The 144,179-nt window shown below is 40.2% G+C and overlaps 1 protein-coding gene across 2 annotated transcripts; it reads right to left on the bottom strand.

The window, feature by feature from the left end:
• Positions 1-67,882: 67,882 nt before the first annotated feature.
• Positions 67,883-130,782, bottom strand: LOC120487589 (uncharacterized). Of its 2 annotated transcripts, none has more exons than XM_039683815.2 (14): positions 130,197-130,782; positions 122,680-122,997; positions 90,569-90,626; positions 86,744-86,998; positions 83,771-83,831; positions 83,529-83,659; positions 78,875-78,994; positions 78,373-78,486; positions 76,514-76,627; positions 73,490-73,603; positions 73,208-73,254; positions 72,940-73,107; positions 70,582-70,732; positions 67,883-70,503 (listed from the first exon to the last, which is right to left on the bottom strand). In XM_039683815.2, the coding sequence occupies exons 1-14, from the start codon at positions 130,422-130,424 to the stop codon at positions 70,085-70,087; spliced, it is 2,298 nt and encodes a 765-aa protein (XP_039539749.2). In that variant the 5' UTR covers positions 130,425-130,782; the 3' UTR covers positions 67,883-70,084. The 2 variants fall into 2 exon arrangements, with proteins under 2 accessions (XP_039539749.2, XP_088972654.1); XM_089116528.1 differs by having other exon boundaries at positions 76,514-76,624.
• Between the last annotated feature and the right edge of the window lie 13,397 nt (positions 130,783-144,179).

Genomic DNA, 144,179 nt, shown 5'->3' with positions numbered 1-144,179 from the left:
TCAAAATTTCGACCCGAAAAAAAAACGACAGTGGTACCCCTTACGTTTTTGTTTTTTTTGGGCGAAAAATGAAGTGTCTCCAATCTTCTCAAAACTCTGGATTCTGATAGAGGGCCATGAGACTTAAACCTGAGTGCAAAAATGGAGGCTCTAGACCCTTCCAGAGTTGAGATATCGAATCTCAAAATTTCGACCCGAAAAAAAAACGACAGTGGTACCCCTTATGTTTTTTTTTTTGGGCGAAAAATGAAGTGTCTCCAATCTTCTCAAAACTCTGGATTCTTATAGAGGGCCATGAGACTTAAACCTGAGTGCAAAAATGGAGGCTCTAGACCCTTCCAGAGCTGAGATATCGAATCTCAAAATTTCGACCCGAAAAAAAAACGACAGTGGTACCCCTTACGTTTTTTTTTTTTGGGCGAAAAATGAAGTGTCTCCAATCTTCTCAAAACTCTGGATTCTGATAGAGGGCCACGAGACTTAAACCTGAGTGCAAAAACGGAGGCTCTAGACCCTTCCAGAGCTGAGATATCCAATCTCAAAATTTCGACCCGAAAAAAAAACGACAGTGGTACCCCTTACGGTTTTTTTTTGGGCGAAAAATGAAGTGTCTCCAATCTTCTCAAAACTCTGGATTCTTATAGAGGGCCATGAGACTTAAACCTGAGTGCAAAAATGGAGGCTCTAGACCCTTCCAGAGTTGAGATATCGAATCTCAAAATTTCGACCCGAAAAAAAAACGACAGTGGTACCCCTTATGTTTTTTTTTTGGGGGCGAAAAATGAAGTGTCTCCAATCTTCTCAAAACTCTGGATTCTGATAGAGGGCCACGAGACTTAAACCTGAGTGCAAAAATGGAGGCTCTAGACCCTTCCAGAGCTGAGATATCGAATCTCAAAATTTCGACCCGAAAAAAAAACGACAGTGGTACCCCTTACGTTTTTTTTTTTTTGGGCGAAAAATGAAGTGTCTCCAATCTTCTCAAAACTCTGGATTCTTATAGAGGGCCATGAGACTTAAACCTGAGTGCAAAAATGGAGGCTCTAGACCCTTCCAGAGTTGAGATATCGAATCTCAAAATTTCGACCCGAAAAAAAAACGACAGTGGTACCCCTTATGTTTTTTTTTGGGGGGCGAAAAATGAAGTGTCTCCAATCTTCTCAAAACTCTGGATTCTGATAGAGGGCCACGAGACTTAAACCTGAGTGCAAAAATGGAGGCTCTAGACCCTTCCAGAGCTGAGATATCGAATCTCAAAATTTCGACCCGAAAAAAAAAAACGACAGTGGTTCCCCTTACGTTTTTTTTTTTTGGGCGAAAAATTAAGTTTCTCCAATCTTCTCAAAACTCTGGATTCTGATAGAGGGCCATGAGACTTAAACCTGAGTGCAAAAATGGAGGCTCTAGACCCTTCCAGAGCTGAGATATCCAATCTCAAAATTTCGACCCGAAAAAAAAACGACAGTGGTACCCCTTACGTTTTTTTTTTTGGGCGAAAAATGAAGTGTCTCCAATCTTCTCAAAACTCTGGATTCTTATAGAGGGCCATGAGACTTAAACCTGAGTGCAAAAATGGAGGCTCTAGACCCTTCCAGAGCTGAGATATCGAATCTCAAAATTTCGACCCGAAAAAAAAACGACAGTGGTACCCCTTACGTTTTTTTTTTTTGGGCGAAAAATGAAGTGTCTCCAATCTTCTCAAAAACTCTGGATTCTTATAGAGGGCCATGAGACTTAAACATGAGTGCAAAAATGGAAGCTCTAGACCCTTCCAGAGCTGAGATATCGAATCTCAAAATTTCGACCCGAAAAAAAAACGACAGTGGTACCCCTTACGTTTTTTTTTTTTGGGCGAAAAATGAAGTGTCTCCAATCTTCTCAAAACTCTGGATTCTGATAGAAGGCCATGAGACTTAAACCTGAGTGCAAAAATGGAGGCTCTAGACCCTTCCAGAGCTGAGATATAGAATCTCAAAATTTCGACCCGAAAAAAAACGACAGTGGTACCCCTTACGTTTTTTTTTTTTTGGGCGAAAAATGAAATGTCTCCAATCTTCTCAAAACTCTGGATTCTTATAGAGGGCCATGAGACTTAAACCTGAGTGCAAAAATGGAGGCTCTAGACCCTTCCAGAGCTGAGATATCGAATCTCAAAATTTCGACCCGAAAAAAAAACGACAGTGGTACCCCTTACGTTTTTTTTTTTTGGGCGAAAAATGAAGTGTCTCCAATCTTCTCAAAACTCTGGATTCTTATAGAGGGCCATGAGACTTAAACCTGAGTGCAAAAATGGAGGCTCTAGACCCTTCCAGAGCTGAGATATCGAATCTCAAAATTTCGACCCGAAAAAAAAACGACAGTGGTACCCCTTACGTTTTTTTTTTTTGGGCGAAAAATGAAGTGTCTCCAATCTTCTCAAAACTCTGGATTCTGATAGAAGGCCATGAGACTTAAACCTGAGTGCAAAAATGGAGGCTCTAGACCCTTCCAGAGCTGAGATATAGAATCTCAAAATTTCGACCCGAAAAAAAACGACAGTGGTACCCCTTACGTTTTTTTTTTTTTGGGCGAAAAATGAAATGTCTCCAATCTTCTCAAAACTCTGGATTCTTATAGAGGGCCATGAGACTTAAACCTGAGTGCAAAAATGGAGGCTCTAGACCCTTCCAGAGCTGAGATATCGAATCTCAAACTTTCAACCCGAAAAAAAAACGACAGTGGTACCCCTTACGTTTTTTTTTTTTGGGCGAAAAATTAAGTGTCTCCAATCTTCTCAAAACTCTGGATTCTGATAGAAGGCCATGAGACTTAAACCTGAGTGCAAAAATGGAGGCTCTAGACCCTTCCAGAGCTGAGATATAGAATCTCAAAATTTCGACCCGAAAAAAAAACGACAGTGGTACCCCTTACGTTTTTTTTTTTTTGGGCGAAAAATGAAGTGTCTCCAATCTTCTCAAAACTCTGGATTCTGATAGAGGGCCATGAGACTTAAACCTGAGTGCAAAAATGGAGGCTCTAGACCCTTCCAGAGCTGAGATATCGAATCTCAAAATTTCGACCCGAAAAAAAACGACAGTGGTACCCCTTACGTTTTTTTTTTTGGGCGAAAAATGAAGTTTCTCCAATCTTCTCAAAACTCTGGATTCTGATAGAGGGCCATGAGACTTAAACCTGAGTGCAAAAATGGAGGCTCTAGACCCTTCCAGAGCTGAGATATCGAATCTCAAAATTTCGACCCGAAAAAAAAACGACAGTGTTACCCCTTACGTTTTTTTTTTTTGGGCGAAAAATGAAGTGTCTCCAATCTTCTCAAAACTCTGGATTCTGATAGAAGGCCATGAGACTTAAACCTGAGTGCAAAAATGGAGGCTCTAGACCCTTCCAGAGCTGAGATATCGAATCTCAAAATTTCGACCCGAAAAAAAAACGACAGTGGTACCCCTTACGTTTTTTTTGGGGGGGCGAAAAATGAAGTGTCTCCAATCTTCTCAAAACTCTGGATTCTGATAGAAGGCCATGAGACTTAAACATGAGTGCAAAAATGGAGGCTCTAGACCCTTCCAGAGCTGAGATATAGAATCTTAAAATTTCGACCAGAAAAAAAAACGACAGTGGTACCCCTTACGTTTTTTTTTTTTGGGCGAAAAATGAAGTGTCTCCAATCTTCTCAAAACTCTGGATTCTGATAGAGGGCCACGAGACTTAAACCTGAGTGCAAAAATGGAGGCTCTAGACCCTTCCAGAGCTGAGATATCGAATCTCAAAATTTCGACCCGAAAAAAAAAATGACAGTGGTTCCCCTTACGTTTTTTTTTTTTGGGCGAAAAATTAAGTTTCTCCAATCTTCTCAAAACTCTGGAATCTGATAGAGGGCCATGAGACTTAAACCTGAGTGCAAAAATGGAGGCTCTAGACCCTTCCAGAGCTGAGATATCGAATCTCAAAATTTCGACCCGAAAAAAAAACGACAGTGGTACCCCTTACGTTTTTTTTTTTGGGCGAAAAATGAAGTTTCTCCAATCTTCTCAAAACTCTGGATTCTGATAGAGGGCCATGAGACTTAAACCTGAGTGCAAAAATGGAGGCTCTAGACCCTTCCAGAGCTGAGATATCGAATCTCAAAATTTCGACCCGAAAAAAAAACGACAGTGGTACCCCTTACGTTTTTTTTTTTTGGGCGAAAAATGAAGTGTCTCCAATCTTCTCAAAACTCTGGATTCTGATAGAAGGCCATGAGACTTAAACATGAGTGCAAAAATGGAGGCTCTAGACCCTTCCAGAGCTGAGATATCGAATCTCAAAATTTCGACCCGAAAAAAAAACGACAGTGGTACCCCTTACGTTTTTTTTTTTTGGGCGAAAAATGAAGTGTCTCCAATCTTCTCAAAACTCTGGATTCTGATAGAAGGCCATGAGACTTAAACCTGAGTGCAAAAATGGAGGCTCTAGACCCTTCCAGAGCTGAGATATAGAATCTCAAAATTTCGACCCGAAAAAAAACGACAGTGGTACCCCTTACGTTTTTTTTTTTTTGGGCGAAAAATGAAATGTCTCCAATCTTCTCAAAACTCTGGATTCTTATAGAGGGCCATGAGACTTAAACCTGAGTGCAAAAATGGAGGCTCTAGACCCTTCCAGAGCTGAGATATCGAATCTCAAAATTTCGACCCGAAAAAAAAACGACAGTGGTACCCCTTACGTTTTTTTTTTTTGGGCGAAAAATGAAGTGTCTCCAATCTTCTCAAAACTCTGGATTCTTATAGAGGGCCATGAGACTTAAACCTGAGTGCAAAAATGGAGGCTCTAGACCCTTCCAGAGCTGAGATATCGAATCTCAAAATTTCGACCCGAAAAAAAAACGACAGTGGTACCCCTTACGTTTTTTTTTTTGGGCGAAAAATGAAGTTTCTCCAATCTTCTCAAAACTCTGGATTCTGATAGAGGGCCATGAGACTTAAACCTGAGTGCAAAAATGGAGGCTCTAGACCCTTCCAGAGCTGAGATATCGAATCTCAAAATTTCGACCCGAAAAAAAAACGACAGTGTTACCCCTTACGTTTTTTTTTTTGGGGCGAAAAATGAAGTGTCTCCAATCTTCTCAAAACTCTGGATTCTGATAGAAGGCCATGAGACTTAAACCTGAGTGCAAAAATGGAGGCTCTAGACCCTTCCAGAGCTGAGATATCGAATCTCAAAATTTCGACCCAAAAAAAAAACGACAGTGGTACCCCTTACGTTTTTTTTGGGGGGGCGAAAAATGAAGTGTCTCCAATCTTCTCAAAACTCTGGATTCTGATAGAAGGCCATGAGACTTAAACATGAGTGCAAAAATGGAGGCTCTAGACCCTTCCAGAGCTGAGATATAGAATCTTAAAATTTCGACCAGAAAAAAAAACGACAGTGGTACCCCTTACGTTTTTTTTTTTTGGGCGAAAAATGAAGTGTCTCCAATCTTCTCAAAACTCTGGATTCTGATAGAGGGCCACGAGACTTAAACCTGAGTGCAAAAATGGAGGCTCTAGACCCTTCCAGAGCTGAGATATCGAATCTCAAAATTTCGACCCGAAAAAAAAAACGACAGTGGTTCCCCTTACGTTTTTTTTTTTTGGGCGAAAAATTAAGTTTCTCCAATCTTCTCAAAACTCTGGAATCTGATAGAGGGCCATGAGACTTAAACCTGAGTGCAAAAATGGAGGCTCTAGACCCTTCCAGAGCTGAGATATCGAATCTCAAAATTTCGACCCGAAAAAAAAACGACAGTGGTACCCCTTACGTTTTTTTTTTTGGGCGAAAAATGAAGTTTCTCCAATCTTCTCAAAACTCTGGATTCTGATAGAGGGCCATGAGACTTAAACCTGAGTGCAAAAATGGAGGCTCTAGACCCTTCCAGAGCTGAGATATCGAATCTCAAAATTTCGACCCGAAAAAAAAACGACAGTGGTACCCCTTACGTTTTTTTTTTTTGGGCGAAAAATGAAGTTTCTCCAATCTTCTCAAAACTCTGGATTCTGATAGAGGGCCATGAGACTTAAACCTGAGTGCAAAAATGGAGGCTCTAGACCCTTCCAGAGCTGAGATATCGAATCTCAAAATTTCGACCCGAAAAAAAAACGACAGTGTTACCCCTTACGTTTTTTTTTTTTTTGGGCGAAAAATGAAGTGTCTCCAATCTTCTCAAAACTCTGGATTCTGATAGAAGGCCATGAGACTTAAACCTGAGTGCAAAAATGGAGGCTCTAGACCCTTCCAGAGCTGAGATATAGAATCTCAAAATTTCGACCCGAAAAAAAAACGACAGTGGTACCCCTTACGTTTTTGTTTTTTTTTGGGCGAAAAATGAAGTGTCTCCAATCTTCTCAAAACTCTGGATTCTGATAGAAGGCCATGAGACTTAAACATGAGTGCAAAAATGGAGGCTCTAGACCCTTCCAGAGCTGAGATATAGAATCTCAAAATTTCGACCCGAAAAAAAAACGACAGTGGTACCCCTTACTTTTTTTTTTTGGGCGAAAAATGAAGTGTCTCCAATCTTCTCAAAACTCTGGATTCTGAAAGAGGGCCACGAGACTTAAACCTGAGTGCAAAAATGGAGGCTCTAGACCCTTCCAGAGCTGAGATATCGAATCTCAAAATTTCGACCCGAAAAAAAAACGACAGTGGTACCCCTTACGTTTTTTTTGGGGGGGCGAAAAATGAAGTGTATCCAATCTTCTCAAAACTCTGGATTCTGATAGAAGGCCATGAGACTTAAACATGAGTGCAAAAATGGAGGCTCTAGACCCTTCCAGAGCTGAGATATAGAATCTCAAAATTTCGACCCGAAAAAAAAACGACAGTGGTACCCCTTACGTTTTTTTTTTTTGGGCGAAAAATGAAGTGTCTCCAATCTTCTCAAAACTCTGGATTCTGATAGAGGGCCACGAGACTTAAACCTGAGTGCAAAAATGGAGGCTCTAGACCCTTCCAGAGCTGAGATATCGAATCTCAAAATTTCGACCCGAAAAAAAAAACGATAGTGGTTCCCCTTACGTTTTTTTTTTTTGGGCGAAAAATTAAGTTTCTCCAATCTTCTCAAAACTCTGGATTCTGATAGAGGGCCATGAGACTTAAACCTGAGTGCAAAAATGGAGGCTCTAGACCCTTCCAGAGCTGAGATATCCAATCTCAAAATTTCGACCCGAAAAAAAAACGACAGTGGTACCCCTTACGTTTTTTTTTTTGGGCGAAAAATGAAGTGTCTCCAATCTTCTCAAAACTCTGGATTCTTATAGAGGGCCATGAGACTTAAACCTGAGTGCAAAAATGGAGGCTCTAGACCCTTCCAGAGCTGAGATATCGAATCTCAAAATTTCGACCCGAAAAAAAAACGACAGTGGTACCCCTTACGTTTTTTTTTTTTTGGGCGAAAAATGAAGTGTCTCCAATCTTCTCAAAACTCTGGATTCTTATAGAGGGCCATGAGACTTAAACATGAGTGCAAAAATGGAGGCTCTAGACCCTTCCAGAGCTGAGATATCGAATCTCAAAATTTCGACCCGAAAAAAAAACGACAGTGGTACCCCTTACGTTTTTGTTTTTTTTGGGCGAAAAATGAAGTGTCTCCAATCTTCTCAAAACTCTGGATTCTGATAGAGGGCCATGAGACTTAAACCTGAGTGCAAAAATGGAGGCTCTAGACCCTTCCAGAGTTGAGATATCGAATCTCAAAATTTCGACCCGAAAAAAAAACGACAGTGGTACCCCTTATGTTTTTTTTTTGGGGCGAAAAATGAAGTGTCTCCAATCTTCTCAAAACTCTGGATTCTTATAGAGGGCCATGAGACTTAAACCTGAGTGCAAAAATGGAGGCTCTAGACCCTTCCAGAGCTGAGATATCGAATCTCAAAATTTCGACCCGAAAAAAAAACGACAGTGGTACCCCTTACGTTTTTTTTTTTTTTGGGCGAAAAATGAAGTGTCTCCAATCTTCTCAAAACTCTGGATTCTTATAGAGGGCCATGAGACTTAAACCTGAGTGCAAAAATGGAGGCTCTAGACCCTTCCAGAGTTGAGATATCGAATCTCAAAATTTCGACCCGAAAAAAAAACGACAGTGGTACCCCTTATGTTTTTTTTTTGGGGGCGAAAAATGAAGTGTCTCCAATCTTCTCAAAACTCTGGATTCTGATAGAGGGCCACGAGACTTAAACCTGAGTGCAAAAATGGAGGCTCTAGACCCTTCCAGAGCTGAGAAATCGAATCTCAAAATTTCGACCCGAAAAAAAAAAACGACAGTGGTTCCCCTTACGTTTTTTTTTTTTGGGCGAAAAATTAAGTTTCTCCAATCTTCTCAAAACTCTGGATTCTGATAGAGGGCCATGAGACTTAAACCTGAGTGCAAAAATGGAGGCTCTAGACCCTTCCAGAGCTGAGATATCCAATCTCAAAATTTCGACCCGAAAAAAAAACGACAGTGGTACCCCTTACGTTTTTTTTTTTGGGCGAAAAATGAAGTGTCTCCAATCTTCTCAAAACTCTGGATTCTTATAGAGGGCCATGAGACTTAAACCTGAGTGCAAAAATGGAGGCTCTAGACCCTTCCAGAGCTGAGATATCGAATCTCAAAATTTCGACCCGAAAAAAAAACGACAGTGGTACCCCTTACGTTTTTTTTTTTTGGGCGAAAAATGAAGTGTCTCCAATCTTCTCAAAAACTCTGGATTCTTATAGAGGGCCATGAGACTTAAACATGAGTGCAAAAATGGAAGCTCTAGACCCTTCCAGAGCTGAGATATCGAATCTCAAAATTTCGACCCGAAAAAAAAACGACAGTGGTACCCCTTACGTTTTTGTTTTTTTTGGGCGAAAAATGAAGTGTCTCCAATCTTCTCAAAACTCTGGATTCTGATAGAGGGCCATGAGACTTAAACCTGAGTGCAAAAATGGAGGCTCTAGACCCTTCCAGAGTTGAGATATCGAATCTCAAAATTTCGACCCGAAAAAAAAACGACAGTGGTACCCCTTATGTTTTTTTTTTGGGGCGAAAAATGAAGTGTCTCCAATCTTCTCAAAACTCTGGATTCTTATAGAGGGCCATGAGACTTAAACCTGAGTGCAAAAATGGAGGCTCTAGACCCTTCCAGAGCTGAGATATCGAATCTCAAAATTTCGACCCGAAAAAAAAACGACAGTGGTACCCCTTACGTTTTTTTTTTTTGGGCGAAAAATGAAGTGTCTCCAATCTTCTCAAAACTCTGGATTCTGATAGAGGGCCATGAGACTTAAACCTGAGTGCAAAAATGGAGGCTCTAGACCCTTCCAGAGTTGAGATATCGAATCTCAAAATTTCGACCCGAAAAAAAAACGACAGTGGTACCCCTTATGTTTTTTTTTTGGGGCGAAAAATGAAGTGTCTCCAATCTTCTCAAAACTCTGGATTCTTATAGAGGGCCATGAGACTTAAACCTGAGTGCAAAAATGGAGGCTCTAGACCCTTCCAGAGCTGAGATATCGAATCTCAAAATTTCGACCCGAAAAAAAAACGACAGTGGTACCCCTTACGTTTTTTTTTTTTGGGCGAAAAATGAAGTGTCTCCAATCTTCTCAAAACTCTGGATTCTGATAGAGGGCCACGAGACTTAAACCTGAGTGCAAAAACGGAGGCTCTAGACCCTTCCAGAGCTGAGATATCCAATCTCAAAATTTCGACCCGAAAAAAAAACGACAGTGGTACCCCTTACGGTTTTTTTTTTGGGCGAAAAATGAAGTGTCTCCAATCTTCTCAAAACTCTGGATTCTTATAGAGGGCCATGAGACTTAAACATGAGTGCAAAAATGGAGGCTCTAGACCCTTCCAGAGCTGAGATATCGAATCTCAAAATTTCGACCCGAAAAAAAAACGACAGTGGTACCCCTTACGTTTTTGTTTTTTTTGGGCGAAAAATGAAGTGTCTCCAATCTTCTCAAAACTCTGGATTCTGATAGAGGGCCATGAGACTTAAACCTGAGTGCAAAAATGGAGGCTCTAGACCCTTCCAGAGTTGAGATATCGAATCTCAAAATTTCGACCCGAAAAAAAAACGACAGTGGTACCCCTTATGTTTTTTTTTTGGGGCGAAAAATGAAGTGTCTCCAATCTTCTCAAAACTCTGGATTCTTATAGAGGGCCATGAGACTTAAACCTGAGTGCAAAAATGGAGGCTCTAGACCCTTCCAGAGCTGAGATATCGAATCTCAAAATTTCGACCCGAAAAAAAAACGACAGTGGTACCCCTTACGTTTTTTTTTTTTTGGGCGAAAAATGAAGTGTCTCCAATCTTCTCAAAACTCTGGATTCTTATAGAGGGCCATGAGACTTAAACCTGAGTGCAAAAATGGAGGCTCTAGACCCTTCCAGAGTTGAGATATCGAATCTCAAAATTTCGACCCGAAAAAAAAACGACAGTGGTACCCCTTATGTTTTTTTTTTGGGGGCGAAAAATGAAGTGTCTCCAATCTTCTCAAAACTCTGGATTCTGATAGAGGGCCACGAGACTTAAACCTGAGTGCAAAAATGGAGGCTCTAGACCCTTCCAGAGCTGAGAAATCGAATCTCAAAATTTCGACCCGAAAAAAAAAAACGACAGTGGTTCCCCTTACGTTTTTTTTTTTTGGGCGAAAAATTAAGTTTCTCCAATCTTCTCAAAACTCTGGATTCTGATAGAGGGCCATGAGACTTAAACCTGAGTGCAAAAATGGAGGCTCTAGACCCTTCCAGAGCTGAGATATCCAATCTCAAAATTTCGACCCGAAAAAAAAACGACAGTGGTACCCCTTACGTTTTTTTTTTTGGGCGAAAAATGAAGTGTCTCCAATCTTCTCAAAACTCTGGATTCTTATAGAGGGCCATGAGACTTAAACCTGAGTGCAAAAATGGAGGCTCTAGACCCTTCCAGAGCTGAGATATCGAATCTCAAAATTTCGACCCGAAAAAAAAACGACAGTGGTACCCCTTACGTTTTTTTTTTTTGGGCGAAAAATGAAGTGTCTCCAATCTTCTCAAAAACTCTGGATTCTTATAGAGGGCCATGAGACTTAAACATGAGTGCAAAAATGGAAGCTCTAGACCCTTCCAGAGCTGAGATATCGAATCTCAAAATTTCGACCCGAAAAAAAAACGACAGTGGTACCCCTTACGTTTTTGTTTTTTTTGGGCGAAAAATGAAGTGTCTCCAATCTTCTCAAAACTCTGGATTCTGATAGAGGGCCATGAGACTTAAACCTGAGTGCAAAAATGGAGGCTCTAGACCCTTCCAGAGTTGAGATATCGAATCTCAAAATTTCGACCCGAAAAAAAAACGACAGTGGTACCCCTTATGTTTTTTTTTTGGGGCGAAAAATGAAGTGTCTCCAATCTTCTCAAAACTCTGGATTCTTATAGAGGGCCATGAGACTTAAACCTGAGTGCAAAAATGGAGGCTCTAGACCCTTCCAGAGCTGAGATATCGAATCTCAAAATTTCGACCCGAAAAAAAAACGACAGTGGTACCCCTTACGTTTTTTTTTTTTGGGCGAAAAATGAAGTGTCTCCAATCTTCTCAAAACTCTGGATTCTGATAGAGGGCCATGAGACTTAAACCTGAGTGCAAAAATGGAGGCTCTAGACCCTTCCAGAGTTGAGATATCGAATCTCAAAATTTCGACCCGAAAAAAAAACGACAGTGGTACCCCTTATGTTTTTTTTTTGGGGCGAAAAATGAAGTGTCTCCAATCTTCTCAAAACTCTGGATTCTTATAGAGGGCCATGAGACTTAAACCTGAGTGCAAAAATGGAGGCTCTAGACCCTTCCAGAGCTGAGATATCGAATCTCAAAATTTCGACCCGAAAAAAAAACGACAGTGGTACCCCTTACGTTTTTTTTTTTTGGGCGAAAAATGAAGTGTCTCCAATCTTCTCAAAACTCTGGATTCTGATAGAGGGCCACGAGACTTAAACCTGAGTGCAAAAACGGAGGCTCTAGACCCTTCCAGAGCTGAGATATCCAATCTCAAAATTTCGACCCGAAAAAAAAACGACAGTGGTACCCCTTACGGTTTTTTTTTTGGGCGAAAAATGAAGTGTCTCCAATCTTCTCAAAACTCTGGATTCTTATAGAGGGCCATGAGACTTAAACCTGAGTGCAAAAATGGAGGCTCTAGACCCTTCCAGAGCTGAGATATCGAATCTCAAAATTTCGACCCGAAAAAAAAACGACAGTGGTACCCCTTACGTTTTTTTTTTTTTGGGCGAAAAATGAAGTGTCTCCAATCTTCTCAAAACTCTGGATTCTTATAGAGGGCCATGAGACTTAAACCTGAGTGCAAAAATGGAGGCTCTAGACCCTTCCAGAGTTGAGATATCGAATCTCAAAATTTCGACCCGAAAAAAAAACGACAGTGGTACCCCTTATGTTTTTTTTTGGGGGGCGAAAAATGAAGTGTCTCCAATCTTCTCAAAACTCTGGATTCTTATAGAGGGCCATGAGACTTAAACCTGAGTGCAAAAATGGAGGCTCTAGACCCTTCCAGAGCTGAGATATCGAATCTCAAAATTTCGACCCGAAAAAAAAACGACAGTGGTACCCCTTACGTTTTTTTTTTTGGGCGAAAAATGAAGTGTCTCCAATCTTCTCAAAACTCTGGATTCTGATAGAGGGCCACGAGACTTAAACATGAGTGCAAAAACGGAGGCTCTAGACCCTTCCAGAGCTGAGATATCCAATCTCAAAATTTCGACCCGAAAAAAAAACGACAGTGGTACCCCTTACGGTTTTTTTTTTGGGCGAAAAATGAAGTGTCTCCAATCTTCTCAAAACTCTGGATTCTTATAGAGGGCCATGAGACTTAAACCTGAGTGCAAAAATGGAGGCTCTAGACCCTTCCAGAGCTGAGATATCGAATCTCAAAATTTCGACCCGAAAAAAAAACGACAGTGGTACCCCTTACGTTTTTTTTTTTTGGGCGAAAAATGAAGTGTCTCCAATCTTCTCAAAACTCTGGATTCTGATAGAGGGCCATGAGACTTAAACCTGAGTGCAAAAATGGAGGCTCTAGACCCTTCCAGAGCTGAGATATCCAATCTCAAAATTTCGACCCGAAAAAAAAACGACAGTGGTACCCCTTACGTTTTTTTTTTTGGGCGAAAAATGAAGTGTCTCCAATCTTCTCAAAACTCTGGATTCTTATAGAGGGCCATGAGACTTAAACCTGAGTGCAAAAATGGAGGCTCTAGACCCTTCCAGAGCTGAGATATCGAATCTCAAAATTTCGACCCGAAAAAAAAACGACAGTGGTACCCCTTACGTTTTTTTTTTTTGGGCGAAAAATGAAGTGTCTCCAATCTTCTCAAAACTCTGGATTCTTATAGAGGGCCATGAGACTTAAACATGAGTGCAAAAATGGAGGCTCTAGACCCTTCCAGAGCTGAGATATCGAATCTCAAAATTTCGACCCGAAAAAAAAACGACAGTGGTACCCCTTACGTTTTTGTTTTTTTTGGGCGAAAAATGAAGTGTCTCCAATCTTCTCAAAACTCTGGATTCTGATAGAGGGCCATGAGACTTAAACCTGAGTGCAAAAATGGAGGCTCTAGACCCTTCCAGAGTTGAGATATCGAATCTCAAAATTTCGACCCGAAAAAAAAACGACAGTGGTACCCCTTATGTTTTTTTTTTTGGGCGAAAAATGAAGTGTCTCCAATCTTCTCAAAACTCTGGATTCTTATAGAGGGCCATGAGACTTAAACCTGAGTGCAAAAATGGAGGCTCTAGACCCTTCCAGAGCTGAGATATCGAATCTCAAAATTTCGACCCGAAAAAAAAACGACAGTGGTACCCCTTACGTTTTTTTTTGGGGGGCGAAAAATGAAGTGTCTCCAATCTTCTCAAAACTCTGGATTCTGATAGAAGGCCATGAGACTTAAACATGAGTGCAAAAATGGAGGCTCTAGACCCTTCCAGAGCTGAGATATAGAATCTCAAAATTTCGACCCGAAAAAAAAACGACAGTGGTACCCCTTACGTTTTTTTTTTTTGGGCGAAAAATGAAGTGTCTCCAATCTTCTCAAAACTCTGGATTCTTATAGAGGGCCATGAGACTTAAACCTGAGTGCAAAAATGGAGGCTCTAGACCCTTCCAGAGCTGAGATATCGAATCTCAAAATTTCGACCCGAAAAAAAAACGACAGTGGTACCCCTTACGTTTTTTTTTTTTGGGCGAAAAATGAAGTGTCTCCAATCTTCTCAAAACTCTGGATTCTGATGGAAGGCCATGAGACTTAAACCTGAGTGCAAAAATGGAGGCTCTAGACCCTTCCAGAGCTGAGATATAGAATCTCAAAATTTCGACCCGAAAAAAAACGACAGTGGTACCCCTTACGTTTTTTTTTTTTTGGGCGAAAAATGAAATGTCTCCAATCTTCTCAAAACTCTGGATTCTTATAGAGGGCCATGAGACTTAAACCTGAGTGCAAAAATGGAGGCTCTAGACCCTTCCAGAGCTGAGATATCGAATCTCAAAATTTCGACCCGAAAAAAAACGACAGTGGTACCCCTTACGTTTTTTTTTTTTGGGCGAAAAATGAAGTGTCTCCAATCTTCTCAAAACTCTGGATTCTTATAGAGGGCCATGAGACTTAAACCTGAGTGCAAAAATGGAGGCTCTAGACCCTTCCAGAGCTGAGATATCGAATCTCAAAATTTCGACCCGAAAAAAAAACGACAGTGGTACCCCTTACGTTTTTTTTTTTTGGGCGAAAAATGAAGTGTCTCCAATCTTCTCAAAACTCTGGATTCTGATAGAGGGCCATGAGACTTAAACCTGAGTGCAAAAATGGAGGCTCTAGACCCTTCCAGAGCTGAGATATCGAATCTCAAAATTTCGACCCGAAAAAAAAACGACAGTGGTACCCCTTACGTTTTTTTTTTTGGGAGAAAAATGAAGTTTCTCCAATCTTCTCAAAACTCTGGATTCTGATAGAGGGCCATGAGACTTAAACCTGAGTGCAAAAATGGAGGCTCTAGACCCTTCCAGAGCTGAGATATCGAATCTCAAAATTTCGACCCGAAAAAAAAACGACAGTGTTACCCCTTACGTTTTTTTTTTTTTGGGCGAAAAATGAAGTGTCTCCAATCTTCTCAAAACTCTGGATTCTGATAGAAGGCCATGAGACTTAAACCTGAGTGCAAAAATGGAGGCTCTAGACCCTTCCAGAGCTGAGATATAGAATCTCAAAATTTCGACCCGAAAAAAAAACGACAGTGGTACCCCTTACGTTTTTGTTTTTTTTTGGGCGAAAAATGAAGTGTCTCCAATCTTCTCAAAACTCTGGATTCTGATAGAAGGCCATGAGACTTAAACATGAGTGCAAAAATGGAGGCTCTAGACCCTTCCAGAGCTGAGATATAGAATCTCAAAATTTCGACCAGAAAAAAAAACGACAGTGGTACCCCTTACTTTTTTTTTTTTGGGCGAAAAATGAAGTGTCTCCAATCTTCTCAAAACTCTGGATTCTGATAGAAGGCCATGAGACTTAAACATGAGTGCAAAAATGGAGGCTCTAGACCCTTCCAGAGCTGAGATATCGAATCTCAAAATTTCGACCCGAAAAAAAAACGACAGTGGTACCCCTTACGTTTTTTTTTTTTGGGCGAAAAATGAAGTTTCTCCAATCTTCTCAAAACTCTGGATTCTGATAGAGGGCCATGAGACTTAAACCTGAGTGCAAAAATGGAGGCTCTAGACCCTTCCAGAGCTGAGATATCGAATCTCAAAATTTCGACCCGAAAAAAAAACGACAGTGTTACCCCTTACGTTTTTTTTTTTTGGGCGAAAAATGAAGTGTCTCCAATCTTCTCAAAACTCTGGATTCTGATAGAAGGCCATGAGACTTAAACCTGAGTGCAAAAATGGAGGCTCTAGACCCTTCCAGAGCTGAGATATCGAATCTCAAAATTTCGACCCGAAAAAAAAACGACAGTGGTACCCCTTACGTTTTTTTTTGGGGGGCGAAAAATGAAGTGTCTCCAATCTTCTCAAAACTCTGGATTCTGATAGAAGGCCATGAGACTTAAACATGAGTGCAAAAATGGAGGCTCTAGACCCTTCCAGAGTTGAGATATCGAATCTCAAAATTTCGACCCGAAAAAAAAACGACAGTGGTACCCCTTATGTTTTTTTTTGGGGGGCGAAAAATGAAGTGTCTCCAATCTTCTCAAAACTCTGGATTCTTATAGAGGGCCATGAGACTTAAACCTGAGTGCAAAAATGGAGGCTCTAGACCCTTCCAGAGCTGAGATATCGAATCTCAAAATTTCGACCCGAAAAAAAAACGACAGTGGTACCCCTTACGTTTTTTTTTTTTGGGCGAAAAATGAAGTGTCTCCAATCTTCTCAAAACTCTGGATTCTGATAGAGGGCCACGAGACTTAAACATGAGTGCAAAAACGGAGGCTCTAGACCCTTCCAGAGCTGAGATATCCAATCTCAAAATTTCGACCCGAAAAAAAAACGACAGTGGTACCCCTTACGGTTTTTTTTTTGGGCGAAAAATGAAGTGTCTCCAATCTTCTCAAAACTCTGGATTCTTATAGAGGGCCATGAGACTTAAACCTGAGTGCAAAAATGGAGGCTCTAGACCCTTCCAGAGCTGAGATATCGAATCTCAAAATTTCGACCCGAAAAAAAAACGACAGTGGTACCCCTTACGTTTTTTTTTTTTGGGCGAAAAATGAAGTGTCTCCAATCTTCTCAAAACTCTGGATTCTGATAGAGGGCCATGAGACTTAAACCTGAGTGCAAAAATGGAGGCTCTAGACCCTTCCAGAGCTGAGATATCCAATCTCAAAATTTCGACCCGAAAAAAAAACGACAGTGGTACCCCTTACGTTTTTTTTTTTGGGCGAAAAATGAAGTGTCTCCAATCTTCTCAAAACTCTGGATTCTTATAGAGGGCCATGAGACTTAAACCTGAGTGCAAAAATGGAGGCTCTAGACCCTTCCAGAGCTGAGATATCGAATCTCAAAATTTCGACCCGAAAAAAAAACGACAGTGGTACCCCTTACGTTTTTTTTTTTTGGGCGAAAAATGAAGTGTCTCCAATCTTCTCAAAACTCTGGATTCTTATAGAGGGCCATGAGACTTAAACATGAGTGCAAAAATGGAGGCTCTAGACCCTTCCAGAGCTGAGATATCGAATCTCAAAATTTCGACCCGAAAAAAAAACGACAGTGGTACCCCTTACGTTTTTGTTTTTTTTGGGCGAAAAATGAAGTGTCTCCAATCTTCTCAAAACTCTGGATTCTGATAGAGGGCCATGAGACTTAAACCTGAGTGCAAAAATGGAGGCTCTAGACCCTTCCAGAGTTGAGATATCGAATCTCAAAATTTCGACCCGAAAAAAAAACGACAGTGGTACCCCTTATGTTTTTTTTTTTGGGCGAAAAATGAAGTGTCTCCAATCTTCTCAAAACTCTGGATTCTTATAGAGGGCCATGAGACTTAAACCTGAGTGCAAAAATGGAGGCTCTAGACCCTTCCAGAGCTGAGATATCGAATCTCAAAATTTCGACCCGAAAAAAAAACGACAGTGGTACCCCTTACGTTTTTTTTTGGGGGGCGAAAAATGAAGTGTCTCCAATCTTCTCAAAACTCTGGATTCTGATAGAAGGCCATGAGACTTAAACATGAGTGCAAAAATGGAGGCTCTAGACCCTTCCAGAGCTGAGATATAGAATCTCAAAATTTCGACCCGAAAAAAAAACGACAGTGGTACCCCTTACGTTTTTTTTTTTTGGGCGAAAAATGAAGTGTCTCCAATCTTCTCAAAACTCTGGATTCTTATAGAGGGCCATGAGACTTAAACCTGAGTGCAAAAATGGAGGCTCTAGACCCTTCCAGAGCTGAGATATCGAATCTCAAAATTTCGACCCGAAAAAAAAACGACAGTGGTACCCCTTACGTTTTTTTTTTTTGGGCGAAAAATGAAGTGTCTCCAATCTTCTCAAAACTCTGGATTCTGATGGAAGGCCATGAGACTTAAACCTGAGTGCAAAAATGGAGGCTCTAGACCCTTCCAGAGCTGAGATATAGAATCTCAAAATTTCGACCCGAAAAAAAACGACAGTGGTACCCCTTACGTTTTTTTTTTTTGGGCGAAAAATGAAATGTCTCCAATCTTCTCAAAACTCTGGATTCTTATAGAGGGCCATGAGACTTAAACCTGAGTGCAAAAATGGAGGCTCTAGACCCTTCCAGAGCTGAGATATCGAATCTCAAAATTTCGACCCGAAAAAAAACGACAGTGGTACCCCTTACGTTTTTTTTTTTTGGGCGAAAAATGAAGTGTCTCCAATCTTCTCAAAACTCTGGATTCTTATAGAGGGCCATGAGACTTAAACCTGAGTGCAAAAATGGAGGCTCTAGACCCTTCCAGAGCTGAGATATCGAATCTCAAAATTTCGACCCGAAAAAAAAACGACAGTGGTACCCCTTACGTTTTTTTTTTTTGGGCGAAAAATGAAGTGTCTCCAATCTTCTCAAAACTCTGGATTCTGATAGAGGGCCATGAGACTTAAACCTGAGTGCAAAAATGGAGGCTCTAGACCCTTCCAGAGCTGAGATATCGAATCTCAAAATTTCGACCCGAAAAAAAAACGACAGTGGTACCCCTTACGTTTTTTTTTTTGGGAGAAAAATGAAGTTTCTCCAATCTTCTCAAAACTCTGGATTCTGATAGAGGGCCATGAGACTTAAACCTGAGTGCAAAAATGGAGGCTCTAGACCCTTCCAGAGCTGAGATATCGAATCTCAAAATTTCGACCCGAAAAAAAAACGACAGTGTTACCCCTTACGTTTTTTTTTTTTTGGGCGAAAAATGAAGTGTCTCCAATCTTCTCAAAACTCTGGATTCTGATAGAAGGCCATGAGACTTAAACCTGAGTGCAAAAATGGAGGCTCTAGACCCTTCCAGAGCTGAGATATAGAATCTCAAAATTTCGACCCGAAAAAAAAACGACAGTGGTACCCCTTACGTTTTTGTTTTTTTTTGGGCGAAAAATGAAGTGTCTCCAATCTTCTCAAAACTCTGGATTCTGATAGAAGGCCATGAGACTTAAACATGAGTGCAAAAATGGAGGCTCTAGACCCTTCCAGAGCTGAGATATAGAATCTCAAAATTTCGACCAGAAAAAAAAACGACAGTGGTACCCCTTACTTTTTTTTTTTTGGGCGAAAAATGAAGTGTCTCCAATCTTCTCAAAACTCTGGATTCTGATAGAAGGCCATGAGACTTAAACATGAGTGCAAAAATGGAGGCTCTAGACCCTTCCAGAGCTGAGATATCGAATCTCAAAATTTCGACCCGAAAAAAAAACGACAGTGGTACCCCTTACGTTTTTTTTTTTTGGGCGAAAAATGAAGTTTCTCCAATCTTCTCAAAACTCTGGATTCTGATAGAGGGCCATGAGACTTAAACCTGAGTGCAAAAATGGAGGCTCTAGACCCTTCCAGAGCTGAGATATCGAATCTCAAAATTTCGACCCGAAAAAAAAACGACAGTGTTACCCCTTACGTTTTTTTTTTTTGGGCGAAAAATGAAGTGTCTCCAATCTTCTCAAAACTCTGGATTCTGATAGAAGGCCATGAGACTTAAACCTGAGTGCAAAAATGGAGGCTCTAGACCCTTCCAGAGCTGAGATATCGAATCTCAAAATTTCGACCCGAAAAAAAAACGACAGTGGTACCCCTTACGTTTTTTTTTGGGGGGCGAAAAATGAAGTGTCTCCAATCTTCTCAAAACTCTGGATTCTGATAGAAGGCCATGAGACTTAAACATGAGTGCAAAAATGGAGGCTCTAGACCCTTCCAGAGCTGAGATATAGAATCTCAAAATTTCGACCCGAAAAAAAAACGACAGTGGTACCCCTTACGTTTTTTTTTTTTGGGCGAAAAATGAAGTGTCTCCAATCTTCTCAAAACTCTGGATTCTTATAGAGGGCCATGAGACTTAAACCTGAGTGCAAAAATGGAGGCTCTAGACCCTTCCAGAGCTGAGATATCGAATCTCAAAATTTCGACCCGAAAAAAAAACGACAGTGGTACCCCTTACGTTTTTTTTTTTTGGGCGAAAAATGAAGTGTCTCCAATCTTCTCAAAACTCTGGATTCTGATAGAAGGCCATGAGACTTAAACCTGAGTGCAAAAATGGAGGCTCTAGACCCTTCCAGAGCTGAGATATAGAATCTCAAAATTTCGACCCGAAAAAAAACGACAGTGGTACCCCTTACGTTTTTTTTTTTTTGGGCGAAAAATGAAATGTCTCCAATCTTCTCAAAACTCTGGATTCTTATAGAGGGCCATGAGACTTAAACCTGAGTGCAAAAATGGAGGCTCTAGACCCTTCCAGAGCTGAGATATCGAATCTCAAAATTTCGACCCGAAAAAAAACGACAGTGGTACCCCTTACGTTTTTTTTTTTGGGCGAAAAATGAAGTGTCTCCAATCTTCTCAAAACTCTGGATTCTTATAGAGGGCCATGAGACTTAAACCTGAGTGCAAAAATGGAGGCTCTAGACCCTTCCAGAGCTGAGATATCGAATCTCAAAATTTCGACCCGAAAAAAAAACGACAGTGGTACCCCTTACGTTTTTTTTGGGGGGGCGAAAAATGAAGTGTCTCCAATCTTCTCAAAACTCTGGATTCTGATAGAAGGCCATGAGACTTAAACATGAGTGCAAAAATGGAGGCTCTAGACCCTTCCAGAGCTGAGATATAGAATCTTAAAATTTCGACCAGAAAAAAAAACGACAGTGGTACCCCTTACGTTTTTTTTTTTTGGGCGAAAAATGAAGTGTCTCCAATCTTCTCAAAACTCTGGATTCTGATAGAGGGCCACGAGACTTAAACCTGAGTGCAAAAATGGAGGCTCTAGACCCTTCCAGAGCTGAGATATCGAATCTCAAAATTTCGACCCGAAAAAAAAAACGACAGTGGTTCCCCTTACGTTTTTTTTTTTTTGGGCGAAAAATTAAGTTTCTCCAATCTTCTCAAAACTCTGGAATCTGATAGAGGGCCATGAGACTTAAACCTGAGTGCAAAAATGGAGGCTCTAGACCCTTCCAGAGCTGAGATATCGAATCTCAAAATTTCGACCCGAAAAAAAAACGACAGTGGTACCCCTTACGTTTTTTTTTTTGGGCGAAAAATGAAGTTTCTCCAATCTTCTCAAAACTCTGGATTCTGATAGAGGGCCATGAGACTTAAACCTGAGTGCAAAAATGGAGGCTCTAGACCCTTCCAGAGCTGAGATATCGAATCTCAAAATTTCGACCCGAAAAAAAAACGACAGTGGTACCCCTTACGTTTTTTTTTTTTGGGCGAAAAATGAAGTGTCTCCAATCTTCTCAAAACTCTGGATTCTGATAGAAGGCCATGAGACTTAAACATGAGTGCAAAAATGGAGGCTCTAGACCCTTCCAGAGCTGAGATATCGAATCTCAAAATTTCGACCCGAAAAAAAAACGACAGTGGTACCCCTTACGTTTTTTTTTTTTGGGCGAAAAATGAAGTGTCTCCAATCTTCTCAAAACTCTGGATTCTGATAGAAGGCCATGAGACTTAAACCTGAGTGCAAAAATGGAGGCTCTAGACCCTTCCAGAGCTGAGATATAGAATCTCAAAATTTCGACCCGAAAAAAAACGACAGTGGTACCCCTTACGTTTTTTTTTTTTTGGGCGAAAAATGAAATGTCTTCAATCTTCTCAAAACTCTGGATTCTTATAGAGGGCCATGAGACTTAAACCTGAGTGCAAAAATGGAGGCTCTAGACCCTTCCAGAGCTGAGATATCGAATCTCAAAATTTCGACCCGAAAAAAAAACGACAGTGGTACCCCTTACGTTTTTTTTTTTGGGCGAAAAATGAAGTGTCTCCAATCTTCTCAAAACTCTGGATTCTTATAGAGGGCCATGAGACTTAAACCTGAGTGCAAAAATGGAGGCTCTAGACCCTTCCAGAGCTGAGATATCGAATCTCAAAATTTCGACCCGAAAAAAAAACGACAGTGGTACCCCTTACGTTTTTTTTTTTTGGGCGAAAAATGAAGTGTCTCCAATCTTCTCAAAACTCTGGATTCTGATAGAAGGCCATGAGACTTAAACCTGAGTGCAAAAATGGAGGCTCTAGACCCTTCCAGAGCTGAGATATAGAATCTCAAAATTTCGACCCGAAAAAAAACGACAGTGGTACCCCTTACGTTTTTTTTTTTTGGGCGAAAAATGAAATGTCTCCAATCTTCTCAAAACTCTGGATTCTTATAGAGGGCCATGAGACTTAAACCTGAGTGCAAAAATGGAGGCTCTAGACCCTTCCAGAGCTGAGATATCGAATCTCAAAATTTCGACCCGAAAAAAAAACGACAGTGGTACCCCTTACGTTTTTTTTTTTTGGGCGAAAAATGAAGTGTCTCCAATCTTCTCAAAACTCTGGATTCTGATAGAAGGCCATGAGACTTAAACCTGAGTGCAAAAATGGAGGCTCTAGACCCTTCCAGAGCTGAGATATAGAATCTCAAAATTTCGACCCGAAAAAAAACGACAGTGGTACCCCTTACGTTTTTTTTTTTTTGGGCGAAAAATGAAATGTCTTCAATCTTCTCAAAACTCTGGATTCTTATAGAGGGCCATGAGACTTAAACCTGAGTGCAAAAATGGAGGCTCTAGACCCTTCCAGAGCTGAGATATCGAATCTCAAAATTTCGACCCGAAAAAAAAACGACAGTGGTACCCCTTACGTTTTTTTTTTTTGGGCGAAAAATGAAGTGTCTCCAATCTTCTCAAAACTCTGGATTCTTATAGAGGGCCATGAGACTTAAACCTGAGTGCAAAAATGGAGGCTCTAGACCCTTCCAGAGCTGAGATATCGAATCTCAAAATTTCGACCCGAAAAAAAAACGACAGTGGTACCCCTTACGTTTTTTTTTTTTGGGCGAAAAATGAAGTGTCTCCAATCTTCTCAAAACTCTGGATTCTGATAGAAGGCCATGAGACTTAAACCTGAGTGCAAAAATGGAGGCTCTAGACCCTTCCAGAGCTGAGATATAGAATCTCAAAATTTCGACCCGAAAAAAAACGACAGTGGTACCCCTTACGTTTTTTTTTTTTTGGGCGAAAAATGAAATGTCTCCAATCTTCTCAAAACTCTGGATTCTTATAGAGGGCCATGAGACTTAAACCTGAGTGCAAAAATGGAGGCTCTAGACCCTTCCAGAGCTGAGATATCGAATCTCAAAATTTCGACCCGAAAAAAAAACGACAGTGGTACCCCTTACGTTTTTTTTTTTTGGGCGAAAAATTAAGTGTCTCCAATCTTCTCAAAACTCTGGATTCTGATAGAAGGCCATGAGACTTAAACCTGAGTGCAAAAATGGAGGCTCTAGACCCTTCCAGAGCTGAGATATAGAATCTCAAAATTTCGACCCGAAAAAAAAACGACAGTGGTACCCCTTACGGTTTTTTTTTTGGGCGAAAAATGAAGTGTCTCCAATCTTCTCAAAACTCTGGATTCTGATAGAAGGCCATGAGACTTAAACCTGAGTGCAAAAATGGAGGCTCTAGACCCTTCCAGAGCTGAGATATAGAATCTCAAAATTTCGACCCGAAAAAAAACGACAGTGGTACCCCTTACGTTTTTTTTTTTTTGGGCGAAAAATGAAATGTCTTCAATCTTCTCAAAACTCTGGATTCTTATAGAGGGCCATGAGACTTAAACCTGAGTGCAAAAATGGAGGCTCTAGACCCTTCCAGAGCTGAGATATCGAATCTCAAAATTTCGACCCGAAAAAAAAACGACAGTGGTACCCCTTACGTTTTTTTTTTTTGGGCGAAAAATGAAGTGTCTCCAATCTTCTCAAAACTCTGGATTCTGATAGAAGGCCATGAGACTTAAACCTGAGTGCAAAAATGGAGGCTCTAGACCCTTCCAGAGCTGAGATATAGAATCTCAAAATTTCGACCCGAAAAAAAACGACAGTGGTACCCCTTACGTTTTTTTTTTTTTGGGCGAAAAATGAAATGTCTCCAATCTTCTCAAAACTCTGGATTCTTATAGAGGGCCATGAGACTTAAACCTGAGTGCAAAAATGGAGGCTCTAGACCCTTCCAGAGCTGAGATATCGAATCTCAAAATTTCGACCCGAAAAAAAAACGACAGTGGTACCCCTTACGTTTTTTTTTTTGGGCGAAAAATGAAGTGTCTCCAATCTTCTCAAAACTCTGGATTCTTATAGAGGGCCATGAGACTTAAACCTGAGTGCAAAAATGGAGGCTCTAGACCCTTCCAGAGCTGAGATATCGAATCTCAAAATTTCGACCCGAAAAAAAAACGACAGTGGTACCCCTTACGTTTTTTTTTTTTGGGCGAAAAATGAAGTGTCTCCAATCTTCTCAAAACTCTGGATTCTGATAGAAGGCCATGAGACTTAAACCTGAGTGCAAAAATGGAGGCTCTAGACCCTTCCAGAGCTGAGATATAGAATCTCAAAATTTCGACCCGAAAAAAAACGACAGTGGTACCCCTTACGTTTTTTTTTTTTGGGCGAAAAATGAAATGTCTCCAATCTTCTCAAAACTCTGGATTCTTATAGAGGGCCATGAGACTTAAACCTGAGTGCAAAAATGGAGGCTCTAGACCCTTCCAGAGCTGAGATATCGAATCTCAAAATTTCGACCCGAAAAAAAAACGACAGTGGTACCCCTTACGTTTTTTTTTTTTGGGCGAAAAATTAAGTGTCTCCAATCTTCTCAAAACTCTGGATTCTGATAGAAGGCCATGAGACTTAAACCTGAGTGCAAAAATGGAGGCTCTAGACCCTTCCAGAGCTGAGATATAGAATCTCAAAATTTCGACCCGAAAAAAAAACGACAGTGGTACCCCTTACGTTTTTTTTTTTTGGGCGAAAAATGAAGTGTCTCCAATCTTCTCAAAACTCTGGATTCTGATAGAGGGCCATGAGACTTAAACCTGAGTGCAAAAATGGAGGCTCTAGACCCTTCCAGAGCTGAGATATCGAATCTCAAAATTTCGACCCGAAAAAAAACGACAGTGGTACCCCTTACGTTTTTTTTTTTGGGCGAAAAATGAAGTTTCTCCAATCTTCTCAAAACTCTGGATTCTGATAGAGGGCCATGAGACTTAAACCTGAGTGCAAAAATGGAGGCTCTAGACCCTTCCAGAGCTGAGATATCGAATCTCAAAATTTCGACCCGAAAAAAAAACGACAGTGTTACCCCTTACGTTTTTTTTTTTTTGGGCGAAAAATGAAGTGTCTCCAATCTTCTCAAAACTCTGGATTCTGATAGAAGGCCATGAGACTTAAACCTGAGTGCAAAAATGGAGGCTCTAGACCCTTCCAGAGCTGAGATATCGAATCTCAAAATTTCGACCCGAAAAAAAAACGACAGTGGTACCCCTTACGTTTTTTTTGGGGGGGCGAAAAATGAAGTGTCTCCAATCTTCTCAAAACTCTGGATTCTGATAGAAGGCCATGAGACTTAAACATGAGTGCAAAAATGGAGGCTCTAGACCCTTCCAGAGCTGAGATATAGAATCTTAAAATTTCGACCAGAAAAAAAAACGACAGTGGTACCCCTTACGTTTTTTTTTTTTGGGCGAAAAATGAAGTGTCTCCAATCTTCTCAAAACTCTGGATTCTGATAGAGGGCCACGAGACTTAAACCTGAGTGCAAAAATGGAGGCTCTAGACCCTTCCAGAGCTGAGATATCGAATCTCAAAATTTCGACCCGAAAAAAAAAACGACAGTGGTTCCCCTTACGTTTTTTTTTTTTTGGGCGAAAAATTAAGTTTCTCCAATCTTCTCAAAACTCTGGAATCTGATAGAGGGCCATGAGACTTAAACCTGAGTGCAAAAATGGAGGCTCTAGACCCTTCCAGAGCTGAGATATCGAATCTCAAAATTTCGACCCGAAAAAAAAACGACAGTGGTACCCCTTACGTTTTTTTTTTTGGGCGAAAAATGAAGTTTCTCCAATCTTCTCAAAACTCTGGATTCTGATAGAGGGCCATGAGACTTAAACCTGAGTGCAAAAATGGAGGCTCTAGACCCTTCCAGAGCTGAGATATCGAATCTCAAAATTTCGACCCGAAAAAAAAACGACAGTGGTACCCCTTACGTTTTTTTTTTTTGGGCGAAAAATGAAGTGTCTCCAATCTTCTCAAAACTCTGGATTCTGATAGAAGGCCATGAGACTTAAACATGAGTGCAAAAATGGAGGCTCTAGACCCTTCCAGAGCTGAGATATCGAATCTCAAAATTTCGACCCGAAAAAAAAACGACAGTGGTACCCCTTACGTTTTTTTTTTTTGGGGCGAAAAATGAAGTGTCTCCAATCTTCTCAAAACTCTGGATTCTGATAGAAGGCCATGAGACTTAAACCTGAGTGCAAAAATGGAGGCTCTAGACCCTTCCAGAGCTGAGATATAGAATCTCAAAATTTCGACCCGAAAAAAAACGACAGTGGTACCCCTTACGTTTTTTTTTTTTTGGGCGAAAAATGAAATGTCTTCAATCTTCTCAAAACTCTGGATTCTTATAGAGGGCCATGAGACTTAAACCTGAGTGCAAAAATGGAGGCTCTAGACCCTTCCAGAGCTGAGATATCGAATCTCAAAATTTCGACCCGAAAAAAAAACGACAGTGGTACCCCTTACGTTTTTTTTTTTTGGGCGAAAAATGAAGTGTCTCCAATCTTCTCAAAACTCTGGATTCTTATAGAGGGCCATGAGACTTAAACCTGAGTGCAAAAATGGAGGCTCTAGACCCTTCCAGAGCTGAGATATCGAATCTCAAAATTTCGACCCGAAAAAAAAACGACAGTGGTACCCCTTACGTTTTTTTTTTTTGGGCGAAAAATGAAGTGTCTCCAATCTTCTCAAAACTCTGGATTCTGATAGAAGGCCATGAGACTTAAACCTGAGTGCAAAAATGGAGGCTCTAGACCCTTCCAGAGCTGAGATATAGAATCTCAAAATTTCGACCCGAAAAAAAACGACAGTGGTACCCCTTACGTTTTTTTTTTTTGGGCGAAAAATGAAATGTCTCCAATCTTCTCAAAACTCTGGATTCTTATAGAGGGCCATGAGACTTAAACCTGAGTGCAAAAATGGAGGCTCTAGACCCTTCCAGAGCTGAGATATCGAATCTCAAAATTTCGACCCGAAAAAAAAACGACAGTGGTACCCCTTACGTTTTTTTTTTTTGGGCGAAAAATGAAGTGTCTCCAATCTTCTCAAAACTCTGGATTCTGATAGAAGGCCATGAGACTTAAACCTGAGTGCAAAAATGGAGGCTCTAGACCCTTCCAGAGCTGAGATATAGAATCTCAAAATTTCGACCCGAAAAAAAACGACAGTGGTACCCCTTACGTTTTTTTTTTTTGGGCGAAAAATGAAATGTCTTCAATCTTCTCAAAACTCTGGATTCTTATAGAGGGCCATGAGACTTAAACCTGAGTGCAAAAATGGAGGCTCTAGACCCTTCCAGAGCTGAGATATCGAATCTCAAAATTTCGACCCGAAAAAAAAACGACAGTGGTACCCCTTACGTTTTTTTTTTTTGGGCGAAAAATGAAGTGTCTCCAATCTTCTCAAAACTCTGGATTCTTATAGAGGGCCATGAGACTTAAACCTGAGTGCAAAAATGGAGGCTCTAGACCCTTCCAGAGCTGAGATATCGAATCTCAAAATTTCGACCCGAAAAAAAAACGACAGTGGTACCCCTTACGTTTTTTTTTTTTGGGCGAAAAATGAAGTGTCTCCAATCTTCTCAAAACTCTGGATTCTGATAGAAGGCCATGAGACTTAAACCTGAGTGCAAAAATGGAGGCTCTAGACCCTTCCAGAGCTGAGATATAGAATCTCAAAATTTCGACCCGAAAAAAAACGACAGTGGTACCCCTTACGTTTTTTTTTTTTGGGCGAAAAATGAAATGTCTCCAATCTTCTCAAAACTCTGGATTCTGATAGAAGGCCATGAGACTTAAACATGAGTGCAAAAATGGAGGCTCTAGACCCTTCCAGAGCTGAGATATAGAATCTTAAAATTTCGACCAGAAAAAAAAACGACAGTGGTACCCCTTACGTTTTTTTTTTTTGGGCGAAAAATGAAGTGTCTCCAATCTTCTCAAAACTCTGGATTCTGATAGAGGGCCACGAGACTTAAACCTGAGTGCAAAAATGGAGGCTCTAGACCCTTCCAGAGCTGAGATATCGAATCTCAAAATTTCGACCCGAAAAAAAAAACGACAGTGGTTCCCCTTACGTTTTTTTTTTTTGGGCGAAAAATGAAGTGTCTCCAATCTTCTCAAAACTCTGGATTCTGATAGAAGGCCATGAGACTTAAACATGAGTGCAAAAATGGAGGCTCTAGACCCTTCCAGAGCTGAGATATAGAATCTCAAAATTTCGACCCGAAAAAAAAACGACAGTGGTACCCCTTACTTTTTTTTTTTGGGCGAAAAATTAAGTGTCTCCAATCTTCTCAAAACTCTGGATTCTGAAAGAGGGCCACGAGACTTAAACCTGAGTGCAAAAATGGAGGCTCTAGACCCTTCCAGAGCTGAGATATCGAATCTCAAAATTTCGACCCGAAAAAAAAACGACAGTGGTACCCCTTACGTTTTTTTTGGGGGGGCGAAAAATGAAGTGTCTCCAATCTTCTCAAAACTCTGGATTCTGATAGAAGGCCATGAGACTTAAACATGAGTGCAAAAATGGAGGCTCTAGACCCTTCCAGAGCTGAGATATAGAATCTCAAAATTTCGACCCGAAAAAAAAACGACAGTGGTACCCCTTACGTTTTTTTTTTTTGGGCGAAAAATGAAGTGTCTCCAATCTTCTCAAAACTCTGGATTCTGATAGAGGGCCACGAGACTTAAACCTGAGTGCAAAAATGGAGGCTCTAGACCCTTCCAGAGCTGAGATATCGAATCTCAAAATTTCGACCCGAAAAAAAAAACGATTGTGGTTCCCCTTACGTTTTTTTTTTTTGGGCGAAAAATTAAGTTTCTCCAATCTTCTCAAAACTCTGGATTCTGATAGAGGGCCATGAGACTTAAACCTGAGTGCAAAAATGGAGGCTCTAGACCCTTCCAGAGCTGAGATATCGAATCTCAAAATTTCGACCCGAAAAAAAAACGACAGTGGTACCCCTTACGTTTTTTTTTTTTGGGCGAAAAATGAAGTGTCTCCAATCTTCTCAAAACTCTGGATTCTTATAGAGGGCCATGAGACTTAAACATGAGTGCAAAAATGGAGGCTCTAGACCCTTCCAGAGCTGAGATATCGAATCTCAAAATTTCGACCCGAAAAAAAAACGACAGTGGTACCCCTTACGTTTTTGTTTTTTTTGGGCGAAAAATGAAGTGTCTCCAATCTTCTCAAAACTCTGGATTCTGATAGAGGGCCATGAGACTTAAACCTGAGTGCAAAAATGGAGGCTCTAGACCCTTCCAGAGTTGAGATATCGAATCTCAAAATTTCGACCCGAAAAAAAAACGACAGTGGTACCCCTTATGTTTTTTTTTGGGGGCGAAAAATGAAGTGTCTCCAATCTTCTCAAAACTCTGGATTCTTATAGAGGGCCATGAGACTTAAACCTGAGTGCAAAAATGGAGGCTCTAGACCCTTCCAGAGCTGAGATATCGAATCTCAAAATTTCGACCCGAAAAAAAAACGACAGTGGTACCCCTTACGTTTTTGTTTTTTTTTGGGCGAAAAATGAAGTGTCTCCAATCTTCTCAAAACTCTGGATTCTTATAGAGGGCCATGAGACTTAAACCTGAGTGCAAAAATGGAGGCTCTAGACCCTTCCAGAGTTGAGATATCGAATCTCAAAATTTCGACCCGAAAAAAAAACGACAGTGGTACCCCTTATGTTTTTTTTTTGGGGGCGAAAAATGAAGTGTCTCCAATCTTCTCAAAACTCTGGATTCTGATAGAGGGCCACGAGACTTAAACCTGAGTGCAAAAATGGAGGCTCTAGACCCTTCCAGAGCTGAGATATCGAATCTCAAAATTTCGACCCGAAAAAAAAAAACGACAGTGGTTCCCCTTACGTTTTTTTTTTTTGGGCGAAAAATTAAGTTTCTCCAATCTTCTCAAAACTCTGGATTCTGATAGAGGGCCATGAGACTTAAACCTGAGTGCAAAAATGGAGGCTCTAGACCCTTCCAGAGCTGAGATATCCAATCTCAAAATTTCGACCCGAAAAAAAAACGACAGTGGTACCCCTTACGTTTTTTTTTTTGGGCGAAAAATGAAGTGTCTCCAATCTTCTCAAAACTCTGGATTCTTATAGAGGGCCATGAGACTTAAACCTGAGTGCAAAAATGGAGGCTCTAGACCCTTCCAGAGCTGAGATATCGAATCTCAAAATTTCGACCCGAAAAAAAAACGACAGTGGTACCCCTTACGTTTTTTTTTTTTGGGCGAAAAATGAAGTGTCTCCAATCTTCTCAAAAACTCTGGATTCTTATAGAGGGCCATGAGACTTAAACATGAGTGCAAAAATGGAAGCTCTAGACCCTTCCAGAGCTGAGATATCGAATCTCAAAATTTCGACCCGAAAAAAAAACGACAGTGGTACCCCTTACGTTTTTGTTTTTTGGGCGAAAAATGAAGTGTCTCCAATCTTCTCAAAACTCTGGATTCTGATAGAGGGCCATGAGACTTAAACCTGAGTGCAAAAATGGAGGCTCTAGACCCTTCCAGAGTTGAGATATCGAATCTCAAAATTTCGACCCGAAAAAAAAACGACAGTGGTACCCCTTATGTTTTTTTTTTGGGGCGAAAAATGAAGTGTCTCCAATCTTCTCAAAACTCTGGATTCTTATAGAGGGCCATGAGACTTAAACCTGAGTGCAAAAATGGAGGCTCTAGACCCTTCCAGAGCTGAGATATCGAATCTCAAAATTTCGACCCGAAAAAAAAACGACAGTGGTACCCCTTACGTTTTTTTTTTTTGGGCGAAAAATGAAGTGTCTCCAATCTTCTCAAAACTCTGGATTCTGATAGAGGGCCACGAGACTTAAACCTGAGTGCAAAAACGGAGGCTCTAGACCCTTCCAGAGCTGAGATATCCAATCTCAAAATTTCGACCCGAAAAAAAAACGACAGTGGTACCCCTTAAGGTTTTTTTTTTGGGCGAAAAATGAAGTGTCTCAAATCTTCTCAAAACTCTGGATTCTTATAGAGGGCCATGAGACTTAAACCTGAGTGCAAAAATGGAGGCTCTAGACCCTTCCAGAGCTGAGATATCGAATCTCAAAATTTCGACCCGAAAAAAAAACGACAGTGGTACCCCTTACGTTTTTTTTTTTTTGGGCGAAAAATGAAGTGTCTCCAATCTTCTCAAAACTCTGGATTCTTATAGAGGGCCATGAGACTTAAACCTGAGTGCAAAAATGGAGGCTCTAGACCCTTCCAGAGTTGAGATATCGAATCTCAAAATTTCGACCCGAAAAAAAAACGACAGTGGTACCCCTTACGTTTTTTTTTTTGGGCGAAAAATGAAGTGTCTCCAATCTTCTCAAAACTCTGGATTCTGATAGAGGGCCACGAGACTTAAACATGAGTGCAAAAACGGAGGCTCTAGACCCTTCCAGAGCTGAGATATCCAATCTCAAAATTTCGACCCGAAAAAAAAACGACAGTGGTACCCCTTACGGTTTTTTTTTTGGGCGAAAAATGAAGTGTCTCCAATCTTCTCAAAACTCTGGATTCTTATAGAGGGCCATGAGACTTAAACCTGAGTGCAAAAATGGAGGCTCTAGACCCTTCCAGAGCTGAGATATCGAATCTCAAAATTTCGACCCGAAAAAAAAACGACAGTGGTACCCCTTACGTTTTTTTTTTTTGGGCGAAAAATGAAGTGTCTCCAATCTTCTCAAAACTCTGGATTCTGATAGAGGGCCATGAGACTTAAACCTGAGTGCAAAAATGGAGGCTCTAGACCCTTCCAGAGCTGAGATATCCAATCTCAAAATTTCGACCCGAAAAAAAAACGACAGTGGTACCCCTTACGTTTTTTTTTTTGGGCGAAAAATGAAGTGTCTCCAATCTTCTCAAAACTCTGGATTCTTATAGAGGGCCATGAGACTTAAACCTGAGTGCAAAAATGGAGGCTCTAGACCCTTCCAGAGCTGAGATATCGAATCTCAAAATTTCGACCCGAAAAAAAAACGACAGTGGTACCCCTTACGTTTTTTTTTTTGGGCGAAAAATGAAGTGTCTCCAATCTTCTCAAAACTCTGGATTCTTATAGAGGGCCATGAGACTTAAACATGAGTGCAAAAATGGAGGCTCTAGACCCTTCCAGAGCTGAGATATCGAATCTCAAAATTTCGACCCGAAAAAAAAACGACAGTGGTACCCCTTACGTTTTTGTTTTTTTTGGGCGAAAAATGAAGTGTCTCCAATCTTCTCAAAACTCTGGATTCTGATAGAGGGCCATGAGACTTAAACCTGAGTGCAAAAATGGAGGCTCTAGACCCTTCCAGAGTTGAGATATCGAATCTCAAAATTTCGACCCGAAAAAAAAACGACAGTGGTACCCCTTATGTTTTTTTTTTTGGGCGAAAAATGAAGTGTCTCCAATCTTCTCAAAACTCTGGATTCTTATAGAGGGCCATGAGACTTAAACCTGAGTGCAAAAATGGAGGCTCTAGACCCTTCCAGAGCTGAGATATCGAATCTCAAAATTTCGACCCGAAAAAAAAACGACAGTGGTACCCCTTACGTTTTTTTTTTTTGGGCGAAAAATGAAGTGTCTCCAATCTTCTCAAAACTCTGGATTCTGATAGAGGGCCACGAGACTTAAACCTGAGTGCAAAAACGGAGGCTCTAGACCCTTCCAGAGCTGAGATATCCAATCTCAAAATTTCGACCCGAAAAAAAAACGACAGTGGTACCCCTTACGGTTTTTTTTTGGGCGAAAAATGAAGTGTCTCCAATCTTCTCAAAACTCTGGATTCTTATAGAGGGCCATGAGACTTAAACCTGAGTGCAAAAATGGAGGCTCTAGACCCTTCCAGAGTTGAGATATCGAATCTCAAAATTTCGACCCGAAAAAAAAACGACAGTGGTACCCCTTATGTTTTTGTTTTTTTTGGGCGAAAAATGAAGTGTCTCCAATCTTCTCAAAACTCTGGATTCTGATAGAGGGCCATGAGACTTAAACCTGAGTGCAAAAATGGAGGCTCTAGACCCTTCCAGAGTTGAGATATCGAATCTCAAAATTTCGACCCGAAAAAAAAACGACAGTGGTACCCCTTATGTTTTTTTTTTGGGGCGAAAAATGAAGTGTCTCCAATCTTCTCAAAACTCTGGATTCTTATAGAGGGCCATGAGACTTAAACCTGAGTGCAAAAATGGAGGCTCTAGACCCTTCCAGAGCTGAGATATCGAATCTCAAAATTTCGACCCGAAAAAAAAACGACAGTGGTACCCCTTACGTTTTTTTTTTTTTGGGCGAAAAATGAAGTGTCTCCAATCTTCTCAAAACTCTGGATTCTTATAGAGGGCCATGAGACTTAAACCTGAGTGCAAAAATGGAGGCTCTAGACCCTTCCAGAGTTGAGATATCGAATCTCAAAATTTCGACCCGAAAAAAAAACGACAGTGGTACCCCTTATGTTTTTTTTTTGGGGGCGAAAAATGAAGTGTCTCCAATCTTCTCAAAACTCTGGATTCTGATAGAGGGCCACGAGACTTAAACCTGAGTGCAAAAATGGAGGCTCTAGACCCTTCCAGAGCTGAGATATCGAATCTCAAAATTTCGACCCGAAAAAAAAAAACGACAGTGGTTCCCCTTACGTTTTTTTTTTTTGGGCGAAAAATTAAGTTTCTCCAATCTTCTCAAAACTCTGGATTCTGATAGAGGGCCATGAGACTTAAACCTGAGTGCAAAAATGGAGGCTCTAGACCCTTCCAGAGCTGAGATATCGAATCTCAAAATTTCGACCCGAAAAAAAAACGACAGTGGTACCCCTTACGTTTTTTTTTTTTGGGCGAAAAATGAAGTGTCTCCAATCTTCTCAAAAACTCTGGATTCTTATAGAGGGCCATGAGACTTAAACATGAGTGCAAAAATGGAAGCTCTAGACCCTTCCAGAGCTGAGATATCGAATCTCAAAATTTCGACCCGAAAAAAAAACGACAGTGGTACCCCTTACGTTTTTGTTTTTTGGGCGAAAAATGAAGTGTCTCCAATCTTCTCAAAACTCTGGATTCTGATAGAGGGCCATGAGACTTAAACCTGAGTGCAAAAATGGAGGCTCTAGACCCTTCCAGAGTTGAGATATCGAATCTCAAAATTTCGACCCGAAAAAAAAACGACAGTGGTACCCCTTATGTTTTTTTTTTGGGGCGAAAAATGAAGTGTCTCCAATCTTCTCAAAACTCTGGATTCTTATAGAGGGCCATGAGACTTAAACCTGAGTGCAAAAATGGAGGCTCTAGACCCTTCCAGAGCTGAGATATCGAATCTCAAAATTTCGACCCGAAAAAAAAACGACAGTGGTACCCCTTACGTTTTTTTTTTTTGGGCGAAAAATGAAGTGTCTCCAATCTTCTCAAAACTCTGGATTCTGATAGAGGGCCACGAGACTTAAACCTGAGTGCAAAAACGGAGGCTCTAGACCCTTCCAGAGCTGAGATATCCAATCTCAAAATTTCGACCCGAAAAAAAAACGACAGTGGTACCCCTTAAGGTTTTTTTTTTGGGCGAAAAATGAAGTGTCTCAAATCTTCTCAAAACTCTGGATTCTTATAGAGGGCCATGAGACTTAAACCTGAGTGCAAAAATGGAGGCTCTAGACCCTTCCAGAGCTGAGATATCGAATCTCAAAATTTCGACCCGAAAAAAAAACGACAGTGGTACCCCTTACGTTTTTTTTTTTTGGGCGAAAAATGAAGTGTCTCCAATCTTCTCAAAACTCTGGATTCTTATAGAGGGCCATGAGACTTAAACCTGAGTGCAAAAATGGAGGCTCTAGACCCTTCCAGAGTTGAGATATCGAATCTCAAAATTTCGACCCGAAAAAAAAACGACAGTGGTACCCCTTACGTTTTTTTTTTTTGGGCGAAAAATGAAGTGTCTCCAATCTTCTCAAAACTCTGGATTCTGATAGAGGGCCACGAGACTTAAACATGAGTGCAAAAACGGAGGCTCTAGACCCTTCCAGAGCTGAGATATCCAATCTCAAAATTTCGACCCGAAAAAAAAACGACAGTGGTACCCCTTACGGTTTTTTTTTTGGGCGAAAAATGAAGTGTCTCCAATCTTCTCAAAACTCTGGATTCTTATAGAGGGCCATGAGACTTAAACCTGAGTGCAAAAATGGAGGCTCTAGACCCTTCCAGAGCTGAGATATCGAATCTCAAAATTTCGACCCGAAAAAAAAACGACAGTGGTACCCCTTACGTTTTTTTTTTTTGGGCGAAAAATGAAGTGTCTCCAATCTTCTCAAAACTCTGGATTCTGATAGAGGGCCATGAGACTTAAACCTGAGTGCAAAAATGGAGGCTCTAGACCCTTCCAGAGCTGAGATATCCAATCTCAAAATTTCGACCCGAAAAAAAAACGACAGTGGTACCCCTTACGTTTTTTTTTTTGGGCGAAAAATGAAGTGTCTCCAATCTTCTCAAAACTCTGGATTCTTATAGAGGGCCATGAGACTTAAACCTGAGTGCAAAAATGGAGGCTCTAGACCCTTCCAGAGCTGAGATATCGAATCTCAAAATTTCGACCCGAAAAAAAAACGACAGTGGTACCCCTTACGTTTTTTTTTTTGGGCGAAAAATGAAGTGTCTCCAATCTTCTCAAAACTCTGGATTCTTATAGAGGGCCATGAGACTTAAACATGAGTGCAAAAATGGAGGCTCTAGACCCTTCCAGAGCTGAGATATCGAATCTCAAAATTTCGACCCGAAAAAAAAACGACAGTGGTACCCCTTACGTTTTTGTTTTTTTTGGGCGAAAAATGAAGTGTCTCCAATCTTCTCAAAACTCTGGATTCTGATAGAGGGCCATGAGACTTAAACCTGAGTGCAAAAATGGAGGCTCTAGACCCTTCCAGAGTTGAGATATCGAATCTCAAAATTTCGACCCGAAAAAAAAACGACAGTGGTACCCCTTATGTTTTTTTTTTTGGGCGAAAAATGAAGTGTCTCCAATCTTCTCAAAACTCTGGATTCTTATAGAGGGCCATGAGACTTAAACCTGAGTGCAAAAATGGAGGCTCTAGACCCTTCCAGAGCTGAGATATCGAATCTCAAAATTTCGACCCGAAAAAAAAACGACAGTGGTACCCCTTACGTTTTTTTTTTTTGGGCGAAAAATGAAGTGTCTCCAATCTTCTCAAAACTCTGGATTCTGATAGAGGGCCACGAGACTTAAACCTGAGTGCAAAAACGGAGGCTCTAGACCCTTCCAGAGCTGAGATATCCAATCTCAAAATGTCGACCCGAAAAAAAAACGACAGTGGTACCCCTTACGGTTTTTTTTTGGGCGAAAAATGAAGTGTCTCCAATCTTCTCAAAACTCTGGATTCTTATAGAGGGCCATGAGACTTAAACCTGAGTGCAAAAATGGAGGCTCTAGACCCTTCCAGAGTTGAGATATCGAATCTCAAAATTTCGACCCGAAAAAAAAACGACAGTGGTACCCCTTATGTTTTTGTTTTTTTTGGGCGAAAAATGAAGTGTCTCCAATCTTCTCAAAACTCTGGATTCTGATAGAGGGCCATGAGACTTAAACCTGAGTGCAAAAATGGAGGCTCTAGACCCTTCCAGAGTTGAGATATCGAATCTCAAAATTTCGACCCGAAAAAAAAACGACAGTGGTACCCCTTATGTTTTTTTTTTGGGGCGAAAAATGAAGTGTCTCCAATCTTCTCAAAACTCTGGATTCTTATAGAGGGCCATGAGACTTAAACCTGAGTGCAAAAATGGAGGCTCTAGACCCTTCCAGAGCTGAGATATCGAATCTCAAAATTTCGACCCGAAAAAAAAACGACAGTGGTACCCCTTACGTTTTTTTTTTTTTGGGCGAAAAATGAAGTGTCTCCAATCTTCTCAAAACTCTGGATTCTTATAGAGGGCCATGAGACTTAAACCTGAGTGCAAAAATGGAGGCTCTAGACCCTTCCAGAGTTGAGATATCGAATCTCAAAATTTCGACCCGAAAAAAAAACGACAGTGGTACCCCTTATGTTTTTTTTTTGGGGGCGAAAAATGAAGTGTCTCCAATCTTCTCAAAACTCTGGATTCTGATAGAGGGCCACGAGACTTAAACCTGAGTGCAAAAATGGAGGCTCTAGACCCTTCCAGAGCTGAGATATCGAATCTCAAAATTTCGACCCGAAAAAAAAAAACGACAGTGGTTCCCCTTACGTTTTTTTTTTTTGGGCGAAAAATTAAGTTTCTCCAATCTTCTCAAAACTCTGGATTCTGATAGAGGGCCATGAGACTTAAACCTGAGTGCAAAAATGGAGGCTCTAGACCCTTCCAGAGCTGAGATATCGAATCTCAAAATTTCGACCCGAAAAAAAAACGACAGTGGTACCCCTTACGTTTTTTTTTTTTGGGCGAAAAATGAAGTGTCTCCAATCTTCTCAAAAACTCTGGATTCTTATAGAGGGCCATGAGACTTAAACATGAGTGCAAAAATGGAAGCTCTAGACCCTTCCAGAGCTGAGATATCGAATCTCAAAATTTCGACCCGAAAAAAAAACGACAGTGGTACCCCTTACGTTTTTGTTTTTTGGGCGAAAAATGAAGTGTCTCCAATCTTCTCAAAACTCTGGATTCTGATAGAGGGCCATGAGACTTAAACCTGAGTGCAAAAATGGAGGCTCTAGACCCTTCCAGAGTTGAGATATCGAATCTCAAAATTTCGACCCGAAAAAAAAACGACAGTGGTACCCCTTATGTTTTTTTTTTGGGGCGAAAAATGAAGTGTCTCCAATCTTCTCAAAACTCTGGATTCTTATAGAGGGCCATGAGACTTAAACCTGAGTGCAAAAATGGAGGCTCTAGACCCTTCCAGAGCTGAGATATCGAATCTCAAAATTTCGACCCGAAAAAAAAACGACAGTGGTACCCCTTACGTTTTTTTTTTTTGGGCGAAAAATGAAGTGTCTCCAATCTTCTCAAAACTCTGGATTCTGATAGAGGGCCACGAGACTTAAACCTGAGTGCAAAAACGGAGGCTCTAGACCCTTCCAGAGCTGAGATATCCAATCTCAAAATTTCGACCCGAAAAAAAAACGACAGTGGTACCCCTTAAGGTTTTTTTTTTGGGCGAAAAATGAAGTGTCTCCAATCTTCTCAAAACTCTGGATTCTTATAGAGGGCCATGAGACTTAAACCTGAGTGCAAAAATGGAGGCTCTAGACCCTTCCAGAGTTGAGATATCGAATCTCAAAATTTCGACCCGAAAAAAAAACGACAGTGGTACCCCTTATGTTTTTGTTTTTTTTGGGCGAAAAATGAAGTGTCTCCAATCTTCTCAAAACTCTGGATTCTGATAGAGGGCCATGAGACTTAAACCTGAGTGCAAAAATGGAGGCTCTAGACCCTTCCAGAGTTGAGATATCGAATCTCAAAATTTCGACCCGAAAAAAAAACGACAGTGGTACCCCTTATGTTTTTTTTTTGGGGCGAAAAATGAAGTGTCTCCAATCTTCTCAAAACTCTGGATTCTTATAGAGGGCCATGAGACTTAAACCTGAGTGCAAAAATGGAGGCTCTAGACCCTTCCAGAGCTGAGATATCGAATCTCAAAATTTCGACCCGAAAAAAAAACGACAGTGGTACCCCTTACGTTTTTTTTTTTTTTGGGCGAAAAATGAAGTGTCTCCAATCTTCTCAAAACTCTGGATTCTTATAGAGGGCCATGAGACTTAAACCTGAGTGCAAAAATGGAGGCTCTAGACCCTTCCAGAGTTGAGATATCGAATCTCAAAATTTCGACCCGAAAAAAAAACGACAGTGGTACCCCTTATGTTTTTTTTTTGGGGGCGAAAAATGAAGTGTCTCCAATCTTCTCAAAACTCTGGATTCTGATAGAGGGCCACGAGACTTAAACCTGAGTGCAAAAATGGAGGCTCTAGACCCTTCCAGAGCTGAGATATCGAATCTCAAAATTTCGACCCGAAAAAAAAAAACGACAGTGGTTCCCCTTACGTTTTTTTTTTTTGGGCGAAAAATTAAGTTTCTCCAATCTTCTCAAAACTCTGGATTCTGATAGAGGGCCATGAGACTTAAACCTGAGTGCAAAAATGGAGGCTCTAGACCCTTCCAGAGCTGAGATATCGAATCTCAAAATTTCGACCCGAAAAAAAAACGACAGTGGTACCCCTTACGTTTTTTTTTTTTGGGCGAAAAATGAAGTGTCTCCAATCTTCTCAAAAACTCTGGATTCTTATAGAGGGCCATGAGACTTAAACATGAGTGCAAAAATGGAAGCTCTAGACCCTTCCAGAGCTGAGATATCGAATCTCAAAATTTCGACCCGAAAAAAAAACGACAGTGGTACCCCTTACGTTTTTGTTTTTTGGGCGAAAAATGAAGTGTCTCCAATCTTCTCAAAACTCTGGATTCTGATAGAGGGCCATGAGACTTAAACCTGAGTGCAAAAATGGAGGCTCTAGACCCTTCCAGAGTTGAGATATCGAATCTCAAAATTTCGACCCGAAAAAAAAACGACAGTGGTACCCCTTATGTTTTTTTTTTGGGGCGAAAAATGAAGTGTCTCCAATCTTCTCAAAACTCTGGATTCTTATAGAGGGCCATGAGACTTAAACCTGAGTGCAAAAATGGAGGCTCTAGACCCTTCCAGAGCTGAGATATCGAATCTCAAAATTTCGACCCGAAAAAAAAACGACAGTGGTACCCCTTACGTTTTTTTTTTTTGGGCGAAAAATGAAGTGTCTCCAATCTTCTCAAAACTCTGGATTCTGATAGAGGGCCACGAGACTTAAACCTGAGTGCAAAAACGGAGGCTCTAGACCCTTCCAGAGCTGAGATATCCAATCTCAAAATTTCGACCCGAAAAAAAAACGACAGTGGTACCCCTTAAGGTTTTTTTTTTGGGCGAAAAATGAAGTGTCTCAAATCTTCTCAAAACTCTGGATTCTTATAGAGGGCCATGAGACTTAAACCTGAGTGCAAAAATGGAGGCTCTAGACCCTTCCAGAGCTGAGATATCGAATCTCAAAATTTCGACCCGAAAAAAAAACGACAGTGGTACCCCTTACGTTTTTTTTTTTTGGGCGAAAAATGAAGTGTCTCCAATCTTCTCAAAACTCTGGATTCTTATAGAGGGCCATGAGACTTAAACCTGAGTGCAAAAATGGAGGCTCTAGACCCTTCCAGAGTTGAGATATCGAATCTCAAAATTTCGACCCGAAAAAAAAACGACAGTGGTACCCCTTACGTTTTTTTTTTTTGGGCGAAAAATGAAGTGTCTCCAATCTTCTCAAAACTCTGGATTCTGATAGAGGGCCACGAGACTTAAACATGAGTGCAAAAACGGAGGCTCTAGACCCTTCCAGAGCTGAGATATCCAATCTCAAAATTTCGACCCGAAAAAAAAACGACAGTGGTACCCCTTACGGTTTTTTTTTTGGGCGAAAAATGAAGTGTCTCCAATCTTCTCAAAACTCTGGATTCTTATAGAGGGCCATGAGACTTAAACCTGAGTGCAAAAATGGAGGCTCTAGACCCTTCCAGAGCTGAGATATCGAATCTCAAAATTTCGACCCGAAAAAAAAACGACAGTGGTACCCCTTACGTTTTTTTTTTTTGGGCGAAAAATGAAGTGTCTCCAATCTTCTCAAAACTCTGGATTCTGATAGAGGGCCATGAGACTTAAACCTGAGTGCAAAAATGGAGGCTCTAGACCCTTCCAGAGCTGAGATATCCAATCTCAAAATTTCGACCCGAAAAAAAAACGACAGTGGTACCCCTTACGTTTTTTTTTTTGGGCGAAAAATGAAGTGTCTCCAATCTTCTCAAAACTCTGGATTCTTATAGAGGGCCATGAGACTTAAACCTGAGTGCAAAAATGGAGGCTCTAGACCCTTCCAGAGCTGAGATATCGAATCTCAAAATTTCGACCCGAAAAAAAAACGACAGTGGTACCCCTTACGTTTTTTTTTTTTGGGCGAAAAATGAAGTGTCTCCAATCTTCTCAAAACTCTGGATTCTTATAGAGGGCCATGAGACTTAAACATGAGTGCAAAAATGGAGGCTCTAGACCCTTCCAGAGCTGAGATATCGAATCTCAAAATTTCGACCCGAAAAAAAAACGACAGTGGTACCCCTTACGTTTTTGTTTTTTTTGGGCGAAAAATGAAGTGTCTCCAATCTTCTCAAAACTCTGGATTCTGATAGAGGGCCATGAGACTTAAACCTGAGTGCAAAAATGGAGGCTCTAGACCCTTCCAGAGTTGAGATATCGAATCTCAAAATTTCGACCCGAAAAAAAAACGACAGTGGTACCCCTTATGTTTTTTTTTTTGGGCGAAAAATGAAGTGTCTCCAATCTTCTCAAAACTCTGGATTCTTATAGAGGGCCATGAGACTTAAACCTGAGTGCAAAAATGGAGGCTCTAGACCCTTCCAGAGCTGAGATATCGAATCTCAAAATTTCGACCCGAAAAAAAAACGACAGTGGTACCCCTTACGTTTTTTTTTTTTGGGCGAAAAATGAAGTGTCTCCAATCTTCTCAAAACTCTGGATTCTGATAGAGGGCCACGAGACTTAAACCTGAGTGCAAAAACGGAGGCTCTAGACCCTTCCAGAGCTGAGATATCCAATCTCAAAATTTCGACCCGAAAAAAAAACGACAGTGGTACCCCTTACGGTTTTTTTTTGGGCGAAAAATGAAGTGTCTCCAATCTTCTCAAAACTCTGGATTCTTATAGAGGGCCATGAGACTTAAACCTGAGTGCAAAAATGGAGGCTCTAGACCCTTCCAGAGTTGAGATATCGAATCTCAAAATTTCGACCCGAAAAAAAAACGACAGTGGTACCCCTTATGTTTTTGTTTTTTTTGGGCGAAAAATGAAGTGTCTCCAATCTTCTCAAAACTCTGGATTCTGATAGAGGGCCATGAGACTTAAACCTGAGTGCAAAAATGGAGGCTCTAGACCCTTCCAGAGTTGAGATATCGAATCTCAAAATTTCGACCCGAAAAAAAAACGACAGTGGTACCCCTTATGTTTTTTTTTTGGGGCGAAAAATGAAGTGTCTCCAATCTTCTCAAAACTCTGGATTCTTATAGAGGGCCATGAGACTTAAACCTGAGTGCAAAAATGGAGGCTCTAGACCCTTCCAGAGCTGAGATATCGAATCTCAAAATTTCGACCCGAAAAAAAAACGACAGTGGTACCCCTTACGTTTTTTTTTTTTTGGGCGAAAAATGAAGTGTCTCCAATCTTCTCAAAACTCTGGATTCTTATAGAGGGCCATGAGACTTAAACCTGAGTGCAAAAATGGAGGCTCTAGACCCTTCCAGAGTTGAGATATCGAATCTCAAAATTTCGACCCGAAAAAAAAACGACAGTGGTACCCCTTATGTTTTTTTTTTGGGGGCGAAAAATGAAGTGTCTCCAATCTTCTCAAAACTCTGGATTCTGATAGAGGGCCACGAGACTTAAACCTGAGTGCAAAAATGGAGGCTCTAGACCCTTCCAGAGCTGAGATATCGAATCTCAAAATTTCGACCCGAAAAAAAAAAACGACAGTGGTTCCCCTTACGTTTTTTTTTTTTGGGCGAAAAATTAAGTTTCTCCAATCTTCTCAAAACTCTGGATTCTGATAGAGGGCCATGAGACTTAAACCTGAGTGCAAAAATGGAGGCTCTAGACCCTTCCAGAGCTGAGATATCCAATCTCAAAATTTCGACCCGAAAAAAAAACGACAGTGGTACCCCTTACGTTTTTTTTTTTTGGGCGAAAAATGAAGTGTCTCCAATCTTCTCAAAACTCTGGATTCTTATAGAGGGCCATGAGACTTAAACCTGAGTGCAAAAATGGAGGCTCTAGACCCTTCCAGAGCTGAGATATCGAATCTCAAAATTTCGACCCGAAAAAAAAACGACAGTGGTACCCCTTACGTTTTTTTTTTTGGGGCGAAAAATGAAGTGTCTCCAATCTTCTCAAAAACTCTGGATTCTTATAGAGGGCCATGAGACTTAAACATGAGTGCAAAAATGGAAGCTCTAGACCCTTCCAGAGCTGAGATATCGAATCTCAAAATTTCGACCCGAAAAAAAAACGACAGTGGTACCCCTTACGTTTTTGTTTTTTTTGGGCGAAAAATGAAGTGTCTCCAATCTTCTCAAAACTCTGGATTCTGATAGAGGGCCATGAGACTTAAACCTGAGTGCAAAAATGGAGGCTCTAGACCCTTCCAGAGTTGAGATATCGAATCTCAAAATTTCGACCCGAAAAAAAAACGACAGTGGTACCCCTTATGTTTTTTTTTTGGGGCGAAAAATGAAGTGTCTCCAATCTTCTCAAAACTCTGGATTCTTATAGAGGGCCATGAGACTTAAACCTGAGTGCAAAAATGGAGGCTCTAGACCCTTCCAGAGCTGAGATATCGAATCTCAAAATTTCGACCCGAAAAAAAAACGACAGTGGTACCCCTTACGTTTTTTTTTTTTGGGCGAAAAATGAAGTGTCTCCAATCTTCTCAAAACTCTGGATTCTGATAGAGGGCCATGAGACTTAAACCTGAGTGCAAAAATGGAGGCTCTAGACCCTTCCAGAGTTGAGATATCGAATCTCAAAATTTCGACCCGAAAAAAAAACGACAGTGGTACCCCTTATGTTTTTTTTTTGGGGCGAAAAATGAAGTGTCTCCAATCTTCTCAAAACTCTGGATTCTTATAGAGGGCCATGAGACTTAAACCTGAGTGCAAAAATGGAGGCTCTAGACCCTTCCAGAGCTGAGATATCGAATCTCAAAATTTCGACCCGAAAAAAAAACGACAGTGGTACCCCTTACGTTTTTTTTTTTTGGGCGAAAAATGAAGTGTCTCCAATCTTCTCAAAACTCTGGATTCTGATAGAGGGCCACGAGACTTAAACCTGAGTGCAAAAACGGAGGCTCTAGACCCTTCCAGAGCTGAGATATCCAATCTCAAAATTTCGACCCGAAAAAAAAACGACAGTGGTACCCCTTACGGTTTTTTTTTTGGGCGAAAAATGAAGTGTCTCCAATCTTCTCAAAACTCTGGATTCTTATAGAGGGCCATGAGACTTAAACCTGAGTGCAAAAATGGAGGCTCTAGACCCTTCCAGAGCTGAGATATCGAATCTCAAAATTTCGACCCGAAAAAAAAACGACAGTGGTACCCCTTACGTTTTTTTTTTTTGGGCGAAAAATGAAGTGTCTCCAATCTTCTCAAAACGTCTCGGTTACGTATGTAACCCTCGTTCCCTGAGTAGGGAACGGAGACGTTACGTCAGAAGTGACGGAGATTGGGGGTTTCGCATAGAAAGCCAATCCTCTTCGAGTATTAAAACACGAGCCAATGGCATGCAATGCCTTGGGGCTGCGGAAATTTGCATAGCGTACTCCGCCCTACTCCGTGAGTATAAAAGGAGGAAGTGAACGCAACCGCAGTATGTCTTCGCTGAGGAGCCAAGACTGAACTCGGCCTCTACCCAGCGATACAGCAGAAGTGGCAGGGAGACGTAACGTCTCCGTTCCCTACTCAGGGAACGAGGGTTACATACGTAACCGAGACGTTCCCTATCGTAGTCACTTCGAGTTACGTCAGAAGTGACGGAGATTGGGGGTCTGTGCCATCACGCCATCTTCAAGCTGTCTTCCAGTGCCCTGCGAAAGACTGAACCCCCGAGCCTTACCTCTTTTTTTTTTTTTTTTTTTGGGGATCCGACTTTGACACAGGATTACCAAGGTACACTGGGAACATATCCCGAAGGGGACATGCTACCAGCTGCCTACCGAAGGGAGGACTTAAGAATACACATATGGCCACATAGGAACGCATATGGAACACTGGAGTACCAACCGCAGGTGGCTACTGATTTAAACTCCAGGGGTGGCAGATGGCTTGCCAAGGGAAGACACATGCTCAGAGAGGCTTACAGTGGATAATACACATGAGACGGTTACCATGGGGAACCGTGCGCATGGAGGCACCTAGCTAGCATCCAGAGCAACGCAGTGGTGCCCGCATCGTCGGTGCTGGAGGACTCAAGACTTCAATGGAAGAACTGAGGAAATATCGCACTTATCCAGTCCGGGGAGTGGAGTGGCGAGCAAGCGAAGACACCTGAGCGGATCCAGAACTGGCCGAAACGAGTACGTGAGAGGATACCGGCTCAATTCGCAGATTATAGAATCTGGCGAAGGTGTTGGGTGTCGCCCAGCCTGCAGCTCTGCAGATGTCTGTTAGCGAGGCGCCGTGCGCTAAAGCCCAAGAGGAGGCTACACTCCGAGTGGAATGGGCCGTCACACCAAGGGGGCACGGAAGGCCTTGCTGCTGGTAAGACAAAGCAATGGCATCCACTATCCAGTGGGACAGCCGTTGCTTTGAGAGAGCCCTTCCCTTCTGGCTCCCCCCATGACAGACAAAGAGCTGGTCTGAGGTCCTGAAACACTGCGTTCTGTCGACATAGGTGCGGAGAGCACGTACCGGACAGAGCAGTGCCAAGGCTGGGTCTGCCTCCTCCAGGGGCAGTGCTTGCAGGTTCACCACCAGGTCCCGGAGGGGAGTGGTAGGAACCTTGGGCATATATCCAGGCCGGGGTCTCAGGAATACGTGAGAGTAAGCCGGCCCGAACTCCAGGCACACTTCGTCAACAGAGAGTGCGTGCAGGTCCCTTACTCTCCTGATGGATACCAATGCAATCAGGAGTGCTGTCACATAGGACAGGGCAAAAACTCTACCGACTGCAAAGGCTCCAGGGGAGGCCTCTGCAGAGCACCCAGGTCTACTGAGAGGTCCCCAGAGGGCAGGAGGGGAGGGAGGCGGATTTAGCCCCCTCACTCCCCTCAGGAACCTGATGACCAGGTCATGCTTCCCATAGACTTACCTTTCACTGCATCATGAGACGCGGCAATGGCCGCGACATAATCCAAAGGGTGGAGGGCGACAGCCTGCGCTCCAACCCCTCTTGCAGGAAGGAAGCATGACTCCGATCGAACATCTCCGGGGGTCTTCTCAGCGAGAAGAACACCAATTGACGAAGAGGTTTCACTTCAACGCATAAAGGTGTCACGTGGACGACGCTCTTGCGGAAGTGATGGTTGCCGCCACCGCAGGTGGCAGCGAACTCAAACCTGCCTCGTCCCGTCCTGGAGCCACACGTGCAGCCTCCAAGATCGGGACGAGGGTGCCACAGAGTGCCCCGTCTCTGAGAGAGTAGGTCCGGTCTCAGAGGAATAGGCCAAGGAGGTGCTGTCGCGAGGAGCAAGAGTTCGGAGAACCACGTCTTGGTGGGCCAGTAGGGGGCTACCAGCAAGACCTGCTCCTCGTCCTCCTTGATCTTGCACAACACCCGTGCAAGGAGGCTCACTGGGGGAACGCACACTTGCGTGGGCCCCGTGGCCAGCTGTGCGCCAGCGCATCCGAGCCGAGAGAGCCGCGGGTCAGAGAATAACTGGGCGCAGTGGGACGAGTCCCGAGAGGCGAACAGGTCTAACTGTGCCTCCCCGAACTGGTCCCAAATCAGCTGGACCGACTGGGGATGGAGTCGCCATTCGCCGGAGATGGGACGGGCCCGGGACAGCTCGCGGCTGCCCGATTCCGGTCTCCAGGAATGTAACTGCACGAAGGGACCTCAGGTGCTTCTGACTCCATATCAAGAGGTGGCGGGCGAGCTGCGACAACCGGCGCGAGCGTAGACCCCCCCTGGTGGTTGAAGTACGCTACTGCCGTAGTGTTGTCTGAGCGGACAAGCACATGCTGGCCCTAGAGCACGCTCGGAAGCGGTGCCGGGCGAGCCGTACTGCCAACAGCTCGAGGCAATTGATGTGCATGAGGCGCTGGGCTCCTGTCCAGGAACCGGCGGCTGCATGCCCATTGCACATGGCACCCCAACCCGTGGTAGACGCATCCGTGGAGACAACGAGATGCCTGGAAACTCGCTGAATAGGGACCCTGTCCGTAAAAAGCTGAGGTTCGACCACGGGAAGAAGGATCGGCGGCACGTCGGAGTCACTGGAACTCGGAGCGAGCCGCGATGCCATGCCCACCTCGGGACTCGATCGCGAAGCCACAGCTGAAGCGGTCTCATATGAAGCAAACCGAGCGGCGTTGCCGCGGCCGCGGATGCCATATGCCCCAGGAGCCTCTGAAAAGTTTCAGTGGAACCGCACTCTTGCCCTCGAACTGTCGAAGACAAGCCAGCAGTGAGTGCGCGCGCTCGTTCGTGAGCTGCGCGGACATGGCGACCGAGTCTATCTCCATGCCGAGAAAAGAGATCCTCTGCACGGGGCAAAGTTTGCTCTTTTCCCGGTTGACCCGAAGGCCCAGACGGGCTAGGTGCCGTAGCACCAGGTCTCTGTGTTCGCAAACCTGAGCTCGAGAGTGTGCTAGTAACAGCCAGTCGTCGAGATAGTTCAGGATGCGAACCCCGTGTTCGCGAAGGGGAACAAGGGCTGCCTCGACGATCTTCGTGAAGACGCGAGGGGACAGAGCTAACCCGAATGGGAGAACGGCGTACTGGTATGCCTGGCCCTCGAAGGCAAACCGAAGAAACGGTCTAAGTCGAGGGAGAATGGAGACATGGAAGTACGCGTCCTTCAGGTCGATCGCTGCAAACCAATCCTGATACCGAACACATTCGAAAATGCGTTTGGCCGTGAGCATTTTGAACGGTAGTCGATGGAGAGAACGGTTCAAAATGCGCAGGTCCAGGATCGGTCGTAACCCACCGGTCTTTCTTGGGGACAATGAAGTAGGGGCTGTAAAGCCCGGACCTCACCTCGGCTGGAGGGACCGTCTCGATTGCACCCTTCGCCAGCAGGGTCGCAATCTCCGCTCTCAAGACTGGGGCATTGCCACCAACCATCGTGGAGCGAACTCCCCTGAAGCGGGGAAGAGACCGTGCGAACTGAATCGCGTAGCCGAATCCGATCGTTCTGATGACCCAGCGGGAACCCCGGGAAGCGCTAGCCAGGCTTCCAGGAAGTGAGCCAACGGGGTCATGCGAACCACAGACGTCCCCCCGGAGGGGCAGCGAGGCGGGTCGACCGGCATGCGTGCAGGAGTTACCCCGTCCGGATGCACCGTCGAAACCCGCTCCCCGACAGAAGAGACCAGGGAAGGCAGAGCGTTCCACGGGGGTCTGTTCTGCCGGGGGTCTGGCGACAGAGGGGGAAGGGATTGGCGTAGCCCGGGGACGACACACGCACCCTTCCGCGCCCTCCGAGACAGAGAGGAATGAACGGGGCGACGCACTGGACGTCGTGCGCGCTCATTCCAGTCTGTGTGCTCAATGACAGTGTCAGCTTTTCCTCAACCAGCTCAGGGAGCTAGCTAGAACAAAAGATTCTCCACCGGCCCTCCACCGGGGAAGGAGGGGCCCTGCCACCGCCTCCTGAGAAAAACCATGACACTATCACTGAGCGGCCCGCCTCAGGAACATCGCTTCGCCTGGCATCTAGCGGGGCACGCGGCCTGAGGGGGGGCTCTTTTCTTGGGACGCTTACCTGTGGCCTCCTCCGCGACGCGAACCGGCTGAAGGCTGCTGCTGGGGCCGCGTGGGAGGGAAGGGAGCCGCAGGGGGGCGTCCTCGGCGGCGAGCTGGCGGAGGCGTCCGAGCCGACGGCTGGTTGGAGGCAGCAGCTGGCCGTCGGGGCAGAGAAACCGCCTTCGTCTGCTCCTAGGCGGTCGAGAAGTGCTGGGCAAAGTCCTGGACCGCACCGCCGAACATTATGATGCTCCTGGACCACAGCGGTGGGCATCACCTGACCAAGGGAGCGAGCGACCGCCTCCGTGACCCGTTTAAGGACAAGGTAGGCGACAGGCTCGCAGCTCGCTTGGTCCGTCACCTCCTCGTGCACATTCCTGAGCAGCTAGCTTTGTAGGTGCTCATCATATGCAGGGCGGAGGCTGCCTGTCCCGCCGCTCTACAGAATCGCGCCGCCATAGACGACGAGAACCCATAGGCTTTGGAGGGGCATCTGAGAGCAACCGCCGGTTGACCGGGGGAGCCCCAGCGTACCCACAGACAGCCGCATCGCCGAGGGGAGGAAGGGCGGGGAACTAAGCACGCTTTTTTTTTTTTTTTTATTTATTTATTTTTTAGTGCGTGTCAGTTCCGCATGCAACTCGGGGAAAAAAGGAAATTGGGGTTGGCCGTGGCCGTAAGGCGGCAGCGTTACCCAAAAACCAATTATTCAGCCGCGAGAGATCGGGGAGGGGCGGAGTTCCACCCCCACCCGATGCTCACGGACGCCCGAGATAGCACGGCCATCATCGCGGGATCAGACACGGCGGCGCTGACGCTCCCGAGGGAGGCAACGCGGCCGCATCCTCACTTCCCGAGGAGTCAAGCCCGCCTAGTGATGCTGTGATCGACATCGCATCATCATCTGGAGCGCTGCCCGAAGCAGCCGGTGCCACCGAAGAAGCAACCGACTGAATCGAACTAACGCTCGCTGGCTCTCGCACTGAGGCGGGAGGTGTGGCCCGAGGAATCGTCGGGGCTTATCCCACACCATCACCGTAAATCACCAGGTCCCCGGGTCGACGGGCCCCCTATGGAGGAAACCGATCGAGCGGGGGGGACCGGGACTCTCACTCAAGTGAGATCATTGAGTCTCGACCTCAGTGTAGAGATGGTCATGTTCCCACAGAAGGAAAATGAGTCATCCACGAACGCTGCTGCTGCATGCTGAAATGCCCAGGCATACAAAGCAGCGATCGTGACCATCAGATGACGACAGAAATCAATCACACCCAGAAGAGCACGGGCGAACCGTCTTTAAAAAGACGTGCGCGTGCAGCTCTTTCAATGAGAGGAGGAAATTCACTCTTTCAGCGCTGAAGCGACCAGGGAGAAGCGCAAAGTCTGGCAGACCACTGCTCAGATCGCAGGCGATGCAGAATCTCGCTGGGTACCGCCGTCACACCAACACTGAAGAGGACGCTCGTCTCGAAGAGTCTTGAACAGTGCTTTCAGGAGTGAAGAGGTTCTCTTGGCTCCGAAGCGAAAACATACTGCGGTTGCGTTCACTTCCTCCTTTTATACTCACGGAGTAGGGCGGAGTACGCTATGCAAATTTCCGCAGCCCCAAGGCATTGCATGCCATTGGCTCGTGTTTTAATACTCGAAGAGGATTGGCTTTCTATGCGAAACCCCCAATCTCCGTCACTTCTGACGTAACTCGAAGTGACTACGATAGGGAACTCTGGATTCTTATAGAGGGCCATGAGACTTAAACCTGAGTGCAAAAATGGAGGCTCTAGACCCTTCCAGAGTTGAGATATCGAATCTCAAAATTTCGACCCGAAAAAAAAACGACAGTGGTACCCCTTATGTTTTTTTTTGGGGGGCGAAAAATGAAGTGTCTCCAATCTTCTCAAAACTCTGGATTCTTATAGAGGGCCATGAGACTTAAACCTGAGTGCAAAAATGGAGGCTCTAGACCCTTCCAGAGCTGAGATATCGAATCTCAAAATTTCGACCCGAAAAAAAAACGACAGTGGTACCCCTTACGTTTTTTTTTTTTGGGCGAAAAATGAAGTGTCTCCAATCTTCTCAAAACTCTGGATTCTGATAGAGGGCCACGAGACTTAAACATGAGTGCAAAAACGGAGGCTCTAGACCCTTCCAGAGCTGAGATATCCAATCTCAAAATTTCGACCCGAAAAAAAAACGACAGTGGTACCCCTTACGGTTTTTTTTTTGGGCGAAAAATGAAGTGTCTCCAATCTTCTCAAAACTCTGGATTCTTATAGAGGGCCATGAGACTTAAACCTGAGTGCAAAAATGGAGGCTCTAGACCCTTCCAGAGCTGAGATATCGAATCTCAAAATTTCGACCCGAAAAAAAAACGACAGTGGTACCCCTTACGTTTTTTTTTTTTGGGCGAAAAATGAAGTGTCTCCAATCTTCTCAAAACTCTGGATTCTGATAGAGGGCCATGAGACTTAAACCTGAGTGCAAAAATGGAGGCTCTAGACCCTTCCAGAGCTGAGATATCCAATCTCAAAATTTCGACCCGAAAAAAAAACGACAGTGGTACCCCTTACGTTTTTTTTTTTGGGCGAAAAATGAAGTGTCTCCAATCTTCTCAAAACTCTGGATTCTTATAGAGGGCCATGAGACTTAAACCTGAGTGCAAAAATGGAGGCTCTAGACCCTTCCAGAGCTGAGATATCGAATCTCAAAATTTCGACCCGAAAAAAAAACGACAGTGGTACCCCTTACGTTTTTTTTTTTTGGGCGAAAAATGAAGTGTCTCCAATCTTCTCAAAACTCTGGATTCTTATAGAGGGCCATGAGACTTAAACATGAGTGCAAAAATGGAGGCTCTAGACCCTTCCAGAGCTGAGATATCGAATCTCAAAATTTCGACCCGAAAAAAAAACGACAGTGGTACCCCTTACGTTTTTGTTTTTTTTGGGCGAAAAATGAAGTGTCTCCAATCTTCTCAAAACTCTGGATTCTGATAGAGGGCCATGAGACTTAAACCTGAGTGCAAAAATGGAGGCTCTAGACCCTTCCAGAGTTGAGATATCGAATCTCAAAATTTCGACCCGAAAAAAAAACGACAGTGGTACCCCTTATGTTTTTTTTTTTGGGCGAAAAATGAAGTGTCTCCAATCTTCTCAAAACTCTGGATTCTTATAGAGGGCCATGAGACTTAAACCTGAGTGCAAAAATGGAGGCTCTAGACCCTTCCAGAGCTGAGATATCGAATCTCAAAATTTCGACCCGAAAAAAAAACGACAGTGGTACCCCTTACGTTTTTTTTTTTGGGCGAAAAATGAAGTGTCTCCAATCTTCTCAAAACTCTGGATTCTGATAGAGGGCCACGAGACTTAAACCTGAGTGCAAAAACGGAGGCTCTAGACCCTTCCAGAGCTGAGATATCCAATCTCAAAATTTCGACCCGAAAAAAAAACGACAGTGGTACCCCTTACGGGTTTTTTTTGGGCGAAAAATGAAGTGTCTCCAATCTTCTCAAAACTCTGGATTCTTATAGAGGGCCATGAGACTTAAACCTGAGTGCAAAAATGGAGGCTCTAGACCCTTCCAGAGTTGAGATATCGAATCTCAAAATTTCGACCCGAAAAAAAAACGACAGTGGTACCCCTTATGTTTTTTTTTGGGGGGCGAAAAATGAAGTGTCTCCAATCTTCTCAAAACTCTGGATTCTGATAGAGGGCCACGAGACTTAAACCTGAGTGCAAAAATGGAGGCTCTAGACCCTTCCAGAGCTGAGATATCGAATCTCAAAATTTCGACCCGAAAAAAAAACGACAGTGGTACCCCTTACGTTTTTTTTTTTTTGGGCGAAAAATGAAGTGTCTCCAATCTTCTCAAAACTCTGGATTCTTATAGAGGGCCATGAGACTTAAACCTGAGTGCAAAAATGGAGGCTCTAGACCCTTCCAGAGTTGAGATATCGAATCTCAAAATTTCGACCCGAAAAAAAAACGACAGTGGTACCCCTTATGTTTTTTTTTTGGGGGCGAAAAATGAAGTGTCTCCAATCTTCTCAAAACTCTGGATTCTGATAGAGGGCCACGAGACTTAAACCTGAGTGCAAAAATGGAGGCTCTAGACCCTTCCAGAGCTGAGATATCGAATCTCAAAATTTCGACCCGAAAAAAAAAAACGACAGTGGTTCCCCTTACGTTTTTTTTTTTTGGGCGAAAAATTAAGTTTCTCCAATCTTCTCAAAACTCTGGATTCTGATAGAGGGCCATGAGACTTAAACCTGAGTGCAAAAATGGAGGCTCTAGACCCTTCCAGAGCTGAGATATCCAATCTCAAAATTTCGACCCGAAAAAAAAACGACAGTGGTACCCCTTACGTTTTTTTTTTTGGGCGAAAAATGAAGTGTCTCCAATCTTCTCAAAACTCTGGATTCTTATAGAGGGCCATGAGACTTAAACCTGAGTGCAAAAATGGAGGCTCTAGACCCTTCCAGAGCTGAGATATCGAATCTCAAAATTTCGACCCGAAAAAAAAACGACAGTGGTACCCCTTACGTTTTTTTTTTTTGGGCGAAAAATGAAGTGTCTCCAATCTTCTCAAAAACTCTGGATTCTTATAGAGGGCCATGAGACTTAAACATGAGTGCAAAAATGGAAGCTCTAGACCCTTCCAGAGCTGAGATATCGAATCTCAAAATTTCGACCCGAAAAAAAAACGACAGTGGTACCCCTTACGTTTTTGTTTTTTTTGGGCGAAAAATGAAGTGTCTCCAATCTTCTCAAAACTCTGGATTCTGATAGAGGGCCATGAGACTTAAACCTGAGTGCAAAAATGGAGGCTCTAGACCCTTCCAGAGTTGAGATATCGAATCTCAAAATTTCGACCCGAAAAAAAAACGACAGTGGTACCCCTTATGTTTTTTTTTTGGGGCGAAAAATGAAGTGTCTCCAATCTTCTCAAAACTCTGGATTCTTATAGAGGGCCATGAGACTTAAACCTGAGTGCAAAAATGGAGGCTCTAGACCCTTCCAGAGCTGAGATATCGAATCTCAAAATTTCGACCCGAAAAAAAAACGACAGTGGTACCCCTTACGTTTTTTTTTTTTGGGCGAAAAATGAAGTGTCTCCAATCTTCTCAAAACTCTGGATTCTGATAGAGGGCCACGAGACTTAAACCTGAGTGCAAAAACGGAGGCTCTAGACCCTTCCAGAGCTGAGATATCCAATCTCAAAATTTCGACCCGAAAAAAAAACGACAGTGGTACCCCTTACGGTTTTTTTTTTGGGCGAAAAATGAAGTGTCTCCAATCTTCTCAAAACTCTGGATTCTTATAGAGGGCCATGAGACTTAAACCTGAGTGCAAAAATGGAGGCTCTAGACCCTTCCAGAGCTGAGATATCGAATCTCAAAATTTCGACCCGAAAAAAAAACGACAGTGGTACCCCTTACGTTTTTTTTTTTTGGGCGAAAAATGAAGTGTCTCCAATCTTCTCAAAACTCTGGATTCTTATAGAGGGCCATGAGACTTAAACCTGAGTGCAAAAATGGAGGCTCTAGACCCTTCCAGAGTTGAGATATCGAATCTCAAAATTTCGACCCGAAAAAAAAACGACAGTGGTACCCCTTATGTTTTTTTTTTGGGGGCGAAAAATTAAGTGTCTCCAATCTTCTCAAAACTCTGGATTCTTATAGAGGGCCATGAGACTTAAACCTGAGTGCAAAAATGGAGGCTCTAGACCCTTCCAGAGCTGAGATATCGAATCTCAAAATTTCGACCCGAAAAAAAAACGACAGTGGTACCCCTTACGTTTTTTTTTTTTGGGCGAAAAATGAAGTGTCTCCAATCTTCTCAAAACTCTGGATTCTGATAGAGGGCCACGAGACTTAAACATGAGTGCAAAAACGGAGGCTCTAGACCCTTCCAGAGCTGAGATATCCAATCTCAAAATTTCGACCCGAAAAAAAAACGACAGTGGTACCCCTTACGGTTTTTTTTTTGGGCGAAAAATGAAGTGTCTCCAATCTTCTCAAAACTCTGGATTCTTATAGAGGGCCATGAGACTTAAACCTGAGTGCAAAAATGGAGGCTCTAGACCCTTCCAGAGCTGAGATATCGAATCTCAAAATTTCGACCCGAAAAAAAAACGACAGTGGTACCCCTTACGTTTTTTTTTTTTGGGCGAAAAATGAAGTGTCTCCAATCTTCTCAAAACTCTGGATTCTTATAGAGGGCCATGAGACTTAAACATGAGTGCAAAAATGGAGGCTCTAGACCCTTCCAGAGCTGAGATATCGAATCTCAAAATTTCGACCCGAAAAAAAACGACAGTGGTACCCCTTACGTTTTTGTTTTTTTTGGGCGAAAAATGAAGTGTCTCCAATCTTCTCAAAACTCTGGATTCTGATAGAGGGCCATGAGACTTAAACCTGAGTGCAAAAATGGAGGCTCTAGACCCTTCCAGAGTTGAGATATCGAATCTCAAAATTTCGACCCGAAAAAAAAACGACAGTGGTACCCCTTATGTTTTTTTTGGGGGGCGAAAAATGAAGTGTATCCAATCTTCTCAAAACTCTGGATTCTGATAGAAGGCCATGAGACTTAAACCTGAGTGCAAAAATGGAGGCTCTAGACCCTTCCAGAGCTGAGATATAGAATCTCAAAATTTCGACCCGAAAAAAAAAACGACAGTGGTACCCCTTACGTTTTTTTTTTGGGGTGAAAAATGAAGTGTCTCCAATCTTCTCAAAACTCTGGATTCTGATAGAGGGCCATGAGACTTAAACCTGAGTGCAAAAATGGAGGCTCTAGACCATTCCAGAGCTGAGATATCGAATCTCAAAATTTCGACCTGAAAAAAAAACGACAGTGGTACCCCTTTCGGTTTTTTTTGGGGGGCGAAAAATTAAGTTTCTCCAATCTTCTCAAAACTCTGGATTCTGATAGAGGGCCATGAGACTTAAACCTGAGTGCAAAAATGGAGGCTCTAGACCCTTCCAGAGCTGAGATATCGAATCTCAAAATTTCGACCCGAAAAAAAAACGACAGTGGTACCCCTTACGTTTTTTTTTTTGGGCGAAAAATTAAGTTTCTCCAATCTTCTCAAAACTCTGGATTCTGATAGAGGGCCATGAGACTTAAACCTGAGTGCAAAAATGGAGGCTCTAGACCCTTCCAGAGCTGAGATATAGAATCTCAAAATTTCGACCCGAAAAAAAACGACAGTGGTACCCATTACGTTTTTTTTTTTTGGGAGAAAAATGAAATGTCTCCAATCTTCTCAAAACTCTGGATTCTTATAGAGGGCCATGAGACTTAAACCTGAGTGCAAAAATGGAGGCTCTAGACCCTTCCAGAGCTGAGATATCGAATCACAAAATTTTGACCCGAAAAAAAAACGACAGTGGTACCCCTTACGTTTTTTTTTTTGGGCGAAAAATTAAGTTTCTCCAATCTTCTCAAAACTCTGGATTCTTATAGAGGGCCATGAGACTTAAACATGAGTGCAAAAATGGAGGCTCTAGACCCTTCCAGAGCTGAGATATCGAATCTCAAAATTTCGACCCGAAAAAAAAACGACAGTGGTACCCCTTACGTTTTTTTTTTTTGGGCGAAAAATGAAGTGTCTCCAATCTTCTCAAAACTCTGGATTCTGATAGAGGGCCACGAGACTTAAACATGAGTGCAAAAACGGAGGCTCTAGACCCTTCCAGAGCTGAGATATCCAATCTCAAAATTTCGACCCGAAAAAAAAACGACAGTGGTACCCCTTACGGTTTTTTTTTGGGCGAAAAATGAAGTGTCTCCAATCTTCTCAAAACTCTGGATTCTTATAGAGGGCCATGAGACTTAAACCTGAGTGCAAAAATGGAGGCTCTAGACCCTTCCAGAGTTGAGATATCGAATCTCAAAATTTCGACCCGAAAAAAAAACGACAGTGGTACCCCTTATGTTTTTTTTTGGGGGGCGAAAAATGAAGTGTCTCCAATCTTCTCAAAACTCTGGATTCTGATAGAGGGCCACGAGACTTAAACCTGAGTGCAAAAATGGAGGCTCTAGACCCTTCCAGAGCTGAGATATCGAATCTCAAAATTTCGACCCGAAAAAAAAACGACAGTGGTACCCCTTACGTTTTTTTTTTTTTGGGCGAAAAATGAAGTGTCTCCAATCTTCTCAAAACTCTGGATTCTTATAGAGGGCCATGAGACTTAAACCTGAGTGCAAAAATGGAGGCTCTAGACCCTTCCAGAGTTGAGATATCGAATCTCAAAATTTCGACCCGAAAAAAAAACGACAGTGGTACCCCTTATGTTTTTTTTTTGGGGGCGAAAAATGAAGTGTCTCCAATCTTCTCAAAACTCTGGATTCTGATAGAGGGCCACGAGACTTAAACCTGAGTGCAAAAATGGAGGCTCTAGACCCTTCCAGAGCTGAGATATCGAATCTCAAAATTTCGACCCGAAAAAAAAAACGACAGTGGTTCCCCTTACGTTTTTTTTTTTTGGGCGAAAAATTAAGTTTCTCCAATCTTCTCAAAACTCTGGATTCTGATAGAGGGCCATGAGACTTAAACCTGAGTGCAAAAATGGAGGCTCTAGACCCTTCCAGAGCTGAGATATCCAATCTCAAAATTTCGACCCGAAAAAAAAACGACAGTGGTACCCCTTACGTTTTTTTTTTTGGGCGAAAAATGAAGTGTCTCCAATCTTCTCAAAACTCTGGATTCTTATAGAGGGCCATGAGACTTAAACCTGAGTGCAAAAATGGAGGCTCTAGACCCTTCCAGAGCTGAGATATCGAATCTCAAAATTTCGACCCGAAAAAAAAACGACAGTGGTACCCCTTACGTTTTTTTTTTTTTGGGCGAAAAATGAAGTGTCTCCAATCTTCTCAAAAACTCTGGATTCTTATAGAGGGCCATGAGACTTAAACATGAGTGCAAAAATGGAAGCTCTAGACCCTTCCAGAGCTGAGATATCGAATCTCAAAATTTCGACCCGAAAAAAAAACGACAGTGGTACCCCTTACGTTTTTGTTTTTTTTGGGCGAAAAATGAAGTGTCTCCAATCTTCTCAAAACTCTGGATTCTGATAGAGGGCCATGAGACTTAAACCTGAGTGCAAAAATGGAGGCTCTAGACCCTTCCAGAGTTGAGATATCGAATCTCAAAATTTCGACCCGAAAAAAAAACGACAGTGGTACCCCTTATGTTTTTTTTTTGGGGCGAAAAATGAAGTGTCTCCAATCTTCTCAAAACTCTGGATTCTTATAGAGGGCCATGAGACTTAAACCTGAGTGCAAAAATGGAGGCTCTAGACCCTTCCAGAGCTGAGATATCGAATCTCAAAATTTCGACCCGAAAAAAAAACGACAGTGGTACCCCTTACGTTTTTTTTTTTTGGGCGAAAAATGAAGTGTCTCCAATCTTCTCAAAACTCTGGATTCTGATAGAGGGCCACGAGACTTAAACCTGAGTGCAAAAACGGAGGCTCTAGACCCTTCCAGAGCTGAGATATCCAATCTCAAAATTTCGACCCGAAAAAAAAACGACAGTGGTACCCCTTACGGTTTTTTTTTTGGGCGAAAAATGAAGTGTCTCCAATCTTCTCAAAACTCTGGATTCTTATAGAGGGCCATGAGACTTAAACCTGAGTGCAAAAATGGAGGCTCTAGACCCTTCCAGAGCTGAGATATCGAATCTCAAAATTTCGACCCGAAAAAAAAACGACAGTGGTACCCCTTACGTTTTTTTTTTTTGGGCGAAAAATGAAGTGTCTCCAATCTTCTCAAAACTCTGGATTCTTATAGAGGGCCATGAGACTTAAACCTGAGTGCAAAAATGGAGGCTCTAGACCCTTCCAGAGTTGAGATATCGAATCTCAAAATTTCGACCCGAAAAAAAAACGACAGTGGTACCCCTTATGTTTTTTTTTTGGGGGCGAAAAATGAAGTGTCTCCAATCTTCTCAAAACTCTGGATTCTTATAGAGGGCCATGAGACTTAAACCTGAGTGCAAAAATGGAGGCTCTAGACCCTTCCAGAGCTGAGATATCGAATCTCAAAATTTCGACCCGAAAAAAAAACGACAGTGGTACCCCTTACGTTTTTTTTTTTTGGGCGAAAAATGAAGTGTCTCCAATCTTCTCAAAACTCTGGATTCTGATAGAGGGCCACGAGACTTAAACATGAGTGCAAAAACGGAGGCTCTAGACCCTTCCAGAGCTGAGATATCCAATCTCAAAATTTCGACCCGAAAAAAAAACGACAGTGGTACCCCTTACGGTTTTTTTTGGGGGCGAAAAATGAAGTGTCTCCAATCTTCTCAAAACTCTGGATTCTTATAGAGGGCCATGAGACTTAAACCTGAGTGCAAAAATGGAGGCTCTAGACCCTTCCAGAGCTGAGATATCGAATCTCAAAATTTCGACCCGAAAAAAAAACGACAGTGGTACCCCTTACGTTTTTTTTTTTTGGGCGAAAAATGAAGTGTCTCCAATCTTCTCAAAACTCTGGATTCTTATAGAGGGCCATGAGACTTAAACATGAGTGCAAAAATGGAGGCTCTAGACCCTTCCAGAGCTGAGATATCGAATCTCAAAATTTCGACCCGAAAAAAAACGACAGTGGTACCCCTTACGTTTTTGTTTTTTTTGGGCGAAAAATGAAGTGTCTCCAATCTTCTCAAAACTCTGGATTCTGATAGAGGGCCATGAGACTTAAACCTGAGTGCAAAAATGGAGACTCTAGACCCTTCCAGAGTTGAGATATCGAATCTCAAAATTTCGACCCGAAAAAAAAACGACAGTGGTACCCCTTATGTTTTTTTTGGGGGGCGAAAAATGAAGTGTATCCAATCTTCTCAAAACTCTGGATTCTGATAGAAGGCCATGAGACTTAAACCTGAGTGCAAAAATGGAGGCTCTAGACCCTTCCAGAGCTGAGATATAGAATCTCAAAATTTCGACCCGAAAAAAAAAACGACAGTGGTACCCCTTACGTTTTTTTTTTGGGGTGAAAAATGAAGTGTCTCCAATCTTCTCAAAACTCTGGATTCTGATAGAGGGCCATGAGACTTAAACCTGAGTGCAAAAATGGAGGCTCTAGACCATTCCAGAGCTGAGATATCGAATCTCAAAATTTCGACCTGAAAAAAAAACGACAGTGGTACCCCTTTCGGTTTTTTTTGGGGGGCGAAAAATTAAGTTTCTCCAATCTTCTCAAAACTCTGGATTCTGATAGAGGGCCATGAGACTTAAACCTGAGTGCAAAAATGGAGGCTCTAGACCCTTCCAGAGCTGAGATATCGAATCTCAAAATTTCGACCCGAAAAAAAAACGACAGTGGTACCCCTTACGTTTTTTTTTTTGGGCGAAAAATTATGTTTCTCCAATCTTCTCAAAACTCTGGATTCTGATAGAGGGCCATGAGACTTAAACCTGAGTGCAAAAATGGAGGCTCTAGACCCTTCCAGAGCTGAGATATAGAATCTCAAAATTTCGACCCGAAAAAAAACGACAGTGGTACCCATTACGTTTTTTTTTTTTTGGGAGAAAAATGAAATGTCTCCAATCTTCTCAAAACTCTGGATTCTTATAGAGGGCCATGAGACTTAAACCTGAGTGCAAAAATGGAGGCTCTAGACCCTTCCAGAGCTGAGATATCGAATCACAAAATTTTGACCCGAAAAAAAAACGACAGTGGTACCCCTTACGTTTTTTTTTTTGGGCGAAAAATTAAGTTTCTCCAATCTTCTCAAAACTCTGGATTCTTATAGAGGGCCATGAGACTTAAACATGAGTGCAAAAATGGAGGCTCTAGACCCTTCCAGAGCTGAGATATATCGAATCTCAAAATTTCGACCCGAAAAAAAAACGACAGTGGTACCCCTTACGTTTTTTTTTTTTGGGCGAAAAATGAAGTGTCTCCAATCTTCTCAAAACTCTGGATTCTGATAGAGGGCCACGAGACTTAAACATGAGTGCAAAAACGGAGGCTCTAGACCCTTCCAGAGCTGAGATATCCAATCTCAAAATTTCGACCCGAAAAAAAAACGACAGTGGTACCCCTTACGGTTTTTTTTTGGGCGAAAAATGAAGTGTCTCCAATCTTCTCAAAACTCTGGATTCTTATAGAGGGCCATGAGACTTAAACCTGAGTGCAAAAATGGAGGCTCTAGACCCTTCCAGAGTTGAGATATCGAATCTCAAAATTTCGACCCGAAAAAAAAACGACAGTGGTACCCCTTATGTTTTTTTTTAGTTGGCGAAAAATGAAGTGTCTCCAATCTTCTCAAAACTCTGGATTCTGATAGAGGGCCACGAGACTTAAACCTGAGTGCAAAAATGGAGGCTCTAGACCCTTCCAGAGCTGAGATATCGAATCTCAAAATTTCGACCCGGAAAAAAAACGACAGTGGTACCCCTTACGTTTTTTTTTTTTTGGGCGAAAAATGAAGTGTCTCCAATCTTCTCAAAACTCTGGATTCTTATAGAGGGCCATGAGACTTAAACCTGAGTGCAAAAATGGAGGCTCTAGACCCTTCCAGAGTTGAGATATCGAATCTCAAAATTTCGACCCGAAAAAAAAACGACAGTGGTACCCCTTATGTTTTTTTTTTGGGGGCGAAAAATGAAGTGTCTCCAATCTTCTCAAAACTCTGGATTCTGATAGAGGGCCACGAGACTTAAACCTGAGTGCAAAAATGGAGGCTCTAGACCCTTCCAGAGCTGAGATATCGAATCTCAAAATTTCGACCCGAAAAAAAAACGACAGTGGTACCCCTTACGTTTTTTTTTTTGGGCGAAAAATTAAGTTTCTCCAATCTTCTCAAAACTCTGGATTCTGATAGAGGGCCATGAGACTTAAACCTGAGTGCAAAAATGGAGGCTCTAGACCCTTCCAGAGCTGAGATATCGAATCTCAAAATTTCGACCCGAAAAAAAAACGACAGTGGTACCCCTTACGTTTTTTTTTTTGGGCGAAAAATTAAGTTTCTCCAATCTTCTCAAAACTCTGGATTCTGATAGAGGGCCATGAGACTTAAACCTGAGTGCAAAAATGGAGGCTCTAGACCCTTCCAGAGCTGAGATATCGAATCTCAAAATTTCGACCCGAAAAAAAAACGACAGTGGTACCCCTTACTTTTTTTTTTTGGGCGAAAAATTAAGTTTCTCCAATCTTCTCAAAACTCTGGATTCTGATAGAGGGCCATGAGACTTAAACCTGAGTGCAAAAATGGAGGCTCTAGACCCTTCCAGAGCTGAGATATAGAATCTCAAAATTTCGACCCGAAAAAAAACGACAGTGGTACCCCTTACGTTTTTTTTTTTTGGGCGAAAAATGAAATGTCTCCAATCTTCTCAAAACTCTGGATTCTTATAGAGGGCCATGAGACTTAAACCTGAGTGCAAAAATGGAGGCTCTAGACCCTTCCAGAGCTGAGATATAGAATCACAAAACTTTGACCCGAAAAAAAAACGACAGTGGTACCCCTTACGTTTTTTTTTTTGGGCGAAAAATTAAGTTTCTCCAATCTTCTCAAAACTCTGGATTCTGATAGAGGGCCATGAGACTTAAACCTGAGTGCAAAAATGGAGGCTCTAGACCCTTCCAGAGCTGAGATATAGAATCTCAAAATTTCGACCCGAAAAAAAACGACAGTGGTACCCCTTACGTTTTTTTTTTTTTGGGCGAAAAATGAAATGTCTCCAATCTTCTCAAAACTCTGGATTCTTATAGAGGGCCATGAGACTTAAACCTGAGTGCAAAAATGGAGGCTCTAGACCCTTCCAGAGCTGAGATATAGAATCTCAAAATTTCGACCCGAAAAAAAAACGACAGTGGTACCCCTTACGTTTTTTTTTTTTGGCCGAAAAATGAAGTGTCTCCAATCTTCTCAAAACTCTGGATTCTGATAGAGGGCCATGAGACTTAAACCTGAGTGCAAAAATGGAGGCTCTAGACCCTTCCAGAGCTGAGATATAGAATCTCAAAATTTCGACCCGAAAAAAAAACGACAGTGGTACCCCTTACGTTTTTTTTTTTTTGGGCGAAAAATGAAGTGTCTCCAATCTTCTCAAAACTCTGGATTCTTATAGAGGGCCATGAGACTTAAACATGAGTGCAAAAATGGAGGCTCTAGACCCTTCCAGAGCTGAGATATCGAATCTCAAAATTTCGACCCGAAAAAAAACCGACAGTGGTACCCCTTACGTTTTTGTTTTTTTTGGGCGAAAAATGAAGTGTCTCCAATCTTCTCAAAACTCTGGATTCTGATAGAGGGCCATGAGACTTAAACCTGAGTGCAAAAATGGAGGCTCTAGACCCTTCCAGAGTTGAGATATCGAATCTCAAAATTTCGACCCGAAAAAAAAACGACAGTGGTACCCCTTATATTTTTTTTTGGGGGCGAAAAATGAAGTGTCTCCAATCTTCTCAAAACTCTGGATTCTTATAGAGGGCCATGAGACTTAAACCTGAGTGCAAAAATGGAGGCTCTAGACCCTTCCAGAGCTGAGATATCGAATCTCAAAATTTCGACCCGAAAAAAAAACGACAGTGGTACCCCTTACGTTTTTTTTTTTTGGGCGAAAAATGAAGTGTCTCCAATCTTCTCAAAACTCTGGATTCTGATAGAGGGCCACGAGACTTAAACCTGAGTGCAAAAACGGAGGCTCTAGACCCTTCCAGAGCTGAGATATCGAATCTCAAAATTTCGACCCGAAAAAAAAAACGACAGTGGTACCCCTTACGTTTTTTTTTTTGGGCGAAAAATTAAGTTTCTCCAATCTTCTCAAAACTCTGGATTCTGATAGAGGGCCATGAGACTTAAACCTGAGTGCAAAAATGGAGGCTCTAGACCCTTCCAGAGCTGAGATATTGAATCTCAAAATTTCGACCAAAAAAAAAAACGACAGTGGTACCCCTTACGTTTTTTTTTTGGGCGAAAAATGAAGTGTCTCCAATCTTCTCAAAACTCTGGATTCTGATAGAAGGCCATGAGACTTAAACCTGAGTGCAAAAATGGAGGCTCTAGACCCTTCCAGAGCTGAGATATCGAATCTCAAAATTTCGACCTGAAAAAAAAAACGACAGTGGTACCCCTTATGTTTTTTTTTTTTTGGGCGAAAAATGAAGTGTCTCCAATCTTCTCAAAACTCTGGATTCTGATAGAGGGCCATGAGACTTAAACCTGAGTGCAAAAATGGAGGCTCTAGACCCTTCCAGAGCTGAGATATCGAATCTCAAAATTTCGACCCAAAAAAAAAAAACGACAGTGGTACCCCTTACGTTTTTTTTTTTTGGGCGAAAAATGAAGTGTCTCCAATCTTCTCAAAACTCTGGATTCTGATAGAAGGCCATGAGACTTAAACCTGAGTGCAAAAATGGAGGCTCTAGACCCTTCCAGAGCTGAGATATAGAATCTCAAAATTTCTACCCGAAAAAAAAACGACAGTGGTACCCCTTACGTTTTTTTTTTTGGGGTGAAAAATGAAGTGTCTCCAATCTTCTCAAAACTCTGGATTCTGATAGAGGGCCATGAGACTTAAACCTGAGTGCAAAAATGGAGGCTCTAGACCCTTCCAGAGCTGAGATATCGAATCTCAAAATTTCGACCTGAAAAAAAAAACGACAGTGGTACCCCTTATGTTTTTTTTTTTTGGGCGAAAAATGAAGTGTCTCCAATCTTCACAAAACTCTGGATTCTGATAGAGGGCCATGAGACTTAAACCTGAGTGCAAAAATGGAGGCTCTAGACCCTTCCAGAGCCGAGATATAGAATCTCAAAATTTCGACCTGAAAAAAAAACGACAGTGAGATCTCACTCACCATCTATGCCATTATAAATATCTCAATATAAATATCTCTCTGTATAGTGGGTTATTGGATACATAGTGTGTTCGTGGACATGTGCTTTTATGTGGTTTTCTCAAAAAAAAAAAAAACATAAAAAAGAGGGAAAAAAAGGATCAACAGTGGAAGCTCCAGTGGCTCAGTGGTTTGAGCGTTGCTCCATCATGTGGAGGATTTGGGTTCAAATCCCACTCTTTGCGTTAAAATGCTTTATTTACACTGGTTTTGTCCAAATAAAAAAAACATTACCCCAAAATAAAGAGGAGTAAGAGTGGAAGCTTCAGTGGTTTGAGTGAAGCTCCATCATATGCAGGATCTGGGTTTGAATCTCACTTTATGTCAAGATGCTTTATTTTTACAGGTGTTGTCCAAATAAAAAAGACATGTTCCCAAAATAAAGAAGAGTAAGAGTGGAAGCTCCAGTGGCTCAGAGGTTTGAGTGTTATTCTATCATGTGGAGGATTTGGATTCAAATCCCAGTCTTTGCATTAAAATGCTTTATTTTGAACAGTTTTGTCCAAATAAAAAAGACATACCTCACAAAAAAGTGGTGCAGCAGTGGAAGCTCTGGTGGCTCAGTGGTTTGAGTGTTGCTCCATCATGTGGAGGATTTGGGTTCAAATCCCACTCTTTGTGTTATAATGCTTCAGTTTCACTAGTTTTGTCCAAATAAAAAAGACATGCCCCCAAAATAAAGTGGAGTGAGCGCGAAAGCTCTAGTGGCTCAGTGGTTTGAGTGTTGCACCATCATGTGGAGGATTTCGGTTCAAATCCCACTCTTTGCATTAAAATGCTTTATTTAACCGGTTTTGTCCAAATAAAAAAGACATACCTCCCAAAAAAGTGGTGCAGCAGTGGAAGCTCCAGTGGCTCAGTGGTTTGAGCGTTGCTCCATCATGTGGTGGATTTGGGTTCAAATCCCATGCTTTGTGTTATAATGCTTCAGTTTCACTGGTTTTGTCCAAATAAAAATGACATGCACCCAAAAAAAGAAATCTTCATGTGGAAGTGCCAGTGCCTCAGTGTTTTGAACATGTTCTCCCCTGTCGGGAGGATCCTGGTTCAAGACTGGATACAGAAGTGTGGATGCGCGGAGCAAAAGCTGCAATGGAGACACGAGATAAAGTCTGACTTGACTTTAAGCAATTTTGAGCGTGGCATGGTTGTTAGTGCCAGACGGGCCGGTCTGAGTATTTTACAATCTGCCTTGTTGCCTTGTTGATGCTAGAGGTCAGAGGAGAATGGGCCGACTGATTCAAGCTGATAGAAGCCACTCGTTACAACCGAGGTATGCAGCAAAGCATTTGTGAAGACACAACACGCACAACCTTGAGGCGGATGGGCTACAACAGCAGAAGACCCCACCGGGTACCACTCATCTCCACTACAAATAGGAAAAAGAGGCGACAATTTGCAAGAGCTCACCAAAATTGGACAGTTGAAGACTGGAAAAATGTTGCCTGGTCTGATGAGTCTCGATTTCTGTTGAGACATTCAGAATTTGGCGTCAACAGAATGAGAACATGGATCCATCATGCCTTGTTACCACTGTGCAGGCTGCTGGTGGTGGTGTAATGGGGGATGTTTTCTTGGCACACTTTAGGCCCCTTAGTGCCAATTGGGCATCGTTTAAACACCACGGCCTACCTGAGCATTGTTCCATCCCTTAATGGCCACCATATCCCCATCCTCTGATGGCTACTTCCAGCAGGATAATGCACCACGTCACAAAACTGGAATCATTTCAAATTGGTTTCTTGAACATGACAATGAGTTGACTGTACTAAAATGGCCGCCACAGTCACACAGATCTCAACCCAATAGACTAGAGCATCTTTGGGATGTGGTGGAACGGGAGCTTCGTGCATGGATGTGCATCTCCATCATTTGCAAGATGCTATCCTATCAATATGGGCCAACATTTCTAAAGAATGCTTATTGAATCAATGCCGTGTAGAATAAAGGCAGGTCTGAAGGCGAAAGGGGGTCAAACACAGTATTAGTATGGTGTTCCTAATAATCCTTTAGGTGAGTGTATGATAAGCATGATGTTAACACACAACGCCTCTACTCTCACTCCTGATTTCTCTGGGACAGGAAAGCTACGTAACTTGCGTCGTTACTCATTTGAAAAAGTAACTTTTCAACTAATACGTTACTTTAGTTGCTTGACAAAAGTAACCTGATTACGTAGCTCGCATTACTTGTAATGTATTACCCCCGACTCTGATCGCCACTGCTATACAGTAGCCTACCTTTCCAGAACCTTACATTCTGTGGGCCATTGGTTTTGAAGCATCTGTGTTGATTGTTACATAGAAAACAATGGATTTGAGTTTTAAAGATGTAGTGCTTGTCGTACAGCGCACCCCACACTTCGTTGATGATGCTTAGCATGGGTAAACTCACATTTAGCTTGTTGGTGTATCTAAATTTCAAACTGAAACCTATCCGGCATTGGTAAATGTGACTGGCCACATCATTGTCTCTCTAACTGAACACCTCGCTGTCATTGTGACTTCACCCTGTTGAAGACAACTGACAGCTAAGACAGGAAAAAGACTAATTGAGATGCTGACCTGCTGGTCTTGAGCACAATGCTTTGAATGAGAGGAGGGTTGTGTATCCTGAGACCCAGCAGGTGTGAGGGAGGAGGTCCCGACTTCATCACTGTCAGTGTGTGTGTGTGACATGGCTCATTTATGTGTTTTAAGAGGACTGAACTTCCTACATTTCCTCTCGGACGGGTGGGAACAGGAAGGCAAGAGTTATATCCGCCCATTCCCTCTCTGTAAGAGGTCAAAGTTCACATTTGTCATAAGGTACTCTCACTCTTTGCTGACCTCTGACTCACTTTCCATCAGTTCGCACTTGATATTTCTATCATCGAGTGATGTATGTTAGTGAATCACTGTTTTGGACCGATTTGGAAAACATTTGGAGTTACGTCCGTACTGAGAGTTAGGTGGATTTTGTGAAATATAAAAATAGGCATGACCAACATGTTGCTACTAAAAAGAAATGTAGAATCAGTGGTTTAAAGTATTTTAGTAATACTATAAGTAACAATTATTTTGGGGAATAGGGTTAGATAGGCAGGGAGTTTTAACTTGTAAGTATTGTCCTTTTTATAGCTCTGAAATTCTGCATGAACATCAAACTTACTAACGCTGAGTAACTGTAAAATAAACACAAAATGAAATGATTTAGGTGTCTCTGCGAACATGCTGTAATATTATTTGCACTAGTGGACATGAAAGTCAACACTGAGACGAACAGTAAAGTGCTGTCAGCAGGACGCTCTGTGAACAAATGTCCTTTTATTCACTTCACACAGCTTACCAAATGGCAATTAAACAGTATGAAGAGTCAGTAATACACAACAATATTACCGAACACACACACACCCTGATATACCAAATGTGCTGCAATAATGCAATGCACACAAACACGTGCTTTGATTGATAAATGCACTTTAATTACAATTCCTTCTTGCAAATACCAGCCGAGTGGAACGAATGAAAACAGGAAATTACAATGGCCACATTCTGAAAGGAGTCGGCGTACAAAAATTTATATGTACAAAATATGTACAGTGGCGCTATATACATCCAAGTATTATAAAAATCATACATCTTGTACATCTCCAACATGACACACAATAATTAACAAGATTTTTAAGGATGTCACCTGGCACGTTTTCAGTCGGTGCTGCGATTTTATCCATAATTCTTTTAAATGTCAATCATGGACACAAATATACTGTTTTCACGCAAGGATCAAAAAGTCAGGGGCCTCATTTATACAATGTTGCGTAGAGACTCTCAAAAATGCCTGTGTGTGATTCATCCGAACACCTTTTTTACAGAAATTTGTGAAATTTATAAATTGCAAGTGATCTTGAAATTGTGTGCAGCCGAATGCTTTCAGATAAACGCATAATTAATGTTATTAGCATATAAAAGCGCTCAAGTCAAAGTCCAAATGCTGTACTTGAGAATAGAGATGAGAATAGAGCGCACACTTGATTTAACCGTGACCTTTTCCACGGTAAAGACCGCTTTTATGAATATGAAAGTTGGCGTGGATTTTAGAGTAGGCAACCTGTTCAAATCTGTGCGTACGCATGTTTTATAAACGAGGCCCAGGGAGTTGTGATGATGTGCATGGCTTTGTGGGAATTTATGGTGAATCGTTCACAAACACAGTCATACATGTACACTTACACGCTCACAAACACACACTTACAATCCAACAAATGTATATAGGGCACAAGTGTAAACACAATAAAACACACTTAAATATCCAGGTTTCAAAGAAGCTGAAATACTGGACTTTAAAAACACTTCTTGCTCTTTCTTCCAAACTCATTGGCAACCTGACAGGGTCCAAAATGTACTCTCGCCAAGCATGAAATGTGCATAAAAATGGCTTTATGATAAATAAAATGGATTTACTCACCAGTCGGCTGGTAACTTTATCAGGAAGTGTAAAATTGACGCTTAGTAAGATCTGAAAATTTCAATTGAAAGAAATTTATTGTTACAGTTTCATGACGGATACCAAATATTTATGGCTGTTAAATGTTCTTAAAGGCACACTATGTAACTTTTCGCCACTAGAGGTCGATCATTCAGAACACGTGCACGTTCATGACTCTCCTGTTCGAACTCGTTCATTAAAATGAACAAATCTTTTTCCGAGTCAATTCGTTTGTTTCGTTTGTTCGAATGAACCAAATTACTTGGAAAAAGATTCGTTCATTTTGATGAACGAGTTCGAACAGGAGAGTCACGAACGTGCATCACAGAACAGAGCAAGCGACCATTTGAGCTTATAAAACTTAAACTTTGCTATTTATTTATTAAATGAGCGATCGTTTCGCTTGATAAGACCCTTATTCATCATCTGGAATCGTTTAAAGCCCTTTGAACAGTTTGCACTGAAACTGCCTTTTGGACCTTGAACCGTTTGGTTCCCATTAAAGTCCATTATATGGAGAAAAATGCTGGAATGTTTTCATCAAAAACCTTAATTTCTTTTCGACTAAAGAGAGAAAGACATGGACATCTTGGATGACATGGTGGTGAGTAAATTATCAGCAAAAGTTTTTTCAAAAATGAACTACTCCTTTAACAACTCCTTTTCTGTCGGTGAAATCGGAAATCGAGGGTTTGATGTCATCGACTGCTTAAAAACTGCTAATTTCTCTGAATTTAAACATTCTTAGAAACATCTGAGATAATGTAAGTACACAAATCAACAAAATATATAACATTATTCTAGGGATTTTTGGATATTTTAATCCAGAAATCTTACATAGTGTGCCTTTAATTCAACCATGAATAGCAAGGCAGCAAATTAAAATTTTGGACTCTGTCTGTCAATCGAGTTTCTTCAGTTGAGCGTGCCAATAATATCCCTCTCAGATCTCTATAACGCAAAGCTCAGAGGTCAAGGTTCATCAGCAGAGGTTGATTAAGTCATTTATTCCCCCAGAGGTCACACCTCCAGGTCCTGGTTTTCTGCATAGTTGAAACGGTTGAGTTTCTCGCGCTGGCGGTTGCAGATGTCCATCTTGGGTCCGTGTGCTGGTTTGAGAGCTGGAGAGGCGGCAGGTGAGGGAGGAAGAGTGAGCTCGATCTCTTCGCTGCAGATCACAGGCGTGGGCACTGTTTGGGCTGGAGGCAGCAGAGCCGCGCTGTGGTCCAGGTTTCGGATGAGAGTGCAGATCCGCTGGTTGTTGATGGCGTTGTCTTCGGGCGCTGAGGTGCGCAGCTGCTCTTTGGTTCGATGGCGGTGGTGCAGACGGGACAGTAGTAACGCACACACAGAGCAGCTGCCTGACACAAGCAGGGCAAACACACCCACCAACACCATATAAAGACTGAACCCGCTCACCGCCGGGTCTGACACGGCTCCTGAACAGCAAGAAAGATCATTTCAACATCATTTCGCATGCTAAACAACTGTTTTATGTGACTGTTTCTCCCTCTGACCTTGGCAATGGGGCTCATGACACGGATCCTTCAGGCTCAGGCACTCGTTTCCAAAGTTACCCTCAGGACAGGCACACGTGTAGCCTCCTGCTGTACTGTGGCATGGCGCCTCCTTCGGGCAGGGGTTGGGATTACACAGATCCAGTTCCGCCTAAAATACAGTCACAACTTTACAAACTAGATTTGCATTTACAGGGAGGTCAACATAGTTGCAAGAAAGAAAGATATCATTTATTATGTATGCAAAAAAGAGGCTACATCACAACTGAGCATGCAAATATACAGTGGTATCATCTCTGACAGTCACATTTTGAATATCAAACATTCAAAAATTATATGATGACTTGGACTCCTTTTGCTTCAGACTACGATCAGATGCAGTTGACGGATATCAAATATGATCTTTTGACTTGATTTTAGAACTGATTTTGTTTTCATTTGTCTCGAGGCACATATTTGTATGTAAATATTCAGTCAGATACAGTCATTTAACTCTTCTATAAAACTTTTTTTTTTTTTACATTTTCACAAAAGTTCCATGGACCCCAGAATATTTTGTATGAATATCTAAACATAAACTATATAAAAAGAAAGAACAGAGCATGCGCTTTTTTATTCTAGCTTCATGCATTCTATTATAAACACTTGAATGTGGTTTAAGTTTAAGTTTCATTAAAAAAAGCAACATTTTGAACAAAAAGCTAAGAAAATCACATTTTTTGTCTGGATCAGATTCAGAACGATGATCAAAAGACAGATGGAGTAGATCGAGTACATCAACACACTAAAAGCTTCACAATCCTGGGTCGACATTTCATTCAGTTACATTAGACAGTTTTGATTTATAGGTTTGTTGATTTTGCGTTATTTTACATGTGCGCAAGCAATGCTTTTATTGCTTGTTTTTGCTTTTTCATCACCGTGTTTTGATCAAGAGATTCGTGACTCTTTTAGAAGATGTGTAATAGCGATGAATAGTGAAAACATGGATTGCCAGAAAAAATTAGTTGAAAGAGTTAATGGAAATTGGTTACAGAGAAACATTGGTTTTAAAGTCGGCAAGTGTATGATGCCTATTTTTTTTTTTTTTTAGTGAGTTATGACCTCATGAGTCATGACAGGTCAACATAGTTGCAAGGAAGAAAGATATAACTTATTATGTATGCAAAAAAACAAGCTACATCACAATTGAGCATGCAAATATACAGTGGTATCATCTCTGACGGTCACATTTTTAATATCAAATATTCAAAAATTATATGATGACTTTGGTTTTAAAGTCGCCAAGTGTATGATGCCTATTTTTATTTTTTTTTTTAATTCAGATTCAGAGAATTTAACACTTTAATCTTAAATCTCTATATTTAGAAGAAAATGTACCCCCAAAAAATTAAAGCATCAAAAAGTGAAACAAAAGTACCATAAGTCATATTTGGTCTCATTCAATATGCAAATATGTCACAATACTGAAGTACAGTCAGTTGAAACTTCTGGTTCACACAGACTTGAAGTAAGTGTTTCCCAACCCTGTTTCTGGAGCAACTCAACATTGCACATTTTGGATGTGTACCTTATCTGACCCATCTACTTCAGGTCCTCAAATCTCTACTTATGATCTGATGAGCTAAATCATGTATGTTTGATTTGGAAAAGTTTGAAAATGTGTAGTTTGGTGTGCAGGAACACTGCTGATACGAGTTGAATAAAAAAAAACTTAGACTTGTGGGTAACACTTTACTTGAAGGGGTGTGCATAAGACTGACATAATCATGACATGACACATATGAAGGAGGGTTTATGCATGTTTATTACTCAATTATGACATTTTTAATGCAAATATGACATTGTTTGAGATGTTGTTATTATGACACCTTGACATAAACCAATACATCATAACCTGTCAGTGTCTTTGTCATGACCACTTGACATTACTGAGATAACAAAACATGACATAGCAGATTAAGGATCAATCTTAGCTTTATTGGTTAACATTACATTAAACTGTCAGGTGGTTGGTTTTGACATTGGCTATAAAGTGTCATGAATATTTTAACTACAGTGGTACTAATTGAATTTGTCATTAAAATGTTATAATGGTTTCATGACAGCCAATGTCAAACCCAACCACCTGACAGTTTAATGTAATGTTAACCAATAAAGCTAGCTGCTTTCTTAAGTTTGAAAATTAATAGCTATGTCATGTTTATGACTGATTGTGTTGTCTTGACACAAACATGCATAAACCTTACTTCATATACATATGAAGGTGTTATGTCAGTCTTATGCACACCCCTTCAAGTAAAGCGTTACCGACTTGCGGGCACTGTTATAATAAACCAAACCGTAATACTCTCTGACCTCACAGTAGGAGCCAGTGTATCCCAGCGGGCAACTGCACAACACGCCTCTGCCATCCTGACGCTCGACACACTGCCCTCCATTTACACAAGGGTCGCTGTCACAGGCGTTTACTGCAGTCTGGCACAGTTTCCCAGAGAATCCCGGCAAACACACACACTGGGAGTCCTGCACATGTCACACGAGGAGAAGTGGTCAGAAGTCGAAGTAACTTCACATCCTCGAGGTCAAGGAGCACGTAAGATTATGGAGGTGAATCGGTTCTTACCTTACAGTGTCCTCCATTCAGACACAAGCCCTGGCAGCTACTGTTCCCTGTTGAATAGATGGCATTTAACAAAAATCAATAGCCAACCAAGTGGAAACCCACAGAACACTGGGTTTCATTGAAGAAAGAGACTAGCTAACTACATTCATCAAAGACCATGGTAGAGCAAGTTCACCCTAAAGTCATTTCCCAGCAGCACTGAAAGTGTCGTGTTTGATTTAAAACTCAATCATACAGTGTTTTGAGTGAGCTGGTTGTGTGAAAACCACATCTAATACTCACGGATGTCACAGTTTGCTCCTGACCAACCGGGAAGACAGTCACACAAATATCCTCCAATCAGATTACGGCAGGAGCGAGCATTGACACACACGCCAGTCTCACATTCATCAGTGTCTAAGGAAGAGGAACGAAACACAGTGATGAAGTGAGGCTATATTTAGCATACCACTATATCTGTGTGTGTAATTGGCAACATCCAGATGACCTTCTATACAGTGTTGGGTAAGTTAATTAATTACTAGTTACTAATTACCTCTTCAACAATGTAATTAGATTACTGTACAAATTACTCTCTCTAAACTGTATTTAATTACTAATTACTTTCACTATCCCATTTCAATCTCAACCCCCTGAATAATACAAGGATAGACATGAATCTGTTTTAGTTCTTTCAAATCAATACTATAAAATTGCATGAATTACCCTTAAACTGATTAAGGTGGAGAAGGTTACATTATAAAAACATACTTTTTAACATCAGACAATACATTTTGATGTTAAACCCACTGTTGTTTAATGTCTGATCTCATGACATTTCACACTTTTTTTCATACATATTTTACAATAATTCATACGAATTTGCGGTTGTACGATGTAGACACCTCATAAAATCCATACGAATCGCTGTGAGATCGGATTGATCTATTTACCTCAATTACATCAGAAGTAACTGTAATTAAATTACAGATAAATGAAGAATAATCCCTTACTTTACTTTTTCAAGGGAAAAGTAATTAAATTACAGTAACTAATTACTTAGTAATTAGTTACACCCAACACTGCTTCTATATTTGTCAAAATGTGCAGTATACAGCATAACGCGATGAGCTGCGTTGCGCATCCCACAACTTGACCTTTCCGGTTTAACTAATGAAGTGAAAGTAATATCCACCACAAATTTGACCATCTTTTTCTAGGCTGCCAATAGACATTTTTATATCGGCTATGTAGATTGGAATAAAAAAATGTATTGAATGCTACTCTGTGAATTAACTCTTTCCCCGCCACCATATTTTTTTTAAAAGTTGCCAGCCAGCGCCTGCATTTCTGATGATTTTCACCGAACTTGCTCATGGCCCCCAGAATATTTTGTTGCATAGAACAGAGTCTCTGCTTTTATACAAACAAACAAAACTATTTTATTCTAGCTTCATGCATTTGTACTTGTATGTGGGTAATTTTCATAAAAAAAACACATTTTGAACAAAAAGCTCTAGACTAAAAAAAGTCAAGACTACACCGATTTATCGCTTTTTTTGATTTTATTTCATTTTTGTCCTGTGTTTTAATCTGAAGATTCAGTACTCTTTCACAAGATGCGCCCCTACCGTATAGCATTAAAAACATTAAAAGTAAAAAAATTATGACAAACATGCATATAATGAGGTTTCACATACAGTACTATTTAAAACAATTACAGGCAGACTTTATTATGGTTAAACGATGCTGATTGGTACAATATTAAGAGTAACACTGGAGTTCAATAAATGATTACATGATAATTATAGTTATTATTAGCAAGTAATAGTCTATTAGTTAACTGTTGACAACTTGGTTGTCAAATAGCAAACAATCATTAACTTGCCATATTAAAGGGATAGTTCACTTTGAAATGAATTTTTGGTATGTTTTAGCTTACCTCAAGGGCATCCAAGATGTAGGTGTCTTTGTTTCCGCAGTAGTTTCAATTTTGATATTTTCAGGTAAAAACGATAAAAAATACTGTTGGTTTTCTCACACAAACCGCTCGTTTCATGTCTTAGGCCATCAATGTGTACTTACATTTACGAGTCATTAAATCATGTTTAATTTGGACTTCTCTGTGCATGCTCTTTGAGGTGGTGACCATAGACCTCCATTATAACGGTTTGACCGAAAAAAGTCAAAATTTAAAATGCTGTGGAAACAAAGACACCTACATCTTGGATGCACTTGAGGTAAGCTAAAACATACCAAAAATTTTTTTTTTTATTTGAACATATTTTAAAATAGAATTCTTTCTGTAATGCAAAGCTGAATTTTCAGCATCATTACTCCAGTCTTCAGTGTCACATGATCCTACAGAAATCATTCTAATATGATGATTTGCTGCTCAAGAAACATTCTTGAAAACATTTGTTTTTAGTTTAATATATTAGTGGAAACCATAGATGTTCAAAACCAGCATTTATTTGAAATAGAAATATTTTATAGCATTATACGGTCACTTTTTTTAGTGCATCCTTGCAGAATAAAAGTATTAATTTTCCCCAATCTTTTGAGTGTAAAATGTCTCGCTTAAGTTGCTCCAAATGAAATTCTCTAGAAAATATGAGTTCTATCCAGAGTTGCTGTTTTTGTGCTTATTAAAACCCACATCTCGCCTTCAAAGACAGATCTGCTGACGCTAAGGGCTGTTTTCTGAGGTGTCACAGTGACACATGAGTGTATTTCACAGAGCGCCTACAGTCCAGAGAGACTGATACTCTCCAGAGAGCCAGAGCTGATCTGGACCGGATGGGCAATGGAGTGTGAGAGAGACTCCCAGAAGTCAACAGCATCAGCGACGACACATCCAACCACAGCTCTCTTCATTCAGCAATTAAATATACTGCACACTGTAGCATGAAATTGTCTGATGTGGGTTAACGGATAATGGTCGGTGGAGCGGTGATGCTGATTAGTAATTTCAATGTGGTTTGTGCTGATATGGAATTTATAAACACAAGATGTGTGAGCAGAGATTCCCATCTCTGGATTTGATTGTTATGATCTAGTGGTTTCAAATGGCAAACATGTTTTTTTATGGTTTCTTAGATTTAATTCCTCGGTGCATTGCTAGTCCATGTAACCCTGAGAGTGAGGTGAGGAACCGAGCAGAAACAAGAAAGAACAGACAGGTACGGTCTGTGACAAGTTTAGGCAGGTAGGGGCAGGTTACGGCAGGTGAGACTGGATGAGTATGAGCATAAGGCCAAGTCAGGCAAGTGTGGACATGTATGGATGGCTCAGGACAGGTAATGTTGCTTTATATACAGTACGTACCGAGCTGGCAGGTTCTGCCGGTCCAGAATGGAGGACACAGACACTGGAAACCTTGCTCTGTCTCTTGACATGTGGCCCCACGACCACAAGGACTGGAGTCACACTGCAACACTGCTGTATGCAAACAGAACATGTTCTGCGTCTTGTCAAGTCCATTTAAGTCTCATAAAGTCATCAAATCCATCCATCCATCATAATGACAACTTTCAAATAAAAACATTTATGTCTTTGATTACTTCATTTTTGCAAGTTTTTCAAAGTGTTTAACCCATTTTGGCCTAAAAAAACTGCTAAAAAAGCCCTTTTTATGCCTAAGTACTTTTCTGAAAACATTTTTTTTTCAGAAATGTCAAAATTTGTCAAAGCCTGCTAAAATCTTAATTTCTCAGGCTCTATAGCAAATAAAAACATGGAATAAAAAGCCGAAACCGCTCAAAATGATGCAGACATGTTTGCCAGGCTGTCTTAAAGGTAAACACACACAGATCCGGTTTTAATGGGTTAAAAGGCTGTGACAGAAACAAGTTCACAGTCTAAATCTAACTCCTGCCTCAAATCTTTGGCATTAAACTGAATGTTTTGACCAAAACGTTCCTGTGTAACACAAAATTATAAAGAAAATGTCAATGTTAAAAACTTTGGTTTTGGTTAAACCAAAAATTTGGTTTAAAAAAAGTCATATATTAGATTGTGATGTAGACCCAGGACTCCTTGCATGCTAAACTGGTATTTTTTTTTCCTACTATGGAAGTCAATGGGGTCCATCAACTGTTGGGTTACAGACATTCATTAAAATATCTTTTGTGTTCAGCTTTCCTGCAAAGTTAAGCCAGAGATTTTTGGGAGACACGAGGCTCTACCATTGGAGAACGAGTCGAGCGTTGGTGTTTGCAACGCCAAGGTCATGGGTTGAAAAACAAAATGTAAATAAGAATGTAAATGTGTACCTTGAAAAGCGTCTGCCAAATGCATTAATGTAACATGTAAAAACAATTTAATGCTCTTCAAACAGTCAAACAATATCCTTAAATTAGTAGTTCACTTTATAAAAAAAACTTTGCTGATAATTTACTCACCCCCATTTCATCCAAGATGTCCATGTCTTTCTTTCCTCAGTCGAAAAGAAATTAAGGTTTTTGATGAAAACATTCCAGGATTTTCTCCATATAATGGACTTCATTGGGGACCAAACGGTTCAAATGAGAGTTTCAGTACATCTTCAAAGGGCTTTAAACGACACCAGACGATGAATAAGGGTCGTATCTAGCGAAACGGTCGCTCATTTAAAAAATAAATAAAAAGTTTAAGTTTTATAAGCACAAATGCTCACCTTGCTCTTTTCTGTGATTTGCGTTCGTGACTCTCCTTTTCATCAAAACTCGTTCATCAAAATTCAAAATTAACTAATCTTTTTTCGAGTCATGACCTTGATAAGACCCTTATTCATCGTCTGGTATCGTTTAAAGCCCTTTGAACAGTTTGCAGTTTGCACTGAAACTCCCGTTTGGACCCTTAAGTCCATTATATGGAGAAAATTCTGGAATATTTTCATCAAAAACCGTAATTTCTTTTCGACTGAAGAAAGAAAGACATGGACATCTTGGATGACATGGGGGTGAGTAAATTATCAGCAAAAGTTTTTTTTAAAAGTGAACTACTCCTTTAAATTTGAGGAGCCTGACACCCGTCTCTCTGAAACACATTATCATCTGAACATCCTACATGTGTGTGTATGTGTGATTGCTGACTGTTAGGGAGCATTATTTTAATGTAGTTCTGACTACATGAAATAGCAGCTGCCTTTGATTGGTGCTGATTGCAATCTGTGCAGGTGTGTGTGTGTGTATATGTTTATCTACCGGAGGCACAGGAGGGTCCCGTCCAGCCCGACGCGCACACACAGCTGAAGCCTGTTGGGTCTTCAATACACGTTCCTCCATTCCCACATGGAGAGGAGAGACAAGCGTGCTCCACTGTTAAGGGGACGAGAGGAAGAGATACTGAACAGCTCTACATGGAGCAGAAATGACGCACTTCACCTTTAATATGAGCATAAGAGTATATAATTTATGCTGTATTTGTCGTCTTACAGAGATTCTTGGTTTGAGGCATTTTTGTTGTAACTTTATGTCTTATCAACACCTCTCAGAGTCACATCAGAGATCACACATTACACGGACTAAAATTATCCTTTTGGAGGAGATAATTAGTCAAACTCATGATGGGTGGCACAGTGAAAAAGAAGAGCTGAGCTTTGACTACAAATCTGCTGATTTTTTTTCTTGTCCAGCACATCTTTGGGGTATGGTTGTATTAGGCTGTCAGAGTTTATGGTTGTGTTTTATAGCGTCAGCAGCTCACCGATGTCACAGTTACGGCCACGAAAGCCCTCCTGACACACACACATGTACTCGTTCGGTTCAGTGTTGATACAAGTACCAGCGTTCTTGCATGGCTGATGGTTACCACAATAATTCAGATCTGTAAGTGAGAGAGAGAAAAAAATGTTTGCAGTTAGGGAAATCTGACAATTTATTATATTAGCATTGACTCACAGGTGTGTTTTTAAAAAGCAATCAAGAATGCTTGCTCGTCGTATGAAAAACCAATGAGGTTCATTCTCGTTTGAGCTTCACAAGATCCAATGTGGTTTGTAGGTTCGGTTCTGTCTATGTTCGCTGACCAATGTTTATATGTGAATACAAGCCTAAATTCAGGCCATGTCCACACTAATATGTTTTCATTTGAAAACATATATTTTTCAGTCTGTTTTGGCCTTCTGTCCACACTGACACGGCATTTTAAGTCAATAAAAACTTAGCTTTTTGAAAACGCTCTCCAAAGCGGATAAATTTGAAAACGCCGTTTTCGTGTTGTAGTGTGGACTGTAGGTAAAAACGATGACGTAAGTTTAGTCATGTGATCCATGTTGTACCAATAGATATTCATGTTTATGGTATAGTGCATGTTATGTGCTATTCACTTTTACACTGTTGCTAAAATGTTACTTTGTACACTCTTCATATCACCGTCCTGCACAGATGACAGAGAGTGTACTCACATGTGCTGCGGCAATAGAGGAGAGCAGTTGCGTTTTAGACCAAACATACACTCTCAGAAAAAAAAGGTCCACAAGCTGTCGCATATTGGTACCTTAATGGTACATATAAGCACATAAAATGTACATATTAGCACCTAAAACCTAAAATTGACATATTAGCACCTAAATATACATATTAGCACCTAAATGTACATATTACCACCTAAAATGTACATATTAGCACCTAAAACCTAAAATTGACATATTAGCACCTAAATATACATATTAGCACCTAAAACCTAAAATTGACATATTAGCACCTAAATGTGCATATTAGGACCTGAAATGTACATAATAGCACCTAAAATGTACACAATAGCACTTAAAATGTACATATTAGCACCTAAAATGCACATATAAGCACCTAAATGTACATATTAGCACCTAAATGTACATATTAGCACCTAAAATGTACATATAAGCACCTAAATGTATTTGCACCTAAATGTAAATATTAGCACCTAAATGTCCATATTAGCACCTAAAATGTACATATTAGCACCTAAATGTCCATATTAGCACCTAAAATGTACATAATAGCACCTAAAATGTACACTATAGCACCTAAAATGTACATATTAGCACCTAAAAGTACATATTAGCACCTAAAATGTACATATTAGCACCTACATGTACATATTAGCACCTAAAATGTACATAATAGCAACTAAAATATACACAATAGCACCTAAAATGTACATATTAGCAGCTAAATGTACATATAAGCACCTAAAATGTACATATTAGCTCCTAAATGTACATATTAGCACCTAAAATGTACATAATATCATCTAAAATATACACAATAGCACCTAAAATGTACATATTAACACCTAAATGTACATATTAGCACCTAAAATGTGCATATTTGCACCTAAATGTAAATATTAGCACCTAAAATGTACATATTAACACCTAAATGTCCATATTAGCACCTAAAACGGACAAAAGTTTACCTTTTGAAAAGGTACAGCCAGAGTGCGACCTGGACGCATCAGTGATAGTGTTATATTTTTCTAAATAAAATGTTCATGTTTGAAGAACTGTGCGATAACTTTATTATTTATTTTTCTAATCTGTATCATCTCGGTGAGCTTTTGTGAGGTTTCACGCATGCGCAGTAGGGGGAATTCATTAGTTTCTCATCCACACTGAAACGTCAGAAAACGTCAGATTTCATCAAAAAAATCTTCACTTGCGTTCTGAAGTCTTACGGGTTTGGAACGACATGAGGGTGAGCAAATAATGACAGAATTGTCATTGGTGATTGAAAAGTTTTGTATCAAACATCCACTCTTTATTATCCAACCATGAAAATGGATCAAATCAAGTCCTGTCCCACATTTTTTATGGTAATACACTAGTGAATGTTTATTCGTGTTGACTTAAGAAAAAAGAAACTTGTGGTAAAGACAAAACCAATGCAAATGTATCATCGTTTAAATTTTCCTTGCAGCAAAAGAGAGAAATAAACAGCACTCCAACCAACCAAATTAAAACCACATTCAGACAGAGGAACATTTTCTATCTCAAATGATACAAAACACAATGTTTTAAATGATATGTTAGAAAAATCATTATTGATTATTCAAAATGACTAAAAAAAGCACTGATAGCCGTGTGAAAACATCTGTGATACATCTGTTCCAAACCCACCATTTCCAGCAATACAATAGACTAACATCTGTAATACATATATCTATGTCTATAAATCTCACTGAAATGTACATCTCCAACTGGGAACTGTTGCTTGAAGGAACATTTTTAAACAATAATTTCAAGCTCAGATTCATGGGGTTAAACAAAATGCCAGTTTGGTCTAGACACAAATCGGGTTTAATAACCCAGACATTGTTTAAATGTAGTTTGTATCATAAATCATACAAAATCTAACCAAGAATTCCTACAAGGTCATGCTTGAGGGGACGAGTTACACTCAAATGGATTGTTTCCTGAAGATTTACCCGCAACACAAAAATATGCTTAACTGGAAGAATTGCAACCAACAGACACAAATTAAAACCAAATGAAAATGATGCAGGACTGGTAGACCGGCTCCTGAGATCTTTAGTGTGTGTGTGTGTGTGTGTGTAAGATAGAGAGAGAGAGAGAGAGAGAGAGAGAGAGAGAAGCAATGAGATCAAGCTATTATCTTTAGTTCCATGACCTCAATTAATCTGTCTGCATATTAGTCCTTTCCTGTGTGTGTGTGTGTGTGTGTGTGTGTGTGTGTGTGTGTGTGTGTCTCAATGCCATTCACATAACTGCTAAATGGCAAGAGCCTGTTTTATCCTCCACCCCCAAAAGAGCCCGGCTCAAGTTCTGTTCACCCAAATCAATCAGCTTACACCTCTAAAAGCCCTGACGAAAACCCACTAAATGTACATATCAGCACCTAATGTGTACATAATAGCACATAAAATGTACATATCAGCATCTAAATGTACATATCAGCACCCAAAATGTACATTTTAGCATCTAAATGTACATAATAGCACTTAAAATGTACATAATAGCACCTAAATGTACATATTAGCACATAAAATTTACATATTAGCACCTAAAACGTACATATTAGTCATTTAATATGGAAATTACAAACAAGAAATAGACATTCTGAGACAAGAAATAAAATATTTCTGGGATTTTTATTAACATTAAATTATCCTTCTCCCAGTTTCAGCTCAAAATGTTTGGAGGTCTGTGCTTCCCTTGCCCTGACGAGCCACCACTCTTCATTTTATTAACCGATTTTATTAAGGTTTTTTTTTTTCAATTTGACATTTTCACTTTCATTCTGCTAACTTCAACGTCAACCTGTCTCCAAAACCCTGCCCTGCGAAGACATGACAGACATGGTGTTGTCAGTAATCCCGCACAAAATGATTGACAGGCGTTTCAGATTAAAAAAATTAAGCGTTTTCCTATTTTAATGACATCTGTCAGGTCACACTTCTGACGAGCTGCAGAGCCACTTTATTATCCTCATCTGAAATAAAATTTTATTCATTTTACACTACAATTCACAAGTTTGGGATCAGTAAAAATAATACTTTTATTCAACAAGGATGCATTGAATTGGTAAAAACAATTTAAACAAAAAATTGGACAGTAAAAAAACATTTATAATGTTACAAAATATTTATATTTCAAATATACCCTGTTCTTTTGAATTTTCCATTCATCAAAGAATCCTAAAATCTTTTTTACATTTTCCAGAAAAATATGAAGCGGCACGACTGTTTTCAACATTGATAATAATAATAAATGTTTCTTGAGAGCAGCAGCATGCGAATGATTATACAACACAGGAATAAATTACAATAAAAAATTGTTGTTGTAAATTGTAATAATATTTAACAATATTACTGTTTTTCATATTTTTTATCAAATAAATGCAATTTTAAAAATATTTAAAAAATCTTACGACCCTAAATTTAATACATTTGGACTGTCACGTTAAAGTCAGCTTTTGATTTTTCAGGTCTCTGGTCTAACTAATATAAATTATATGAATTTATGTGAACATCAAATGTGTTTATAATTAAATCAACATTTTAATAATTGCTATATATAAATTTTTAACCGATTTAAGTTAAAAATAAAGCTTTCAGCTGTTGGTCGGTGTTAAGTGAATGTTGTGTGATGCAGGGTGGAAAAGAGTCTGAGACAAGTGCTGAAACTGCCTTTAAATATGCACATATATTACAGATACAAGTGTCATCCGATCCACACATGTTGTTTCCTTCCTTAAAAAGCAACTGAGGGTGTTAACACATTACATTAACTACAATGAAATTATGAGCTTAAACACAAGTAAAGATTTAAATTGATTGATGGCCCTTATAATAACAATAGACATTTATGCATACACACGCACCAGCGCATTTCCTTGTGTTGCAGATGTCATCTCACCTTTGTCACAGAGCAGGCCGCCCCAATTTGTGTCACACACACACTTCCAGGGTTCAGTGCAAGTGCCATGATCACACCCAGGAAACGTCTCGCACTCATCACACAGATCACCCTTCCAGCCGTAATGACACCTACAGAGATAGAGAGAGGTAATAGCAGTGAGAAAAACACTGAAAACAAAAGCAGGTACTGCGGTGCGTATGACATGCATCATGAGATTTCTGAAACCTGGGCAGACTCACTTGCATTCTCCGGGCACGTCGCAGGAACCGTGGTCCACGTGACATCTCTGCTTACACACCGCTACAAAGACGCATATAGAAGGTTTATTCAGATATGATGATCAAAATGATCCACTACAGTCATCTAACAAGTGCAGTGGATCATATTCATAACACTCATTGTACACAAACTGAAACACAGAAGCTTTGGACACGTGATCCATTGCTAAATGCAGCCCCATTTTGGGGGGAAAACAAACGGATTACCCTGAGAAACAATGGTGGAATGTAACGAAGTACAAATACTTTGTTTACTTTACTTAAGTACATTTTAGGGCTGTCAGTTTAACGCGTTATTAACGGCGTTAACGCAAACCCATTTTAACGGCGTCAATTTTTTTATTGCGCGATTAACGGTCTTTTTGTCCTAGCAAACTTTGTAGTTTTTTCACATGTTTTTGCAACAGGAAACGTTTTTGCAACGTGTGTTTGCATGCGTCCTGATCCATTTCGGCGTCTCGCGCTCGTCATCCACTCAAAGCCGGCTCACAAGCCGAAACGTGAGTTTGTGGCGTGCCTGTTATTTTGTTTACGGTCTAGATCCGCTTGCGCTTTGGTAGCAGAAGCAACAAAACGTCCTCGCGCGGCGCAAGCCATTGAAATTAATGCGTTTCAGAGAGCAGCGCGAGGACATTTTGTGCCGCACACACTCGTTTCGGCTTGCGAGCCGGCCAAATAGTAACGTTACGTTTTGAGTGGATGACGAGCGCGAGACGCCGAAATGGATGCCCAAAGATTCTGAATGGAAAGTTTACTTTTAAAAAGTTGCCAAATTGTCCCATTGACAAGACCAAGTGATCTGTGTGTTTTGTCGTTGTGAACTGAACTATCATCATCGTAGCACGCCCAGTCTGAAACACCACTTGATGATGGCCAAGCAAACACACACACACACACACACACACACACATGATGCGAATTCTCCACCCCCTCGTCAATATCAGGACCTCATCAGTATTTCTCTCACCCTTTTATTGATAGACAGTGTTACATTGTGTGAGAGATATTTTATGTGTTAGTGTGAAATTGAGCACTATTCCAATGTTATTTTCAATACTAATAATAAAAAAACATTTGCACTAAACAAGTCAATCCACTTCTCCATGTTGATAAGAGCATTAAAATGAGAAAAAAATTATGCAACAAAAAGAAATCAAAAGACATTTAGAATAGATAAAAATGAACTTGCGATTAATCGCGAGTTAACTATGACATTAATGCGATTAATCGCGATTAAATATTTTAATCGTTTGACAGCACTAATTTTCACGTATCTTTACTTTACTTAAGTAGAATAAATAGTGCATACTTTTTACTTTTACTTCGTTACATTTTGTAGCAATTATTATACTTTCTACTCCACTACATTTCTACAACTTCTGTTACATTTTCATTACATTTTCTGATCAGTTTTTCGTAATCTGACCGTCCGTTCGTTGCATGTTTGTCTCACCTGTGACGTTCGGTTGCCATAGATATATCAACCCGGTCACACTAAATGTGTCTAATAGCACGCAGTGTGTTTATCGTGCAATTTATATGCTAAAATTTGTTTTTACGTGCATAGGAAACACACCGTGTGTAATATACGTTTGGTTAGGATTATGGCAAGCCAAGAGGTTCAGAATTACACCATAGATTAATCGTGTTTACTGCCAAACAGTTATTAAAATATAGTAAGGATAAGCATGGTTTATATTGCCTAGCTTGTTACAATTTTTTTTCCATCATTATTGAACACGATTATAGGAGTATTAGGTTGAATGAGTTAGAATTAAATGTTTTATTAATCGTTAGAAAATTGTCATTAAGAGAATAAATTGTTATGCAAGTACTTTTACTTTTAATACTTAAAGTACGTTTAAAATCAGGTACTTTTTACTTTTAAGTATGGTTGTCATTGTGTTACTTTTACTTTTACTAAAGTAAATATTTATCTGGTTATTTGTACTTTTACTTAAGTACTGAGATTCAGTACTTCCTCCACCACTGCTGAGAACAGAACTCGCTCTAGTTTCTTGATAGCAAACATACACACTCTCTTTGCCGGCCGAGGACCGTGAGCGGTATTTAAAGAAGATGCTGGATATGGGGTTACAGAGGTGTCACTTTAAAATTGTCAAAAACTGGATTAATGATCCCACACACTAGCCAAATATGGACTAATCAGACATCTACCACTATCTCGTGGAATCACCAAGTAGCACATTTTTTTTTTATTTGTCATTAACACTCACAGTATGACAAACTAGACAATGAGGTATTAACCTCATTAACCCATCTATTACGGGTTGTTTGCAACAAACTTGCGTTAGCTTAATTATAGCTAGGTTAGCTAAGTCCATAGATATCGCCATCATTTTACTATAGAGGTGTAACGATACCCTCATGTCACGATTCGATACATATCACGATACTGAACTCACGATACAATATTATTGCGATACTCCAAGACATATGGTAAAAGGTTAACAAAAAAATTACTTTTTATTGAAATGTTAAATTTGGTATTGTGTGTGTAAATGAATAGTCTTGGACTTGGTGCTGGTAACCCAAAACAGAGACACCAGAATAACAATATTGATGATTCTGAAGCTGAAAATACACAATTATTTTAGGCGAATATGCACTCTGTCACGGACAAGATGTATTTAAAATAATGTAGGCCACTTTTTACTGGTAACATCAGACATTTGGACCCACAAATATTCTCCAATTGCATTATTATACATTCAATGCAACATTATATATAGTAGTTTAATGTTGTACAGACACTAAAACTCTGTAAACTTAAATTTTTTACTCAGAAATTTTCATTTTGGGTGAACTACACACAATACATATTGATGCACTTTTGTATTGTGATATATTGTGACACAGTATCTAGTTTAGTATGATACGGCTGTTAACAGTTTCTGTGCTGGACCCACTCACCCTGTCGGCACTCTGCTCCAGTCCAGCCCTCCTTACACACCTTAATCCCGGAAGGATCACAGTCAAAATGGCCGAAAAAGTCGTCTCGTGCTCGACAGAGTTTGTTGCAGAGTGGGCCGTAGTAATTGGCATCACAGCGGAACCGCAGGCGGTATTCCAGATTAAACGTGTGACCGTGATGAGGGAACGACTGCCACTTCTCACCCGGGTTCAGCATAGAGGAAAGCAGCACTCGCTCTATTAATTCCTCCCGACCTGAGGGGGGCGACAGACAGAGGGAGTAAAATTAAAACTTTTTTTTGTTGCTTTTTTTTGTTGCAAATTAAAGAAACATACAATAACAGAGAACAGAAAAGAAAAAAATAAAATAAAATAAATAAATACAATAACAATAAGAGAGGGGTTACAGACATCAAAATAGATCGCATAAAGTTATACAATACAAAACAATATTACAATTTGTTAAAATAGCAAAATTAAAGGTTCTTCACAACAGACTCAAGAATATTATGTGTTCTAGAAACCTTAGAGCTTAGTGGTTTCGAACAATTTTTAAAGGAAGAAAAAAGGGACTTCATATCTGATAGGAACATTCTAAAATCCGGCTTACAATGAATGGTTCAGGCTTTGTGAAGATGAAACTTGAAACAAAAATACAGTATAATTAAAATTAACATCATTAGAACGAAAATCTGATAAAAAAAATTATAGAATCTGAAATTTGTACCAGTTTCTTGCAACACAAAAAAACTAACAAGGTAACATCTGACCAGAAAGATTTAGAAAATGGGCATTAATAAAATAAATGAAGAATAGATTCTTCTTCAATATTGCAAAAGGAGAAAAAAATTAAAACTAAACATCTTTTCTCATGTTAACTTTGTCCAGGACCTAAAACAACTGTTCAGGATTCTATACAATACTATGTCCTTTTTTCTATTACTCTAATATGATGATTTGCCTAAGAAACTCTTCTTATTATCAACGTTGAAAGCAGTTATGCTGCGTAATGTTTACATATTCTTTGATTCATAGAAAAGTTCTAAAGAACAGCATTTATTTGAAACAGTGTTTACGTTTAATTCATCCTTGCTGAATAAAACTATTAATTCCTTTTTCTTTCTTTCTTTACTAACCCCAAACTAGACTAATGTGATACCAATCCTGAATGTTGTGTCTAATCTTTCAACTTCATTTACACAACAAATTCTGTTTATAGAGATTAACTTGTGGTGATAAGTCATATGATTAGTCCATTTGTCTCTCCTTTTTGTACTTGGTGTACCAGAGGTTTGACTGTTTTGACTATTACTCTAATCTCGAATGCTGCATCATCTCCCACAAAGTGCTCTAAAAAGAAAGAAAACTTGCCAAACAGATTAGATCATCTGGGCTTAAAAACAAAGCAATGAAAACAGCGAAGGTGTTCAAACATAGATAAGTCATCAAAATAAACATCAACCACATACTGTGACCCCAAATAATATTTGGACAATTTTCACACACACAAATCTGGACACGATCGTCCTCTTCTGTTAATGGACTGCAGTCAGTGTAAACACAGTCAGGAATTAGTGGTGTTGTCCATTTAGACATCATTCTGCTACAATCCATTGGAGATGTAAATGACTACAGCAGAGCAGAAAACCTTGAGCACAGTTTATCTCTGACATGTTCAGGCACATAAATTTACATGCAATAAGATAACGATCGCACAACATCCATCAAAACCATTAGAGAGGAATACATTTGGATTTAGAGGGTGGTTCAATAATAAGAGTTGTTATTATGTGCATATAAAGTTGTACAGAACGAGGGTTGAGCAACATTTAGAATAGCAAAATGGGCTCCTCTTCAATTTATCGGTAGGAAGAGAAATATCCAAAACCGGTTCCAAATCTCCAGAACCGTGAACGCATTTTGATTCTGCTTAACCATTTCTGTGTGTGTATTTTAATGTGGCCATTCAAGCGCAAGACGTGAAAGAGAACTCAATTCATTATCTTGAGTGCGCACACAAAAAGCCACCTCTCAAATAGAGTTATTTTTCACGTCTAAATATCGAAATATTTGACTCATTTTACCTTACTGGAATCAAAACTGAAAATTGGTTAGAATAGGAATCAATAAGCAGAATCAAAATGGCTGAGTGTGAATTTGAATTGCATTGGTCCACAGGATGTTGAATTGCAAATTTGCATTGGATTGACCAGTAGGAATTTGTAGAATTACAATTCAAAGAAACTTAACATAGTCGCAACAAATACATATTTAGATTAATTCATTCTAAGTATTGCCAGATGTACATTTGCATCTCAAAATAAAAACATATTAAATAGAATAGAATAGAACTTACCATAACACCACAAACGATTGTACTTGGTTATTTTACAGGTAATTTTCTTTTGTTAGATACCATTTTATTAATAGGGAAAATGTTTATTCTTAAAACAAAAACATCATCGAGCTTGTGTTTAGATCACTTTAAGAATGTTATAAGGTCACATCTTCGTTTGGAAAAGATAATAGCAGAAAGTAAAAATAGAATGGATGAATATAATAAAAAATGGAGTAATATTCTATGTATATTATAATTATATGAAATTTTGTATTTTTAAAAAAATTTTGTAGTTTTTCCGATCTTTTTCATATCATATTTATTCTTCTGTCGTAATATATTTGTAAAGTAAAGTGTGTCTATCTTTTCTCATGTATGTTGATGAATGTGAGGATGAATGTATAAGCATGTAGCTTCTGTCTGTAAAGTGTATTTCTTATTAAATAAAGATTTTTTAAAAAGAATATATATATATATATATATATATATATATATATATATATAAATAAAAAAATAAATAATAATAATTTTTATTTCCTTTAATAAAAATACAAATTGCAATTTTCCATCATGTCTTGTATGCAGTTTAAATTCAGGAATTAATCTGCAATTTAAATTCAGTCTTCATTCAATTCTGAATGACACACCACCCTGGATAGAAGACGATAAAGTTTTGTCCTTGCCTTTCCCTCTCTACTTTTCTCACACAAAGACATAATGGGTCAGGACGGACTTTGCTAAAGACTGTTAAAGCTATACGGCACTCAGCTACCATATATAAAGCATGGTTGTATAATAATCCAGAGCTTGCAGGAAAAAACGGCTCAACAATTCCAAAGACTCGTGGATCAGCCCACCTAAGCCTATCACCTCACCAGAGACAAGCTGTAAATCCAATGAACGAGAGAAGGGATGGGTAAGTAAATGAAAAGATATGTCAGGAGCTGGAAGGCATGAGGAAGATAAATTAGGAGAGAGTAGCGAAATAGAGAAAGATTTCAAAGAGAAAATGATAATAAAAGAGAAGTTTCAGAAAAAAGACGAGGAGACAAGGAGAAAAAGGTTGAGCTATTTATGAAAATAAAGCTGTAATATCCAATTGATTAAAATGTATCTCAGCAATGTCTGAAGCGTGCACATGTGTCTAATTTATTCATTAAAGGACATAATCGGTGCATCTGAGTGTGTGTGTGTGCAAAATCCAGCAACATATTTTCAGTCATGGAGCTTTTCTTCAATTATAAGGAGAAACAATCAGAAAGAAACAGGAAATGAAAGAGTCGTGGAGCCTGACCCTGTGCATTACTCTCTTGTAATCCCCAGAAGACAGCACGCGGGGTAAATACGGACTGGCTGTCTGATGTCCTCCTTTTCATTCTTTCGTTGTCTTATGTCTGCCATTATATTGCTACAAATCGTTTCTGTGAGGACACATTTGATCCGTGGATTTTAGTTTTTAAGTCTCACACACAAACGTGTCATCATACCTGCCTCTGATGTTTCATTGTCATGATCCAGAGCCTCGATCACCAGGGAAAACGATTTCTAGACAAAGGAAAATAAACATGTCAGTGCATTTTATATCTCTACATGGATTTATTGAGTGAGAATGCAACAAAATGCCGTATAAATCATACATAATTCAGCGCAATTGCTGAAATTGATTTGATTTCCATTTGATCATCAGTTTCATAAAAAGTCAGATCACTTAAAAAAGTAACTACTTCTCTCCACAATCTCATTAAAAAAATATACTATGGAAGTCAATGAGACCAGAGACTGTCTGGTTTCTGATATTCTTCTAAATATCAAAAAAATCATCTGAATGGATTCGAAAACGGTAAAACTCGACTGTTTAACTCTGGGGGAGTGGTAAAATGAGCCTGTTTCCAAAAAAAGAGGAGTATCCCTTTAAGTGGGTCAAAAAACACTCTTAAAGCTACACTGTGTGATTTTTATCCCCATCTAGCGGTGAGAAGGTATATGACCATCCTGACGTTTCCTCTCAATTCCGATTTTGTTTTAACTCCTACGGTGGCCAATGTAGTCCAAGATTAACATGGCTTCCAGTTCAACCTCGTCCATGAGTGTTAACTCAAACGTAAACGCGAAAGGCGGAGCTTGAATTAACGGGTATGTCCCTCTTTGGCTAATGTACTTTCAAGATGGAGGGGCAACATGGCGACCGACATTAGAACCATAGATATCTATATAAAGGCTAGATGTCTCACGCCAGAGTATTTATCGTCATCTTGTCACAGACCGGCTTTCTGGCGGGCTCTGTGTTATCTGATGTAAGAAATACTCTTATCTCGGTGAAATCTTGACGGATTTACAAACGGTTTGGTTTCTTACAAACGTTATTAACGTGGCTATAATTCTGGATGATTATTTATTTATACACTTATTATTCATAAGTATGAAGTATCATAACTACATCTCTGCCGTTTATAACAAACCAGACCGTTTGAAAATCGGGAGAAAATTGAGCAAGTTACGGTGATTTAAAAAGTACATGCACCATTAAAACAATGTTACCAGTGAGCGAGCTGCCTGTGACAAGATGGCCGCCAGGTGCTGACGTCGACCTCCATTGGCCAGCAGCGCGGACGAGATATCTAGCCTTTATATAGACATATTTGTATGTATGTATTTTACACTCACGAGAATACTTTATTACTTGAACGAGGTAAATATACATTAATGAGCACGTACATAGCTGTCAACATTGAACATTAAAAATAAGGGAGATTTCCCGGAATCCATCCCCAAAATAAGGGATTTTTTTTACACAATTCTTACTATGTTATTTTAGCCTATCCTATCTTTATATCCTCTTGAGGCCCAGAACTTTTTTTCAATTTTTTTTTTCTTTTCTTCATGTAATCATACTATTAAGAGCATAAGAAACAAATGGGTAAAAAAAAAAAAAGATATTTTATTTCTATGTTATGCTATGACCTCTGTAGTGGACACCAGGACTCGATTGTTTAAAAAAAATACATGAAATTATATATAGGCAAAAATAATGGAAATATTTGACATATAAACATCGTTTTCTTTTTTTTTCTTTTTTTTGCCTGGAAACGCTTCCAACACGCTTGCGTGTCGTAAAAAAATAGGCGTCGGTTCTATGCACGCGATTTCCACGCGGCTCATGCTGCGCCTGAGAAGCGCATGTCATGCAGGCAACGGGGAACGCTCTAATCTGTTAACATGGGAGCCAAAATAAAAACCATAGACAGTAAAATAAAAACGGACACACAGCTGAGACGCACGCAGCTAGTGTGTCTCCGCGGCCGGCGCGCGCGGCGTCGCATCCGAGGATATACGACTTCAAGCCGAATCTGTCAGAGCTTGTAGCTACGTCTCATACAATCAGAGCGTAAAAATACGTGATATTTTACGGGAAAATACTAAAACGGGAAGACAGCGGGAAAAGAGTCAAAATACGTGAGAAACCCGGAAAAAACGGGAGGGTTGACAGCTATGAGCACGTATACTGTATTTTTGAAAGAACTAAGTGTTTTAAGCTAAAAATAAACTAAAAGAGTTACACAGTGTAGCTTTAAGTTCAGCTAATTGTATTAAATATAAATACATTTTAATTCTAGAACTTAATCTAAAACCGCCTTACCGCCTTTAGTAGGAAATACCTCTAAGCAAACTTGTGGCCATAATGGTGTCGACTTGTTTTGTTCCCGGGTGCAAGAGTTCAAAGACTAAACGTTTAGCGCAAGTGTTTCCAGTGTTTTGTAGGCAGTGGATAAAACCTTCAAAGAATCGCAAATACAGAGAGAACACTGATGTTTAGTCATAAAAACCTAGTGACATACAGATAAGATGTTCATAGTGTTCCCATAATTTTTACCATAATTGCCCACAAATTAACGGGAATTTCTCAGTCCAGATAACAGGTAAACATTGTTCATATACATATCGACATACAAAGGGGGTTAAAAGTCGGCTATTTTTTTTTTTTTTTTACAAGGATTGGGTGTTTGTTCAAAGTATAAGCAATATAAATGCTGTAAGCACCACTAATACAGTAAAGATGTGAAATTGTAAATCATGGTTGTTCGCGATGTGCTCTTCATTTGGATTATAGGTGGAAATAATTGCTATTGGATCTCATGGTTTGAGTTCTTTTTTTCCGGATACATCCCTAAAGTCCAGTGGGGGAACAGATGGTGACACTGAAAACAACAGAAAACCCAGAAAACAGAAGAATGTCAGTAGCACCGAGACCGAGCCTGTCTGCTACGTCCCCTTCATCCCCTGACAATGAGCGCTTAAACAAATAGAGCACTTCAAACACCATTGAACAAGCGGCCAAAGCATCACAACGCGATTTAAAAGGGGGCTGACAATTTCATGAGAGCAGAAATAGACAGACAGGGAGACAATTTTCTTCTTCCTCTCTGTGTTTCCTAAATGAATAATTCAAAGCCACACTCTCGATCTCCAGTGAGAGGTCCAAACTCTGCCATGCAAATGACACAGCTGCAGGATTCTGGGTAACGAAACTCTAAAAGGCAGTGTGGATGTGCAGGCACGCCCGTCTCATAAGTGTCCACCAGAGGAGAGGAGTGAACGATTGGCAGGAAGAGTCGGGGAGCTTGATAAAAGTGGTGTTAAGGGTTGAGAGAAGATGATTCAGTGCTTGAATGGACATGAGATGAAGAAGAATCTTGAAATCACAACAGAGTTTGAGCTTCATAATTATATTCGTGTTTAGCAGCACACAAAAGCTCTTCCATATACTGTACATTTGTGTCACTAGATTGCATTAGCATTCCCATATCTATTTGCATATCCATTCACCTCGATGGCTGTTGCTTGCACTATTTTTAAACACAATTGAATGTTTAAGATAACAACGTTTGTTCAATGAACAAAAATGACTCGAAAAAAGATTCGTTCATTTTGATGAACAGGAGAGTCACGAACGTTCATCACAGAACAGAGCAAGGCGAGCATTTGTGCTTTTAAAACTTAAATTTTTGTGTTTATTTTTGAAATGGGCGATCGTTTTGCTTGATAAGACCCTTATTCATGGTCTGGTGTCATTTAAAGTCATTTGAAGCTGCACTGAAACTCTCATTTGGACCTTGAACCGTTTGGACCCCATTGATGTCCATTATATGGAGAAAATCAGCAATGTTTTCATCAAAAACCTTAATTTCTTTTCGACTGAAGAAAGAAAGACATGGACATCTTGGATGACATGGGGGGGGGGGGGGGGGGGGGTGAGTAAATAATCAGCAAAAGTTTTTTTTTAAAGTGAACTAATAATTTAAATTGTCACAGCTCACAGGACAAAAGCTCTTCCATATACATTTGTGTCACTAGATTGCATTAGCATTCCCATATCTATTTGCATATTCATTCACCTCGATGGCTGTTGCTTGGGTGCCACTATTTTTAAACATATTTCAATGTTTAACAAAATGTTTGTTTAATGAACAAAATGACTCGAAAAAAGATTCATTCATTTTGATGAACAGGAGAGTCACAAATGTGCATCACAGAACAGAGCAAGGCGAGCATTTGTGCTTATAAAACTTAGACTTTTTATTTATTTTTGAAATAACCAATCATTTCGCTTGATAAGACCCTTATTCATGGTCTGGTGTCGTTTAAAGCCCTTTGAAGCTGCACCGAAACTCTCATTTGGACCTTGAACCGTTTGGACCCCATTGACGTCCATTATATGGAGAAAATCCTGGAATGTTTTCATCAAAAACCTTAATTTCTTTTCGACTGAAGAAAGAAAGACATGGACATCTTGGATGACATGGGGGTGAGTAAATTATCAGCAAAAGTTTTTTTTTAAAGTGAACTAATAATTTAAATTGTCGCAGCTCAAAGGACAAAAGCTCTTCCATATACATTCGTATCACTTAGCATTCCCATATCTATTTGCATATCCATTCACCTCGATGGCTGTTGCTTGGGTGCCACTATTTTTAAACACATTTGAATGTTTAACATTCACACTATTTGCTCCTAATTTTGTGTTGTTGATTTGTGACATGAGACGATTACCCATTTTGTATGGTGTGGGTCACCCTCCTCAATGTAGATACAACGGTGTTGTTCGGTGATGCGAAGAGCAAAAATTACTGCTAATACCTCTGTTTTTTCCTTGTCAGGATAAAAAAACTACAAATGAAGTATAAATCAGTATGAACTTGCAGAACTTACCCTTAGACGTCTACTTTGACAGCAGGTATGTGTTAGCTAATGCTAAGCATCTAATAAATGTTTCGTATAATAAGCTAACAGTCATTACACAGTGTAAACAGACATGTTTTACATCCTTAATGGCCTGTTCAGAGACAAAGACAGCACTGAGATAAAACCAAATTTGCATTTTATAATTTCAGAGATGATTTGTGTTGTAAAAGCACACACACACACACACACACACACACACACTTGTTCACTCAAATGAGTTCTAGCTTTCCACAACAGCACACTCAAAAATAACAACCAGCGCTATACTGTTTTTTCTATTCACACACACACACACACACAGAGAGCCCTAATAAGCTTGAAGCATTCACAGCACCCACACCCTTAAATAAACAACCAGAACAAAGGCATTCATAACATATGTCATATCATGATAATGAAGGTGTCATGTTAGTCTTATGCACACCCCTTCAAGCAAAGTGTTACCCATTTGGATGTAATGAATATTTCCGTGAGGTGTAGGCTGAGGTGTGTGTGATGTTGTGTGCGTGGGTCGGTTTAGGGAGCCGCTGATATTCTCAGCTCACAGTCTGTGTTTTGGCTCTGGGACATCCTGGCGGAAGAGATGTGGCAAAAGAACAGAGTTTAGGAAGTGAAGCTCTCTAAAACAAAACCACACTAACACACACCCATTACATCAGCGCTGGCCGGTCCCCAGACCGTTATCTCCTATTCCTCCTTTCCTCTATTCTCTCTCTCTCTGTGTCAGGCTGCATCAGCACTGATCAGGCCAACGGCCCCGTGGCGGTGCCAAGGTCAGGCACACACACAAACACACAGGTGAGCGAATCACACACGTGCAGGAAGGGTGTACGAGTGTCTCCCGTCACAGGTCAAGTTCAGAAATCTGCTAAATCACTGTGTGCTTCACCACACCTCTGGCTCCCGATCAAATACTGTGATTTCCGTTCTAGCTGATTTATCTGTGATGCAACTAAGTTGTACGTGCTCATGTTATGATTAATGAGTCATGTACGTATCACTAATCGTCAAAGTGTTTTGACAAGAACTTAATGTTATCTCGTTTGAGCAAATTATAAAACAATGGATGATTCTTTTGCAAAACGTCACTTACAGATAATGTCGTGATTTTCAACCAGACTTCCCTGGTGAAAAATAAACATACACTAATTTTATGAGAAGTATGCTACAAATGCATTTATATTTATGTACATAATATAAATATTCTGCAATTGTACTAAACTAATATACTTAAAGTCTATTAAATTGGAACAATTAATTTTGTACTTATGTACTTTAGTTATACAGAAATAGAGATGAGGAACTAAAGATATCCTTAAATATGTTTGATTGTGCTAAAGTGGAACTATTGCAAGTATACACTTACAATTAAAGAGATCTTGCTATCCTTTATAATAGTGATATTAAAACTATAGGGCTGTCAAACGATTATTCGAGATTAATCGCGATTAATCACATCCAAAATAAAAGTTTGTGTTTACATAATATATGTACTGTGTATAATTATTTTGTATATATATATATATATATATATATATATATATATATATATATACAGACATGCATGTATATTTAAGAAAAAATATTAATTTTAATTTTTTATTTATATATAATATAAATTAAATATAAATCTATATACAGTATATACATGAAAATATTTTCTTAAATATATATAAGCATGTGTGTGTGTATTTATATATATAAAATAATTATACACAGTGCACCCACATAAATTATGTAAACACAAACTTTTATTTTGGATGCGATTAATCACGATTAATCGTTTGACAGCCCTAATTAAAACACATTTTAGTCTTAATATTAAGAAACGTGCATTGTGCAGTATAGAAGTACTCCAAATAAAGTTTCATTATAATATTTCTATCTATGAGTTTCGAGCGATGTGTCAGAAATATGTTAATGGTTTTGTAGTGTACTTAGTATAAAACACAAACATGTTTTTTCAATATATTCCCGTGTAGGTTTCTTCCACTAGGGTTTAGAAAGCATATTTAAACAATAATATAAAATCCAGAAAAAAAAATATATCCTAAGGTAACTTTGACAAAATACAATTTGGAAAAAAATGAAAAGGTACTTTAAAGAATACTACTGTTTTAATGTCAAAAAATAAATAAATGGCAGTACCATGGTACTATTTTTGGTAATGTAGATCTCATTAAATATGTTTTTAGTTAAATTAAAAATATATTTCAAAATTAAACCACATCTTTGCAAAATGCAAAATAGATTGCATATTTACTTTTTTCCATTTAGCTAGATTAGAGGTCAAATTAAGCTTTGTTTCTAATATACAATGTATGCTCATCTGAACTAGTGCTAACATACTGTATATAGCCATGAGTTAAGCATTATTTAATACATTAATTTAGTTAAAGCTGTCTTTAATTATCTTTGCTCACGCATATTCTTGAAACCTGTGGGAACCGTCGAAACAAGACCAAAGACGGTCCCATTACAAAACCCACAAATACATCATGTCCTGTTTATCATCGGTGCCTGTTTCTCACACTATCATGCCTAATCACACACACCCAAAATACACGAAATAAACTAGCAAATTAACGACTCCGGAAGGTCCAGCAGTAAACAACACAGATAAGATAAGCCTCAGAGACAAAACTCAGCCACTTTTTTTAGGCCAGTTTTTAGGACAACAGTAGCGAGAGTGTGTGTGTTTCTGTGCACAGGTGCACTTCAGCACTGATTGTGTCTCCTCTGACATTTTAAAAGCATTGTGTCCCATCTCCTTTCCCGCAGTAGCTGTGCATCAAAAAAATGACATCTACAGGAAAATAATTGTACTGAATGGCTTCAAAAATCATCATGAACAATCACAGTCTATTATAATGACTATCTGCCAATCCACAGATATATAAAGTTTTCTGTACACTCTTAGAAGAAAAGGTTCTATATAGAACCTTAAAAGATTCTATTAGCGCTACGTATTTGGAACCCCTAAAAGGTTCTATAGGGTTTCCTCTGGGTTCTATGTAGAACCCTGGGGTTCCATACTTGGCCAATAGAACCTTTTACTAAAAAAATGGTTCTATATAGAACCATTTTGGAGTTCCATATATGAAGCAGGGGATGGAACCATTTCTCGTTCTAAATAGAACCATTTCTTCTAAGAGTGTAAGACCTTGATATACAGAGGCTATAGTATCTCTCCCTCTATAATCAGTACATCCATATGCTTTAATTTCATGATGCTGTGTTTGTTATTTGCAAAAGCCTTTAGCAACAGAGCTGTTTGACAGTCTAATACGCTTGGATGCCTGCATATGAAAGAGCTCTATTCACACTTAAGGGGAAAAGAGGCACAATTGCACTGCAGTGAATTCATAATGAGCTAGCACTGTTTTTCACTGCATCCGGCTCCTCAGAATAGCAACTCTTCATGAAACTTCCCGGACCTTCTCAGTATAGCAACTAATCCAGTTCTGTGGATTTACATAGCAGAATCACATCTGCAATCTATCATCCATTCAGTTACATTTAACGAAGATGTTCGGCTGAGATTAAAATCAGTGAATAGTGGGGGGTTAAGGCAAGGATTAAGACTTGTTTTAGTCTGGAACTGTGTAGAGTTCGGTCTCTAGACATACATGTGTCTATTTCTGAAGGTATGAAGTTTTATCAGCCGAAAAATTTAAACACAACATGATCATGCAGTTTCAAATTGTGTAACTATACAGAATGAATAACCACACTCTTAGAAGAAAAGGTTCTATATAGAACCTTAAAAGGTTCTATCAGCGCTACGTGTCTGGAACCTCTAAAAGGCTTTTTTAAGGGTTCAATATTAAGAACCCTTTAGGGTTCTTTGTAACCAGGAAAAAGGTTCTATATGGAACCTTTTGGGTTCATTCATTATCATTTGTTTTGTCCTTTCCGGATCTGTCAACTGACCCTGTTTTGGCTTTTCACGAGTTCTCTGGTCAAAATGTGTAGCTACGCACATACAACTGAACGCATTTAACCCAGAACACAACATTGTTTTGGGTGTTTCTGTAAGTTTTGTAGCAAAATATACATAATAAATGCCTTTAGGTTTGGTGTCTTTACGCTCGGTATCTGTTAAAATGCCAAAGTGAATGCTAAACAGAACAGGAATATAGGATTTATTTTTTTTATTTTTTGTCAAACGAACCGAACTGCAAGTGTGAACGCCCTAAATCCATAAAATGATCCGATGATGGGAAGCCCTAAAAGGTTTTATTAATGAAAAAGTAACAGAACCCTTCTAAGAGTGTGGTCAAAAACCTTGTAACTTTATTTGAGCTTGATTTTGGTAAAATCTTGATAATTTAATTGAAACACATGCAAGTGTATGATCATATAGCTCCAGTGTTTTCCCCTTTCCTGAAAAGTAGCCGTTTTGGACATATAATTTACAGTATATAGCAACAGTAAATGCTATTCAGAACATGCCTTCTGTTTCCATCTAACCACTGATGAAAGCTTTTGTTAAAAAGCCCTTTATGTTAAGCCCTCTCTCACTCGACCTCTCTCTCCCCTCTCAATATCTGTCCATCCATCCATAAACATCTATATACCGACTTGCATTCATCTTTAAACTCATTGACCTTACACACGCTCGCTCTCTTTTACTCTTGCTCATATTAAATACCCTTTTTAGCATTTTCTAATTTTCTGTTAAAGTGGAAATGTCTTAATATTTAGTTTGTGTCTTTTAATTTAATGACAGCAGCGTTTGATTGAATAAGCTGAAATGACCCTCTGTACAAAGCAGTTCACATTATCAATGCCAAAGTTCACTGATTTAATTATAAAGCTGCATAATAAATAATTATTCTTCAATTTATGTCATAAAACTTTATTTCCAGGTTTAAGTCTAATTTTAATTATCAGATGTTTCAATGTGGTCTCAGAGTGTTTCGGACCCCACTGTACACTGCAAAGCTTTTCCCGCACTTCACAAAGTTATGAAAAACACACAGACCATGTGCAATACTATGTCTATACATGCACAAAAAATGAAAGAAGCACTAATGATTTGCAAAACTCAAATGGTGTCCCACAGATGGTGGTACAGGAGGATATCCCGAGTGAGACAGCCTGTACAAACACAACTCATTCCAACAGGAAGAACTCCCAGCCCTCGGAGAGGAATTTCCCTCTCCGTCTCTCTCCATCACTGACTCACTATTCTCACATGCTGTTTTGACATATCCATCATGCTTGTGTTTCTATCACTCATTCTTCCACAAACACAACCTCAGTAAACATATTAAAGTTACTCTCTCAATTTCCAAGATTTAAAATGGCCACAAAAACTCAAAAGGTACACTTAAAAGAGTAGTTCACTTTAAAAAAAAACTTTTGCTGATAATTTACTCACCCCCATGTCATCCAAGATGTCCACGTCGTTCTTGCTGAACACATTCCAGGATTTCAAAACGAACAAATCTTTTTTGAGTCATTTGGTTCATTCAACGAACGAAATGACTCAAAAAAGATTCGTTCATTTTGATGAACAGGAGAGTCACAAACGTGCATTACAAAACAGAGCAAGGCAAGTATTTGAGCTTATAAAACTTAAATGTTTGATTGTTTCACTAGATAAGACCCTTATTCATCGTCTGGAATCGTTTAAAGCCCTTTGAAGCTGCACTGAAACTCTCATTTGGACCTTGAACCGTTTGGACCCCAATGAAGTCCATTATATGGAGAAAATCCTGGAATGTTTTCATCAAAAACCTTAATTTCTTTTCGACTGAAGAAAGAAAGACATGGACATCTTGGATGACGTGGGGGTGAGTAAATTATCAGCAAGATTTTTTTTTAAGTGAACTACTCCTTTAAAAATTTATAAATATCATCGTTTTAGATAACAAATATGAAACTAAGTGGCATTTTCAACGGATTATATAACAAGCATACTTTCTAAGAAAAGCATTTGATATATTTTTATGTTTTATATTATAAAACAATTGATACACTATTCCTTCAAAAGTTTGAGGTTAGTTTTGGAAGAAATTCACACTTTTACTTAGCAATTTAAAAATGATCAAATGTGACGGTAAAGAATTTTACACTTTCTATTTCAAATGCTGTTACTTTATATTTTTTGACGATTTTGTTCTCGTGATCAAATGGGATTGAAATGCTGCTTTATTCACAAATGTTTTACGCGATTTTTCCAAGTTCAATTTGCAACTTTGGCAGAGTAGACTTAAGTAATGATGCTGCTTTGCATCACAGGAATAAATTACATTTCACAATTTATTCACATAGAAAACAGTCGTAAAATTGGAATGATATTTTACAATATTGCTGTTTTTGCAGTTTTTGAACAGAATAATTATCAAAATCCAAGATACAGACTTGTCAAATATAATCAAAACATGTTAAAAAGCGACTTAAACATTATATACAGCATAAATTGCTTGCTTCTACTGTGAGATACAAAATCACATCACATCCCTGCAGTAACAAGCACAGATGAATCAAGGCCTACACATCGACCAATGAGGAAAAGCAGTCTCTTAAAACATCAATATAGTAATTATATACGTTCACACACACACACACACACACACTTACCAAAGCCCATAATAACTACACTTATCCAACCCTCTCTCACTCTCACACACCTGCAGAGAGACGGTGTTGCCATGGAAGCCGAAGCATCCACCTGAGGTGAGACAGCATCACAGAGGAGAAGAGCTACATTATTATCACTTTACTTTACCCTCCATGACCTCAGAGCGAGAAACGAGGGCCTGGAGGGGTCCGCTTTGTTGTTTGCGTGCTTAATTTTATACACACACAGTGTGTATCTCCAAAACATGGATGCCGATCTTCAAATTTAGTGCTTTCATTGCTTTATTTCTGAACTATTTGCTTGTTCGAAACTGTTTAACATTCTCTGCTTACTCTCTCTGTCTTGTTGGTTTTGTTTTTGAGAAGGTTGTATGGTTTCTGTTGAGCCTTTAGGCATTTGGCACCAGTGTGAATTATTTTAATATTCATAGTATACGCACGTACAGTGAAGAACTGACAAACGACATAAACAATAACTTTTTTTAAGAATCAAGACAATAAACAGTATTTTAATTAGCTTTTTAATTTAGCTTTTTTCAGTGCATCCTATATTCTCACTAATTAACAATACAAATTAAAGGTCTCTCAATTAATGTGATGTTATAAAAACAGTGTATTCTGTATTCTACATTAATTAGAAAAAGGTTAAGATTCAGTCTTTCAGAAGACTTCTTCCAGAAAAGCCCGTCAATTGCAGAGAAGGAGTAAAAAAAAAATATATTTTTAATAGATTTAGTCAAAAATAACTAGAGCCCGACTGATAAAGGATTTTGAAGGCCGATACGATACAAATATTTTTGGGTTTTAAGATCCAATATTCCGATATATCGGCCGATATTTTTTATTTATTTATTAAATATTGTTGGATTTCACACACGTGTAAAAGAAAAGCTAACTTTTCTGCACAAGATACGTTTGATACTTTTTCTCTATGTCTAAATGTTCACTCCTCGCAAGTATAACTTACATTTTACAATGCAGGGACTGTAACTAGAGATATGCTAGTTATAAATACAGTAATAATTACTTTATTTAGGCAGAAAAAGTTCATTGTGGTTTCCAAGCTCATTAATGTTAACGTTAGCGGTCTTCCACTGATGATAGCGGCATTAGCTTGTGGTTAGCTATGATGAGCCATAATTTAGCAATAGATAACATCATACTGCAAATTGTAAAACATACATTTTCAATATAACAGGCCAAGGAGAGGTGATTGAAGCGTGTATCGTCCATTTTTATTTTATTTTTTTTAATTTTCATTTATCAGCCATTATAACTGCCGATACCGATATTTTGGAAAATCCCTAATATCGGCCGATAATATCAGTCTGGCTCTAAAAATAACACTGATCGAGATAATGTTTCAATAACATTACGCTACATTAAAAAATAGTTCTGAATAGTTCAAACACCGGCAAATAAGTAATTGTTTGACTGAATGCTTTTCGTTTCAACAGTGCACTATTGAGCATTACGGTTTCTCACATTACATTTTTTTGGTGAATCTCCACCGTCTTTTACAGTCTCTGCCTTCTCACAGCCAGACAATAAAGGGGGACAGGGGCTTATAAACACATATTACAGAGACCTCTATCCTTTCGTCCCCTTGTATCGCTCATTCTTGTGAGGTATTTCTTTTTGCATGATTACCAGCTCTCTCCTTTGTCCCCACCCTCTCGTAATTTCCCCTCTCTCTCAAAGTCAAATTCTTTCTGGTTTAATTGGCTTGACAAAGGTATGTGATTTCTGAGCACTAAAAACAACAGCAGGCCCCCTCGAGTCGCTCCACGGCAGGGCCCAGGGCAGGGGCGAGCGGGTCCCTTTTGTCTTTCACAGGAAATTAGCCCGTCTGGCATGTTCACATAAAAAGCATTTTTAGCAAGTGTTGCTCTGTTCAAAAACCGACTGAACTATTCACTAACTATGAAGACGTAATTTAAAGGCTTCATAAACAACGCATACTAACTACAGAAGAACAATTTAGCTAAATTAAAAGGCAGCGTCACTTGTATTTTCTGCTGGAGTCTCATAATGTCCTGCGACGGCTCACTCATATTATATGACTATGAAGTGGAGGCAATGTGCAATATAGCAGAATAAGTCTTGCCTTTTAAACAGGTCATTAAATGGATGCTTCACCTCTGGAAAGATGAATGTGCATTTAAAAGGGGTCATTTATGTAGAAGAAATGTGAAATCATTTTTGAATTTGGAGCTTTCTAGACTGAGAAAAGCCCGAAAATGTATTCTTGGCTTATGTGGATGAAAGACAACAACTCCCAGAATGCACTTGCTTCGCTGCCCTAGGAGGCCACGCCTACCGGTAACAGAGCGCAGTCGTTAAACAACAAGTCTAGGCTACTAATGATGAGTCTGGCTGAAAATGTGTTTGGAGATCGCCCGAAATTGACGATTTTTGCGTCATCAGAGGATTTTTTCCAGACAAAAAATTCATAAATCTCTCGTCTCAGGGGGATATGAGGGTGGAAAGTATGGTAATTCGAAAATACTACAGGTTTTCTACTAATATGAAGCTTAATGCTAAATCCCGAAGTATCCCTTTAATTGAGAAATACAATTTTTTCAACTTTTGTCATGTACAAGGTCATTGTACTATAAAAACATCATTCAGAAGACAAACTTTCTCGTTAGTCCAGTACTAGCTTTTATTGAAGCTCTGAAGATGACTCGTTTCAGATTTTGTCACATTATGACATAATAGTGCGACGAAAGACTGTCTCTGCAGAATCAGATCAACACCTAGAAAGCAGAGCAGAGAGACATGCTAGCAAAGAGTTTATTTATTTTCAATAATGTGAATGTTTCAGTAGAGTATTGTGAAATAATGGGAGGAAGAATCATTTTCACACATGATTGGCACCTCTGAGTCCAAACCTTACATTTCTTTAAGAGTATTTTTGAGACTTTACAGAGCGCTGGACTCTTGCATTGTCAATTCAAGATCTTAACCAACAAGTGATGCACCTCTTGATGGAAATAACATGCATTTCCATTATTGGCATATTTCAGAGAATCGTTCATATTGGTATAGATATAGAAGCGTGAAATTTGGCAAAGATACTCTCCAAGGGTTATGTTTTGGGAAAAATGCGTTGGCCACCCAAAATTTCAACATGGCGGCCATCTTGAAAATTGGCCGCCATACTGAGTTTTTGAGTGGCCAATGGCTTTTTCCAAAATAGAGGCCCTTAGAGAGTATCTGTGCCAAATGTCATGCTTCTATACCAATACGAACGATTTGTTTACTAATCTGTAGCACGAAGGTGCAATGTGACCATGTCTTCCTACATAGTTGTTAAGAAAAGAGACATATAACATGCTAGAAACATAATAATCACTGCAATAATGATCCAATCACTGACAGCAAATCAAACAAATCTGGCTGGGCAGTTTATATTTACATTATAAATATATTCATGCATGGTTCACATTCTTGACTGACTGCACTCATGGTGTCCGTCTGCATGCAGCATCACTCTCATTTCTCTGAAGGAGCGGTGAACAAATGCAACAGCCACTGGAGAGAAAGAATAATCACACTTCTCACAATCAGAACTGCAGGACATCAGTGACCTGCCCAATTCAGTGTGGAAATTACAGCCCTCAGAGCACCAGATACCAGACCCGGTATTTCAGGAGCCGGGGGAGAAATGGAAAACACTTGAGGGAAAAAAAAAAAAAGAGTTCAAATTAATGAGCGAAGGAGGGGTTGAAAAGGTAAACCGAGACGAGTGATGAAATGACAAGGCCTTGTTTAAATGACGGTAGCCAATTAAAGTAGCCCGCCAGTACGAGAAAGTGAAGAGTAAATCCACCCAACTCAAACCTGTGTCTGAGAGTCCCAGCTCTTTAATATGTAATAGTCCCAGCATTACACAGAAGTGTGGGTCTGGAGTAGATAACACAGCCGACTCGAGAGCACAGTCCAGCTAACTAGAGTGAGTAGATGAAAAGAAAGAGAGAGAGAGAACAAACGTGGGAGGAACGCTATGGATGAGTGACTTTTAGAAAGGGACGGGGAACTGAGCGAAAGGGCGAATAAAATATACAGCAGAATAACAAGAACAATAGAACAGAGCATTAAATTATCATAGCATTTATCAAATCTGGATCTGGATTATCTGGATGTTTAAGTGTCTATCTACTGTGTCTCTCTATCTGTCAAATTGATCAGATAATGAAAGTAAAGCACTTCTCCTGATGCGGGCGGATGAAGACAACAGCGCTGTGTTTAAAGATCACTTTCACGTTCCATTTCTTAATATTAAGCCTAAAATGTGATTTAATTAGGGCTGTCAAACTATTAATCGTGATTAATCGCATCCAAAATAAAATGTTGTGTTTACATAATATATGTGGGTGCACTGTGTATAATTATTATATATATATAGAAATACAAACACATGCTTATATATATTTAATGGGGTTGGGAGTAGAGCACTACACTGTAAAAAATTTGGAGTATGATTTACTTGAAAAAACCTTGCTAAACGATCTCACTCAGAAAATGCTAGTAAATTTACAAAGATTTGCCAAGTAAAAACCTAAACATATTTATCAGTAGCTTTAATTAGAAATCTTTAAGTTAAATTTACTTGGAATGTGGAATTAAGTAAACTTTACAAAAAATAAGTAATTTTAACTCGGCTTGTAAAAGGTTGATTAATACCGATTTCCTTTGCCTTTGTATTACACTTCACTAAAACAATTATCTTGAATTTTATTAGTCATTTATAGTATGTTCTTTACTTAGATCATCTAAGTAATTTATATATACATCATGTCAGACTTTAAGCCTTATGTGAATGCAAACACCTCAATACTTGGTAGACAATACACAATGGTGGTAACATTTGATGGATCGTTTTTGTGTATGAATGTGTCGTTTTAAGCAAAAAATTTACCCGAAATGTCACAAAATGGCAATTTACTAATACTGAAAACAAAAATCAATGATAAAACAGTGTAAATACAGCTGGAAACCAGTGAAAAATGAACCTCATTAATTATTCAAGGTCCAGTGCATGATGGGAACCCCAGTATCAGAAAAGTTGAGTAATTTTTACTTAATTTTATTGAGTTGATATTACACTTTCATTTATACTCGCTTGAAATAAGTACTGATATGGAATTTACTTAGTTTTTTAAATTCTTGCCTGAACTAACTTTTTCAAGTAAATTACATTTTAATCACTAGTTTTTTCACTAGTATTTACTTAACCAAAAAATCATTTTTTACAGTGTATATAGTGAGCTCACCAGCATAATAGAAACGATATAGAAACACCACTTTCGGACACTACTCGTTCGTCTCTCGGCGCCGTTGATTAGCTAAATAGCTTTTTTAAAATAAACACATTACATTATATTGAGCTTATTTCTCCAAAATTTAAGTACTAAAAGTCATTTCTGGCCGTTTCTGTTATAAATTTGTGCTACTCCACACATGATTATAACTTATTTTTACGATCAGCGCAATGCATGATGGGATGTAGGGCTTGGGTTAGTGAGCATCGGTTGTACACTACTTTTCAAAATGCATTCTGGGATACATCGAGTGGACTATATAGGGTATAATAATCATCACTATACATTCGGACAGCACTAAAAAATGCCGAGCTCACTATATAGTCCACTATATAGTGAGTAGTGGGTGATTTCGGACACAGCATCTGTGTGGGGGACCGTAGATGCAGGCTCCGAGTCTGCAGCTTCATAATATTGGGGGCTCGTGAATCATTCATTTGAGAGATTCGTTAAAAAATGCTGATCCATCCAGTAGTCATTGAATAATTCATTCAAACAGATTTAATCAAACATTTTAAATAGACTGCAGCAATTAACATTTTGTCAGAACCTCCAGTATATAACGTTTAGTTTGTTTGTCTGTTCAGAGACGTAATTTGAAACAAACAAATCTTGATTCTCAATTTATCCAGATTCGCGCTGCTAATTATGATTAAATTATGAGAACAAGAACAGCTGCTTTATACAAAACCCCTTTTCAATCCAATTTGCAAACAAATGAGAGAACAATGTCCCAGCGTCCCCCAACTCTACTGTCCCAAGGCTAGGGTCTTATCTTCAGCACATACGCCAATGAATGTTAATGGAATTAGCACAGCATGTCGATCACTCAACGCGTGTTTGCATGTATTTACATGTGTTTTAAGAAGCATACAGACAGACTTTGCAGAAAAGTGCAACGAGAGATGAAGGCAGCACATGAGAGAAAGACACAATGGCCTTGAAACAATTGCACAGTATACATTAGACTATCTGCATGAATGCACAGGTATGTAGTCACAGAAAGGACGAAAGGCAGAAGAATCTCTCTCTCTGTCCCTGTGGTAATTGAGTCTGGTTCCCAGGCATCAGGAATGTCCAGGTAACTGAGCGCTAAAACTTTCCAAAATACATCATGACATAATAGAAGGGGATCAGATTACAGCTCACCCTGGAGACACTCTCTCATACTCTCACACATAAATAATCACAAAACACACATCATATTACACAATACAGACACACAGTTGATATATTTTCCCGTGTCTAATTGGGTGTTTCTTCATCAGCGTGTCTTTAAACTGAGTGTCTACTTAAACAAAATGAGTATGTACTAGTCAACATTACACACTGACGCAATATTAATAACTATATCGACTATGAAACCACATCCATTATTTCAGGACAAACATGGAAACCTAATTCATTTTAATACATTTTTATGGCGACTGAAACATTTCCACAGAAAAACATGGGTGGATTTTCTTTCCTTGAGACTCAATCTTCTAGATTTGCTCACTGGAATTGACAGAGTCATGGATAAATTGCTTTTCACATGTTTAATTGATCGATGGGACCCATAAGCCCAGGCAGGGATCATGTCTGGACATGCCCACTCCATTTACCCAGGCATATCCGCTTCAGGTACATTCGATTGCCCATGTTAAAGCTCGGGATTACAGGTTTAAATGAAAGAAGAAAGGAGGGATACAATCTAGACTAGGCAGCTGAAAGATTTTAGGTTTTAAATGAAGGTTGATCAAAAATACAGTAATATTGTGAAACATTAATACAATTTAAAATTATGGTTTTCTATTTTAATATACTTCAAAAACAGCATTTATTTGAAATATAATTTGTGGAAACAATATAAAAAAAATATTTTTAATTTTTTGATCAATTTAATGTGTCCTTGCTGAATATATATGTACACATGAGTGGGGTCAAGTTAAAAATTTGAGTTAGAATTTTATTTTATACTGTGCATTGTTGCAATTCAATGTGGTAAATACATTTTTGCATAATTTGTAATTGATTTATTCTTTGAAATTGTAATATATTCCTTTATGCAATGCCTTGATTTTAGTAAAGTTACACAGTCATAGCCATAAATGCAAAGGTCCTAATAATTTTTTCGGTGTTTCGGTTTTCGGCATTAGTTTCCTCTTTTCGGTTTCGGCCAAGAATTTTCATTTTGGTGCATCCCTAATATATATATTTATAAAATTGAAAAAGGCTGCATCTGAAATTGAACATTTACCTACTATATAGTAGGTGAAAAACAGTATGCGAAAGAAAAGAAGTATTGCACAGCACTCATAAAAGAGTATACAAAAAGTACTCAAATGACCTGCTACTCAATGCGATGGACACTTTAATATGCATGATATTTTTTTTGTGTCATGTAAACGAACCCTAAGTCATTTCATTGACCCATTAACTTCACACGGAGAAACTTTTCCTGTAATAAGCAAAAGAAAAGTTTGGTTAAAGCTGTCAGCTAAATGGCAAATTACTAAAATTAGTATCCTAGTTGATAAAGGCTGCGGTCCTCTAATCAAATCTGCTCTGAGGTTTGACCTCAGCTGTGGGTGATAAATGAGGTGGAGGGTCACTAATGAACAAAGTGTGCAGCATCAGGCTTCCTATAGGAGAACCGTTAGCCATACTGTAATCACATTGAATAATAATAAAAACCCATACACTCAATCAAGAAATGATGTAGAGTAACTACAACCCACAACTACTGCTCATGAACACAGAGCCCAGAGTATTGCTGGGACAGTGATAAATTGCTTTAAATATCTCAGAGAGTACAAATCCAATCTTCATCAGATAACCTTCAAGACTTAGCCATCACACTCGTTTAAATTCAGCAACATGCAGGAAATTGAACACACACCAACTGCACTGTGAGAAAATAACCCAAAGAAAAAGGGATCACGTCCTGGCATAAAATTACCATTACCTTTTCCGTTAAGTTCACAGACGTTTCCTTCAACCCATAAAAAACATCATACAATAAAATATGTAATTCCAAATATGGGTAAAACATCTGTGAAAAATCCATATAGAAGATTTCTTCTTATTAACAAAGTATATTAGACCACATTTCTTGCATTTAAAGATTCAATACATGCACGAAAATATTTTTGCTCCCAGTCAAAAATGACCATTTATAATGGTAAAGGAGAGTCACGAACGTACATCACAGAACAGAGCAAGGCGAGCATTTGAGCTTATAAAACTTAAACTTTGTTATTTATTTATTAAATTATTGATAAGACCCTTATTCATCGTCTGGAATCATTTAAAGCCCTTTGAACAGTTTGCAGTTTGCACTGAAACTCTCATTTGCACCATGAACCGTTTGGTCCCCATTGAAGTCCATTATATGGAGAAAAATCCTGGAATGTTTTCATCAAAAAGCTTAATTTCTTTTCGACTGAAGAAAGAAAGACATGGACATTATGGATGACATGGACGTGAGTTTTTTGAAAATGAACTACTCCTTTAAATAGAAATAAACTATTGATTGATTAACAAACATTTAGAAAATGTATTTAATTATTTATCTGTGAACTGATTCGAATCGGTAGAAGATATAATCGTCATTAACATGTGAATCGAGTTTTGTAATGGACATTTTTGACTATAAATTACTGTGATTGCAATGTTGCTTATGGACTAAAATGATTACAATGTTGTTCATGCTTTCCTTGAATGGAGATTATTCAAATATCTGAGCAGTAGTCCCCTATAAAACTACAATTCACCTCCAGTCCCAGCTCATCTGACCCAGCATTAGATGAAGACATCAACAAAACCTCCGACCTAGAGTTCACACTCATCAGCTTCCACACCCGATCATAGACGCCCTCCTCTCGTCTTTTCTTGTCACAACGGAAGAAAGCGAGAGTGATGATCTCATTTAATGTGCGACCACATGAAAGCCAACAGCTTCAATCACGGCACCATTAATCAGGAAACGCTAAACAATGATGGAGACACAATACGTTACAGTATGACAACACGGTTAAACGGTGAAACACAGTGTGTGGGTCATCACTCAGGAACCGACACTTACAGCGTGAACGGAGAGGCTGGGAAGATCAGAAAGCGAGCGGAGGAGAACAGAAGAAAGAGAGAGAACAGCTCACCTTTCCTCATAATAACTGTGCTCACCTGTTTGTCTCCTCACCTGAGGCTGTGGGATCCTGATACCATCCCTCCCTCCATAAACCACCACACAAAGATGGACAGATAATACTGTCCTTTCACCACCTTGATGCCCACAGAAATCCATTCACTCCCTCTCCCTGAACCTTCAGCCCTGCCCTGAAACTGATCCAGCATTTTTTCCTCCACATTTTTCTCACACACAGACCGGCATATACTCACTCTTAGAAGAAAAGGTTCTATATAGAACCTTAAAAGGTTCTAAAGCGCTACGTATTTGGAACCCCTAAAATGCAATGCATGTGAATGATCACAAAATTCAAGATATGGTGGTTAAAAAATGTAATTAATCAATATCACACGGAGAGTGACATTTCAGCTTTTATGCTCCAAAAATCTGCATGATTGAAATGTTACTACAACAGTTTAATAAACAATAATTTAATAACAACTACTAAATGTTGCAGAATATTGTAATATATGAATGAATAATAGCCTTTAAAGAACCTTTGTGCCAAAAATGTTCTTTCTTGTCATTATTGAACCTTTTTTTAGCATAAAATGTCCTTTGGAGTTGAGTAAAGAACTTCCCTATGCTACATATATAGAATCCTTTTTTCTAAGAGTGATATCACACTTCAATGCATCTGATCTGTGCATTAAAGGAGTAGTTCACTTTTGAAAAAAACTTTTGTTGATAATTTACTCACCCCCATGTCATTCAAGATGTCCACGTCTTTCTTTCTTCAGTCGGTTTTTGATGAAAATATTCCAGGATTTTCTCCATATAATGGACTTCATTGGGAACCAAACGGTTTAAGGTCCAAAAGACACTTTCAGTGCCAGCTGAAAACTGTTCAAAGGGCTTTAAATGATTCCTGACGATGAATAAGGGTCTCATCAAGCGAAACGATCGTTCATTAAAAAAAAAACAAAGTTTAAGTTTTATAAGCTCAAATGCTCGCCTTGCTCGGTTCTGTGATCCGCGTTCGTGACTCTCCTGTTCGAATCTTTTTCCGAGTCATTTGGTTCATTCAACGAAACGGAACGGAAAAAGATTCCTTCATTTTGATGAACGAGTTCGAACAGGAGAGTCACGAACACGGATCACAGAACAGAGCAAGACGAGCATTTGTGCTTAAAAAACTAAACTTTGTTATTTATTTATTAAATGAGCGATCGTTTCACTTGATAAGACCCTTATTCATCGTCTGGTGTCGTTTAAAGCCCTTTGAAGCTCCACTGAAACTGTCTTTTGGACCTTGAACCTTTTGGTTCCCATTGAAGTCCATTATATGGAGAAAATCCTGGAATGTTTTCATCAAAAACCTTAATTTCTTTTCGACTGAAGAAAGAAAGACATGGACATCTTGGGTGACATGGGGGTGAGTAAATTATCAGCAAAATGTTATCTGTTTGACCACAAATGTAATTGAATATTTTACATGGCGTTTTTACCCCCTTTTTTGAATGAGTGTATCTTAAAAACTAATTTATGTAAACAGTTCAAATCAATTCTGTATAGTTTTAAATTGCTTTATGCACGTTTTTCACATTGACAAGTTTGAGGTTGACATTTATCATTTTTTTTGTATTGAATAAAATATGAAGATTTTTTTTTAATTGTTTTTCTTTTTGTTTCTTGCACTTTTGAGATATTTATCTATTGATTTAATACAAACATAGCCTTCAAATTGGGAGAGTAAGGATTATTTTGATGTATGGCATTTGAAAATGCTCAAAAGAATGACAGCACAGCATGTAAAAATAGAAAGATATACTCTGGTGGAACTGTTCTATGGCAGGTCATAAAGTCTTTAAAGTCCTGCAACAACGAACTGCGTTACAATTTATATATATATATATTAAAAAAAAATAGCAAACCCTACTTGTACCATCCTATCACTCTCCAAGAGCTGGCAATTTATTTTGAAGGGATTCTGGGGCCTAAAGCTGGTTGTAATGCAGCACTGCACCAGACAGTTTAATCACAGCAAGAGTATTTTGTAATGTTTCACATGAGAGAGATGGGTCATGAAACTCATCCTTCTTTTATTGGGGGTTTCTGTGACTCATCAAAGATTTTGATATCCACAACCCCTCCCTTGAGATTCTGTTCATAAGATTAGCATTATGTGATGACTTAGCAGTCTCAACCACAAGACAAACAAAAGAGTTGGTTTCCCTCTTGGGGCCTTGGGCATCTTGCTTTTACGTTTCGTTTTTTATGAAGTTGCATCATAAAATCACACCAGTATTAAATCACAGTGGCCTAATGAAAGATTTGTTTTAAGTCAACAATTAATGGCCCATTTGTTCTGTTCTGTTACTAAAATGATGCCAATAAGAGAGAATAAACACGTTTCATATAAGAAAGAGCCAGGAAATGATGACACACAGTGGGAGGGTAAGAAAGACACATTTTGACCACAGAGGAAATAAACACAAACTGAAGAGGAGTGGAGAAATAAACAAGCTTTAAATTATGATGTTCAGGTTTGACTTAACCAATTGAAAACTGTACGACACTGAAACCAAACTACTTTCATTGGCAGAAATATTGCGATTGGGATAGAGTAACAAATTCAGACAAAATATGATCAAATATATAGTTTATTTTTGCTCCAATCAATCAATCGAAAATCATTTGGTTACAATGTTGGTAGTACTACACTGAAGTAACCGAGTGCTGTTATATGAAATATCAGCGGCCTTATTAAATTATAGGACCAGAACAATACCCATTATGTTACAGAGACACTCTTATCTTCAGCCACCACTACACACATACAATTAAAAGGAAATGTAGTGCTGCAATCTTTCACCCTCATCTTTTTTCTCTCTCTCTCACACACACACTCTATCTATCCGCTCTAATCAATAAGTGCATAATCAGTTTAAAGACTAAGGCTGGAGCAAGCCAAACACTGAGCGCAGAACTCAAGGTTCAGTACGATCCCTGGCACAGCATGCCTACCATCTCGCCCGCCAGCATATGCTCAGCGTAATGCCACTAAGGTCAGATCAAGGTTAAATTAAAACTTCCCTATCAGCGAGCCAAGAAACAGCGCAGCAGCTTATACAGCTTTAAAGAAATCACTTTAAGACTCTAATCCAAATTTGCTGTTAATAGATCGAGTCAAACAGATGCTTCTATAGGCTCATCTACTTTGAAAAAGTTTCTCTTAAAGGGCTAGTTTGCCCCAAAATGGATATTCTGTCATCGTTTACAGTCTCTTGTCATTCCAAACCTGGAAGACTTTCGTTTATCTTCAAGAACTAGGGCTGTCAAGTGATTACATTTTTAAATTTAATCAATTAAATAATGTGGCAATCAGTGTTGTAGTCGAGACCTGTCGAGTCTGAGTCGAGTCTGAGTCGAGTCCGAAACCAGAGACGGTCGAGTCCGAGTCAAGACCGAGTCTATAGAGAGTCGAGTCCGAGTCGAGTCCGAAACCAGAGACGGTCGAGTCCGAGTCGAGACCGAGACCAGTGAGGGTTGATTACCTCATTATTTACTTTTATTTACTTAGAGAAATCCTTTTTTTTTTTTGTTTTGTTTTTTTTACTGAATTTACTTAGAGTTTAAAAAATATGATCAGTTTAGGGTAAAAAGGCCACACAGTAGGTGGTGTTAAAAGTAATTTTATTACAATTTGTCATGCGTAGTTGCGCACTAGAAAATCACCAATCACTGGGCGTGTCAATCAATTAAAAGAAATATTTTATTAACATACATTAATAATCATGAAAAAATATTTTTAATTGAACTCGAGTGGACTCGGGAATAATTCCGAGTCCTAAAAAAAAAATGTTCGAGTACGAGTCAATTCCGAGTCCAAATGGACACGAGTCCATGACAAGACCAAGACCATTAAAATATGGTCCCGAGTCCGAGACGAGTCCGAGTCTCGAGTACTACAACACTGGTGGCAATTAATTAATCGCACATCAAATTTGGCTGAGAAACTACAGCCTTTTGTTTTTTTCAATCAACATCGAATTTATAACACAAACTATTAGGCTATAAGGATGAGTAAATGAAGACAGAATTGAAATGTTTTCGGGGAATCTACATTTAGAGGATTTTTCATTTATATAGAAATTTGAAATAATTTTTGAATTAAATTATACTGTAAATAAGGATCTAAAACCACCAGTAGGTTGCAATAAATGTATAAATGAGTAAGTGATTAATTCATTCAAACAGCTGATTCATTCGGGAATGAAGTAAATGGCTCTCTTTATGAATGGGCCATTGATTGAATTATTGTTTGATCTGACTGATTTGCTCAAAACGTGGACTTATTCACAAACGAAACTCCACTGTGTGCTGCTCGGGGACGCACAACAAATCTGTTCTGGCTGTAATATTGGCAAAAATCGAGCAAAAGCAGACACTATTGTGTTTAATATATAACAATATTTACTTCGTAGAAATCTATCTGGGACATAAACAGCACTTGTGTCAATAATTTTAACTCATAATTTCTTCCCATAACTAATTAGTTAAATGAATGCATTAAATCGTCAGCCCTAGCAAAAACACAAATGAACATAGTTTTAATGAAACCGTCTCGGTTACGTATGTAACCCTCGTTCCCTGAGTAGGGAACGGAGACGTTACGTCAGAAGTGACGGAGATTGGGGGTTTCGCATAGAAAGCCAATCCTCTTCGAGTATTAAAACACGAGCCAATGGCATGCAATGCCTTGGGGCTGCGGAAATTTGCATAGCGTACTCCGCCCTACTCCGTGAGTATAAAAGGAGGAAGTGAACGCAACCGCAGTATGTCTTCGCTGAGGAGCCAAGACTGAACTCGGCCTCTACCCAGCGATACAGCAGAAGTGGCAGGGAGACGTAACGTCTCCGTTCCCTACTCAGGGAACGAGGGTTACATACGTAACCGAGACGTTCCCTATCGTAGTCACTTCGAGTTACGTCAGAAGTGACGGAGATTGGGGGTCTGTGCCATCACGCCATCTTCAAGCTGTCTTCCAGTGCCCTGCGAAAGACTGAACCCCCGAGCCCTACCTCTTTTTTTTTTTTTTTTTTGGGGATCCGACTTTGACACAGGATTACCAAGGTACACTGGGAAACATATCCCGAAGGGGACATGCTACCAGCTGCCTACCGAAGGGAGGACTTAAGAATACACATATGGCCACATAGGAACGCATATGGAACACTGGAGTACCAACCGCAGGTGGCTACTGATTTAAACTCCAGGGGTGGCAGATGGCTTGCCAAGGGAAGACACATGCTCAGAGAGGCTTACAGTGGATAATACACATGAGACGGTTACCATGGGGAACCGTGCGCATGGAGGCACCTAGCTAGCATCCAGAGCAACGCAGTGGTGCCCGCATCGTCGGTGCTGGAGGACTCAAGACTTCAATGGAAGAACTGAGGAAATATCGCACTTATCCAGTCCGGGGAGTGGAGTGGCGAGCAAGCGAAGACACCTGAGCGGATCCAGAACTGGCCGAAACGAGTACGTGAGAGGATACCGGCTCAATTCGCAGATTATAGAATCTGGCGAAGGTGTTGGGTGTCGCCCAGCCTGCAGCTCTGCAGATGTCTGTTAGCGAGGCGCCGTGCGCTAAAGCCCAAGAGGAGGCTACACTCCAAGTGGAATGGGCCGTCACACCAAGGGGGCACGGAAGGCCTTGCTGCTGGTAAGACAAAGCAATGGCATCCACTATCCAGTGGGACAGCCGTTGCTTTGAGAGAGCCCTTCCCTTCTGGCTCCCCCCATGACAGACAAAGAGCTGGTCTGAGGTCCTGAAACACTGCGTTCTGTCGACATAGGTGCGGAGAGCACGTACCGGACAGAGCAGTGCCAAGGCTGGGTCTGCCTCCTCCAGGGGCAGCGCTTGCAGGTTCACCACCAGGTCCCGGAGGGGAGTGGTAGGAACCTTGGGCATATATCCAGGCCGGGGTCTCAGGAATACGTGAGAGTAAGCCGGCCCGAACTCCAGGCACACTTCGTCAACAGAGAGTGCGTGCAGGTCCCTTACTCTCCTGATGGATACCAATGCAATCAGGAGTGCTGTCACATAGGACAGGGCAAAAACTCTACCGACTGCAAAGGCTCCAGGGGAGGCCTCTGCAGAGCACCCAGGTCTACTGAGAGGTCCCCAGAGGGCAGGAGGGGAGGGAGGCGGATTTAGCCCCCTCACTCCCCTCAGGAACCTGATGACCAGGTCATGCTTCCCATAGACTTACCTTTCACTGCATCATGAGACGCGGCAATGGCCGCGACATAATCCAAAGGGTGGAGGGCGACAGCCTGCGCTCCAACCCCTCTTGCAGGAAGGAAGCATGACTCCGATCGAACATCTCCGGGGGTCTTCTCAGCGAGAAGAACACCAATTGACGAAGAGGTTTCACTTCAACGCATAAAGGTGTCACGTGGACGACGCTCTTGCGGAAGTGATGGTTGCCGCCACCGCAGGTGGCAGCGAACTCAAACCTGCCTCGTCCCGTCCTGGAGCCACACGTGCAGCCTCCAAGATCGGGACGAGGGTGCCACAGAGTGCCCCGTCTCTGAGAGAGTAGGTCCGGTCTCAGAGGAATAGGCCAAGGAGGTGCTGTCGCGAGGAGCAAGAGTTCGGAGAACCACGTCTTGGTGGGCCAGTAGGGGGCTACCAGCAAGACCTGCTCCTCGTCCTCCTTGATCTTGCACAACACCCGTGCAAGGAGGCTCACTGGGGGAACGCACACTTGCGTGGGCCCCGTGGCCAGCTGTGCGCCAGCGCATCCGAGCCGAGAGAGCCGCGGGTCAGAGAATAACTGGGCGCAGTGGGACGAGTCCCGAGAGGCGAACAGGTCTAACTGTGCCTCCCCGAACTGGTCCCAAATCAGCTGGACCGACTGGGGATGGAGTCGCCATTCGCCGGAGATGGGACGGGCCCGGGACAGCTCGCGGCTGCCCGGTTCCGGTCTCCAGGAATGTAACTGCACGAAGGGACCTCAGGTGCTTCTGACTCCATATCAAGAGGTGGCGGGCGAGCTGCGACAACCGGCGCGAGCGTAGACCCCCCCTGGTGGTTGATGTACGCTACTGCCGTAGTGTTGTCTGAGCGGACAAGCACATGCTGGCCCTAGAGCACGCTCGGAAGCGGTGCCGGGCGAGCCGTACTGCCAACAGCTCGAGGCAATTGATGTGCATGAGGCGCTGGGCTCCTGTCCAGGAACCGGCGGCTGCATGCCCATTGCACATGGCACCCCAACCCGTGGTAGACGCATCCGTGGAGACAACGAGATGCCTGGAAACTCGCTGAATAGGGACCCTGTCCGTAAAAAGCTGAGGTTCGACCACGGGAAGAAGGATCGGCGGCACGTCGGAGTCACTGGAACTCGGAGCGAGCCGCGATGCCATGCCCACCTCGGGACTCGATCGCGAAGCCACAGCTGAAGCGGTCTCATATGAAGCAAACCGAGCGGCGTTGCCGCGGCCGCGGATGCCATATGCCCCAGGAGCCTCTGAAATAGTTTCAGTGGAACCGCACTCTTGCCCTCGAACTGTCGAAGACAAGCCAGCAGTGAGTGCGCGCGCTCGTTCGTGAGCTGCGCGGACATGGCGACCGAGTCTATCTCCATGCCGAGAAAAGAGATCCTCTGCACGGGGCAAAGTTTGCTCCTTTCCCGGTTGACCCGAAGGCCCAGACGGGCTAGGTGCCGTAGCACCAGGTCTCTGTGTTCGCAAACCTGAGCTCGAGAGTGTGCTAGTAACAGCCAGTCGTCGAGATAGTTCAGGATGCGAACCCCGTGTTCGCGAAGGGGAACAAGGGCTGCCTCGACGATCTTCGTGAAGACGCGAGGGGACAGAGCTAACCCGAATGGGAGAACGGCGTACTGGTATGCCTGGCCCTCGAAGGCAAACCGAAGAAACGGTCTGTGTCGAGGGAGAATGGAGACATGGAAGTACGCGTCCTTCAGGTCGATCGCTGCAAACCAATCCTGATACCGAACACATTCGAAAATGCGTTTGGCCGTGAGCATTTTGAACGGTAGTCGATGGAGAGAACGGTTCAAAATGCGCAGGTCCAGGATCGGTCGTAACCCACCGGTCTTTCTTGGGGACAATGAAGTAGGGGCTGTAAAGCCCGGACCTCACCTCGGCTGGAGGGACCGTCTCGATTGCACCCTTCGCCAGCAGGGTCGCAATCTCCGCTCTCAAGACTGGGGCATTGCCACCAACCATCGTGGAGCGAACTCCCCTGAAGCGGGGAAGAGACCGTGCGAACTGAATCGCGTAGCCGAATCCGATCGTTCTGATGACCCAGCGGGAACCCCGGGAAGCGCTAGCCAGGCTTCCAGGAAGTGAGCCAACGGGGTCATGCGAACCACAGACGTCCCCCCGGAGGGGCAGCGAGGCGGGTCGACCGACATGCGTGCAGGAGTTACCCCGTCCGGATGCACCGTCGAAACCCGCTCCCCGACAGAAGAGACCAGGGAAGGCAGAGCGTTCCACGGGGGTCTGTTCTGCCGGGGGTCTGGCGACAGAGGGGGAAGGGATTGGCGTAGCCCGGGGACGACACACGCACCCTTCCGCGCCCTCCGAGACAGAGAGGAATGAACGGGGCGACGCACTGGACGTCGTGCGCGCTCATTCCAGTCTGTGTGCTCAATGACAGTGTCAGCTTTTCCTCAACCAGCTCAGGGAGCTAGCTAGAACAAAAGATTCTCCACCGGCCCTCCACCGGGGAAGGAGGGGCCCTGCCACCGCCTCCTGAGAAAAACCATGACACTATCACTGAGCGGCCCGCCTCAGGAACATCGCTTCGCCTGGCATCTAGCGGGGCACGCGGCCTGAGGGGGGGCTCTTTTCTTGGGACGCTTACCTGTGGCCTCCTCCGCGACGCGAACCGGCTGAAGGCTGCTGCTGGGGCCGCGTGGGAGGGAAGGGAGCCGCAGGGGGGCGTCCTCGGCGGCGAGCTGGCGGAGGCGTCCGAGCCGACGGCTGGTTGGAGGCAGCAGCTGGCCGTCGGGGCAGAGAAACCGCCTTCGTCTGCTCCTAGGCGGTCGAGAAGTGCTGGGCAAAGTCCTGGACCGCACCGCCGAACATTATGATGCTCCTGGACCACAGCGGTGGGCATCATCTGACCAAGGGAGCGAGCGACCGCCTCCGTGACCCGTTTAAGGACAAGGTAGGCGACAGGCTCGCAGCTCGCTTGGTCCGTCACCTCCTCGTGCACATTCCTGAGCAGCTAGCTTTGTAGGTGCTCATCATATGCAGGGCGGAGGCTGCCTGTCCCGCCGCTCTACAGAATCGCGCCGCCATAGACGACGAGAACCCATAGGCTTTGGAGGGGCATCTGAGAGCAACCGCCGGTCGACCGGGGGAGCCCCAGCGTACCCACAGACAGCCGCATCGCCGAGGGGAGGAAGGGCGGGGAACTAAGCACGCTTTTTTTTTTTTTTTTTATATATTTTTTATTTATTTATTTTTTAGTGCGTGTCAGTTCCGCATGCAACTCGGGGAAAAAAGGAAATTGGGGTTGGCGGTGGCCGTAAGGCGGCAGCGTTACCCAAAAACCAATTATTCAGCCGCGAGAGATCGGGGAGGGGCGGAGTTCCACCCCCACCCGATGCTCACGGACGCCCGAGATAGCACGGCCATCATCGCGGGATCAGACACGGCGGCGCTGACGCTCCCGAGGGAGGCAACGCGGCCGCATCCTCACTTCCCGAGGAGTCAAGCCCGCCTAGTGATGCTGTGATCGACATCGCATCATCATCTGGAGCGCTGCCCGAAGCAGCCGGTGCCACCGAAGAAGCAACCGACTGAATCGAACTAACGCTCGCTGGCTCTCGCACTGAGGCGGGAGGCGTGGCCCGAGAAATCGTCGGGGCTTATCCCACACCATCACCGTAAATCACCAGGTCCCCGGGTCGACGGGCCCCCTATGGAGGAAACCGATCGAGCGGGGGGGACCGGGACTCTCACTCAAGTGAGATCATTGAGTCTCGACCTCAGTGTAGAGATGGTCATGTTCCCACAGAAGGAAAATGAGTCATCCACGAACGCTGCTGCTGCATGCTGAAATGCCCAGGCATACAAAGCAGCGATCGTGACCATCAGATGACGACAGAAATCAATCACACCCAGAAGAGCACGGGCGAACCGTCTTTAAAAAGACGTGCGCGTGCAGCTCTTTCAATGAGAGGAGGAAATTCACTCTTTCAGCGCTGAAGCGACCAGGGAGAAGCGCAAAGTCTGGCAGACCACTGCTCAGATCGCAGGCGATGCAGAATCTCGCTGGGTACCGCCGTCACACCAACACTGAAGAGGACGCTCGTCTCGAAGAGTCTTGAACAGTGCTTTCAGGAGTGAAGAGGTTCTCTTGGCTCCGAAGCGAAAACATACTGCGGTTGCGTTCACTTCCTCCTTTTATACTCACGGAGTAGGGCGGAGTACGCTATGCAAATTTCCGCAGCCCCAAGGCATTGCATGCCATTGGCTCGTGTTTTAATACTCGAAGAGGATTGGCTTTCTATGCGAAACCCCCAATCTCCGTCACTTCTGACGTAACTCGAAGTGACTACGATAGGGAACTTACAGATATCTATCCCTCCTTTTAAGTCTGTTACACCAAAACATTGTAAAAGAAGCCCATGCATATAAAGCAATTTTTAATTCAAGAGTCTTTATGAACGTTTTACTCTAATGGACTTTCAATGGACGGACAGAAATCTCTCAAATATTATTACAAATATCTTTATTTGAGTTTAGAAGATCTTCTGGATTTAGAAGGACATTAGGACGAGTAAAGGACAAAATGTTATTCCTTTAACATACAGACAAGAATCAATAAATAAGATATTAGTAGGTTGATTTCAAAGAAAACTGTAAATACTGTGCCTCTGCTATAAAAAAAAGTTACCTTTATTTCGATACCCCTAAATTGTGTCATTTGTTCTCCATTTTCAGCGTATTAAAAAAAACAAAACATTGGCTCATCTAATTGTATTTTTCAACCCATGGCAGATGGAGAGGTGATCTGGATCTTATTTTTTCTTTGTAAATTACATGGTTTACCTTCAAGGACTTGCATGATAAGGGTAGCAGAGGTGAGACAGTTTAATGGTGACATGACAGCTGCTCTTTAGAAAAATATCCCCCTGATATGTTCAAACACACACTATTGTCTGGATAAAAGATCAGAAAAACCTGCAGATCATCCAAGTGTGTTCAGCAATACTTTGAAATCTATATAGAAACTAAATTTTCACTACAGCGGTGTTTGCCAAACTGATAAATAAGTTGTACTCACTGGCCATGCATACTTAAATGGGATAACAATCCGTCCAATTCTGCTGTCACTTCCCTCATTTCTGTGTTGATGTAAGGTGTGTGAGTTGCCACCCAGGACAGGTGTGCTGCCAGAGCCGTATGTACAGGTGCCGGTCGGTGAAACTCGAGTCTGATACTCCTTCAGACAGGCCTTGAAGAAGGTGTCACACTGATCACCTGATGAGCAGCGCTGCCCCCCGCTGGTCTGGGGGTCACAGCACTGACCACTCTGGAGAAAGCCCTGAGGGTTCAGCCACTGTCGAATCTCCACCTCAAATTTGCCCACCGCACACACAACCTACGGGAGATCAAAACAGCACGGTCAAATAAACAGGGAGTGCATGAAATCTAATCTATAAGATAGCAGTTTAATGCAGTTGCACATCTACATTTTTTGTTTATGTTAATAAAGTGCATTTGTCATGTGCCAGAAGGGAACACACATATCAACCTAAGTTTGTTGAGGCTCTTAAGTAGTATAATAATGGGTTTTTGCTAAATCGTCTGAAATAAGGTGTGTGGTTAACAAAGCCTCTAAATATTTTCACGTAAAAAAATTAATGTCATTTGTCATCTATGACATAAAACACACCAGTTATAACCTGCTAGAGCTCGACCGATAAAGGATTTTGAAGGCCGATACCGATACAAATATTTTTGTTTTTTAAAATCCGATATTCCGATATATCGGCCGATATTTTATTTATTTATTTTTTTAAACTGGACATGATAGTCACAAATTTTGTCATGCTTATTTGAGTTAAGAGAACTGATGGGAATGTTCTTTTAATTGTTATTCAAGCAACGTATGTCTCGTGACCAACTCAACGAGTGTTGCCAACAGGAACGGTGTAGAGTGCCCTCTGGTGGACAAACTATACAACTCCAACACTCGTGACATGGTTCAAGCGTGTTTCGTCTGTTTTTATTTTATTTTTGAAATATTCATTTATCGGCCATTATAACTGCCGATACCGATAGTTTGGAAAATGCCTAATATCGGCCGATAATATCGGCCTGCCGATATATCGGTCTGGCTCTATAACCTGCTTGTGTTTTTTTAAACTTTATTGTGTCTGCTTGTGTTTTTTTTAAAACTTTATATAGGCTTCAAAATGTATACATTTTGGATTAACTTGTAAAGGTTATAAAAAACGTGTAAGGGTCACAACTCTTTGTTGAACACAGATCTTATTTTTTGCGATTTTCCAAAAGTCTATGGGGAAAATGTATTGCTTTTCGATCGAGGGAACCCAATCGAAAGTGACGTAATCACTTCGGCACTCTATAGAGTTTAAAATAACAGAGTGTGTGAAAATTTGGATTTTTTTGGGAAAGATTCAGGAGATTGAAAAGCACTCAACTGCATTACCACAAAATCAAAACAAAAAAAAGCACTGTGGTTGCATGAACACAGATGAACTTGCTCTGAGTAATCCTCAACGGCCCTGCTGGTTTGGACTGAGTAAAATATGTGAATTCAAAATAAAACATGACATTCAAATTTTTTACAGACGTATTCCTTTGGTATACAATGACGTTTCCTTGACATCTAACAACCTTTAAACAACACAAACACAATTCTCACGAGTCCCCCTTCATCCAGACAGTTAATGACTCTAGTCTCTGTATCCGAAAAGACGATAACATTGGTTCAAAGCAAATCCCGTGTGTGTAAACGGACAGTCCTCTTCTTCGCTATAATCACCCTCTTCATCTGCATGCTCACTTAACTTCATTATCTCCATCTTCTCTCCTCGTGTCTTGCCTCTCTCTAACACTTTCTCTCCTTAATCCCTCGTGTTAGTTACTTTCTACTCTTCATCCCCTTGCGCTCTTTCTTCCATTCTTTTTTATATCAATACCCATCCTTTCTTTTCTCTCCATCTCTCCCAGGAGGGAAACATTTCCATGTCATTCTTTTTTCCCTCTCTTTTTCACCTGGGAACAGATCTGTCCTTCTCTCATTATTGTGTTCAGACCTTCCTTTGTTCCTTTATTCATTCTTTTTGTCTTAAGGAGGAGAGGACACACACACACACACACACAACATAAAGCATCACTGAATTTACTTAAAGGAGTAGTTCACATTTAAAAAGACTTTTGCTGATAATTTACTCGCCCCCATGTCATCCAAGATGTCCATGTCATTCTTTCTTCAGTCGAAAAGAAATTAAGGTTTTTGATGAAAACATTCCAGGATTTTCTCCATATAATGGACTTCAATGGGAACCAAATGGTTTAAGATCCAAAAGAGAGTTTCAGTGCAAACTGTTCAAAGGGCTTTAAATGATTTCAGATGACGAATAAGGGTCTTATCAAGCGAAACGATCGCTCATTTAAAGAAAAAAAAAAACGAAGTTTAAGTTTTATAAGCTCAAATGTTCGCATTGCTCTGTTCTGTGACGCACGTTCGTGACTCCTACACTCTAAAAAATGCTGGGTTGTTTTAACCCAATTTTGGGTCAAATATGGACAAACCCGAAATGTTGGGTTAAAAATGTAATGTAAAAATTTAACCCAACGGCTGGGTTAGTCCATATTTGACCCAAAGTTGGGTTAAAACAACCCAGCATTTTTTAGAGTGTATTCGAGCTTTTCCCGAGTCAATTTGTTCATTTTGTTTGTTCAATGAACCAAATGACACAAAAAAAGATTTGTTCATTTGATAAACGAGTTCGAATAGGAGAGTCACAAACGTGCATCACAGAACAGAGCAAGGCGACCATTGGAGCTTATAAAACTTAAACTTTTTTATTTATTTATCAAATGAACGAATGTTTCACTTACTAAGACCCTTATTCATCGTCTGGATTCGTTTAAAGCCCTTTGAACAGTTTGCAGTTTGCACTGAAACTCTCATTTGGACCTTGAACCGTTTGGTTCCCATTGAAGTCCATTACATGGAGAAAATCCTGGAATGTTTTCATCAAAAACCTTCATTTCTTTTCGACTGAAGAAAGAAAGACATGGACATCTTGGATGACATGGGGGCGAGTAAATTATCAGCAAAAGTCTTTTTAAATGTGAACTACTCCTTTAAGCAGGACTGACTCTTTTTTCTTCTTGCATTATTTTCATGTTATCACAGTAAAGCTGCTTTGATACAAGCTTTATTTTAAAAAGCACTATATAAATAAAGGGGACTTGACACACACACACACACACACACTGCTGTAAAACTCTGCAGAGGGGTATTTTAGACCCTGGCTTCATTAGCTATTATATAGAGTAGCTATTTTTGACCATGTCTACAGTGCTTGATGTATTTCCCATATGCAAATGCAAGAAAAAACAGAAGCATCACACACTCTTTCCCACACAAACAAACACACACACACACTGATTCTCCAGCGAATACGACATTCCAAGCCGTGTCAGACAGTAAGACTCAGTGGTGCCTGTCCTCTCCCCGTGACCCTACGTTTGAGCCGGACCGCTGAATGGCTGTACTGCCCTCCCATTGTTCCATCATGGCATGTTGTCCCATTCCTGCTCCTAAAACATGGACACATCAAACACTCGGCAGATAGACCACCGGCCATCACTCTCCATCTCTCTTTCTTCCTCTCCCTCGATCCTCTGCCAGGGTCATTCCCAACATACCTGTATTTCAGCAGTCTCTCTGGTGGAGCTGCATCACAGGGCTCATTACTGAGACATTCAAAGACTCAAGCTGAACTTATCACAGACAAAGACATGCTGCTATTCAACTACTGAGGGGACAACTACATTTGACAGACTGATACTGTATTATCATCAGAATCTAACAGTGTTTTATCTTGCATTTCTGATTTTAACCAGATTTATTCTTGATTTCACTTTTTAATACTTCCCACAAAGCATGAATGGCCGTACTGTTAAAATGGCTATCTCCCAACTTCTAATGGACTTAACTGCTAAAGTCCATTAGAAGACTGAGTACAAGACGTTATATCCAACACAGCACTGAGAACACACAGTCTGGTCTATCTGGCACACTAATTACATGCATATTTAAGCCATCAATTCAGGCTAAACAGATCATGATTTTCAGCTGGCCCAGTTGGGTCAATCTTTACATTACTTTAACTGGCACCAAATACAATAAACGACAACATTTGCAAGTAATAGCAACATATTTATATATGCTTCAGGAAGAAATCTTTATGTTTATAAGATAACAGCGATAGGATAACTCTTTCATTCATAAACACATTTTTTTATGGAAACAATGGCATGAGGTATGCAAGATTATATATATTATATTTTTTTAATACACACTACCGTTCTGAATTTTAAGGATTTTATATAAAGAAATTAATACTTTTATAATCAGCTTTTAAAAAAATCAAAAGTGACAGTAAAGATATTTACAATGTTATAAAAATGCTGTTCTTTTGATCTTTTTATTCATCAAATAATCCTGAAAAAATAATTATTACATTTTCCATACTGAGCAGCAAAATTGTTTTCAACATTGATAATAATAATGAAAAAAAATGGTTCTGAGCACAAAATGAGCATATTAAGCGTATGGCAGACTGAAGTAATGGCTAATTAAACTTTTCAATCACAGGAACACATTTTTAAATATATTAAAATAAAACATACTTTAAATTGTATTAATTATATTGAGTATAAGAGACTTTTTTTTTAAAAAAAAAACTGACCTTTTGTGAATATTCATAGTACTATCAAGTAATTTCTGCAATTTCAACACAGCCAGATATAACTCATGTAACCCGATGTAAAGCTATAACTACACTCTAAAAAATGATGGGTTGTTTCAACCCAAATCTGGGTCAAATATGGACAAACCCAAATGTTGGGTTAAAAACGTAATTTAAAATTTTTTAAATTACATTTTTAACCCAACATTTGGGTTTGTCCATATTTGACCCAAATTTGTTGTTTTAAAATGCTGGGTTGTTTCAACCCAAATTTGGGTCAAATATGGACAAACCCAGCCTTTGGGTAACATTTTTAAATTACATTTTTAACCACACATATGGGTTTGTCCACATTTGACCCAAAATTGGGTTAAATCAACCCAGCATCTTTTAGAATGTAATGACATATATGCTATACAATATGTGACATATAAATTTGCAGAATTCAAACTGAACAACAATGTTCAACTAGACCCAAATGTCCCAAATGTTTGCGTGGCATAAACGCCCTTAATCATGATTGATGAACATAAGAAGTAGTGCCAGTGCAGTACTGGCCTGGATAGGTCAATGACATTTCCTTCAATGACCTCAGGTCACTGACTGGGCAATCCTTATGGTTGAGCCATGTTATTTATAGCCCAACCAACCCTAGATATCTTTCCATTCTCATCTATCTTCTTTGCTTTGTAGCACTTCTGATCCAAGAACCATCAAAGCATTCAAAACCAAAGCTCATATTGCAAAAAGTGCAGAACTAAAATCTAAGTGTTTTTCACATGCCCTCAGTGTCAGGACAGGTATGTACCCCGCCAGAACACACATGTCGTTTCTGAGCTCAAAGGGTTTCCATATGCAAGATCTGTCCTCCACACACAGCAGGTGAAGAGTCAGACCAACAACCCCAGCCGAGAGCTCAAAGCCTGGAGTAACAGCATTGGGAGTCGATTCAGAAATGTACCCAAGCCAAAACAATAATTAGAAATGGCCAAATTGCCCCTCCAATATTTGATATACTTAATGCTGCTCTGCTGCTTCCCATTGTGCACCGCTCTGTTGGGTTGTTAGGATGACAAGTTTATGCTGATCTGCCTCGTCAATGTCAAAATGATAGCCAATCAGCTCAAAGAAGGCGGAGCTTACAGAGTCCGATTTCATTTTTACAAGGAAAAAAGGGCGTGGTAAGATGCAGGTAGCTAAACATTTCATATTTGACAACTGTTTTGCAATCGATATATTTAAAGACCCACAGTAATATGAACTACTCAACTTTTTTAATGGAGTTTCACCATTTTTAATTAAAATCTTGCAATATGCCATCGATACATGCATCATTCATAACTCAATGTGATGAGAAACAACACATCTGACTTATTTTTCACATATTGTTTTGGCATATTCTGACACAAATAAGAGCAAATGTGTGCATATTTTGAAATAAAATACAATTTTCAAAGTTTAAATGGATTACTTCACATCTAGGCAACTTTTACCATTCTTATTTCTTTGAATCCTATAATTAAAGACATGGTTATGGCTTTGATGCTAATTTGTTTTCTTTTTTCAAACCATTAGAGAGATTCATATTTTGAAAAAGTGATGATATGTGTTCAGCTAAGCCATTTGGGTGGTACAAATAGATCATCAGCATAATTACAGTCAGTGAATGTTTTCAGGGAATGCAAACAAAAGCAAAATCTCATACCCACAAAGAGACCCATTTCTCTTTATAAAAATCTCCATAGCCACTACTTCACTGCCAGATGTAAACATAATGAAATTAACAATAAGCCTCGGTCTAAACAGAAAAACACTGCAATGTCCTCATTTATACACTGGAGCCAAATGATGCGTTCTTGAACAAATGCACCAGAACATTTCACTCCCAAAATATGCAGAGCCTTGTTTTTAATTTCTCTAGTTACAGAGTAAATATTAAAAGCAATGCTTTGCAACAACAAATTCCAGATATTTTGTTGGCAATAAACCATACCTGAGCATGAGAATGAAATATCTGCATGAAAAATGAGACAACACGCCCAAAGGAGCGACAATTGCAGCGAGCAACAAAGAAAGATGGAACAACAAGTGGCTGCAAACGGTAACGCCACAGTATAATAGGTTCGAAAATTAACCATGGTTTTAAATAATATTAATAATAAAACATGGTTACTAATAGCAAGACCATGTTAACCATCAATTTAACCATGGTGTGCCTCACTAACCATAGTTTAACCATGGTATTTATAGTAAAACTGTCCAAATGGTATAATCCGCCAAAAAAAAAAAACCATACTAGCTACTTTACCCTGCAGGGGTTTGACACCCTATTTCAGGGTAAAACCTCCCAAATTGTATTAAAGAAAGATGTTTTTAAAGTATATTATCGCTTTTAATATAATTTTAACAATCGCAAAAGTTTAGTCAGAAATCGCTTAATGTGTCAAAAGAAGGTAACCATAGCAACAGCTAGGCGATCGGTTTCGGTACATCGACAAAAATAATAATAATAATTACTGTCATTATTTTTCACGTTATTATGGGGTTGCACAACACACACATACACACACAAATGTATCGTTAGTGTTTTGTTGAACACGTCTTTAAGGTATAGTTAGCGAATTGTGCGCGAGATGAACCTAACCGACTGCGCCCAGAAAATAACTAAACTGACAGGAACTGTTTTGAAAAGTTGAGCCCCGTGAAAGTCACTCGTGTGGTGTGAATCTCCTGTACACATCTGTAAAGTAAGACCAACACTGCACTGAAACTCTCACGACCGTGGGAAAAAAATCAACGCGGGTTAAACCAGGTGGCTGAAAATAGCGCGTAATCGGCGGCTTACCTGCGGCTGTAGCGCGAGCGAGAGCAGGAGAATCACGGTCCAGTGCTGTCCGTGCACTGCATCCCTTATCATCGCCCTAACAGCACTCCTTCTGCCCGTGCTCGAGCTCTCCCAGGAGTGCCAACTCTTTCTGTCTCTATCCATTCTCATAGCAGACATTTGCGCACTTGGTCTGTGCGTACGCAACAGCCTTTCCACGTTTGGTGACGCTCTCTTCACACTGTCCATCTGTCCATTATGAAGACAGCGTGAGAACGAGCAAAATAAAGGTGGCAAATGAGGTGCACAGGTAAATGATAAAACCACTGAGGTCTTTCCTACACTCCGCGCGCGCGCCGCCTCCTCCTCCTCGAGCTCTTCCTCCTCTTTCCACCTGCTGCGGTTAAGAAGCTTTCAATGTTCGACCTGCTTGTCTACTGACTGGAAATTTCATCCCATTTACTTTCCCACTCACTGAAAGCTGCTCTTTAGCCTCGCGTGAACAGGACAGGCTGTCGTGTGCGCGTGCAGGGCGCGAGACTCACTGCGCATCACCGTGGGAAGCACTCGTGGTTAAAGTTGCCAGGAGAGGGTGTGTCCTCCGCATGGGGAAATCCGTCACCTGTCTCCAACTTCAACATAAAATACACACATTTGTCGTTTACAAACCGAATCTGATCAGTAAAATTGTCGTCATGCAGTGTCAAGAGTGATGCTGTTACGTCCACAACTTGTAACACTAATAGAATATTTTTTTGCCCGAATTTACTGTGGTAATCTCATAATTATTATAGGGTAGAATGGCGAAATATGTTTTTTGAAGTGTCAAACTATTGTGATAGACCGATCATGACAGATAAAGCATTTCATTTACCTTTATCTGAAAGGTAAATTACGCACATACATGCATATGAATATTACTTGTTTAATTGCCCATTTTAATTGAAGATGTGTCATAATAGCAGAAATATGCATTTAATGACTTCACTCAGCTAACCTATAGGTTTTAATGAGTGCAAAGATTCTGAAAATACTGAATAATAACCCCATTAATTACAATGACTATTCAATTTAAACATAAGAACACTCCTTACTGTGGTGGCCCATGTTACCCCAAGTGTCTAATTAAATCTTTTTACTTTAAAGCTACACTGTGTAACTCTTTTAGTTCATTCTTAGCTAAAAACACTTAGTTCTTTTAAAAAATATGTGCTCATTAATGCATATTTAGTTCGTTCAAGTAATAAAGTATTCTCGTAAGTGCATATGCCATTGAAAATACATACGGGTAAGGGTTTCTAATGTCGGTTGCCATGTTGCCCCTCCATCTTGAAAGTACATTAGCCAAAGAGGGACATACCCGTTAATTTAAGCTTCGCCTTTCACGTTTACGTTTGAGTTAACACTCATTGACGAGGTCGCACTGGAAACCATGTTAATCTTGGACTACACTGGCCAAAACGAAATCGGAATTGAGAGGAACGTCAGGATGGTCATATACCTTTTCACCGCTAGATGGGGGTAAAAATCACACAGCTTTAAAGCATTTTAAAAACTTTCATAACTTAATGGGAACTTTAGCAAAACGTAGACGAAAAGCTTGTGTGATGCATCAAATTACAATGATGAGAACTATGAAAATCTGCTGATTCATATGATTTTGTCCATTACTGGGAATCATATACTGCCTAAATCACATTAAAATTTAAATTGGGGTTTGTCCTGTAAATCCTTTACATTCCACACAAAGACTTACTGTAACTTGCGGAGGGTGATGGGCTGGCCGTGCTGGGTTCACACATTTCCAATTTGGGTTAAACTTACATCACTTCCTGGTAAATAAATGAGCCGATGCTGGACATTTCCGAATTACATTACAATGAGGGCCTTATCAAGCGAAACGATCGCTCATGTAATAAATAAATAACAAAGTTTAAGTTTTAGAAGCACAAATGGTCGTCTTGCTCTGTTCTGTGACACGTTTGTGACTCTCCTGTTCGAACTCGTTCATCAAAATGAACAAATCTTTTTCCGATTCATTTGGTTGATTCAATGAATGAATTGACTCAGAAAAAGATTCGTTCATGTTGATGAACGAGTTCAAACAGGAGAGTCACAAACGTGCATCACAGAACAGAGCATGGTGAGCATTTGAGCTTATAAAACTTAAACTTTGTTATTTATTTATTAAATGAGCGATCATTTCACTTGATAAGACCCTTGTTCATCGCCTGGAATCGTTTAAATCCCTTTGAACAATTTGCACTGAAACTGTCTTTTGGACCTTGAAGTGTTTGGTTCCCATTGAAGTCCATTATATGGAGAAAATCCTGGAATGTTTTCATCAAAAACCTTAATTTCTTTTCGACTGAAGAAAGAAAGACGTGGACATCTTGGATGACATGGGGGTGAGTAAATTATCAGCAAAAGTTTCTTTAAAAGTGAACTACTCCTTTAAGGCAACCAGGTTACTTCATTTTTTTAAGTTAAAGCAACAATATTTTTTTACAGAAAATTCGCAAGTTGCCAACTTTGAACCAGGACCAATTCCGAACCAGTTCTTTTTTGGTGGAAACGAGGTATCAAACAGTTAACTTAAACTTAAAAAAAAAAAAATAAGTAAGCTGGTTGCCTTAAAATTTTAAGATCATTGAAATGGAAAAATTAAATGATACAATGAAGGAGATTGATTTAATCAACAGAAACTCAAAATATTATGTTATGAATAACATAAATTATTCAAGTTGATTTGACAAAAGAAAAAAAGTTGTGATTACAAATCATGAAAATATTTTTTTTTTACAGTGATTGCCCACAATAAAATATTAATCACCCGGAACTCTTTCCTCGACCTGTTTATGAAGTCCACAACTGTCATCAATAATGAATGAATTGCATAACTACTGTGAGAGTATGACAACTGTAGTAGCCAGGGATACACTAGTGCCTGCTATCCCACAATGCACTGGACTGGTCTGGAAATTCTCAGTAGGGTTTCTTTTCATGTGCACTCCCATGGCAGTTGAGGAATAATAGGTCTCAAGCTTCACTTAATCTCCGAGCGTGATCAAAGTGCTGCGGCACCAATTAAAGACCTGTCAGAAGCCGGACAATACACAGACAGAGGCCTGTTACACTCAATCCTCGTGCACATTTACATTACCGCCCGCTTGTTATCACATCACAGCCAAACGTGGAAGCGGCAGGCTTTCTCGGACGCCATCACTTTTGGGGGAGGAGGAAAAACCATTAAACCCAGAACCAGCTATTGTTTCCAAGACCAATACAGATGATTGAGCATTTCACCAAGATTGCATATTTCTTTGTGTTTACAGTAGACTTGAGGACCACACGCATTACCTATTGACTGTTTATAATTCCTCATGGCTGAAGAAATAAATGAGAAAAAACATTTCATTTCACGAGTCCTTTAAAAGTAACAAACAAGCCTAGTAGTTGTTTACTGGTTTTAGAGAGGTTTTGGCCACATTAGATCAGGTCTTTTGACTGAATATAGTGGAGAATAAAGCCTATGTATCGGCATCATATCAGTGAAATTTCCACTGTGCAACTACACAAAGCATCCGCTTTATGCTGAAAATATAATGAGGCGATTTTATTGACTCGCTCCCGTTTCTCCCCCACTCGCGGCGGGATGGACTTGTTGCTGACGTGTACATCCCTGGAAACCGGTTATTTCCCAAAGTCGAGTGACCTATGGCCAGAACAGAGGGCTCTTCAAGTCCGGCTGAGATTAGCATAGAGCGGCTCTGACCTCGACTGAATTTTAATAGCTCTTTATTCCATCTGAGAGCTGATATTTAGATATAATGATGGGTCAGGACCTGTGCTGTGCTGCTGTGGATTCAAACTAAATATTTTCCTCACAACCTACACATAAATCAATGTAATTACCAGTACACTCTTTAACATTAAAGGCTCTTTTTTGGCATTTAGTTCCATGGTGAACCTTTAAATGGGTGATGAACTGAGAAATCAAATTTTCCTTGAGCTTTTGACATCTAAGAGGTCATCATATTATAAGAATATCCTGTAAGTTTCAGAACTGAAAACGTCCTTGTTAGTCCAATAAAAGCTTTTATTGACACCAGGCTCAGCAAACGAATCGTTTTCAAAGTGGGGAACTATAACGACAAAGAGGATAAAACCCCCCCCCCCCCCCCCCCCCCCCCCCCGCAGAAGATGATCAACGCCTACTTCAACACGGCCGTTAGCCCCGCCCACCGATTCGCGCATTACACCCATAGCTAAATAACATAGATGCCTACCTCGTGATGACAAACCGGAACAAGAGTGAAACTCATTATAATATGCAAAACTGTTAGCAGTGGGCGTTTACTTCCAAGTCTTCAATGCGAGACGCCCATAAAACCCAAGTGTTTTTGAGCTAGGCTCAAAACTAGGGTAGAAAATAGTCTATTACTAAAAATAAAAATTGGCTATTCACTGAAATGTTCTTTGGGGAACCAAAAATGATTCTTTAATAGCATCACTGTGAAAAAAAAAAATCAACAATTCTTAAACCAATTAAAATCGACTAATATTTTCATAGCCTGTTATGTGATGAGTGATTATACATAACAAATGTTTCTAGAATGATGACAGCCTAAATGTTTGTTATTCCAAAGGCAGAGAATGGTTCTCTTCAGGGACAGATGTGCTCTGAGTATATGTCTCCATCTGGTGGACCCATTTTAATCTGAAACTCTGTGATTAACATGACCAATAGATATTTGCTTATTTGGCATGGAAATAAAGTAGGCTAATAAATAAAAAAGAACGAATAAACTAAACGTACCCAGATAAACGACACACATCTCTAGGCTTCAATCCATAACAGCCCATTTTGATGGATAAAGGCACTGTGATAAAACAATGTACATGGACTGAAAAAAGCCACATGATGAATCAAAGTTAATCACAAGTAAATGCTATAAAAACTAGCACAGATGATAGAGCAAGTGCAAAATACCATCATGATAACACAAACGACAATGCAATTAACATTAATTTAACAAGTTAAAGGGATAGTTCACTCAAAAATTTAAATTATGTCATTAATTATTACTCACTCTGATGTCGTTCCAAACCTCCTTGATCTTCAGAACACAAATGAAGATCTTTATTATGAAATCTGAGTGTTTCTGTCCCTCCATTGACAGTCTATGCAACTAACTCTTTGACGAACTTATACAACTTATGAACAAAAAGTTCAAAAACAGATCGCAGCACGTTTGAGCTTCAGGAAGAACCAATGAGGTTCATTCTCGTATTACGCAGCACGAGCTTCAGCAAGAACCAATGAGGTTCATTCTCGTGTTACGCCTCACGTTTGAGCTTCAGCAAGAACCAATGAGGTTTGTTCTTGGGGGTCAAGCCTATTCGGTTACGCTTTTGTTTATGTTCACTGATCAATGTTTAAAATGTTTTCATCAAACAGATATTCAGTTGTGTTCAAAAGTTTTACGGGTTTGGAACGACATGAGGGTGAATAATTAATGACACAATTTTTGGGTGAACTATCCCTTTAAGGTGCGTCACACTGGGAATTTTGAAAATGTCAATTTACACACTGTACTGGGAGAACAGTAGAATTAAGCACAATCAGAATTATTTAATTAATTTCATTTTATTAATGGCAAAATTTTATATTCATAAATGCAAATTCTCCTGTAAAAAACCTAATTTTATTTTATTTAGAAAAGAAATTGGGCTTTATATTGATTCGCTCCGGTTTTCTAGGAAACAAAAAGCAATTAAAACATTGAAAATATGCAAATATTATAATATCTTTATATAAGTTTGCAATACCCCCCAGTATGAAAGACGTTGTAATATCTATGTTATATGTTAATTTTGATGTATCCATAAATGTCTGTATTAAGATTGTTCTTAATAAAAATAATAAAAAAAAGTTTACACACTGTACACGGTTTTCACTGTAAATTCTTTAATTAACTTTAATCAGTTAACATGTTTTATCTATAGCACGCCTTGTGATTTATAGTGCAATTTATATGCGAAAATTAGTTTTTATTTGTAGCATTTTTACTGTTTATCGTATGTAATTTTCTCACCGACCAACCTGTCACTTGGTCATATGATTAGTGTGGGGGAAAAAGTGTCCCACACACTATGCTGGCATAAAAAGTGTCTGTTCTGTGACTCAAAAGGGACAGTGTTGCCGCCAGACAACAAACTGCTGGGCATGATGCCAACTGCATGAAACACACACACAAACACACACGCAGCAGTAGTTAAGGTCAGGTTTTTCTCAAGGCAAAACAGTAGAGTGTGCAGAAGCTTGGGAAAACTGAAGAAGAATGCATATTTGTGTTAAAAAAAAAAGACCTAGTCATATAGGTCACAACACAATGTAACTATACAGCTGACAGCACAGAGTCCCTCAAACTTCACTGTACAGTAAATCACCTCATACCATTAACAAAAGACTCCTAAAGGCTCATTTACCTTCAACAGAAATCACTCACTGCTTGAGATTAAAAAGAGTGAATGTAGGAGCGCAAAAAGTCATAAGAGCAGCTTATAAGTTTGTGAATGGGCCATAAAACTTACTATAATGCAAGCGTTTCACAAACTGGGGTTTATTACAGAGCAAAACCTTTTACATTCACTCATAATCTTGGGTAATTATAGTTTGAATAAAAAGAGAAAATTCTTAGTAAACACTCATGTAACATGGACTTGGGTGGACATGATCATTTCGGCTGTGAGTGTTTGATGTCAAAGGTTGTCCTCACCACATCTTCTGCCCGTAAGCCAGTTTGGCTGTAGACGGTCACTGAGATGAGAAGAGACGATAACCTCCCCTGAGTTTGCTGGCTTCCACTTCAAAAGGAGGAGAGACAGACAAGGACAACCACAAGTAACAAGGACTGGCGCTGGAGACTGTGGCATGAACTGAATTTTTCAAATGATGTGACATGAATAAGGAGACTGAAACAGTAAATCGTTGTAATGGAAGGCGATTTGAAGGATCATGGGAAGACAGCCTTCGGTTCACGTCTTTAAAGGATTAGTTCACTTTTGAAAAAACTTTTGCTGATAATTTACTCACCCCCATGTCATCCAAGATGTCCATGTCTTTCTTTCCTCGGTCGAAAAGAAATTTAGGTTTTTGATGAAAACATTCCAGGATTTTTCTCCATATAATGGACTTCAATGGGAACCGGATGGTTCAGGTCCAAAAGACAGTTAATAACTGTTTCAGATGCAGCTTCAAATGTCTTTAAACGATATCAGACGATGAATAAGGGTCTTATCACGCGAAACGATCGGTTATTTCAAAGCTTATTCCAAAAATGTAACTTTTCTAAGGCTCTATTCTGTGAGGCGCGTTTGTAACGTCACGTAATACGTAATTACGTTCAAAAGGTCACGGGCGACGTAGCCGGAAGTACAGAATCAAAATCGTCCGACATCGTTGTTTTACCTTTTAATTCCTTTTTTGTAAACGGCAGTGGTGGAATGTAACGAAGTACAAATACTTCGTTACTTTACTTAAGTACATTTTTCACGTATCTTTACTTTACTTAAGTACAATAAATAGTGCATACTTTTTACTTTTACTTCGTTACATTTTGCAGCAATTATTATACTTTCTACTCCACTACATTTCTACAACTTCTGTTACATTTTCGTTACATTTTCTGATCAGTTTTTCCCCTGCCAAAACGTCATCTGACCGTCCGTTCGTTGCATGTTTGTCTCACCAGTGACGTTTGGTTGCCATAGATACAGTATATCAACCCGGTGTGGTACCTTAGGACCCCATAGTATGCCAGTAGTATGCCTGATCAAAATATGTTCTCGCGATAACTTGATAAAAGCAGTTTGTTGCCCTCAAGTAATACGTTTATTTGTTTAGCGCTTTTCAAGTAAAACCTTTATTTGTTTAGCGCTTTTCATAGTAGGTTGCGTCAACAGCAGAGGAGAAAGTCCGCGAAATTGTATAAATATTAATAAATATTACTGTTATTTTGTCATGAAATGTAATTTTAAGAGTTTAAAAGTCGATAAAATAGTTGTTTAAAGCTCAAATTTGTGGTTTATTTATAAAGATAGCGCCTTTTAAAAACATTGTTCTGATTTAGATTTGTTCTGTAGCCTGCTGACTTATTGACTGAATCTTTTAACTTGTTTTATTTCTTGACTTGTATGAGCTTATTTTACCTTTTAGGCTACTTATTAATAATGTCTATTATTGATCAATAAAACTGAAATTTAACAAAAAGTGACAGGATTGTCATATTATTTCATGTACCTTATATAAGAATTTTTGATAACACTTTAGAATACGGTTGGTGAATAACTACACAAGAACTAATGAGTAACACAATATTAACAATCTAGTAACTATTATTAACTAACAAGAAACTCTGATTAACGAACTAATAAGTAATAGCGCACAGACGAAAGTGGTAGTTCACTATTAAGTAATTAATAACTACAATTTTTTTAATACTTCCCAGAGAACTACTGAAAAAGTTTATTAACAATCTAGTAACTACTATTAACTAAAAGAAACTCTTATTAACGAATTAGTAAGTAATAGCTCACAGATGAAAGTGTTATTAGATACTTCTGTGGGAATTACTAATTATTTGGATTCGTATTATAAAGTGAAGATCATTGGAACTAACTAGTAATGACTCAAGTGTTACTACATGATCTAGTCATGATTTGTGCAACCGTTTGAGATTTTTGGTGAACTTTAGTAACTTTTAGAAAATGTCTTTAGTAACACTTGAGTCATTACTAGTAGAATACTGAAGAATGGGATGTCACCACTTCTTTTTCTGTCTGTTGAGAAAAAGCAACACCAGTGACTGATCACATCTTCTTTTCATCAGTTAGGGTACACCAGTAACTGAACAGAAACTGTTTAGAAAAATAAGAACATGATACATGATAGAGACATGTACAGGAAAGAGCAAGACAATTATAATAATCATTAATAATATAAATATCAAATCTGTTTTCTGTATCATAGTTAGGATGGGATTCTGTGGCACTCATCTGTGTGGTTTCAGCAGTGGTGAATAGATGTAAATGTATTTTGATGATCCATTGTTTTTAATCTTTTTGTACATAGTTTATGCTATTTTATCAACTTAACGCTGTATCCTCCAATAAAGTGTTGTGTATTAAACTATTGTAAACATGGTGTGAACGTGGTGTTCAGTTCTACAATGAATAAAATATTTTACTAGGCTCATACGAGTTTATTTCCTATAATAGACGAAAAAATCCTAGCCTATCTACTGCATTAAAAATGGAAGCAAGCACATTACTGATGTCAGAAATGTAAGACACAAGAAGAGGGGGCGAAGATTACATTTTGGCAAAAAAAATTATCAAAGTTTGTTTTTCATGATGGACAGATATGCTGCACTTCCACAGAGGGACAGTAACACCCCTGGTTAGGATACAATTGACAGGATACTTTCTCTTGCTGTGTTTACTAAATAATGTTGGACACAATTTTCAGACACTTCAGACACAAAACTGAAGAGATTTCGCTGTCTGTCCTAACACACCACACAGAGACAGATGCGCACAACCGTGGATATTCCACTGTCCATGAACCCACTATTTAATACAATGGAATATGTGCTACGTGGGATGTCCATAGCTCAGGTCAGGAGAGGTGTAGAGAGCCAGGACTTGTCTCATTGCCCTCATCAGAATCAGACATTTTTCTGTCGCCATCCACAATGAATAGGCTCATCATGAACGGGGGTTAGGAAACGCTTAGAAAGCGGCTAGGGCCCTCAAACTCTGGGGCCTGACTCAAGGTCCCTAGACGACGGAACTCGCCAAGTTTCAGGGGTCCTGTGACCTTCCGTGTCCTTATGGCAGCTCGTTTCGTTAGTTTGACCTTTTTGACCCCTGTCAGTTTTAAAATTAGCTTTTTTTCAGCCTTTTTCAACCTTTCGACTATTGAACGAGGTCCCAGGGCCACCAAACTTTCCCACCCGCACCAGGGGTCCATGGCAAGATGAAAAATGTTGCCCCCCTAGTCGCAAGGCCATTGCAAAGCGGTGTCCACGAAACCACTATGGCAAATACAGTCATTAAATGGGCGAGTGGGATTTTGACAGAAAGGTCCCAGGGGCCCCAAATTCAGCAAGCTGACCCTTGGGCCCTACCCAAGTGACATACCGAAAGCGCTGGGCTCTAGGGCTAAGACAACACTTTTTTACCCTTTAACCCTAATCTCAGCCCTACAGTCTCTTTGACTCATGTACCTTAAGAGCCTTTTGAGTGAAAGTTGGTTAAAAGTGGCACACTTGCTACAGGAAGGTTCTAGGTTTTCACCCTTCGCCGTGCATCGGGGACCCATGGAGGGTCCAAATCTCAAATCTCAATGTACCATGACCCTGCATCTGCGTACGGGGGCCGTCCCACGGGCCACTTATCGGCATAGCGATTTCGCAGACAAGTTTCCCTTTTTCGATCTTTCGACCACCACCAAACGTTTCCGCCCGCACCAGGGGGGCGTGGCAGAAAAACGGCGCCCCCTAGTTGATCGGCCATTTCGAAGAGGTGCCCGCGAAACCACTATGGAAAAATACATTAATTTAATGGGCGAGTAGGATTTTTACAGAAATGTCCCAGGGGCTCCAAATTCAGCAAGCTGACCATTGGGCCCTCCCCGAGCGACATACTGAAAGCGCCAGGCTCTTGAGCGAAGTCAAAACATTGTCAGCCTCTAACCCTTACGCTAACCCTAACTCACGGCTGTTTCTTTGACCTTGTGACCCCTGAACGAGGTCCTAGGGCCACCAAACTTTTCGTCCCGAGCGACATACCGAAAGCACCGGGCTCTAGAGCCAAGGCAAATGTTTTTTAGCCTCTGTGCAAAATTTCTTGCTCAAGGATGTTTCAATCCCACCCTGAAAGAGCCTTTCAGGCTCTTAAATGATTTGATGAAGGGGGAGGGGCGATTTTTAGCAAAGGCCCTAGAGTTCCATGCTTCGGGGCCCTGCGTCAGGGGCCCCTAGAGAGTTGGAATCTGATATCCCAAGTTACCACGACCCTGCGTCTGCATACAGGGGCTGTCCCACGGGCCATTAAAAAGGCATAGCGGTTTCGCAGATGGGCTTTTTTCGGCCTTTCGGCCCCTGAACGAGGTCCCAGGGCCACCAAACTTTTCAAACAAAAAAAATCCTTGTAGCCTATATCTACTGCATTAAAAATGGACGCATACATAATAAAAAAAATTGTTGTCCATAATGAAGTATGCCAGTGTTTCCCAACCCTGTTCCTGGCGGCACACCAACACTGCGCGTATTCTTTGTCTCCCTTATCAAACACACCTGATTCAACTCATCAGCTCATAATCAGATGGGTTAATGAGCTGATGAGTTGAATCAGGTGTGTTTGATTGAGGAGACAAAGAATACGCGCAGTGGTGTGCCGCCAGGAACAGGGTTGGGAAACACTGAAGTATGCACTTCAAAATGGACAATATACTGCTCTTCCACAGGGGTCCAGTAACACCCCTGGTTAGGATACAATTGACATGATACTTTCTCTTGCTGTGTTACAGCATGTTTGTGTGTTTTTCAGAGTTCCTCAGCCTCCACGTCTCATGACCTGACTGCATCATCGAGGCCTCAAGAAAAAAAATTGACTGCACATACAATATGAATCAATTACAGATTTAACTTTACATACAGCAAAAGACACTGCATCTATTTGAGTATAATTGGTTAATCCAGGATGGACCTAAAAAAAAAAAAAACACTGTCTCTCAAAATATTTAACCTTACAGTTCATTCAACATTGTTAACACAGCTATGAAGATATTTTCATTCGATCTTCACACTGTATAGCCAGAAGGATTATCACAAAAGTATTTGGGAAATGAAAGTTTCCTATAGTCTGTTTAAAGCTGTTTTGTATTGTTGTGCATTTTAAAAAGCTCTATAAATGTCCATGTAAATGTTCATTTTGCTTGTAGTTCTGTGTTAATAACAATATAATCCATTACATCTCATAATTCAGTTGAAATAATTTAGTATCGTATTGTGTAATTTAATCAGATGCCATTTTTATAGCCTGTAAGTTTTGGTTCACTAATTTTATTGCATTGAATGCTATTGTATTGTATGATGTTCTGTTTTAAGAAATAATTATGACAAATCATATGAATTAGAACACAAAATGACATGAATGTAATTTTTAAAAATGTTGTTAAATAACAAATAACTTAATGTTGCAAAACATACCTGAAAATGCTATTTATTGCATTAATCAGGATAAAAAATAAAATTATGATATGAATAAAGTTTGATAATGATTAAATTACGATTTGTGATTCACAATTTTTTATTACACTGTCCTGTAATCAAGGCTAGACAAACAATTCAAATGATCAACATCGCACTGATTCTAAAGACAAAAACAGTGACAATTATAATTGCATTTCGAATACGGTAAGGCAGTAAAGCTGCGGTAAAACTCAGCTAGCACGAATCATCGGATAAATGCTATGCTACTAAGCTAACTAAAAACACTAAGAACGAGAAATGTTTAAATGTACAATCTACAGCTTCGGTTATATACTAGTATATAAAACATATAAGTTAAAATACATTAATGACTCGTTATAACGTACTTCAAACGTCTCTTTTAATAAAGTGATTTGTAACCAGGCATTAAAGCGATTACCCATAAAACTAGCTTTGAACCAATCGGATCGCTTGGGTCCTAAGGTGGGACTCATCTCTTCAGGGGGACCCATCTCTTCACCACACCTGTCACACTAAATGCGTCTCGCACGCAGTGTGTTTATCATGCAACTCATACGCGAAAATTTGTTTTTACGTGCATAGGAAACGCACCGTGTGTAATATATGTTTGGTTTGGTTATATGGCAAGCCAAGAGGTTCAGAATTACACCATAAATGAATCGCGTTTACTGCCAAACATAGTTATTAACATATAGTAAGGATAAGCATGATATTGCCTAATTGCAAGCTTGTTTCAGAAATGGTGACATTTTTTTCCATCATTATTGAACATCATTATAGGAGTAGGCTATTAGGTTGAATGAGTTAGAATTAAATGTTTTATTAATCATTAGAAAATAGACATTAAGATAATAAATTGTTATGCAAGTACTTTTACTTTTAATACTTAAAGTACATTTAAAATACAGTACTTTTTACTTAAGTATGGTAGTCATTGTGTTACTTCTACTTTTACTAAAGTAAATATTTATCTGGTTATTTGTACTTTTACTTAAGTACTGAGATTCAGTACTTCCTCCACCACTGGTAAACGGCGTTTGAGTTAGTTTTCACGTTCAACCTATGTGTTCAACTTGTAAACACTCTGACTCTGTACTTCTGGCTACGTCGCCCGTGACCTTTTGAACGTAATTACGTACTACGTGACGTTGCAAACGCGCCTCACAGAATGGAGAAAGGCTAGCATTTGTCTTTAGAAAAGTTACATTTTTGGAATAAGCTTTGAAATAACCGATCGTTTCGCATGATAAGACCCTTATTCATCGTCTGATATCATTTAAAGACATTTGAAGCTGCATCTGAAACTGTTATTAACTGTATATAAACCGACAGATTACTCAGATCATATCAGCTAGAAATCCCAAGGGTTCACTCTAAACACAGTCTGCTTTAAGCTATTATACTGGAACAGCTTCCAGAGGAGATCAGATGTGCTCCTAAACACATCAGATCCAGACTCGAAACACTGCATTTACTGAATGAGCACTGTGCCACGGTACGTCCCACTGCATTTATTTTTACTTTAAACTGTTTTAACTTATTTTAATTTCTTCTATGTAAAGTAGAGCCCGACCGATAAAGGATTTTGAAGGCCGATACCGATACAAATATTTTTGGGTTTTAAAATCCGATATATCGGCCGATATTTTATTTATTTATTTTTTTTAAACTGGACATGATAGTCACAAATTTTGTCGTGCTT

Source organism: Pimephales promelas, chromosome 10 (genome assembly GCF_988280905.1).
Source record: "Pimephales promelas chromosome 10, fPimPro1.hap1.1, whole genome shotgun sequence".
Taxonomy (NCBI): domain Eukaryota; kingdom Metazoa; phylum Chordata; class Actinopteri; order Cypriniformes; family Leuciscidae; genus Pimephales; species Pimephales promelas.
Note: the sequence above shows the minus strand (reverse complement) of the source record. Positions and strands in the feature narration are given on the sequence as shown.

Coding starts and splice junctions, on each gene's coding strand:
- LOC120487589 (XM_039683815.2), bottom strand. CDS start 130,424: ATGGACAGTGTGAAGAGAGCGTCACCAAACGTGGAAAGGCTGTTGCGT. Junction 90,627..122,679: donor CATTTAAGTATGCATGGCCA/GTGAGTACAACT, acceptor TCCTTTGTCTAG/AAATCGTTTTCCCTGGTGAT. Junction 78,995..83,528: donor CGGCCTGCTCTGTGACAAAG/GTGAGATGACAT, acceptor TCTCACTTACAG/ATCTGAATTATTGTGGTAAC.